At 45.1% G+C, this 144,179-nt stretch overlaps 2 protein-coding genes across 10 annotated transcripts in view; one reads left to right on the top strand and one right to left on the bottom strand.

Annotated features, from left to right (window-relative positions):
* EZH2 (enhancer of zeste 2 polycomb repressive complex 2 subunit) overlaps positions 1–44,647 on the top strand; it is a 57,306-nt gene extending 12,659 nt beyond the window's left edge. The window contains exons 2-21 of one of the 7 annotated variants that reach the window (XM_088834701.1): positions 11,478–11,601; positions 12,158–12,305; positions 20,372–20,550; positions 23,783–23,899; positions 27,287–27,407; positions 28,174–28,314; positions 29,286–29,388; positions 29,915–30,078; positions 35,180–35,271; positions 36,635–36,875; positions 37,518–37,687; positions 38,209–38,303; positions 38,909–38,949; positions 39,293–39,418; positions 40,121–40,299; positions 41,767–41,862; positions 42,440–42,521; positions 43,235–43,315; positions 43,443–43,527; positions 44,327–44,647. In XM_088834701.1, the coding sequence (XP_088690827.1) occupies positions 11,485–11,601; positions 12,158–12,305; positions 20,372–20,550; positions 23,783–23,899; positions 27,287–27,407; positions 28,174–28,314; positions 29,286–29,388; positions 29,915–30,078; positions 35,180–35,271; positions 36,635–36,875; positions 37,518–37,687; positions 38,209–38,303; positions 38,909–38,949; positions 39,293–39,418; positions 40,121–40,299; positions 41,767–41,862; positions 42,440–42,521; positions 43,235–43,315; positions 43,443–43,527; positions 44,327–44,387 (2,439 nt within the window). In that variant the 5' untranslated portion in view covers positions 11,478–11,484 and the 3' untranslated portion in view covers positions 44,388–44,647. Of the gene's footprint in view, positions 1–11,477; positions 11,602–12,157; positions 12,306–20,371; positions 20,551–23,782; positions 23,900–27,286; positions 27,408–28,173; positions 28,315–29,285; positions 29,389–29,914; positions 30,094–35,179; positions 35,272–36,634; positions 36,876–37,517; positions 37,688–38,208; positions 38,304–38,908; positions 38,950–39,292; positions 39,419–40,120; positions 40,300–41,766; positions 41,863–42,439; positions 42,522–43,234; positions 43,316–43,442; positions 43,528–44,326 lie in introns of all 7 variants that reach the window. The other 6 variants (XM_055421449.2, XM_055421448.2, XM_055421444.2 and 3 more) reach the window with 6 other exon arrangements.
* Positions 44,648–50,098: 5,451 nt separating this feature from the next.
* Positions 50,099–136,347, bottom strand: CUL1 (cullin 1). 3 transcript variants are annotated; one of them, XM_055421440.2, is made up of 22 exons: positions 136,211–136,347; positions 102,720–103,020; positions 82,327–82,501; positions 80,467–80,634; positions 77,686–77,736; positions 77,384–77,474; positions 76,473–76,636; positions 72,942–73,104; positions 71,924–72,054; positions 62,791–62,898; positions 62,604–62,710; positions 61,330–61,378; positions 60,838–60,969; positions 59,486–59,603; positions 58,133–58,209; positions 57,555–57,686; positions 55,820–55,912; positions 52,459–52,506; positions 52,297–52,379; positions 51,675–51,780; positions 51,053–51,166; positions 50,099–50,584 (listed from the first exon to the last, which is right to left on the bottom strand). In XM_055421440.2, the coding sequence occupies exons 2-22, from the start codon at positions 102,857–102,859 to the stop codon at positions 50,504–50,506; spliced, it is 2,331 nt and encodes a 776-aa protein (XP_055277415.1). In that variant the 5' UTR covers positions 102,860–103,020; positions 136,211–136,347; the 3' UTR covers positions 50,099–50,503. The 3 variants fall into 3 exon arrangements, with proteins under 3 accessions (XP_055277415.1, XP_055277414.1, XP_055277416.1); XM_055421439.2 differs by lacking the exon at positions 136,211–136,347 and adding an exon at positions 135,935–136,083; XM_055421441.2 differs by lacking the exon at positions 136,211–136,347 and adding an exon at positions 110,761–110,780.
* Positions 136,348–144,179: the final 7,832 nt, after the last annotated feature.

Genomic DNA, 144,179 nt, shown 5'->3' with positions numbered 1-144,179 from the left:
CTATCATTCACCTAAGATTGCTATATTACTGTAGTTTTCCTGTGCCTTTTTAGCTGGGCTCAAACCAGGGCTACAAATATGACCTGAATTTTTAGTATTATCACTAGTCATGGCACATTTGTTTCCTAAAAACCTGCTACAAATGCTGTTCACAGCACTTTTTCACCTGTAGTTGTGTGTACTAGTGACTGTGTGTACTATGATCTGCTGAAGTTTAGGCACTAAGGAACTTGTTGTATCTTGCAAACTTGTGTCTCTTGCAAACTTGTGTCTCTTACAGTGTTTGGAACTTTCAGAATGTTTTATAAATTGATTTTGACTGGTGGATAGTACCTCTGTTCCTGGCTTTCCTGAGTCCTTCAAAATGAAGTTTCAGAAATTTCTTTTTCGTAAATTTTCACAAGTCTTTTGGGTGGACTGTTTGGAGGCAGCAGTAGTGAGCTTGTGTATTTTTGTTATTTTTTCCCTCCCTTTTAAATAAAAACAGGCATGCTAGAAAGTGAAAAGGGACAAGATATTTTTATCTTTCTCTTACGTGGGTAGGGCAAAGTGTGAGTGAGTATGTGGGGAGTTGGTCAGAAGCGAAGGGATGTTTGGGGGAAGCAAAGCGGGGGGTTAGAAGAGAGATGGTGACGAGGGATGATACCTTCCTGTGAGGGTGAAGGAGGGACAGATGGATGAAAGCAAGCATTTTAAGATAAATTTTGTTAACATTAATCCCTTAATTGGGCACAGATGTATGGCAGCCTTTCTTTTGAATTCTGTAGTTGACAGTTACAGTGAAGTACCCCTCATTAAATATTTTTAACAATTTAAAATTTTTTCTTTACTTATTTTGGGCAGTGCTGGGTCTTCGTTAGCTGTGGCGAGCAGGGGCTACCCTCGCTGCGGCGCGCAGGCTTCTTTCGTTTCGGAGCACAGGCTGCAGGGCGTGTGGGCTCAGCGGTTGTGGCACATGGACTTGGTTGCCCCATGCGTGGCATGTGCGACCTTCCTGGACTAGGGGTCAAAACCGTGTCCCCTGTATTGACAGGCAGACTCTTGACCACTGAGTTACCAAGGAAGCTCTCACAGAGATTTTTTTGTTTGCTTTTTTTTTAATTGCAAAAATGGTGATTTCTAGGCTTTCATTCTTACAAACTTGTCTTTTAGGAAACGTAACTTGAATCTATGCCAGCTCCAGGCTCTCTGCTAGGCAAATGAAAAGCTGGGGTACTGTTGTGATTTCTGATTCATATGGTGTCCGGATATACTTGTTCTCCAAGTGTGCTGTGGGCCGCAGGGAGTGGGACTTCCCTGGTGGTCCGGGGGCTGAGACTCTGCCCTCCCAATGCACGGGGTCAGGGAACCAGATCCCACATGCAGCAAGGAAGACCTTGATCCAGCCAAATAGATACTTTTAAAAAACAATTTTGGTAATAACTTAAGATGTTCCGTATTGACATCTGCTCCAGTGGCGGAAAAGCAGTGGTAGACAAGGACTGTGGGCACTGGACCACTTGGAGTTAACAAAAACTGTTATTTTGAGAATGTCCTCAATGAAGTGAAAACAGTTACTAATTTTATATACTCTTGATCCTGAGTGCACACATCTTAATACTCCGTGCTACAGGATAGGAATGTGCATACAGGGCTTCGACGGTGCCCGAGTCCAGCGGTCTCTGGGAGCCGTACTTTTGTGATGGAGTTCCAGGCTGCACCAGCTGCTTTTTTCACGCGGAACCATTTTCACTTGAAAGAGGGGTTGACAGACAGTGATTATTCCAGCTTGCTTATGGGGCACACGTTTTACAACAAAGTGAGCCTGTCACTTGATGGAGAACAACTGACCGTTATTTGTTGCCAGTGGCAACGTTTGAGTTTTCGAGCAAAATTTAGAATTTTTAGAAAACTTGGTATCTGTCATGGTGAGGTTGACAGCTTTTCCAATAAATACTTAAAAAGTTTTCTGATGATATCAGTGGATTTAACAAATAATGATTTTTTTAAAATACGTGAACTTATGGAAAATCTGCATAACTCAGTGGACCAGTGTTTTTCGAATTGAGGAAATGATATAAAGTCACGCATGGGTTAAAGATGCAGTCAAAGGAGACAGACCAATGAATTTTAATGTAGCAGAGTAGGAACGTTTATTGATACACTTTTAGATTCCTCATTGCAACTAATCTTTTAAGCAACAAGCGCCGCTTACTGATGGCTAGAGGTTGTCTTGAGGAAAAGCAGCTATGAGGGTGAATCACAAGCTGCTCTAGCCCTTTTCTCTCAAAACAGGTCTGGAGTAATGTCCGAGCATGAGATTGCCCACGAGCTCAGAAGCCATGCAGACGCCCTTCCCTGCTGTAGCTCAGTATTTGTTTGGGAAGGGATTTTCTTCAACCAAAACAGCATGTTGGAGCAGATTGAATGCAGAAGCAGATATGGGAATCCAGCTGTCTTCTATTAAGACAGATATTTAAAGAATTGGCAAAAATGTAAAACAGTACCCGTCATTAATTTTTAAAAAAGGAAAATAGTTTTTTAAAAATAAAATGTTATATATATATATATATATTTTTTTATACCCTAAGTTGTGCACATAAAAATTAGTGAAAGGGGGGTATAGAGTCATGCCAGAATCACACGGGGTCAGAAATCTTGACCCTTATCAGGATCAGGGCTTATTTTGGCATGTCTCATGATATACAAAAGTTTTAGGTGGTTTACATCATCTTCTGGCCAGGAGGCCTGCTAACAGTTTATGGCCCTCTCTCCTAACAAAGGTTAGCTAGCTAGAAAAAGGCTTATATTCTTTCAAGGTGATTTTCCTAAAGTCAGGCGCTATTCTCCAAAGACACGTGACAAGGTTACATTCCTATAAGGCAAGGGTGTAGTGAGCTACAAGAAAATAATTTATTAACTTAAGATCTGATGTGGTTAAATCAAAGGCTACTACTTATTTTCTCTATATGTGATTAATATATTTCCAAGGATACAATAGAAAATATGGAAACTCTGCAGCAAGCATTGATTCAACAATGAAATATTTTTTAGTACTATTCTAATGATTTTAACTTCTTCAACAGATTCCTGTATTTTATTTTATTTTTATTTTATTTTATTTTTTTTTTTAAAGAATTTTATTAAAAAAGCACAAATGCAAAGAAATGAACAGAGGAAAATTTATGCGTCGAACCTGGACTGGTCACTTATGATAATATACATGCTACAATTCCATTCTCTCCAATCATTCCACCTTCACCCTCTCCCACATTACATGTTATTACAGTACCAGTCGTTAATTTTTTAAAAAGGAAAATAGTTTTTTTAAAATGTTATATTAACATTTTATAATAACATTACATGTTATTATATTAACGTGACAGACTTGCTATTTTTTTTAATAAATGTTTAAAACTTTCTCAGTTTTAAATTTCTAATATGAAAAATATCAGTAGCTACACCCTGTATAAACTCAGGGGCCCTGAGACCCTTTCCGCTTACGAGTGGTGTGGTGGTTTCTGTGAGTGTTCTGCCCGTTCTCTGTGCCGGTTGGCTGCTGCGTGAGTAATCAGTGCCTCGCGTTCAGAGGGCTTCTTAATCTCTTTCGCTCAGTTTTTTCTCCACATGAGTGCATCAGGTTTTTAAATGTTAGAATGTCTCTTGCTGTCTTTTTTCTCCATTCATGCTACTACCAACCCAGTCAGAAGTCCTTATCACTTTATTCCTAAATTACTTCAGTAACCCGGTTTCTAATATATTTTTCAAACTTGAATATTGAATGCAACTGTTGGGTTGACTTTAGTTTTATTTATATGCTCCCTAAAAATGTACAAATATAAACATCTTATGGTATAACCAAGGCAAATTGACAGATTAAATACAGTCCAATCAGCAACACATATTTAATGATGCTGTTTTGTTAACATGAATAGCCAATCTATTTCTTTAATTTGGTTTAATAATACTAACAAAGAGAGCATGTATGTGTTATAAAGTGCTGTTAACTTTTGTCTTTGTTTGTTGAGGATAATTGACCTAGTGGTTAACCTGAGCTATGACACCTAGCAGTCCTTGAATGCCAGGTTTAATGCCAGTTGGAAATTCTGTAAAGCTGTGTTGATCACTGGAGCACTGTGGAGTTATTGAAACCTACTTTGGATAGATACTGAATCAGTTATCTTTGGAGTCTTTACTAGAAAATACTATTGCATATTTTACGAGTGGGTTGGTGGGAACAGAATACAAGTTGGTGAGCTCACTGTGTCCTGGGGGCTTGCACCCCGCACAGGGTGCTGAGAGCCTCCGCAGGGTCCCTTTGTTTGCTCGCCCTGGCAGACCTGGCTCACCTTACTTTCCTGTTTGGTGGTGGTGGTTTTTTCCACAGCCCTCAACACCATCTTACCTGCTAAACATTTTTGTTTGTTTTTGATTTCTTTTCATCCCAAAAGACTAAGTTCTGTAAGGTCATAGATTTTTGTCTGTTATTTATTTCTGAGCCTTCCGTTCCTACAAGGGTACCTAGAATGTGCTAGATGTTCAGCAAATGTTGAATGACTCGGTAAGTGTGTATTAGCGCTTTTCTATTAAGACCCCAAACTCAGATGCTGTCTTCTGTGATCGGTGTTACTGCTGTCTCCCAGCTGGGTCAGAGACATGCTTCTCTGTTCATCCTGAACACGACTAGTTGTACACAACACCTGAATTGTATAGAACTGTTTGATTTCTTTGATCAGTATGTGTATAATCAGTGGAACAATTACCTTCCTTGGTTCAGAGTCTGTATTTTTATTAATATAGCCTATAGCCTGTATTATCTTTTTAAGTAGACACCATCTTATAAGCTCATATGGAGATTCCCCCCCTCCCTTATATTACTCAAGTGATGTCTGAGTTTTTAAATAGTAGAATTAGATGTGAGAATTTCCCCCTCAAATTCTGTGTATATTTTTTGTTTTTTCCTATTTAACATTTTATATAGCATTTTACTTTCTAATATATTTCTGTTCAGTTTATCATTTAAAAAAGTAGGTGCCTACTTTTAAAATGAAAGCCTTTAGGTTGTTGTATAACTTAATTTTCTTCTTTAAAAAAGAAACTTTATTTTGGAATAATTCTAGATGTCTGTAATCATGGTATATTTGTCAAAAATTAAGAAACCATTATTACACTACTGTTAACTAACCTGGAGACTCTTATTTGGGTATCCCCAGGTTTTCTGCTTAGTTTTTGCTCTGCTGCAGGACACCAGGTTGCACTCGGCTGTCTCCTTAGTCTCTTCCCATCAGTTTCTCCGTCTTTCCCTGTTATCATAACCTTATTTATTGGTCCTGTGTTTGGTGGAAATATCCTTCAGTTGGGTTAATACATTTTTTAAGCAGCAACTGAAGTGACAGGCTGTGGGGTTTGGGGGAATATACGAGTTGTATGTGGCAGGTGTCATAGGGTGCAGGCAGAGGGTGAGCTGATAACTCTGGCTGGGGTGTCGCTGGGTTCTGCGCTGGGCCCCTGCCCACCATGATTTTGGAATTCTGTGTAAGGAAGACTTGCCCCTCTGCCCCCATTTACTCATTTACGCTTTCACTTCCTTCTCTGGGACTCATGGCTGCTTGTTAGTTTGGTTGTGATACTGGTGTGATTTCGTTTGCTGCTAAAACCCCTGCAGCTCTGGCCCCTGGGAGCCCTTTCAGTCTGGTTCTTGCCTTTCCCCCTCAGCATTCCCTTCCTTTCTGCTGCAGGCTTTCCTCCTGGTTTCTTGGTCCCAGCCCTCGAATGGCTGTCTCCTCGGAGCCCGGCTTCCTTGTGCCGGTTAATGGGATTCAGGGGAAGACGCGGGGTCCTGCACCTGGGCTCTGCAGCCTGGGAAAGGCCCCGCCCGCCGGCTCACCCGGGGATGCTCTGCGTCTCTCGGAGTTCCCGCGGTTGTCCCTGGTTCTGGTCCATCACCGCCTCTTCCTTATTTGGCCCTGGCTCCCCATGGGAAAGCTGAGCTAGAGGACAGTGCTTCTGCCCAGTTCTTTTCATCCTCAGCCTTCTTCTGTCCAGTTGAAACACAGATTTCCACAGTTTCCTAGGTGGTCTCCTTTAGCCCACCTGTTTCCATGGGCTTATCTCCTGAGGTTTCAATTCACTTGGATTCGCTGTGTGGTCTGCATTCCTTCCTGAGGTCCCTGGAATCCTGTTCTGTTCTTATTTACTTGCCTACAGCCTCCCATGTGAGAAAGTGACTTTTCACATCCATCTGTCATCTTGCCTTTTTCTCTGGGTGTCTTATCCTCTTCTCCCTCACCTGCGGGTGATGGTGGCAGGACCTCCCTGGTGCTGTGCCTGCTCTGACGGGCACTGGGCAGTGCCTGACCTGAGCGGGCTTCTCAGGACAGCTCTGTGACCTGGACGCTCCTCACGGCGTGAGGACAGGGAGGCACCAAGAGATGTGGGAACCTGGCCAGGTTCTCACACAGCTGGTTCTGGGAGAACTGGGTCCAGTCCAAGGAGACCTGCTTTGCAGGCCATGTGCGTGCTTCTGTTTAAGTTGTGGGTGGGACGTGGAGAGTGTGCTGCCCACGTCTGTGTCCCACGCCCATAACCAGCGCTGTTACTCACCAGGGCACCCTTCTGCCTAGCTGGGGCGGGGCGTGACATGTAGTGGTGTCTGCTCGTTTTCATGAACCCCCGAATCGGGGCGCGGGCAGCAGCCCCATGCGCCTGCCTCCCTGGACGCCTTGCTCCCAGGCTTCTTCTCGTGGGGATGTTTTCTGTGAAGCTCCTCAAGTGTAAGACCTACTTCCCTTTGGTAAATTTTTATGTCTTACCAAGAGTTAACATCCATCCATAAGTCTCTCTAAGTTCTCCTAATCCTAACCTCCAAAATCTTATTTACCATTAATTTACTTTTGAGTTTATTGAAACAGTGGTTTTTAACTTCAAAAGATAATTGGTAAGTGAGACTTCGAGCTGCCCTCAAAAGTGTTTTAAATATAAAAGCACTATTGAAGATTGGTGATTTTTCAAACTTGGCAGTTTTCTTCAGGGAAGGACGTTGAGAGGATTGCAGTCGTAGTGCTTAAATGTTGTCGAGTTTGGATTTCACCTTCCTCAGTCGGGTCTTCAGTTAGGAGCCAAAGTTAAGGCAGTTAGTCGAGAAGGGTAAGTAGCACATGTAACTGACACTGTTCGTTAGACGAGTAGAAGCACAGCTCCACAAGGTGAGTAGATGGCCAGTGGCTTGACGCGGCAGACCCTTCAGGGATGAAGAGCCTGTCAAAGCGGGCGTCAAGGGCACTGAAAATGCCTGAAGTGAAGTGAAGTGAAAGTCACTCAGTCGTGTCAGACTCTTTGTGACCCCAAGAACAACACAGTCCGAGGAATTCTCCAGGCCAGGATACTGGAGTGGGCAGCCTTTCCCTTCTCCAGGGGATCTTCCCAACCCAGGAATCGAACCCAGGTCTCCGGCATTGTGGCAGCTTCTTTACCAGCTGAGCCACAACTGAAAATGCCTAGGGAACCTTCTTTCTTTTTTTTTTTTTTAATTCCTCAGTCACCCTTAGCTGAGTCAGGCGGGACAGGAGTGTCACCTTAGGTAACAAAGGCCCCTCACAAGTGGCCGAGGGCTGGACCTGACAGACAAGAGTGAGATTCCTGGGCTGTGTGGCCCAGGCACCGCAGGTGGGGGTGTGTCTTGGTGTCCAGACCCGAGGGCAGGGGTGGAGTAGGTCTGCTCCTGGGGCCCCTGCTATGGACCCTGAGGACATAGGGCCGGAACCTGTCTTCTCTCCATTCATCTCAGTCCTAAGAATATACCTCAGATCCCTTCTGTGTCTCCTGTGGCAGAAAGCCTAATCCAGAACAGTTGTGGTTTGGTTGATTCATAAAACAGACTGTGAACTATGTATAATCTTACTTTATTTAATCTATATATTTGTAGTCCTGACAGACTGTACGACATTGTATTAAGGTGTGGATGGTCCCCTACCCTGGTTTGTCTTTTGAATTAAAGCACGTAACTGTTGTTTCGGTTTCATTGTATACCGGTAGACTTGAGCTATTTCTGGTTTGAATAAGAGAAGCTATTTTTTTTTTCTGGGATAAAAATCATATTCGTGTCATTTCATCTAAGAGACTAAACAGCTCTTTTGAGTGAGAAATTAAAAACTAGATTTCTCACACATCCCCATCCATTTAGTAGCAAGTCATTTTAATGAAAGTTCCTTTCTGCCAATCCACGAGTACTCTGAGCGCTCTGTTATTTCTCACTGGGCCGAGATGTGGTGGAAAGGAGTCAGAAGAACTCATTTGTCTGCTTTCAGGGCGGGAAGGGGCTGGGGGAGCTCGAATTTGAAGGCTTGAAGGCTTCTGCCTAGAGGTGGGTGGGCCTGCCGGGATTGGGTGTCTGCAGCCAGCTTGGGGGGTGCTGGTATCCATTTTGTTTGGATGAGGTCTCTCTCAGGCAGGAGCGGCTTCCTTAAGGGAATCCGGGAGGCTCTGGGTTTTACGCTCAGGGTCTCTTCATTTGCTGTAGGGCAGGTGGACCACAGGGCCCTGACCGCCCCTGAGACTAGGCTCCTCCCAGGTTTCTCAGGATGGGGTGTCTCCCCCTCCCTTTTGTGCTCAGCACGGCAGCCCCCCTTGCTTTCATACCCAGTGGCACAGCGGCTCAATCAGCACATATTAGTAGACCTGTGTTTTGGTTTTATTGTTTGTTTGTTTTAAAATCTGTTTGTTAGGCACCCAGCCAGGCCCTGGGGTTTTACAAAGGAGAAAAAACTGTTGTTGAGATTGAGGAACCTCCAGTGGGGGTGAGGTAGGATGAAGAACATGAAAATGTGATTTTAATGTGTTGTCAGTGCTGAGGGAGGGAGCTTGTTTTATGTAAAACATCCTTCTAATGGTACCTTAAGTTTTGTTAATTTTTTTCATGGATCTGCCTGTTTATCCCTTTACTTTCGAGGAACAGCCTGTATGCTTTTGTTATCCTAATTCAGAGGTCATGAACCTTATATTTGGATAATTTCCCCTAAATGAATCATGATTTTCTTTTCCTGTCTATTGTGCATATTTCCCAGATCATTCTATGGCTTCAAAACCTTCATTTTCATTATTTGGGAGATAGTTGTGAAATTTATAAATGTGGAAGTGTATCCACACGTGCCCTCTTACAAGAGGTTGGTTCCAAATCAGCTTTGAAGTGTCCTGTTGTTGATTGTGAGACTTGGTAGTTTAGTTACAGCTTTGGTTCTGTCCTGACAGACTTTTCTAGAGGTGTTCTTACTAATGGTAGAACCATCTGGAAGATATCCCAGGGTTGAAAACATGACGTGCTAACTAATGATACCTTTTCACCACGACAGAAACGGTGCCCCTTAAAAGCCACAGTGGTGGCCGTGTTGGGCATCTGTGAGGACAAGAACCGCGCTCCCAGAGCAGCTTCATCAGGCTTGCACCACCACTGCCACGGGACTAAGAGTTTGTGGAGGCGGCAGTGGTGATAATCCCTTTTTACCTGATAATTTCCCCCTTTTGGGTAGGCCTCTGAAGTGCTAAATATCTGAAAATAATTTGCGTAGAATCACCTGAGCCATCTGTTATCTAACCACAGATATGAAAGCAAAAACATTGCCACAGAGTCACTTTTTAAATAGAGCTCCAGCTTCTCCCAGACTTGGGCGTCCTTTGGCCCGGCCTCACCTTCTTCCTAACTTCTTCCTGGGGTTCTTCATTTCTGCCAAGCTGGGGGTCGGCTGTGGTGGTTAGTCTCCTCAGCTCCCAGGACTGTTGCACCCAGCACCCCAGGCAAGGGCGCACTTTGAACCTTTTCCAGGACTCATCCTATCTCTGTGATCTCATTCAGCTTTCTTTATCTGCAGTTCTGAAATCTCTTCATTCTTCTCATTCCCTCAGTTCTTATAGCTGGGCTCATCACCTGTTTGGGGTGCACTTTGTCTGCAGAGTCTGCAGGTGGCCCCTCCGCCCCACAGCCCTGCCGCCCCTTGGCTCCTGCTCTCTGTGCCTTTTGAAATCACCTCAGCTGTTAAGGTTGAGCTGTCACTTTTCTGCCCTCCTTTTGCACCTCCTTACTTGGCTCCCCCAACCTCAACCCCAGTACTTTTGCGTGTTTATCTCATATTGTAAAGTCTGTTCTTTCAGGCCTTCTTAGGTAAGCTATAAGCTCCACACGCACGGCAGGTTCTGTGTTCCATTCATCTTTGTATGTTCATCGCCCAGTTCTTACTAGTCATTTATCACTTGCTGTCTTTGCTCTTCTTTCAGCTTGAATCATCCACCGTTGGCTTTGTCTGTCGTGGCTTGGTGGTGGAATATTCCTACAGAAATTTCCCCTAACCTCTGGGCTCCTTTCTTTCTCTGATTCCTCTCCTTAGGCATTTTTCTCTGCCTGAGGGCTGTATGTAAACAGGTGCCTGAAACCCTGCTCAGTTACTCAGGCCAGAAAGCCATCTTCCGCAGCTGGAAATCCTTTCCTTGATCTCCTCACCGGTGTGCTTGTACAGGCTGCGTCTCACACCTGGCCACATTTCCACCATCCAGTCTCACCTGGCCTCACCTTTGCCTTTTGCTCTCCTGCAGCCCCTTCTGTCACTGCTGCCACCAGCTTGCCCCTCCAGAGTGGACATCTTCCCTCCCCTTGACTTAAAACCCTCCATGACTTTCCACTGTGCTTAGAGAAAGTAAAGCCCAGATCCCCAGCGCAGCCCCTTTGCACCATCCGGCAGAGGACTGTCCTTCTAATCTTTTGAAGATGCAAGTACAAATTTAGCACTTGAGAAAATGTTCTACGAGAGGACACTTGTTAGACTCTGTAGTGTGAATTGGACACCTGGTGGACTGCAGGCTGAGCCCGTTTCACATAAATGGCTTCCAGGGCCTCTGGGTCCCTGCGTTCTCTGGGAGGCCCTGTGGGAGGAAAGGTGGCCACAGGTAAAAACACAGACTTGCATCACTGTGTTGAAGGTGAGAAGCATGGTTGAAAGCGCATGTAGGGGATACTTAAATTTGTACTTGTTTCATATATTCTGTATATTTTCTACCTTTAGCGCTGTATGTAGATTTTACTTCTGTTTTGGATTTCTCTTTTCCAGTCATTTATTTGTGCCTATATCAGCTAATTTAATGATGAAAAACTTAGAACATGTGTCTACATTTTTATTTCACTCCACAAGTGTGAATCTCATAGCTTCTTACTGTATATAATTAACTCCTGTAATGGGTCATGTTTTGGTAGAATGACTGCAGTTTAGGAGTGGAGTATCTTTGTAAATAAAAATGTCTTTGAAAAGTTATGTTAAATAAAAATTTATACCTGGAATTAAATGTTTTTAAGGGCTTCACAATACAGAACAAATGAGCACCCTCCTTGCAAATACCAAGAGCGGAATTGTGTGTCATTTCTTTGGTTGGTGGTTAGTTTGCTGGGGGTTAAAACACAAGTGATCATATTCAGGCTGGTCAGATCAGCGATTTTAATATGAAACCATTGCTTTTAGAATAATCATGGGCCAGACTGGGAAGAAATCTGAGAAGGGACCAGTGTGTTGGCGGAAGCGTGTAAAGTCAGAGTACATGCGCCTGCGGCAGCTCAAGAGATTCAGGCGCGCTGATGAAGTCAAGGTACCCTCTGCCTCCTGGGAGCACGCGGTACAGCCCCTCAAGATAAGTTTTAATTTGAAGGGGAAAATGGCCTTACTTACTGTAAGAGAAATGGAAACTTGAAAGTTGAGGTCCTTGGTCTGTCTTAACTAACATGAGAGTTGTGCCATGCGCAGAGCTACATGATCAGGTTTAGTCCCATTCTGCCCACTTGGCGGCAGCATCGTTTCAGTGTAGCTTTGTGCACTGCGTGAGAAGACCCAGACCCAAGCATAAAGGGGCGTTTCGTGCACTGTGTTCCTGAAGTCTTTGTAACTAGAGAAGATATGCTCACAGTTAACAAAGGACAGAAATGATTTCTTATTCCCCTTCTACTCTCTGTAAAATAATAGATGCTGTGTTTTTGTATTATTTGAGTGTGGGAAGCCACATTTTAGTGTAAAATCATATGCTTTTGAAGGAATGTCCCTGGTGCTTTTGAGGAATCATGCAATTTTAACCTTCATTAAAGATGTTACAAATTTTCTAACAATGAACAATTTCTTTTCTCCTTTCCTTCACTTTTTTTTTTTTAAAGAGTATGTTTAGTTCCAATCGTCAGAAAATTTTGGAAAGAACAGAAATCTTAAACCAAGAGTGGAAACAGCGAAGAATCCAGCCTGTGCATATCCTGACTTCTGTGAGCTCATTGCGCGGGACCAGGGAGGTTGGTGAACTCACGCGCTGTTCAAATTATCAGTGCATTTTGGTTTTTGCTGTTGCAATGTTGGTTGGTTATTGAGAGAGAACCATCAAACTTGGATGTCCCTTGTTTTATTGCTGTTTCTCTTTAATGTGCAACTGCTAATGGCTTCTAGCTATTCCTATAACAGAGCTCTGGGGTTTAGAATTCTACTTTGAGTGTTACTAGGTAGATTCCTAGACTTTTATAAGACTATTCATTAAAAAAGAACTTAAAATACTCTTAAATGTCCTCATCAGATCAAAAGTTAGAGCACGGCTTTCTGACACACATTTTTTTTCCTCCTCCTTCATATGAATTAGCCATGCTGGAACAAATGTTTCTTTTTCATTCATACTCATGGAGTTAACAAGCATTTTATTACACATTTTGTTTAAATTCTAGGCCTCACTGGGAATTTTAAAACTTGGGGTTGAGAGTTCAGAATTTCCTTTGTTAATAGCATATTTTTGGATGAACAAAGTAGATCTTAATCACTCCAAAAAACTACTGTTTTCCAAGGAAGGAAATAGATCTATGGTAGGTTTCTAATGAAGTAACACATTAAAATGTAGCAGTAGCAAGATGAAGAGAAAATGGCAGAAACTTACACAGTATGAACCAGTCAGTAGAATTTTGGTTAAGGTGTTTCAACTTAAGTACCAGTTTTATCCAGGAAGACATGACATATCATACGAAATGCTACATGAATGGGCATGGCAGCAGAAAGAGGGAAGAAAGGGAGTTGAAATTTAAATTACACCACGGAGTAGATGATTGTTGACCTGCATGTCTAAACATGGGATGCATCTAAACAATGGAATGAATTTGTTCTAAAGTGATGTTTTCAATGAGCAGACATTTTTTATATGGTATTATAATAATTAAACACTAATTTGCTGTCATATAAGGCCTGTTGAGGTCGTGTGATGGGCTGACTTCAAGGACCGGTCAGTGCTACAGATACGGTCCTGGAAGTGGTTTTAGTGATGTTGTTCATGGTCTTGATGGTGAAAAACGGCTTGGGATGATTCTTAGTTATGCATTTTGTCAGGTGACAACTCTTTAACTCTGATTTGCAGTTGTATAAAATGTATTATATGAAAAAAAGTATTAACACCTTCCAGTCACATGGAACAGGTCAGGACCTACACATTGAGGTAAATGACATTAATATGTACTTATTAATGTACATATGTGAATAAAATGTACTAATTAGTATTTCATCACTAAAGTTGAAAGGCATTCCTTTCTGTGCTGGTTAGAACATTCTCAAAAGGGATCAGGATGCAGCCTCTCTCTGGTTCTTTTGCAAGTTTTGTCTGGTGATGTTCTGGAAGTTTTGAAGTGAAGGAAAGAGAAACCTGGGTTTTTTCCTCCAGAGAGAGAAAAATCTTAGAAATTTGGAGAAATAAAGTAGGAAACACATGGAACACTTGTTTTTGCCACCCATTACAAATCTCCAAATGCTGCCGAAAGCCCAGCCTGCCTTTATAATAAAAGCCGCAGCAGTGGTGATTTCTGGCAGGGCTCTAGGTCTGTTGTGATTTGGTCATTGTGGTGGCTATGTTACCCCTTTTCCATTCCCGGCTGAGGAAATGTAACTTAGAGGGCTTAAAGTCAGTTTCCTTGCTCTAATGATCTGATGTGGGCCTGAAAGAGTACACTTTGCTCAGATACATTAATAAATTATTGAAGTTGGTTATTTATGTACAACTGGAATTGCTCATGATACAATTTTGGTGTTAAATTTAAGAGTACAGTTTATTCAAATGAATATTTACTAATTGAATTTTGCTTTTAATTTTGTCAGTAGAGATAAAAGTCATTGAATGTAAAGATACCTAACTTTTTATTGAGCTTATGGGACAATGGTAAGAAGAAATTAGTATTTTGATAAAAACAAGTGGTTTTTAAACTTAAGAGTACTCTATGCATGTTGAGAAGAAGCATTTTCACAAAATAGGAAGGAAAAGGAGGAAAGAAACCCCTAGCCTCAGGGTTCAGGGTTTGTTGCCTGGAGCTCTGACATGGTCAAGCTTGCTTGTTTTTGAGCCTCTCTTGACAGCTGATTCTGATTCAAATGATTTATCTTGTATTCCTCCTAGCCTCCCACCCCCTTTAAAACCATCATCACTGACTTTTGGAAGCTGAAGATTTATATAGTTTGTGATAAGCTTTTTGGTTATCATAGTAAATGATGGAATTTTAGGGCTGGAAAGGACTTTAATGATCTCTGTCTGGTCTCCTTACTTTTCAGATAAGACTATATCTCTGTTTAGGTTTTCTTCAGTTTGAGCATTTCTAAAATAGATCAGTTTCTTTTTTATGCTTTGAAAGTTGGAGTCAACTAGGTCAGAAGCAGGGAGAATAGATAAGTTAGCCTATTTTGCAAAGAGTTTCTTTGTAGTAGGCTTATAGGTTTGACAGAATTCGGGACTGCACTGTTGACCCAGACACCTGAAAAGTCTTGTTTCTTTGAACATTTGTTAAGTGCTGTTGTGACACTGCTTTAATTAAGTCCTTATCTTTATAAACTCATCCTTTATAAAAGGGCTGTCTTCATTTTAAATCCTTGGAGCATGATGATGATTCACTGACAGATTTCAGTCATTCACTCAAATACTTTATTCCCTTCTGTACTTGTAGAAGGTAGGTGATACGCTCAGTTTTAAAATGACCGATTTTATCTAGGTTATTTTAGTAAAGAAAATCTGACAAGTTTACTTTCTGATCTGATGAAGTGACTTGGGTTCAAGGAGCCCTGCAGTTGACTTGCAACTACATCTTTAGTCTGCTCTTTCCTTCATGTGTGCTTTTAGGAGACACGCGGGTACTTAGTTTTTGGTGTTTAAGTTTAAAAACCTAAACTGTTGCCCATAGGATTTTAGTACAGAGTATGTCTTTTTTCTTTTAGAAAATACTTCTGACTTCTTGAAGATAGTGACTATAATATATATACTTTACATTTATTTCCTTTGCTCTTCAATTTATCTTTTTTTAAGGAGCGCTCAGCTTAAAAATGTTATTAAATGATACTTACAGGTCAAGGGATATACACCATATTGCTGTCACATGTGACCGTTTATCACAAACCTATTTCTTGGTAACATCATCACTTTGTCTTATCAGTAAAGAACTTTACCTCTGAAAGCCTGTATGCTAGTGGCCATGCTCTGTAATGTGTTTTTCCAGTTTTCATGAAGAAGCTGGTTGAGTTACTCTTGCAGTTCTTACTAATACATTTCTTTTTGTACATTTTCCGTTTCTTTGCTAAAAAGCGCAAGGTGCTTTTCATTGATTCTTCATCAAGATTTTTTTTTTACTTGTACATATTGTGAATGAAAGGGAGACTTTCTCAAATGATGTCTGTCTTCTGGGCAACTGGTGTGATTGGTGTAGTAGTTTAAAAATATCCTGGCAATATGCATTTTTAGATTTCCAGGAGAATGTAGTGTTCTTATAAGAATTCTGTGTCTTGTTTACTAATGAAAGGAGTGAGAAATGTGGGGCTTCTTCAGAATGTTTAACATACAGGCAGCATTGGAAGGACCCCCAGGTTCTCACATTCATGGAACTAAAATTCTTCTGGACTTTTCTTTACATTCAGGTTTGCTCTTCCTAGTGATACCTTAGAATTTTAAGTTCATCACCTATCATTTGATACTCGCAAATGAATTTATTTTGTAGGGGGAGGCTTCTGTTGTAATGCAGGACATGTGAGTTCTTTCATGAGGTTGCAGTTGGGCTTATTTTTTATTGAAGGGGAAGAAAAAACTTGTTTACCCGTAAACACTTGACTGCATCATTTATTGACGTCATGTACTTTTCGTCAGTTAACTGTAACTAGAAATTACTACATACAAAGGAAAATAGCATGCTGGTGCACCCAGTGTGTACTGGCATCCTCTCTACTCCCGACTCCAGCACAGTAACATGCTTTCTTACCTTCGCAAATCTCATGATTAGAGGGCCAGTGTGTCCTGCTCAGCATTTGAGCTAGTGTGGCAGGGAGCTGGGCCCTTTTTCTCATGTCTCAGAGAGAGGTGAGGGGTGCTCCCAAGTGAGGGTCTTGACTCTCAGCTTGAGCATATCCATCCTCCTTGGTTCCTCAAGGAACTGGTTTCTCAGCTGCTTTCTGCTGCTCTGTCTCTTTTAACACTTTGTTGGTTGAATCTTGTAGTAACTCTGCCAGTCCTTCCTGCCCATGTAACTTTTTCAAATCATGGCAGCCTTCACTTTAATTCTGGCTTTCTTTCAGTGGAAATAGATGGAATGTTACTTCAGTAACCATAGGGAGGTGTTACTTTTATTTTGAAAGGAAGCTAATATAAGCATTTTATGCTTTTCCAAGAAGACCATTTGAAAAAAAAGAAAGATCACTTATGTTGTTTGAGTTTCTGTTTTATTATTGTTTATTAAAGATATATCATATACTTAACGTTTGAGTTCATATTTTAAACTTAAGATGATATATCTTAACTTTAAAAAGTGAACTTTTTAAAAATATCAAATGTTTATTTTGTAATCTCAAATAAACTAGCAGAAGTTGTGTTTAATTTGCTGTTTTTCTCTAAGAACACTGTATACAGTTTGTGTTTTAAAAATTGTTAAATTGACTATTACAGAGATCAAAGTCTCTTCTCAAAATGCAAAACCAAATGTTGACAGCTGTCTTAAAAACAAACAGAATGAACCAAAGCCCAAAGAAATGATTGTCTAGTCTACAGTGTTAAAAAATTGTTTATTGCTCTGAAGAAATAACACTTTTTAGGCCTAGAACTTCTGTCACAGTTTAGCTTGATATTATGGATTGACTTAAATCCACTACTTAGGATTCTGTTTTATTTTCCCTTACTAGATTTCGTAAAAGTATATAATTTGAGTACCTTTTTGGGAGGGATGGGTAGGTTTCATGAGCTACCTTGGCAACTAATGAGGTACTTTCATACCAGCTAATGTGAATATCTGTGTGTGTGTTAGTTGCTCAGTTGTGTCTGACTCTTTGCGACCCCATGAACTGTAGCCTACCAGATTTCTGTCTGTGGGATTCTCCAGGCAGGAATACTGGAATGGGTTGTCATTCCTTTCTCCAGGGTGTCTTGCTGACCCAGGGATCAAAGCTGGGTCTCTTGCATTGCAAGCAGATTCTGTACCATCTGAGCCACAGGGAAGCCCCCTGTGAATATCTGTGGGTTAATGAAATTTTGTAAAACTCTTTTTCTTAATTAGAAGGTCATTAAAAAATATTAACTGTAAAAATTCAAGTAACACAGAAATATATGAAACAGGAGACAAAGGACCCTGTAGTTCAACCCTTGTGATTTTGATTCTTTCAGGTTTCTTTTTCTGTAACATGATAGTAATAATGATGATGTATTAAAACCAAAAATTATTCCCAGATAAAACATGTCTGCCACTTGGGTCCATCACTTTGCAGCTCTTCACCAACGCAGTGCATGGCCCTGTGGCTTTGCCACCGTTGATCGCCCTGTTCAGAACTGAGGAACACTTAGGTTTTTATTGTTTCCTTTCGCAGTTAGCATTTCTGTGAGTATTCTTCATACACATCTTTTGAGTAAGTTTGTAGGAAAAGTTTCTAGAAACAGTTTTGCTAGGTCAAGAGGATATATGTATATAACATTTTAATAGATGTTAACAAATTGACCCCCAAAAGATTTTGTTTACCCTCTTCACCAACTGATAATAGTAGTGTCTATTTCTCTGTTCTCCCAACATAAAATGTTAATCTTTGTCAGTGTGATAGGTAAAACACTATTGCAATTTGCTTGCCTTCCTTTTTTCAGCGAAACTAAGTATCTGTTGTTTTTATTTCTTTTTATGAGTTGGCTGTTACGGGCTCCGATTTTTTAAAATTGGGTTGAACTTTTTCTTACGATTTTTAAGGACTTTTTGTATATTACAAATACTAGGTTTTAATCATCTGTTCTGCAGATTTTTTTCCTCCCCATTTTGATGTTATTTCTGATATATTTAGGTTGCACAGAAGTTTTAAATGTATATGTAGTTAACATGACTGAGCGACTTCACTTTCCCTTTTCACTTTCACACATTGGAGAAGGAAATGGCAACCCACTCCAGTGTTCTTGCCTGGAGAATCCCAGGGACGGGGGAGCCTGATGGGCTGCCGTCTATGGGGTCACACAGAGTCGGACACGACTGAAGTGACTTAGCAGCAGTAGCAGCAGCAGTAGTTAAATTAGAGTTTCTTCTTTTAATTTTTGTGTTTCTTTAAGGCTGACAAAGCCTTTCTCCACTTCAGGATTATAAATGACCCATCTTTCCTTCTAGTTCTGTTTTCATTTTTATGTTTTAGCATCGTTCACCCTGTTAGGAATTTCCTGCCACATAAAGCGTGAGTGGGGAGGTTGCAGTTTGACTTTTTCTGTTCAGCTTTGTTGTCGTTGCGCATCATTCAGTAAATGATGAATCTGAACAACTGGGGAGAGGCGTGCCTGTTTTACAGAGATCGCAGAATTGCCTGGTCCCGTGGCCATGGGGCAGGCTCAGCACCTGAGCACAGAGCTCGCGCTTCTCCTGAGACCGAGGTCCTGGGGCTGTCCTGTCTCCCCTTCAGCCCCTGCTGCCCCCTGGCCTTCAGCCCCACGTCCACTCGTGGGAGCCAGGCTTCACAGCGGCTGTGCTGTCCCAGCTGATGGAAACCACGGCTTTATTCTTTGTTCTGCTTCTTAGTTTTTCTTTTCTTTCTTTTTTTTTTCAATGATAAAAGTGATCTTATTTACCTCTTATGTACCCGTACTGAATTAGGTACTTGAGTTTGCTTCTCACAGACAAGCAGGACTCTGGTTACCTCCTTACACGCTGTGTTGGGTGTTTTTGTGGTCCTACCAACTTTTGTCCTGTGACTATTAATTCTGCTTCTGATCTGTAGGATTTTAGCAGAACTGCAGATTAAGAGGGGACGATTTACCCTTACAGCACCCTTCAGATTCAGACCAGAACTGGGATTTTAACAGTTACTATACTGACTAGATTTATAATCTGTGATCTCACTCAGGAGCTCCGATGCAGGGAGGAGCTTTAAGGTCCCAATATCCTGACATTGCCTTTCATGTGTTACCTGTTCTCTGTGAAATGCTATATATGCCCCTGTGTCCCGCCCAGAGGATGCTTGTAGGATGACATCTTTCTGTTCTGAAGTGAGCTCAGAGCAGGAGCCTGGGCGGAGCTTCTCATCTAGTCCGGGCGGCTCTACAGCACACATATTCAGCACCAGAACAGGAAATAATGTGCAGTCTGGTCTGCACCACTCTTGTATTCCTTAGCTCCCACGACCTTGATTAGCTGCTTTTATAAACTGTAAAGGTGTCTGTGTCCAGGTCTCATCAGGATGTTTGATTTCTGACCACCCTCCCCTCCTCTGGCCACCCTTCTAATCCTTCTAACCCCTGTTAGGAGCTCACTTCTACTGTGAGCTTTTCTTGACCCAAACTTGATACTTAACCTCATTCCAGTTTTCTCTGCAGTACTTCCTTCACATGAAAGCAGTCTGAAATTAAGTTATGTACACTATCATTTTCACCGGAGGGCTAGCTAATTTGAAACGTGGTGTATCATCTTGTCTCTGCTGAAATTGTGAGGAATATGAGTAGTTTCAGAAATCACCCTCAGCTTTTCCCTGGAGTTGGGTGGCAGCCGATACTTTCTTTGCTACACTTTAGATATGAGACAGTCCTTATTGTTTTTACTCAGAAAAGCTAAAGGATATTAGACAATATCAACAGTTCATTGTGTCTCTGGCTTGAATTGAGTGGACCAACCAGGATCCAAGAATATTTTTAACTTGGCTAACTGAGTGTATTTTTTTCCCCTTACTATATGGAAGCTGGACTTAACCCTCCTAATGTAAAGACTGTTGAGAGTCCGGATGGCTGTGGCCATGCCCTTTGGGATGTCCCACTGTAAGAGGGGGAGTCATACCTGCCTCCTAGGGTAGTGGTGAATTTTAAAGAAATTAACTTTGGTAAAGTCTCTAGCACAGTGCTCGGCACGTAGTAGGGTGTGTTAATTTCTTTCCCTTCCCTGCAGGCCACTCACCTGCTCTTCCCTCTACGATTTTCCATAACACAGTTTTTACTTGGAACCAGCCTTCTGCCAAGAGTCTCAGTTTGGTTGTGTACTCCTACAACTACTATTTTTGGCTTGACTTCCCTCTCCAGCTCCCAGTGGTCCAGCCACACAGTCGCCTATTGTACCAGCTGGTTGATGTAAGTCTATCCATCCTCAGAGGAACCTGGTCACTTACCAGTAAGCTGTGTTTCTCTGAAAATGTAGCATCCTTGATAACTCATGTAGTCGTTTTCTTTCTTTACCATCATTGATGGATTACCTGCAACAGCTTCCTTGTGTGATCCTCAAGTTGAACCTAGAATTAGAGAATTTCATCGGTTGATGGTTAGGTCTCCTAGTGAGATCCTGAGCCCAAGGCTTTGATCAGGTAAAAGGCTGTGGAGACCCAGGAGGTCAAAGTCCTATTCAGTCCTCTGAGTGATATGAGACTTGATAACATAAACTGTCAAGGATGATACATTTTCAAAGAAAAAAAGTTACTGGTAAGTAACTGGGATTTTTGAGTAATTTTCCTGTAAGTCAATGAATAAGAATTCCCAAACTTGTTTTACCAGCAAATGCTTTTGCATTTGAATATTATTTCATAAACGAAAGGGATATGGTTTTTAGTTAATAGTTAAAGAATGGGATAGAGTTTCTAGAGATAATGCATAGATAACGAGGTGGGTATAGACCTTCAATTTGTTACTTAGGTGTTCTCGTAGCTTTAAAAGAAATGGAAGTCGGAAGTCTCCGTCGGGGAAAAGTCAGTAAATGCAGTCGGTTCATTCCGGGAACATTTTTTGAGTGCCTACTCGTTTTTGAGACACTGTGCTGAGTATTGTTGCGAGACAGACGTTAGCACCACACTCTGCCGCAGCCACTTTTTCCCTCAGAGAGCTTATTTCCAGCCCCTTGGTCACGCTTAGGACTGAGAATTGAGGTCTAGGTGATAGGGGTGTGGCAGGTGTGGGGTGGGAGACAGACCCAGTGCTGCAGCCTTTGCCATCTTATTTTCTGTGCTTCTCTAAGTTCTTTCTGCTCACGGAGACGTGACCTTGTTCAGTGGACTCAGCATCTTCACAACACTGGAGCAGACCGGCGGGGCGGAGCTCGCGCCCCTCCTGTCTGGTGGTTGAGTAGGACACGCAGCTCTCTCTCCTCCTCTGAGTGTGACCTTGGGTTTGTCAGAGTTGGAGAGGCAGCCGCTCCCCCTTGCCCCCCAGGCTTTAAAGGGGACCAGTCTTCAGAATTAAAGTCACTGAATTATTTTGCCTCCACCACGTGTGAAACAAAGCTCAAAAACTCCAATTTGTTGGAGTTTGGAATGAAATTGTTTTGAACTTAAAACCGCTGGACAGTGTATATCACTTTATTCTGTCGTTACAGCCACTCCTTGCCCCACTGTTAGCTGGTTAAGTAACTTAGGGAGGAGGAGTGAAGATGTGGTAGGAAGAGGGGTGGGGGAGAAGATGCTCTGCGTGCAGCACCTGGTGCGCGAGCATCCCGGGAAGGGCTGGGGCGTACGGACGAGGCTCCCGGGAGTAGCAGTCAGACTGAGGCTTCCATCCTGGCTTGGCAGTTGACTGTCTTTCTGACCAGGCAAGTTTTTTAACTTCTTTGAACCTCAGTCTCCTCCTCCTCGTGCAGTTGCGATGCTAAAGGCTCAGATGAGGAGTGGTTACGACAACGCACAGGAAGCACTTAGCACAGTGCCTGCAACATAGTACGTGCTCAATAAATGTTAACTGCTCTTATTATTGGACGGATGCATGAGGAATTGTATCAGAGGCCAAGGGAGGAAACGGGGAAAGATGGCGGGTTCTGGAGCTTAGTTAGCTGTTCACACTGTCTTACTCGAGCCATGAGCTCTCTAGTGTTACCTTTGATCTTTGCCCTTTTGGAAAGCAAATTAATGGCTTAACCACTGTCACAGTTTTTTCTAACTGCTCTATCTTTAAACCTTCCCTTCCACTGAGGAAGGAACTGTTTTTGTGCCAGGTGACTGTGACTGTTGGAAGATTGTCCCCCTGGCCTGAAGACATGCTGAGGGCCAGGTGGGCCTGGAGGCCAAAGACTTCCACTCTGATTTCACCAAATCTAGCCCTGCTGTTTTTAAATCTTCTTAGATACAAATGAAACGTTTAATAATTATGTGTGTCGTATAGATATGACTTTTTTGGTTTCATTTTACTACTTCAATTCTACTTCTTTTTGCTCTGTTTTCATGGATTATTTGTCAAGGGCATTTTTGAGATGGCTCCGGAGACCTGACCATTCATTGGGTATCGGAGCTCCTTAAGAGAAGCTGGATTCCTAGACAGGGTGAAGTGCTATGGTCTTTGGACACAGATCTTTACCGTATTTCATCAAGTCAAAGATGCAAACTTCTAAACATTTTAACATCTGAAACTGGCATGTATCTTGGAGTCACTATGATAAAGTATTGTGTTATAGTTTAATTGGCAACATTACTTTCTTAATGATGCAGAAGGTAATGGTGTGCTTTAAAGTACATGTCATCATAAATTGGATGAAATACGGTATAATATTTCAGGGGAATATATGTACTTAACTGATATTAGAGATGTGGTATCCTGACAGTGTGTGTACTGGGCAAGAAGAGGGACTCCAAAGTCAGACTTTCTGGGCTTAAATTCTAGCCCTGACTCGTGTATGACGTCAGGCCATTTACGTATCCTTTCTCTCAGTTTTCTCACCTGTAAAATGGGCACTCAGAATAGTCCCCATCTTACAGCGCTGTGATGAGGACTGACTATGAGGCATGTGAATGTTTAAAATAGTGCCTAGCACATAGAAAGTGCTGAATGACATTAGCTAGTATTATTAATAATTTAGGGGTTACACTTCTACAGAATTGATTTGAATCCAGTTTGTTGTGATTGAAACTCACATCTACTACCTTTAATATTTGTGTATCGTCTGATAATATCAGCAGACACTTGGCTTTTTAAAAAGGGAAGGTAAAGATAAAGGTGAACCTAACAAGTTTCTAAATTCTTATTTAGTAAGACTTATGTTATTGTTTCATGTGGTTGAGATGTAAACAAAATTAAGCAGTGAGGTAGGAAATTTATGGTGAGAGCAAAGAGCAGTTAATCTGAGGCCAACATAAATATAATATTTGATTCTTAGTGGTACTGGTAAATATGGGAGGTGTTGGAAGGTTTTGAAAATTTGCAAAATCTAAAGCTTTTTTGGTCACTAAGTAAAAGAGGAGAGAATGCTTTTTGGTTTTTACCAATTTACTGTCTCAGGTAAAGAAATTTACTTTTCAAAATGATGTAAGTAAGCAGCATCTCTTTATAATATGATGACTGAGGCTTCAGCTTGTCCTTTTATGAGTCAATTTTATTTTTTCTGTTCTAGTGTTCGGTGACCAGTGACTTGGATTTTCCAACGCAAGTCATCCCATTAAAGACTCTGAATGCGGTTGCTTCAGTACCCATAATGTACTCTTGGTCTCCTCTACAGCAGAATTTCATGGTATGTAAAAAATGTGTCTTCTTATTTGGTAATTACTTCTTTTAACCAAAGCATAATTTTCTTGTCAAGGTAAGTCAAATTTTGTTGTTGTTCAGTCACTAAATTGTGTCTGACTCTTTGCAACCCCATGGACTGCAGCACTCCAGGCTTCCCTGTCCGTCACCAACTTCCGGAGCTTGCTCAAACTCACGTCCTTTGAGTTGGTGATGCCATCCAACCATCTCATCCTCTGTCATCCCCTTCTCCTCCTGCCTTCAATCTTGCCCAGCATTAGGGTCTTTTCCAATGAGTCAGTTCTTTGCATCAGGTGACCGAAGTATTAGAGTTTCAGCTTCAGCATCAGTCCTTCCCATGAATATTAGGACTGATTTCCTTCCGGATTGACTGGTTTGATCTCCTTGCAGTCCAAGGGACTCTCAAGAGTCTTCTCCAACACCATAGTTCAAAAGCATCAATTCTTCAGTGCTCAACTTTCTTTATAGTCCAGCTCTCACATACATTCGTGACCACTGGAAAAACCATAGCTTTGATTAGATGGCAGTTTGTCTTTGTTGGCAAATCATGTCTCTGCTTTTTAATATGCTGTCTAGGTTTGAAGCCTAGCTTGAAGGATTCTGAACATGTTTTTGCTGGCATGTGAAATGAGTGCAGTTGCACAGCAGTGTGAACATTCTTTGGCATTGCCTTTCTTTGGGATTGGAATGAAAACCAACCTTTTCCAGTCCTGTGGCCACTGCTGAGATTTCCAAATTTGCTGGCATTTTGAGTGTAGCACTTTAACAGCATCATCTTTTAGGATTTTAAATAGGTCTGGTGGAATTCTATCACCTTCACTAGTTTTGTTCATAGAAATGCTTCAAATAGTATAAGTAAAAATAGCTACTGAAATGGGAGCACTTGGAGTAATTTTTTAAACCAATTAATATATATATTTTTAAGCCTTTTCAGTGTTGATGTTGCTCTTAGTCCTTTAAAAAAATTTTTTTTTTTTGCTTTTATTTACTCCTTTTAAGTTAAAATATTCTCCAAAGGGAAAGTATTAAGCAAAAACCATACCTGGGATTTAAAATATATTTAAAAGATGAAACTTATAGTCCTTGCTCTTAAAGATGTTAGTATCCTGTAATCTCAGTTTGACTTTGAGATTTTGTTAAGTGAGAATTTATTTAAAACAATTTTAGGTAGCATGTTATTAAATGATAATGTACACTATGAAATAGTCTCAGTATAAGGCTAGTTATTTTTCCGCAGATAACACTGGCACAGTAGCTTTTGTTATGAAGTGCTAGAATTTAATTCTTTATGAAAGTAGGATGAAGGGAAGGACGGAACAAAAGAGAAGTTACAGTATGCATTCTTGCCTTGTGTTGTTAAATTAAAAACACATAGTTTTATTACTTGATATATTAAATAATAGGGCTATTGAAATCTTGATGGAAGTCCTTGGTGAGCCTACTTTAGAGAATTGCCTGCTAGATTTTTCAATAAATAGGTGTTTCTAACATCCTCAGTAACTTTTCTCAGTGGAGGCTTAAAGGTAAACTTGAGATTCTCTTTTGCCATTGCATAGATTTGTGTATTTAAGGCTTTATTCAAAAACATTTGGTTTGAGAATCATGTTGTAGGAACTTCTGAGAGGGCTCATATTTTCACAGACTGAAATTCTGAAAGAATATAGTGTCTTAAACTTGGCAGTAGATCTTTTTAACCCTCTGAAAACACTGAAGTGCAGTCAGTTTATACTGTCGTGCTAGTTTCAGGTGTACAGCACAGTGGTTCCTTTCTGGATTCTGTTTCCTTACGGATTATTACAGGATATTGAGTATAGGTCCCTGTTGTTTTATGGATAGCAGTGTGGATCTATCAACCCTCCCACCATAATTCATCTCCTCCTCCAAAGTTGTCAGTATTATTTATGAATCAGCCATGGCTTTTGCTAGTGATGAAAGCCAGATTAGGCAGACTCTTCTTTTTTATGACCCGGGTATGTCCTGCAGTGCAAAGGTTATATGGATATAATTGGGAAGACAAAAAATAGCCAGCTGTCATTTAATTTTGGCTTGTGTCCAAAATAATGAACTTTCCCAGTTTTAAATGGGGTTTAGTGCAGGTGAGGTATGCTGGCAGCTCGACTCAGTCGTGGGGTATGAGGTTGACTCTGAGTAGTCATCTTATACTCCATGTGCACTTTTCCTCCCAGTTTGCCTTTGCTTTGTTTGTCTAAGGTACCATTATCATTATGAACCCTGCACCTGTCCTAACTTTGTTATGTAGGAATTATTTGAAAAATTCCCTGTTTTCCCGTCTGCTCCTACCTGACAGCTCCTGTGTGTCCTGGCCTTTCCCCAGCCTATTCCTCTGTGTCAGTCATGGGCCAGCCTGAGGCATCTCACACTTAGATAGTTGCCATTTCCTCTCTTCAATCTTAGCCAGTCTGTTCTGTTATCAGAATTTCTTTCTAGAATTCTGTTTTTAATCAATACCTTGTTCAAAGGCCTCTTCAGACTGAGACCTATCCTTGTTTTAAATTAGTCTCCTTATTTAGATATGGACTTCAGAAATGTTGTGTCTTTATCTATAATTACTCTTTAACATTTTTTATTGAAAGTTCTCTTCCCCCAAGAACATCGGCTTCCTGTCCCTTGTTTTCTTCAAGTCCTGTGTCCTCTCTGAACTTTGCTTTGACTGGCGCTCTCCTGCTCAGCCGCACCCTCTTTCTTTCCTGGTGTCTTCCAAACCTTGATGTAAACTTGTCTGTGACCTTTATTAGCACTGTCAGGTTTGATATGTCTTGTTCATAGTCTTCAAACATTTTGTTATTGTAGAATGTTCCTATTTTATGAATGAGAGTAAATCCTTTTGGCATAACCTGTAATGAACCATCCATATTTTACATGCCTAGAATTTATTATGTTGATTGTCGATAAGTTGATCAAGTGAAGTTTGGAAATCCTCACTTAATTAATTTTTTTCCTTTTGGGGCATTGTTATTTCTGGTTGGCTTTGATAAGCTGTATTTTGTCGACCCTGAGATGCTTTTAAACGTCTGAAGCAGGAACACGTCTTCAAATGGTTGATGGGCCACACCGTAACTTGTGATGTGTTCCTGTCTTACAGGGACATGAAGTGATGGTAAACTGTAGTGATTGATTCCGTAATACAGTATTTTTTCTTAAGTTTTTTTCCTGTAAACAGTTTCCTCAGATATTGATGAGAAGCATCATTTATTTCTTTATAGCTTTTAGAGTTTGCTATTATTTTAGATCTGGAGAACTGGGTATGGACATCTGCTTATGAAAAAATACTGTGTTATATTACATTTACTTTTAAAAAAATGTTGATACTTAGGATGTGTCTACTTTTAAAATATATTTATTTCACTTTTAGGTGGAAGATGAAACTGTTTTGCATAACATTCCATACATGGGGGATGAAGTTTTAGACCAGGATGGGACTTTCATTGAAGAACTAATAAAAAATTATGATGGAAAAGTACACGGGGATAGAGGTGAGCCATGTGTTTATTCTCTTGGAAAAGGGGCCAGAGAATTGATATTTTGATTTGTTTTTTCAAACGTCAGTATGAAAAAGATTTTTTAAAAATTAAAACTGCTGGATTGGCCTGGGCTAAAATTTTCAGCATTTTCCCTATCTATTTCTAAATTGAAGGATTGTATTTGCCACTTGGAAATTATGCATAGTTGGTTATTAAAAAACTGTGTCAATCACATGTGTCAAATAGAATTGTTTGAATGTATATAGATTTTAAGATTCTTTAGCAATGAAATGGGTTAGGATTAGGGCCCTGCTTATGTAACATGGGCTCCAAAAGGCCTTGTGATCAAAATGACTTTCTCTACTAGGCCACCATAGGACCTGAAGTCCTGTCATTAGAATCACAGCTTCATGCGTTAACAGGAGACGCGTTAAAGTGCCTGGCAGGAGGGTGGCGTGCAATAGCCTCTCGTCCCCTCACAAGTGGACAGCGCAGTCTAGTGGATATGTTGTTTAGAAGGAGGTGAAGGCCGTATTTAGTTTCTGGAGAATTAGGCTGTGGTCGCAGGCACTGGAAACTTGTGAAAATGACAGGTGTTGAGGGTAAATTCTACTTCCAGCTTTGCCTTAGGGCAGTCCTGGAAATGACCTTTCTTCCAAATTTTATAATAATTATGGTGTTACACTGCTGATTGATAGCTTCCAGTTGTTTCTTACAAATTAGAAAAAAGCATGGTATACTTTTGTGTATTTCTGATATTTGATTTGATGAATTTCAGAATGTGGGTTTATAAATGATGAAATTTTTGTGGAGCTGGTGAATGCTCTTGGTCAGTACAATGATGATGATGATGATGATGATGGAGATGATCCTGATGAAAGAGAAGAAAAACAGAAAGATCTAGAGGAGAGTCGAGAAGGTACATCTATCTTGTTAGGTTTGTGTGTAGCCATAACAGCGTTTTTCAAAAAAAAAATAAGAGTACAGGTAAACTTTTCTTCTTTTTCCTTCTGTTAAATATCACATCAGAGGTAGTATAATCAAAATTAGAATACTCTTTGTAACATTTCACCCTGCACTTGTGAGTCTTCTCTTTCCCTTGACTTGCAAAGGAATGTACAGTGTTTGGGTTTCCCTGGACAGTTGCCATCATTGTTGTCATATGCAGCATTGGTCCTTGACTGTGTGCAGGCCGTGTGCTTGTTAATTTATATCACTTTATATGTGCATAGACATTAAATCCTCCGAATATTGCATATGGAATAAGGTGGATTTTATCCTCAGGTCCACTTCATAGTTGAGATGGGTTTAATGAGGTGAAGTAACTTAAGATCACAGGATTGGGAAGAAAGAGAACCCAGAAAATTCTGTGTTGGAAACCAGCTTTGGCTGACCCCAGGGGACATGCTCTAACTTGTACACTAATTACGGATTACCAGAGAAATTAGAGGGTCCCAACTTAGAGCTGGGGTTGGAAGAGACTTGACAAAACTCACTATGAAGTCAGCATAGAATTTTGGGGAAAATTGCAGTTTCAGAGAAGCGTACTGTTCTTATAATCGGTGCCTTAGCGATCATGTGGGCCTTGTTTCACAGATGACACACGCAGGTGGGTCAGTGATGGGATAAGGTCACAGGGGCAGTAAGTGGCTGAGCTGGGACCAGAACCTGGGTTTTTCTGCCTCCCGGTGCACTTGAAACTTGGCATATTTGATTTTGAGTTTTATCTGACCTACCAGCATTCCAGATACTTGTAAAATAGGTTAGAAGTGAGAGAGACATAGAGTTGATAATTTTTTGAGAAATCAGCATTGTTAAGTGTAGGCAAAGTGAAACATTGGTGAGCTTGTTCACTTTCATTCTTTTTTCCTTTCACATTTTCCTGTTTAGATAAAGAAAGCCGTCCACCTCGGAAATTTCCTTCTGATAAAATTTTTGAAGCTATTTCCTCAATGTTTCCAGATAAGGGCACAGCAGAAGAGCTAAAGGAAAAGTAAGATTTGTTCTTTGAGATGGTCTTGCTGTGTGTGGTATGTCACTCACCATTCTGGTTTATTAGAAATGGAGCTAATATAGCTGATGAACTCCCTGCTTTGTGTGTTCAGTGTCTGCAAGGTACTTGAACTAATGCGTATGTGTATCTGTGGTACCCTGGGCTGCATTTATCATAGATGGAAGAAGTTTGCGTGAGTGCACACACAGACAATTTATAGCACAGTGTGTGTAAGAGAAATTTCTCTGGACACCCATAGAAATTTTACTGTCATGGCTGTTTTGTTTTAATGAATATAATCACATTCATGACAGAGCTGAATGACATCTGTGAATGTTTCTTGATATACTATGTGTAATGTTTAATTGGCTCTTTATCTAAATAAAGATTGCTGTAGGCTAGACCCTTTTCTGTGTTTTAGGTGAGATAAAATATCAAAAATAATACATAGAAAGCTTGTGGAAACTTATGTTCAAGAATGTGGTTCTGGATTCACCCTCATGGCCTTTCTCTTGGTTGATGTCAGGTACAAAGAACTCACGGAGCAGCAGCTCCCGGGTGCACTTCCTCCTGAGTGCACCCCCAACATAGATGGACCGAACGCCAAGTCTGTCCAGAGGGAGCAGAGCTTGCATTCGTTTCATACTCTTTTCTGTAGGCGATGTTTTAAATACGACTGCTTCCTGCATCGTAAGTGCAGTTATTGTACGTTCTCATCTTCTGTCTTCGTTGTGGAATTATGTGTTAAATCAGCTTGGAAAGTGCTGTCATTTATTACCACTAGGATCTGTCATTTAATCTTACAGTTATGACTGAAGAATATGTTAGAATCAAAGTATTGGTATTTTTTAATTTCTTGCTTGAGGTTGCTCTGAAGTCTTTTTGCACATGTTAAGTTGGGACTACTGCCTACCCTAACTTGAAATACAGGCCAGTAATTTTTCCATAAATGCTAACCTTATGGCGGTTTTGTAATAAAACTCATTGTGAACTAGCTGATAGCCCAGAGCAATGTTCTCCATGCTGATGAACAGGTTTTGTCAAATAAGAAATTGGCTAAAGGGAATTCCCTGGTGGTTCAGTAGTTAGGACTCCGAGCCTTCACTACCAAGGGTACTAAGATACCACAGGCTTCTAAAAAGGGTGTTTTGTATCTATTCTTGTCTGTTGAGTGTTGAGTCTGGTGTTTGGAGTGGGGGAGAGGACCCTCTAAATAAGTTGATTTTTAAAAACACCTGCATTTGAATACAGGTAAAACATAAAATGTTCTTAATGAAATTTATACATATGATACTACTTTATTTTTCTGTTCCTGCTGGAGAATGAGGTTTCTTAGTAAGTTTTCCATGTTTAAGTACAATTTAAAGAGTACTAGTTCTTGCCTGGAGAATCCCAGGGACGGGGGAGCCTGGTGGGCTTCCGTCTATGGGGTCACACAGAGTCGGACACGACTGAAGTGACTTAGCAGCAGCAGCGACTTTGGAGGCATGCGTTGTGAAAATACATTTCACATCTCCTGGTTCCGAGTAAGAAGGGTTTCCTTGATACAGGTTGGCTCTCTCTGTATTAGCCGTCTGTGCCGCTGGCCGTCTGTGGCGCAAACCTCTGTCCATGTGCTGCGTGGGCTCATGTTGCTTTGCCCTTCTGGAGCTCCTGGGTCTGCCTTTTGTAGCTTTTCCCCTCTGCCCGGTGGTCCCTCTTGGTGTTAATTAGCCTGCCCAAGCAACTGTATCTCGCCTCACTTTGAGATTCTGCTCTATCTACTGATATTTTCTATAGCACGTAATTTGTTATGTGACGTGTATCTTGGTCTGGAAATAGTCATGTGTGTTAACTATGAGTGGTTTGGTTATCTTAAGTTAGAAAACCTTGAAGTAGACTTTCAGAATTATTGTATCTTCCACGTCCTTGCTGTTGTTATCCACGCTCCTGATGTAGTTTACGTGGATGATTTGATAGTTTTAATAGTTGCAGAAGCCAGCCATTTGTTACCCCAGCCATTGTAGGGTTATGAGATACCTTACTTGGGCTTGGCAGCGTTGTTTTCACACAGCCCTTGAAGTAGTTGAAGTGAAGTGAAAGTTGCTCAGTTGTGTCCAACTCTTTGCGACCCCATAGACTATACAGTCCATGGAATTCTCCAGGCGAGAATACTGGAGTGGGTAGCCTTTCCCTTCTCCAGGGGATCTTCCCAACCCAGGGATCAAACCCGTCTCCTGTATTGTAGGCGGATTCTTTACCAGCTGAGCCACAAGGGAAGTTGTCTTGAATTGCATTTGATTCCCCTTTACTTACACATGATCATTTTATAAAATATTGTCCAGTTCTTGCTTAAGAATACCGTAAATTGCATTCAGATATCACTATAGCAAGAAAATTGGTAGGAGCCTTTCTTGGAATCAGTGGAACATCCCCTCTAACTTGTTGACAGCTATAACATTTGATAACCCTTTTTGTTGTACAAATGAGCCAAGGTAGGAGGATACTCCTTGTAAACATTATCACAGGAGTTATTTCTGTGCTCTTCCCGTCTGAGTGATTTGGACGAAACCTGAGCCTGCTCAACGTGCCGTCATTCAGGCTGGTGAGAGGACGAGACGGGGCCTGCGCACGCTGGGGCCGGCCTCCCTGGCCCGCCGGGCGTGCTGTGTGCGCTGCGCCTCCTGCTCCCCTTGCTTCTCCCAGTGCAGCCCAACAGTTGTATAGGCCTTTGCTGCTGTGCAGTGACTCTGGCAAAAGGTCACACACTGTATGTTTTTCTTGGGTGAAAGAGGTCATTAAATAAATGGCTAACCCTACCTGTTAAATATAGCATTTTGTGCTTTTTGTTCTTTGTATGACGGAAATAACACAGTCTTGAGGATTCAATTTATTACTTACTATGTGCAAAATACTTCAAATAATAGCACCTGGCTTGTGTTTTTAGCCATTGTTGTATTTTTAAATCGTCCTTCACATGCCTGTATTTCAGAATGGCGCTCAAATCCGTCCAGCAAAGTCTCCCCACCTCCCGCCCCTGTCCTCACTCCCTAGTCTTCTGTGTCTTTCCTTACTTTCTTCCGGCAAATGTTGTACACACACCTTCTTTTTCCAGCCACCCTGTTCACATGGTGCTGTCGTACTCAGGCTTTCCCCCTCTGGACTCAGGTTTGCAGAGTTATTCCTGTCTGGACAGCTGCACCGTCCTCTCCCGTGTCAGTCCCTGTCCCCAAAGGGCAGTACTTACGGCAGCGGCGCACGGTGACTCGTCCTGCGTGGTGGGCCCGTGCGTTCTCCCCCACGAGTTCAGGTTAACCTGGTCCACTGTGCACAGACCCTGCCCAACAACCTGCCGTATGGGGATCTGCTAATTTAAAGCTCCATCAGCAGAGCGACAGTGCCGATTTCCCCAGAGCCCAGCCACTAGAGTTCAACAACAGACTTTGATCTTATTGACTGAAATAGTAAAATGGTTTCTAGCACAATGTAATTTGCATTTCTTTGTATGATTAAGAGATTTGTGTTTTATTTTCTCTGAACTATTTTTATCCTTTTGGCTTTGGTGGTCTTTTTGATATCTTGAAGTTCTTTATATAGTCAGGGAATTCGTTTTTTTGTGATGAGTTGCAGTGTGTTTTTTTCCAATTTGTTTGGTAAAAATCCCGTAGCAAACTTAAAACCTTTCAGTTCAGTCGCTCAGTCATGTCCGAGTCTTCGCGACCCCATGAATCACAGCATGCCAGGCCTCCCTGTCCATCACCAACTCCCGGAGTTCACTCAAACTTATGTCCACAGAGTCGGTGATGCCATCCAGCCATCTCATTCTCTGTCGTCCCCTTCTCCTGCCCCCAATCTTTCCCAGCATCAGAGTCTTTTCCAGTGAGTCAACTCGTCGCATGAGGTGGCCAAAGTATTGCGGTTTCAGCTTTAGCATCAGTCCTTCCAGTGAACACCCAGGATTGATCTCCTTTAGAATGGACTGGTTGGATCTCCTTGCAGAAGTAGTTAAATCTATCATTAGGCTTTCCCTACTCCAAGATTTTAAAGGGTGTCTCACCTTTTTCCCTAGTACGTTGTAGACTTTTTTTTTAAAGCATCTCTCCCATTGCTGCATTTGGAGTTTGCTCTGTTAGGATTCTGGCTCCCGCTTACCCTCCCATCTCCAGGGCTGCTGTTTCCCCACCGTTGTCCGCAGGTCCCTCTGGGGCTGCCCTGAGCTGCAGTCGGTCCTGGTCACCACAGGGGCTGGGCTCTGCTTCTGATTTCAGGGTCCTGTTCCTTGAGGCTGTCTGTCTGGGGGATATTATTCAGAGATCTGGCCATTCTTGTCTTTCTGTGTAAATTTTAGAATCAGGTTGTCTAAATTAAAGTCTAGGTGTGTTTATTGGAATCTTGTTAAATTTATGTTACCGAAGGTAAAACTCACATTTTAAAGTAAGGGTTCTGTCTCTCTGGTAACCCTCCTTTTGTTCTTTAATTTCCTTTCATATTTTCTTCCTGTAGCTCAAGTGAAATGATCGTTGCTGTTGTTTTCTGTTTTTTAGTCGCTAAGTCGTGTCCGGCTCTTTTGCGACTCCATCTACTGTCACTTAGTCCTGACTTAGTGACACCTTCTCCCTCAAAACCAGAGTGTGTGTACATGTGGATGTACAGACACACGAATATCTTCTTCCGTGAACTGTGGCAAAATATCCGTCTTTAAGCCGAGCACGCGCTGGAGGAGACATCCAGGCTCGAAGCCCGCATGCACCTTTGGCTCATGATGGCCTTGTGTCTGGATTGATGTGACTCCTTCCCTTTACGTGACCGTCACCGTCCATGTGCTCAGCCTTTGTGTTGACCTGTTAGGGGCCCTCACCCATGCCAGTCCAGGCTGAAATCAGTCATATGGTATCAGACTCTTGTTCTGGGAAAAAGCAACTCACGTACTTGACACAGGACCTGAGCCTTGAATTTCTGCTTTAAAAGCATAACTTCGCTAGTTTTTCCTTTCTCTTCCTTTCCTCGTCAGTCTGTCATCATTTCTTGTTTAAGGTGTATGCATAGAAGTATGGCTTTTTACACATATATTTTGGCATGATTCACTTCGTGAATCTGTCACTTGTTTTTGTCCACGTTACTTTGCATCGTGTGTGATTCTGGGTAGGGCATTTCTGGTATTCGCCTTTATGCTCTGGAAGCCAGCGTCCCAGGCTGTCAGGTCCAGCTGCTGTGCTTTCACACTTGGTTAGGGGACTAGAGTGACGGAGTGTGAGTCTCTGGTATGTTATTTGGGCGTCTCAAGTTTCAAACACTATCTTGCCAAAGCCGTTTTATCTGACTACTATTTTTCCCTGCAGAAAGTGCTGACTGCAGGCTCCCCCTGGGTTCTTGAATTGTGTGTGATTTGTAGAAACCGACTTGTAGAATTCTGAGCCTGTCCTCACTGTCTCTGAACCCAGGTTTTTAACAAGCGGTGTCCCAGTCTATTCCATTTGACAAGCTAGGGGCTGACCTTTCTTTAGAAATCGATTAAGTTGTAGATGTCAGGATTCTTCTGGTGAAAAGAAGAAGCTGATTTCTGTGTAGAGGACACATCAGTTGTTTCTATGGAGACATTAAAGACTCAAGTAAATGTTTATAATTAGAGCTCAGGTGTTCTGGGGGAGAGCTGAGGAAAACACATGACAGTGAGCCTGAAGGAAGTTCCAGAATGTGAACCATGTGTTAGCAGAAGTGTCACGATGTGTGATTGACTTTCTCCTTTGGAACTGGAGGAATGAAAAAGTAACTATTTCACTTTATGTTTGGATGTTTTCTGTTTGTTTTTCAGCTTTCCATGCAACACCCAACACTTACAAGCGGAAGAACACAGAGACGGCCCTCGACAACAAGCCTTGTGGCCCCCACTGTTACCAACACTTGGTAAGCATGTGTGGGGGTTCTGGAGGGAGTGGAGAAGTCTGAATTTTGAATTTCTGTGAGGTCTGTGAAGTCAGCGGTAAGCTGTCGTCCCGTCCTGTCATCGGCCATACAATAGGCAGAGGTTTCTCAGCCATGTTTCTTGGTAGCTCGTGCCTCCTGCACATCCTAGTCCCTTGTTATCTTGCATTATTCTTTACCAGTTGTTAGTCTCTTCAGCAGTGTATGCAGGTCTTTAGATCCAAGACTCTCATACCTTCCGCCAACCTTAGAGCATGGGAAGCAGAGAACCCACCCAAACCCCAGAAGCACAGTAGTTCCCGAGCCTTGCTCAGAGCCGTCACCCTTCTGTGAACTGCAGACGTGCTGTAGTTCAGCGCATTATATGTAGGTCCCAGAGATGAGGGGTGTGTGTGTGTGGTGGGTTTTTTTGGTAATGATGGAGAGAAGGTAAGGGTTTAGGAAAATATGAGGTAGAAAAGTTGTTTTTTTATGGGTACTATCTTATTTTTACCATTTCCCCTCTTTGAACCAAGCCACTCCTACCTAGGAACTAAGTGGGTATATATTGCCTGTTGGATTTTGGACAGAAGATTCATTGAATGGCACCTACAGAAGGTATCCTATTTTTAAGCAATTTGGTTTTTGTAGAATGAAGTATAAAACTGTTGGCTGCTCTCAAACTTCTCCCTTCTACTGCCACTAAAAATGGAATTCTTGAGCACTGTTGTATAATGTTCTTTACAAGGCAGCATTTTATCTGGCTCGTCTAAAGTGTCTCTGTGGTCTCTGTAACCCATGCTCTTAGCGTTGTTGTACACTTTCCAAGACGGGGTTATTGCACCTGGCAGCACAGACTGTGACCCTCACCACCTGTCCCTCAAGGTCCTTTCATGTCTTCCTGGGGCTGTACATCCCTCACAGGAAAAAGGGGCAGAAAAGGGACGAATGGAGCATGTGTACATCTTGTGTTCTTCTTGTGTACTTCAGGTGCTACCATGGAGAAGCGAGTGTTAGCTTAAGAAGCCCTGAGACAGGAAGGCTGACTTTAGATGCACACTAGTGTACGACTCCTCTTAAAGTTCACTTTTAAACAGACTGTGTTTCCTAAAGTATATTCTGTATTTTAACTCCTAATCAGTTAATACAGAACTGTCTTGCCTGAGTTTGTAGAAGCCATATTTATCTTTCTCAAATCTTCAAACTATGGAAAGCAAATAGGAAAATGATTGTCTTTAGATGTGACTGCCTGTGAAAAGCAGATATTGATAAGTTTGACTAACATGCTTAGCCAATCCTTTTCTTCCTCCTCAGCCAGAACCAGCTGTAGAACTTGACTTTGATGTCTCTGCTCTTGCTGTTGTAGGAGGGAGCGAAGGAGTTCGCTGCGGCCCTCACCGCCGAGCGGATCAAGACCCCCCCAAAGCGCCCGGGGGGCCGCCGGAGAGGCCGGCTTCCCAACAACAGCAGCAGGCCCAGCACCCCCACCATCAGCGTGCTGGAGTCGAAGGACACAGACAGCGACCGGGAGGCGGGGGCCGAGACGGGCGGGGAGGGCAACGACAAGGACGAGGAGGAGAAGAAGGACGAGACCTCGAGCTCCTCGGGTGAGGCTGCGCGCGGGGCTCCGGGCTGCTTCGGTCCGCGCTGCACCCGGGGCCGGGTGCTCTCCTGAGCCGTTAGTTTCCAGCGCCGTGAGACACCCAGGAGCAGAGCTGGGGGCTCCCTCCTGCTGTCTTTGCCCTGCACCCAGCGCTCGCCTGTGGTGCTGTGCGTCCGGGTTATTTGAAGGTTGATGATCCCATGTATTTTCACACTCTGGGTCATTTTCCCTTTGCCAGTTTTCTCAGGCAGCACATAAAGAAAGCTGATCATTCAGGTGGCCGTTCTTGATGGTCTGCGGCTGGGTGGCGCTGGTTAGGAGAAAGCAGCCCAGCCCCTGACTAGTGCATTCCAGGTTGTCCTTTCAGCCCTTTGCATCCGACCGTGAACAGCAGCCGCGGAACCCCGTTTGCTCTCATTTTAGAAGACTGTGTTCAGGGGAGCCCGCTCTCATGTTTCCATGGGGAAAAGCTTCCTGATAGTTTCTAGCCTTAGTGTGTTCTCACGTATGACTCACTTCCTGTTTTCTGAAGCACACCCAAGCTCTGCATCCTAATACTGTTCTCTAACTGCCATTCCATGCCTCCCTCCCTCCCTTTCTCCACTTGCCATTTCTTGAGCAATGCCTATTAACTTTGGTTTTGTAGAAGCGAATTCTCGGTGTCAAACACCAATAAAGATGAAGCCCAACACGGAGCCCCCCGAGAATGTGGAGTGGAGCGGCGCCGAGGCCTCTATGTTCAGGGTCCTCATCGGCACCTACTACGACAACTTCTGTGCCATCGCCAGGCTCATCGGGACCAAAACATGTCGACAGGTGAGCGTGGCTGAGAATGGCAACAGCAGAGATCTTCAGACGGACGAGTATGTGGTCACTGTCCAAACCTAGGAACATTCCTGGTTGTTAAGTTCCAGTTCATCTGAAAAGAATTTTTTTTTTTTATCCCACTGAGGGAACTGAAAGAGATGCTGCAGGTAGGTGGCAGTGGGTTTCAAAAACCCAGAAGAATTTAGATGTAGCCTTGTGACTCTTGGGGCTTCCCTGGTGGCTCAGCTGGTAAAGAAGCCGCCTGCAATGTGGGAGCCCTGAGTTGGGAAGATCCCCTGGAGAAGGGAAGGGCTACCCACTCCAGTATTCTGGCCTGGAGAATCCCATGGGCTGTATGGTCCGTGGGTTCGCAAACAGGTGGACACGACTGAGTGAGTTTGACTCGTGACTTGAACAGAGAGGAACCGCAGCCGCGCCACGGGACAGACCAGTAGGGTGTATGTGAGTGAGCAGGAGACCGCTTGCTCACACAGACGGTCCTCACGGCCTGTGGCTGTGCCTCCTGCCAGGTGTATGAGTTTCGAGTCAAAGAGTCCAGTGTCATCGCGCCAGCCCCCGCCGAGGACGTGGACACTCCTCCCCGGAAGAAGAAGAGGAAACACCGGTGAGTGCGCCTTGCTGCCATTTTTCTGAGACCCAGCGGCTGTCTGTAGGTTTGGTGTGTTGAGTCATAGTCAAGGTTACATTTTCATTTTGGAGAACTATTTAGTAGCCTCTGCAGTAAAGGCACGAGCATTCGTGGTGTGTCTTGGGAGCCTGTGAGCTCCAGAGCCGGTTTCTACGCCAGAGCCTGGGTTTGCTGGGCGTGTGGCATTCACTCAAGATACTCTTCGCGGCCACCCCGCGGTCAGCCCGGTGGAGCGAGTGATGGTGCAGGCTGACCCTGTGCAGAGACGGAAAGTACCCGGACGCACTGTTGTAACCCTTCCAGGGTTTTTAGAGAGAAGCTGGGCGTTGGGTAAGGGAACACTTGGATTATACCTTAGAAATTGTGTGCATGTTCATATTACATGTACGGACACGGACAGCAACCGTGTTTGTTTGGATTATTTCTGTCCAGATAGCTCAGTTGAAATGATTAAAGATTCCAGAAATTAGAGTGTGCTGTGTCAGTACCCTCCACAGAGAACGCACCTCGGCATGTGGCAGGCTGGCTGCTCCACGTGCCCCCAGGTCACGAGGGTGTTGTCGTTTGTTTGTGTCTTGCAGGTTGTGGGCCGCACACTGCAGAAAGATCCAGCTGAAGAAGGGTTAGCCTCTTTCCATTCAGCTGCCTTGCTAACTCGCTGTCTCCTCCTCACGTGTCTTAGAATAGTAACTGGATTAGAGTTTGGGATGTTCAGATAGACCTGACTTTGTGCATTAAACCAGTTTAGACGGAGGCCATCTGTTGGCCAGAGGAGAACTGTGGGAGCCTGACTGAGGTGTGACGGTGCCCGGGGGCTCCCTGGCTCTTGGCGGGTGGGGGGGCGTGTAGACGGGAGGACACGGCGAGGACAGCCCCGAGCTCAGGTCACGGGGGGAACGTGTGCCTGTTGGGCGTGTGGTCACCTCACAGCTTTCGGGACTGATGCGGTGCTCTTGTCTGTGCAGACGGCTCCTCCAACCACGTTTACAACTATCAACCCTGTGACCACCCGCGGCAGCCTTGCGACAGCTCGTGCCCTTGTGTGATAGCACAAAATTTTTGTGAAAAGTTTTGTCAGTGTAGTTCAGAGTGTAAGTACTTGTTGTCTTGATGTCATTGCGTGAGAATTAAATTGACTGTTGGTCAGGAATTTAAAACTAACTTCAGTCAACACGAGGGCATCATGGCAACCCCTGTGTTGTTTCCTTTGGGAAACTCACTCACGCCACAAGCCTGCGTGGAGCCCAGCCAGCCCGCCTGGCTGAGGCAGGTAGGCGGGCAGGTGAGGCCAGCATGGATTAAAAGAGCTGTGTATCATCTTTGATCATTTAACTTTTAAATCATAGTAAAGTTGGCACAGAATGGAAGGCAAATCTAGAAATGGCTCCCCAATACTTTCTGGACACTAGAGGTTATCATGAGTTAGGTGGGTTCGGTCTTCAGAGTGAAGGAACGTAGTGGCATCCGGGTGAGGACGGTAATTGCGCACTGAAGCCCGGACACCAGGGAGGTCCCTAGAGCCCTGACTGAGAACGCGGGGAAGCCTGGGTGTCACGTGGCCGGCGCCCGCCTCGCCGCGTGTGTGAGCGCTGCGCTGTAAGTGCGCAGGGCGCCTCTCAGCCAGTGGCGAAGCAGGAAGGCGGCAGTAGGCGTCCGTGTGGATGGCTGTGACGTTCCCCTCGCTTCCCTTGCCCGCGTGACGACGGTGGGAGAGTAAGGGGCCGCGCGGGCCCAGCGCGCAGCCGCAGTGGCGCGTCGGGCAGCTCCCGCCTGACTGAGGCGTCTCTCTGAAGGTCAGAACCGCTTTCCCGGCTGCCGCTGCAAAGCTCAGTGCAACACCAAGCAGTGCCCGTGCTACCTGGCCGTCCGCGAGTGCGACCCTGACCTCTGCCTCACCTGCGGCGCGGCCGACCACTGGGACAGCAAGAACGTGTCCTGCAAGAACTGCAGCATCCAGCGGGGCTCCAAGAAGGTAGGCGCGGGCGCTGCAGGGCGGACTCACTGTCCCAGCCGGGGGGCTTGTTCCCGAGCATAAGAAACGAACAGTGCGCCCTGGGTCAGTCAGCCTGGCGCTTTAGGGGAGGCGACGGCAGTGAAAGACCTGTCACTGGAGATGGCCTGTGATGGTGGGAAAGGCTGAGCGCCAGAGAAGGGGGCGACCGAGGATGAGAGGGTTGGATGGCATCCCCGACTCGACGGACAGGGAGGCCTGGCGTGCTGCAGTGGGGTTGCAAAGACACGACTGAGGGACTGAACCGACAGTGCAGGCCCTGGTCTGAGCCTTCTGTGCGCTTTAGTTGTGCTGACTGCGTGAGTTAGGAATAATCATTAAGCCCAGAGTTCTGAGGCTCAGAAAGAAAGGAGCCAGGCTCCGAGCAGGCATTCCAGCCCCAGACCCGGTGCTGTGTGCGGCGTAGTCAGCTATTAGGGTCCTGACCTGGCGTGCAGTGAACTTGAGATGGCGCCTCCGCCAGGAATCAAGTACGGCACTGGCTTTGCTTCTGGCTGTGGTGTTCGCAGGCGTTCAGATGGTTTACTGTAGGTCCTCACGTCACAGGGAGGCCAGTGTTTCCCGTGGACCCCCTTCAACCCTGAACACTTCTCATTTCTCCCCCAGTCCCAAACCTCCTCTCTCGCACAACAAAACCCTCCTTCGTCATCTTTCTGGACATCTTTTACCTCAAACAGAAAACTGTGTAGATTTTTTTTTTACCAGTTAGGTTTCATGTGCTTAACAGTATCTTCCTGCTCAAGGAGGTACGTGGTTAATTGCCCTGACGGGAGCGTAGGCCGGGTCCAGCACAGCTCAGGAACTTGGGGATCAGGGAGGCTCCTTTAAAGACATAGGAAACATGGAAGGAAAGCATGATAGTCAGCCTGATGAAAGGCAGGGCTTCAGGCTCTGTTCCCACACACAGTCTATCTGTAGAATTGGCGGCAGTGATCACCTCGGCGTCAGCCGAGCAGAGTGCTGGCCCCGGGGTTCTGTGCTGTCGTGAGGAAGGGCTGTGGAACAGCGCTCTGGAAGGAGGGACAGCGCTTCGGGAGGAAGAAAAAGGCTGGTGACCCACCAGGAGGGGCGGCGACTGGCCCGGGGGGAGTGGAGGGAGGGGAAGTGGAGGGAGGGCAGGCGGCCTGTGGAGCTGCCAGTGGCGTCAGGGAGTCAAGGCTGAAGGACGGCTGGGGACACACGTGGACCAGCTCAGGACCCCAGCTCAGGGCCCCCAGCTCAGGAGACTCCGTTTTCCTGTGAGGCAGACACTTAGGCTCTGTACTGGGTTTACAAAAAAACTGTGGCTTCTGCAGTTCGTCGGCCCCTCTGGTCACACGGGGGATGCTGACCCCCACGCCTCTGTGTGGCTGAGTCACCCCAGTTCATCCTGTGGTCTGATCTGTCCAGCCGTGTTCTCCTTTGATTACGATTGTGTTTATTCTCTAGCATTTACTGCTGGCACCGTCTGATGTCGCAGGCTGGGGGATCTTCATCAAAGACCCTGTACAGAAAAATGAATTCATCTCGGAATACTGTGGAGAGGTAAGGCCGGGTCCCCCAGTCAGTTGCAGACAGTGGGATGGCCACTGTACTTATGTTGTATCACCTGTAGTGTGGTTTGGACTGATTTTCATTGGGCAGGTCCACTGGGTTTGATTAGAAATGAATATAAAATGCCTTTTCAGCTTAGACTTGTGGGTTTGGTTTGCTTGGAAGCTACTCCGCTTTAGTCCTTGTCACATTCAGCTTTTTATCACCTGGGAACGAGGGGGAGAACAAGAACTTCACGACGACGAGTCTCTGCTATTTAATCCGTAGCCTAACTGATAAACTGAAGCATCCTTTCTAGGTTGTTAAGTTAGGACAAACCCTGGGGCTGGCTGCATTTTGTACCAAGTAAAAAAGACTCAGGTTACTCACGTTCTCCAGGCAGTTACTTTAAAGCCGTGGAAGTATTTCTAAGTCAGAGTCCGTTAAACACCACTGTTCTCTGACAAAGAGAAATTGGCCAGTGACTCTCTGTTGAGTGTCGTCAAGGTCCCGAACTTTCCAGACGAGCTGGGTGTGTTCTGCCAGGTTCACCTGATCGTGAGTCACCTCACCCTGTGTCTCTTTTCAGATTATCTCTCAAGATGAAGCAGACAGAAGAGGGAAAGTGTATGACAAGTACATGTGCAGCTTTCTGTTCAACTTGAACAATGGTACGCTGGGGGGTCAGCACCCCTATGGTTCCCAGGTCGCCCCTCATGTCCCTCCAGGGGCTGAAGCAGCAGAGATGACACAAGGGGCCCCCGGTGTCAGCTGTTTGAAGGGGGCTAAGCTTAGGAACAGGCTGTTTGCTGGAGGGCATCCCTGGGGGCTTAGATGGTAAAGAATCCACCTGGAGTGTGGGAGACCTGGGTTCGATCCCTGGGTTGGGAAGATCCCCTGGTGAAGGAAATGGTACCCACTCCAGTGCTCTTGCCTGGAGAATTCCCTGGACAGAGGAGCCTGTGAAGCACCTCCTCAGCTTCCCTGGGGGTCCCGAGGACGGACGGGGACACGTGCATGCAGACCCTGATCCTGGGGGAAGCTGTCGGGTCAGTCAGGTCCCCGCTTCACGCCTGTGCTCCTCATGGGGTCTCACCACTGAAACCAGTGGGAACAAGTGGTCTGCATGTTCCATAACCAGTGACATGAAAAAAACTAATATGAAGATACTTATTTATGATGTTGGGAAGAATTTCATTGTAACCTAGGGCAGTATTTTCTTCCAGAGGTCATTTCTTACCAGGTGAGCCAGGTTGAATGATTTACTGTTGATGGCAAACCCTAAAGAACAGTAATCACTTATATTTTTACAGAATCTCAATAACGTTGTTTATTGATTTAAAACAAATTGTTTACTAGGTTATGCTTATTTTTTTCTCTTTAGATTTTGTGGTGGATGCAACCCGCAAGGGTAACAAGATTCGTTTTGCAAATCACTCAGTAAATCCCAACTGCTATGCAAAAGGTAGGTGGTCCGAGGTGGGTGGAGTCCCCACAGGGCATCATGAGTGGTTCTGGACTCCTTACCCGACTGTCAGCTCCCCTCCTGGGTCGTCCTCACTGATGCCTTGACCGCACGCCTCTCTTTGCAGTGATGATGGTCAACGGCGATCACAGGATAGGGATTTTTGCTAAGCGAGCCATCCAGACTGGTGAAGAGCTGTTTTTTGATTACAGGTTGGTTTCTAGTCTCCGAGGGCTTTTCTGCCAGGATGCTGATCTCTGGCCAGAGGCTGGCTTCCGGCTCTGGTCTGGGCTTCCGTCCGTGGGCGGTGCTGGGAGCTAGGGTGTACTGCTGGGTAATGGCGTTTCCAGTATAAAGTCATGCTTTTTAGAAGTTCTAAAAACACAGAAAGCTCCATTTTTACCTTCGGGGTCCATGCCTGCCATCAGTGTGCTGAGCACAGGCTCCCGCAGGGTGGTTATGCCACTGGGCATCCGGCTGGCAGTTTATACTGTCAAGTTCTGGGGAAAATTGACAAGTTATAGACTATTTAAATATAGTCAGAGGAATGTTTAGTTGAACAAATCCTGTGGCTGACTATACATCCCGTCGAGAAGCTCGGTATTCTGTGTAGAATTGTCTTGGAGCTGTTTCCAACCCAGATCGTCCCAGGAGGAGCACCTTCTTTTTGGGGGACCCGTAGGGCTCACCCGGTGGCAAGAGCCGCAGGCATCTAGCTCTTCTTACCTCTGTGCTGCCCTGGCTTCAAGGGGCCTGTGGCCGGCTCTGGCCCGCTCACTAAGGTTCTCTGCGCTCCCTGTGTTTGGCCTCAACCCTAGCCCCGCTGCGGGCCTGCCTTTCTGGGCAGTTGGTTTCAGGGGCAGGGGGCTGGCTGGGGAAGGGGCGTTACTATGTTCTGTCCAGCTCGGCGCCTTTGCGCAGGCAGCAGTAACGGGCTTGTGTGCGCCTTGCCGAGAGGGCTGGGTCTCCCCTGCGCTGCAGGGCGCTCACCTGCTCCTCCCGCGGTTCCAGGTACAGCCAGGCCGACGCCCTGAAGTACGTGGGCATCGAAAGGGAAATGGAGATCCCTTGACGCGCTACCTCCCCCCTCCTCTCGGAACAGCGGCCTTAGCTTCAGGAACCTCGAGTACTGTGGGCGATTTAGAAAAAGAAAATGCAGTTTGAAATTCTGAATTTGCAAAGTACTGTAAGAATAATTTATAGTAATGAGTTAAAAAAAAATCAACTTTTTATTGCCTTCTCACCAGCTGCAAAGTGTTTTGTACCAGTGACTTTTTGCAATAACGCAGTGTGGTGCATTGTCCAACTTTGAATAAAGAATACTTGAACTTCTCCTGGTCGTTGTCATCTGTTGCACCGCCTCCCCAGCTGGTTTTAGAAAAGGACTGACTGATGGGAAAACCATTTCACCCCTTTGGTTTGTCAGAAGCCATCCTGGGAATCTGGGTGTAGCACATATTGCCTGGATTAGGCAAATTAATAAATACTATTGTAAACATGGTTTTTAGAAATGACTATGAAAGCTTTTATCACTGCTATACCTTTAAGAGTCTTTTTGAAATTTTAGGGAGAGTGAGCCTATAATTTCCAGATACCTTAAATAGCAAAATTTGAACCACGTCTTTCCAAGTGCCATTCTTCATAAATCTATTTAGAATCAAACTTAAAAATCATCACCAGCAAATCATTTTTGTAGCCTATATGGCAACTGAACTTTCTTCTATTTAATTTTTCAGCACTGTGCTTTATTATAAGACATAGGTTACAAAAAATAATAAGCTATTTGTATTGTAAGCTGAAAAGAATGAGAATCACAGAGTAGATTTGCAGCAATCTCTTCTGAGGATAGCCAGAAAAATAGAGATTTCAACTGTGCCTTTAGATTCGCAGTCAGGTTGATGGAAACAGATAGCCCCAGGTCATTCACCTTAAAACCTAAATAAAGAAAACAAGCAATCGGCCAACCAGAGGTATAGAATTGGTACAGAATTTGAAGACTCGAGACAGTTTTCGATAACAGGTTAACCTGGGGTATCCTCTAATACATTAATGAAATCTCTTTTATGTACAGTTGGGAAGGTCCCCTGGAGGAGGAAATGGCAACCCACTCCAGTATTTTTGCCTAGAGAATCCCATGGACAGAGGAGCCTGGCCAGCTACAGTCCATGGGATCACAGAAAGTTGGACACGACTGAACGACTAATACTATTGCAAACATGTTACCATAAACCATACATACTGGCTCAGGAGAAAGGACACAGTAAGTGTTCACTGCTCGCATCCGAGACCAGAGTGGACGGGGCGTGTCCCTGGGGCTGAGAGGCCTGCAGGTGCCCGTCCTCTGAACCTCGTTCTCTAAAGCAACAGCAGAGTCCTGCGAAACAATCTAGCTCTAAATCTCACTAGATACAGCCCTTCAGAAACACGATGGGGACAACGACTACTTCTTAATCTTGAAGGAGTAAGAAACACCCTTAACGTCCCGGGAAGCGGGGAGTTGCTCCTCAGGCCGGATGGTGGTAGGAGGGCCCAGGGTGGCAGCATTCAGTGAGTTTTCACGGATTTGTAACAGAATGGGAAGCTCAGATAAAACACCTTCCTTTCCAGTTACACAAACATGGACAAGGCTGGTTTCTGCTGCCTCGATGCACAAGCCCCGTGACCCGAGTCCTGGGATACAGTTCATTCACCCTTGGCTTTGGCAGTGAAAAACCGCACACGTGTGTCTCCTGTGTTCCCTCGTCTTCCCTGCCACCTGCTGAGACCCCTGGTCTCCGTGCTCCACCCAGGAGGCATCGCTGATCAATTTGGGGAGTTGCCCTGAGCTGGCCTGATCGCCACATGCCACCCTTGGCACGCGGCCCCCGTGAAGCCCGCTTGTTCCCCGTCGTGTGACCAGAAGCCCAAAGGCGGCAGAAGACAGCAGCTGCCCCAATGGAGGGCAGGGCTTGGGAGTGCCGCCCGGTGTGTGCACTTGACACAGCAGGCTTTCATTCCTCGACTAGCAGCGTACCTCCAGGAACCGGTCCGCTGACCTCACGGACGTGGAGATCCTGACCAGAAATCCTGGCCTGCAGCCACGGCCACGTCCCGCGCGATCGAGAGCATCCTTAGCTCATCAGCTTGACATGTTGCTTTACCTGGAATGCGGGGGGAGAAGGAGCTTGACACAAGGTATTCAGTTCACACAGAACACCAACTTTAAATATGTGCTTTTTTCTCCTCCCCTCGCTCTCCCACCGAGGTAGGAACTGACACTGTGTGAGCCTGGTGGGTTTCCGCAACACGGAGAACCGAGAAGAGTTACGTGGAATGAGGGACCACATCAGGATATGGATGCGGTCACGGTTGCCATGGTTTAGGAAGGTCACACCTTGTCCACTGAGGAGAAAGCCCAACAACAGGCTGTCCAGCTGGTCAGTGTCTGTGGTCCCTAAGTCTTTCCCCAATGGTCACAAAGACCCACATATCTGACCACAGTCCTGATGTCCGAGTACAGGCAGCACCTTGGATTCCGACTAACTGCCGCAGGCTAACTTGAAGGTGCCGTCACATTGTTCTGCGTGACAGAATCTTCAACATTTTGAACTTTATTAAAAAAAAGGTAATCCTCTACCTAGAAACTGCTTCCTGTTTCTCAGCATTTTCTGGATCCCTCACCCTCCACACCTGAGTGTGGCCAGTCATTGACTCCAACTCTGGATTCCCACCTCTGCTCCCGGTGTTCAGCTGCCCCACCACTGCCAAAAATCAGTTCACAAATTGTGTCATTTAGATTTGTAGGTTGCAGGTAGGATCTTCTGGACCCAGGGATTGAACCCAGGTCTCCTGCACTGCAGGCAGATTCTTAACCATCTGAGCCACCAGGGAAGCCCACTTTAGATTTGTAGGTAGGTCATCAAGAAAAGTTTCAAGCTACATTTTGAAAGAACCTAAGTATTCCGTTAGAGGGTTTCCCTGGTGGCTCAGCTGGTAAAGAATCCGCTTTCAATGCAGGAGACCCTGGTTTGATTCCTGGGTCAGAAATGTCCCCCTGAGGGAGGGCATGGCAACCCACTCCAGTATTCTTGCCTGGAGAATCTGCGTGAACAGAGGAGCCTGGTGGGTTACAGTCCATGGGACTGCAGAGTCAGACACGAGTAAGTGCGTGTGTGTGACACACACACACACACAGCTGCAAGTTGCATGGGCTTTGGGCTCTTAGCAGAATAAGCTCAAATCAACACTTGCTTGTTCCTCTGACCTCTGCTACAAATGATCCAGGGAGGGGTGTAGTGTGTAGTACCTGGCATGAGAAGGGTCCAACACATCCAAGCCACACAGCTTTCTGTATGTGAACCAAAGCTCCATAAAGAAGTTTTAGAAAACTGTCCTCAACTATCTTGACCGAGTCATTGTTCTGCCTCTAGAGAGATGACATTCATGTGTATAGAATCAGTGAGTAAAACTATTTTAAATTCGGGTGCCTCTCGGCCCTGTATCTCCTGTTGGGGTGTCCCTGGATGCCTCCTACAAAGGCGCTGACCGCTGACCGGTGATGGCTGGCAGTTTGCCTCTAGGCAGGTCTGAGGTTTGACCCATGAGAACCCAGCCCAGGAGAGAGGGGGTCCTGGCCCTGGACTCTGCCTTGCCTGCCCCCTCCTAGGAGAGAGGAGATGGTTCCGTCAGGGGGCAGCACCACAGCAACTGCCCGGAACACAGCTTTCCTTCAGTGGACCGATCCCTGTGGGTTATGCCAAGGCCGCCATCTACCACCCCTCCCCCAGGGCACGAACTTCCCGGAGGGCCTGGGCACTCGGCGGCCTTCAGAGGCTGGGCATTGGCCCCCAGGCAGATTCAGAAAGCTGCTAATGAAGTTCTGAAAGATGCAGCTCACTGGATGCTGGAGAACTCGACCCTCGCGGCTTGTATTTGGAGGCCCGGCCATTCTTGTTAGGCTAGGAAGTGGTTTGTCTGGAACTGCCTTTTATTCCACATCCATTAAACAGGACTTTCACCGAGTGGGAGGGGTCGGGGTGGGGGTACGAACAGGGAACCTCCCATCAGCCACCTCCAGTCCGCCGTTGCTCACCGATGTCCTCGGTCTTACCAAGGACACGCTTCATCCTGGAGGAACTCGAGAGACATCAGGAAAGTCTCCTGAAGTGGACGGCGGGACAGACAGAGAGGAGCATCAGCAGATAACGCTACCGGCTGTGGAGCAGATGGCTGGCGGAAAACCATAATCTGAAAACGTACCTGGACTCCAGTGTTCACTGAAGCACTCCTTACAGTAGCGAGGGCGTGAAGGCCACCTAAATGTCTATCAATAAACGAACCGCTAAAGAAGCTGTGGTACCTAGACACAATGGAATATTATTCAGCCACATAAGAAGAATGAAATAATGCCATCTGCAGCAACACGGACGGACTTAGAGATTGTCACACCAAGTGAAGCCAGAAAAAGACACCATAGAGTGTCACTCACGTGGGGATCTTTAAAAAGGTGCAAACGCATGAGTTACAGATGGTGAAAAGAAGCGCGGCGAAGCTGGGGTAAGGCGGGGGAGGGGAGCTTGGGACTGACATGCACACTGGCGTACAGAACAGGTAACGAACGAGGACCTCCTGCACAGCACAGGCACCTCTACTCAACATGCCCTAACGACCTGTATGGAGAAGAATCTAGAAGAGTGGAGACAGGTGTAACTGAATCACTTTGCTGTATACCTGAAGCTAACACGTAAATCAACTGCACTCCAGTAAAAATTTAAAAAAGCAGTTTACCTTCCTACTCTTGTGCTGGGACTCGGACGCAAGTGCGGCAAGTGACTGGGGCGGTTTACAGTGCGTCTGTCCCAGGGTCAGGCGGACTGTTGCCAGGAAAAGCAGAGCTGCGGTCTCAGCTCCCAGCCGGGGACTCGCAGGCAGTTTCTAGTGGTCCTTGGAGCCCCAGGGCACTACAGGCCCTGGGGGGCGGCACAGCTTTTTGACTGGTTCATACACTGGGGCTCTTTTTAAGGCTGTTAGAAAAAAGACGATATACTAAAACAAACATGGAAACCCTTACACAAGTGATTAAGTCTATTACTCTTCCTTTTAATAGCCTATTTAACCATTAAATTTTTAAAAAACTAACCTGTCAGGCCCCAGATTGGTCCAAAAAACTGGAAGGACACAGTAGCTTGGGTGTCTTCCTTGGGCCCTGCTTTCACAGCAGGCCTCAGGGCAGGCAGAGATGGCACAGGTGTTGACAAGCCTGTCCGTGTCTCCGGTCAGGATAGCCACATGTTGTTTTTATGGACCACGAAGCCCAAAAGACTAAACCGGCCCGGGGCTTGTGCTCCCATCTCCTGTTCCGTCTTCAAGCTGAGAAGCGACCGCACAGGGGCTGCAAGCCAACCACCAGGGACCACAGACGGGGAGTCACAATGGGCCGGAGGCAAAAGGGAGGTGCTGGTGGAGGTTGTGGCCCTTGAGCCCGACTAGGGACGAATGCCCGTGACCAGCGGCCACCCTTCCAGGGAGGCAACCGGCTGACCCTGGCCAGCGCCAGGAGGGTCCACAGAGAAGCTGCGGGGAGGCTCCTGGGCGTTGGTCACTGGAGGCTGTCAGGGGAATGAAGGCAAATGCTCCAGGAGAAGGCGACCAAGGGCTGGGCTGGCCAAAGCTTAACTGTGCTCCCTGTTGGGAGGGTGGCCCTCAGAGCCTCAGGAAGACACCAGGGAAGGCCCGTTTGCACAATCATTATATCTTTTATTTACAGATAGAAATTAGTAAAACTTAAAACAAAAACCCAATGCGACTTGTACAGAAATCCTTTAATTTTCTTTATTTTCACACATTAAAAAATGAAACACACTATACAAATGGTTTTCTCATAGCAGATTACACGTGGGTCCCTTCAGACCCGCTCTCCAGGACTGCCGGCCTCCGAGGGGCCCCGGCCGGCAGCTGGGGCTTGCGTGGCCAATGGTTGATTCGGATGCAGACACATGCAGCCCTCGGCGCGGGAGCTTCCCCCTCCGGTCTTAAATTAGGTTAAATGGCGTCGGTGTCCGTATGTACAGACGTGAAGTGTGGCGGTCCTGAGCAGCGCCGGGGCCGGCGCCCGCGCTGGGGGCCTGGGCCTGGAGCCAGGCGGGCGTCCGGGGGCGCGGCCGCGCACTCGGGGCTGCCGTCCCCGCGGCCGAGCGCTCAGACCCCGGGTTAGGCCAGGTAGCTGTAGGTGTCCTTCTCCCCGTCCACTCGCTCCAGATACTCCTTCTCGATCAGAATGTCAATGCATTTCTGGGCGTGGTGTTCCGGGAGAGAGAGGCCCGAAGAGAGAGAAAAACACATTTACTGTCGGAGGAGAGGCGGATTCTCCCACCCCTCCGGCCCGCGCCGGCGCCGCCTCACTTCCCGCAGAGCCCCCCTCGGGTCTCAGAAGGGGAAGGAGCCGCCCGGTTTCTGTGTGAAACGACCCGGGGGTCGGCGTCCAGGGGCTGCAGGCGCCCGGGGAGCAGCCCTGTCCGCGGGACGAGCCTCCCGCCGGGCTCCGCACACGCAGGAGGCTCCGGGCCGGCCGCCGTTCACTCTGAGCAGCTCAGCAAGCGGAATCCTGAGGATTCGGCACGTCTCAAAACGACCGTCAGAATTCGGCCTGTTTTCTTTTGTGGAAACCTGTTTTAGGTGACTAAGCCTCCATGACATCACCGCCTCTTTGGTCCCATGAGATGATAACCATCTGACTCCTGCTGCTGGGGGCTCCTGTACCTTAATCACGGGGACCCGCGGCTTGAACCTTGAGGACAGCTGGGTCAGGACTTCTCCAAGCAACTGCTGGTGTTTGAGGACCTTCCTCATTTTCATAATTCTCACAATGGCCGCCTGTGTGACAAAGGGAAGAAAAACAGGCCTTGTTTTCCGAGTTCACCAGAACTCATCTGCAATCAAGAGCAGTAACGAGGCTGCAGGGCGCGCTCTGTGCGGAAGCCCGGGTTCCGAACAGGCAACAAACACACTGCGGGTCCAAGGACGAAGGGGGCCGAGTCTATCTGCCTGTTTCCGCGCCAGCACAACAAACGTTAAGGTACTGTGGTCTCGTGAGCAGCAATTTTAGTAATTTAACCCAGCTAGGACACACATTTAAAATGAGGAAAACGTCAGTCCTCGAAGCCACAGGCAGCACCTGAGTGCTCCGCCAGCCAAGCCTCGCGCCGCCCCTTCTACGGACTCACTGCTCTCACCTGTTTCATCGGCATTTCATCTACTCCGCCCAGAACCATCCACCATCCAGGCCGCCTCTCCCAAACCCCAGGCAACACACAGCCCGAGGGAAGCGCCCCCCAGCTGCGGGTGGCCCGCCTGCCGCCGAGGGGCCGGCCCCTGGGGTCACCTGGATCAGTAGTTTGCGATCTTCCTCGATGTTTTTGTGTGTGGTTTCCTGTTCCTGCTTCTGTTCCGTTTTCATGGGCACATTGATGTTAACCCTTAATTTTTTACTGTCAAGAAAATCGAGGAGACCAATCACTATTGATTTCAAAGACGTGCAGTAAAGCTGCTTTCTGTTTTCGGTCTTAAAGAGGGGCTCTGCCCCCCAGACAGATGGTGGAAAGCGCGACCGACAACCTCCTGCCTCCCCAGGCCATTTCCACATCATCTCTGTGAAAGGGCCCCTAGTTCCCGAAGGGACGGGCTCCTACTCTGCCAGCAACAGGACGGCTGTGTCCCAGGAAATTCAGCTCCTTAACCTGCTCTCCCCAAACTGTCAAGTGAAACAACATCAAGACACGGGGGCATAGAGGGCCAGGCTCTCTAGGTGAGCCCTTTACCAAATGAAGAAAACCCCAAAAACTGAGTCAAATGGAGAAGGACCCGGGATGGCCAAAGGAGGTCAAAGGCTCCTACAGAGGCCGGCACTGGGCTCACAGCCCCGTGTGCGGTGATACCCGTGTCACACTTGGGGTCAGGGTGTGAGTCTGTGGCCTAGGACCATCTACTTAGCAGATTTTCCTTACTTTTTATAACCAAGATATAATTTTATTAAGGTATCTGGCTTCAATTCCACCTCATCAACATTGGCATTTTCATCTTCCAAGACCTGTAAGAAAACAAGTGTTAGTATATCATCTCATGAAACAGCTTTCTTCCAGTTTAGTGTTCAAAGGACACAGACGTACCAATAACTTGGACTTCAATAAAATCTGTAGGACTTGTGCCAAAATGTCCTGCAATTAAAGAGAAAAATGCATTTTTTTTCTTTGCAGTAACAACCAGAGCCAATCCCACAGAGTCCATTTTTGGGGAAAAATTAGTGACCCAAGTAGAAGAACATGTCCAGAGGGAAAAGAAGGCAGCACCCCTTAGCGGCTTCTCCAGACCTACTCCGAAAAGTGGCAGCAACCCCTTTCTGCTCTTGATCACCCAGTATTAAAACTGAGAACTCTACTGATAAAGACTAGAACGTGTGTAAGATCAGCTTCCTTGACTGCATCTTGGACACTGAGCACTGAAAAGAATGGGCAGGAGCTTCAGCGGCCTGGACGCACCTTCTGTTCATGAACATGACAGGGGTGGCGCCCGAGGCTCTGCTGACTGGACTGTGGTGAACCTACGCCCCTGGGCCACCTCCACGCGCAGAGAGCGGGTGGTCCATCCTGTCTCAGCTCTCCTCTAGTGCCCCAGCTTCGGGACCCCATGCAGTGGGACAGCTGCCGGGACGCTCACGGGCCCCCCCTGCCCTTAAGGGAAGGCCATCTCGGCCCAGGTGAGCTGGAGAGGCCTCTGGTGTGCTGACTGGCCCAGAGCCTGGAGCCGGATGAGGACGTGGCCACGCCCGCAGAGGCTGTCTTCACGAGCCGGAGTGACTGAGCAGCCAACACCCCTCGTGCAGGAAAGGAGAGGGAAGTGGGGAACAGCTGGCTGAGGGACTGGCGTGGAGGCTGAACAGTGCAGTGAGGGGCCGCTCAGCTCTGAAAAGGGAGTTCCCGAGAGCAGAGCCCTCCCCGCGGCCTGGGGGCAACCTGAGCCCCCACTGTAACTGAACCTCCTCCTCCTGGTGAGGAGTGAGGAAAAGAAGAGACTCGCGTGTGCACAGAAGCAAATTCTTGTGTTATTACAACTTGAAAATGCGTTCTGGGCTAACTTGAAGCATGACGCAAAAATAAATGACTTTCCTAATTCACGTTCCATGAGGCCAATATTAGCCTGACACCGAAACCAGACAGAGCTATCACAGGAAAATGGCAGACCACGTTCCCCATAAATAAAGATGCAAAAATCCTCGAGAAAATTCCAGTGAACCAAACCCAGCAGCAGATAAACAAGTAATATATACCATGACCAAGCGGTACTTATCCCAAGAATACAAGGGTAGTTCAACATTTTTAAAAAATCAACATAACACACACCAACAGACAAAAGCACAGTCATCGCAATAGAGTAGCAAGAACATTTAAACAAAACCCAACACTCTTTCATGATGAAAACGCTAAAAACAAAACAGTACAGAAACAGAAGGGAATGTCCTCAGTCCAGTAAAGAACATCTAAGAAAAGCTTACGGTGACAAACTGCAAGCTTCCCCTCAAGGTCGGGAACAGACAAGGACGCCTGCTCTCACCACGCCTACTCGGCACTGTACAGGAAGCTCTATCCACAGTAATCAAGCAACAGAAATAAAGACACCCAAGGAGCAAAAGTAAGCAGCAAAACTATTTGCATTTATAGATGACATGACTGCATATTTAAAAAGTCCTAAAGAATCCACACAAAAAGTACCAGGATAAATGCATTCAGTAAGATTGAAGCATACAAGATCCAACAGGTAATTGTATTTCTGTATACCAGCAATGAATTTACAGTTTCATTAACAATAGCATCAAACTTAATAGAATACTTAGAGGAGTGAATTTAACCAAAGTATCAAACTTAATACTTATGAGTAAATTTAACCAAATAAGTGTAAAAAGGCTTGCATGATAAAAACTACGAAACACAGTTAAAAGAAATTACAGACAATCTGAATAACATCCATGTTCACAGATTAGAAGACATGATATTGTTAGGATGGCAATTCTCCCAAAGCAACCTACAGATTTCATATAGTCGCCATCTCAATTCCAACTGCCTATTTTGCAGAAACAGACAAGCTAATTCTGAAATTTATATGGAAATATGAGGGACCCAGAACAGCTGATACAAGCTTGATAAAGAACAAAGTTGGATGTCTCAATTCCAAAACTTACTACAAAAAGACAATGTGGTACTGGCATAAGAAAAGACATTTAGATCAATGTTGAAAAGTATTGAGAATCTAGAAATACATCCAGAACCAACTGATTTCCAACAAGGTTGCCAGTACCAACCAATAGGGGAAAAACATGTATAAAAATATCCGATCACTATGATGTACCCCTGAAACTAATGTATTAATTTACACTTCTATTATACTTCAATAATAAGTCAACTCTACTTCAAGAAAAAACAGGGAAGGTACAATCTTTGACCTTGGATTAGGCAATGATTCCTTAGACGTGACACCAAAAGCATAAGCAACAGAAGAAAAATAAAGTGGGCTTCATCAACATTAAAACCATGTGTGTGATAAAGAAAATGGAAACCCACAGAGCAGAGGGAACATCTGTAAACCAGTTATCTGAAAAGGGTCTACTACACACAGTATATGAAGAATTCTTACAACTCAACTAAACGACAAATAACCCAATTAACAGTGGGCACAAACATCATTAGGGATATGCAGATAACCACAATGAGTACCACTTCACATCCACTGAAATGGATGAGCACCACGCTGGCTCGGGTGAGCGAACGGAGCTCTCACACACACGCTGCTGCTGAGAACACGAGCTGGGAAAGCCGCTGGGGAACAGCGTGGCAGTTCCTCCAAAAGACAAATGTAAGTTATCGTGACTGAGATTCCGCAGCTAGGTTTACACCCGGGAGAACTGAAAGCACGTCCATCCAAAGACCTGTACACACGTGTTTACAGGAGTGTTACTCGCAACAGTCAAAAAGTAGGAACCACCCAAATGTCCATCAAGTGATAAATGGGTAGACACGATGTGCTCTGTCCGAATACTTGAATGTATTTTTTCCGTCACAAAAAGATGAAGGTAAAGAGTAGTTACTGCTAACAGTTACTGGTTTCTTTTTACGCTGATGGAAATGTTTTGGATTTGTATGACGACAGTGGTTGTACAACCCTGTGAAAAATCACTGAGTAGTATAAAAGGTGAATTCAATGTTACGTGAAATGTAACTCAATAAAAAACGATTAGCAGGAAGGATAACATTTGGTGAAAATTTAAGTTTAGTAAGGGAACGCTTAGCTGGAAAGAGGGCTGAGAACAAGCTAAATGAATGAGAGAAAGGCGAGCCACGTGGACATGTGCGCGTGGAGGTCTATGTTACACTGAGTTTAAACATTAAGTTTTTAACACATCACGTGTTGAGCCGTGGAAGAAGAGCACATTCAGGGTCATGGATCCCTCCCCTCCCTAGGACACAGAGGCTGGAATACCATTTTGATCTGGGTGCTGTCCGTCAGCTGCTGCACGGCATAGGCGTCCTCCGTGTTGTACTGCAGTAGGATGGCCATCTGGAATGTGGACGCCTTCAGGGCCCCATGCGAAGGAAAGAGAGGAGAGAGCTAAATGCGGGGCAACTCCCAAAAGAGCTTACTTAGGAAACCAGTGCTCTGAATAGACGCAAAAACCAAAGCCGATCCATTAAGCGGGAGTAACACACGTCTCACAATTCCACCACGATCGGCTTCTTCCTGAAAGAAGCCGTTCCCCACCTTTACAAACAATAGAGGAATCTGCACTTTTTCCACATGTTTTGTCTATATATAAATACAGTTGACCCTTGAATGATGCAAACTGAATACTTAAGATGGGGTGTCTTTTTACGCAAATGATCTCAATAAAGTTTACATGTCTACTGATCAAAAGCGGGGGGGGGGCACTGAAATTTTAGGTTATGAAGTCTGAACTTATACTTGGGAATAAAGAAAACAATTTCAATTGCATAGGGGACCCTTGACATGGGTTTGAACTGTGTGGGTCCATTTATTTATTTGTGGATTTCCGTCCCTCAACAGTAAATATAACAGTGCTACAGATCTGAGGTTTGTTGAATCTCAAGATGTAAGGGCACAGTTGGATGCGAGGTGCCTCTAAGTTTTGTGCAGATTTTCAACAGCCCAGGGGGTTGGTGCCCCAAACTCCTACGCTGCTCAAGCATTAACTATATAGAAATCCACATTCAAGCTAATAAAGACCTCTGGACCTGGTGTAACGGAGTATCAGACACTTCAGTTCATCAGAGTAGAATTACTGAAAGTTTAATGAGCAGGTTGAGTCTGCAAAATGCAGTCAGAAGTTTCTTAACACTTATAGATTTATAATTGCTTTTATAAGCTTATAAGCACACAAGTGAACCCTCTTCAAGATGGAATCTTTAAGGGACAAGATCTGAACTGAAACTTTGGCTCTTATCAGCCAGGAGCCAGAGGAGATCCCTTTCGTCAGGCTGATGCTTGGCTTCTCAGCGATCGAACGGAAACCAAGTGACAGTTACCATCACGTGGAGCTCAGCACCGCAGTGAGCCAGTGCTGAGGTTGCTGTTAACATGAAACTGGCCCGTCAAAGGAAAAGAGCTATTATCACAACTAAATACATGACACTCCAGCTTTTAAAGCTAATATTTGAACACTTAGTGTGTGTTAAGCAGAAGCTGTGTCAATGACACTCTGTGACCCCATGGACTGCAGCTGTCCATAGCTCCTCTGTCCATGGGATGTCCCAGGCAAGAACGGGAAACCTGGAGTGGGTTGCCATTTCCTCCTCCAACCTATCTTCCTGACTCAGGTACTGAACTTGCGTCTCTTACATTGGCAGGCAGATTCTTTACTGCTGAGCCACCAGGGAAGCCCTCAAACACTTATTAAAATACATTTACATTTAATTTTATTTAGTCTTACCACCACACACAAAGTCCAGGCACTAACACCCCCCCTACTTTTGTGGAGGAGAAAAGTGAGGTTCAGCATTACTGAGTAACATCTCCCTTAGCTACAGAGAACTCACCTCTCTGACTCATAAAATCCAAGCTGTTTAATCTCGGTATTATTTTGCAGAAGCTTAACTTTCGATTCTGTTGCGTGTTACTGTTGGATTTCTGTAATTCATCTTTATCTTCATTTATATTAAAAAAACAAACAAACCAACTCCAAAATAAAAAGTGATCTTACCTGCAAAGTGTATCTGTTTTTGAAGCAGTTTGTTACTAATTCTCCTTTTGACAGCTGATATAACCACGTCAATTTTCTGCCACTGTGACGGCTAGCGTAAAAGGCTGTGAATCGCTGGTAACTTCGTTCCAGCTGCGACGGAGTGGGGAGAGCACTCGTGAAACACGTACCTCAACACAGGCTATGGTCAACCTCTCTAAACATAAACACTGGCCCGAGTTTACAGGACACAATGCTGACGTAAAAGTGAACTACAAATACCAAGTGTCTCTTATCTTGCAGAAGTCCATTAATTCACACACGTTTGAAAGTACAATAAAAAAGAGTCTCTAGTTCAAGACAAGTAGGGATCACCATGACGTTCATCACAGAACTACGAGGTCCTACTTCCTGAGAGTAAACTGTCACTGCTGAGTGGGGCCGGAAGTGCCACCTCCCGACCCCACGCCGGCCAGTGCTGACGGCTGCCTGGGCAAGGCTTGGCCAGCAGGAAAGCCTTCTGTAGGCATGCTGGCATGAAGGTGCCCCTTTCCACCCCTGCCCAACGCCAAGGGGACAGAAGAGGAACCCATCCTTACCTCCGACGGCAAGGCAAACGTACAAGACTGCTGAAAGGGCCACGATCCGGAACTCAGTACTTGAATACTGAAATCCACTGGGGAAGGGGGAAAGTTCAGGAATACATTAGCCTTATAAACAGGAAAATGTCAACAGAGCAGGTAAACTTAAATTGCTTTTTATTAAAAGATAAACACACTAAATGAAAAATTCTGCTTTAATATAAAACTAAGGATGAAACACACTAAATTTCAATTAAATTTCTAAAGGGAAAGTGTTAGTCGCTCAGTTGTGTCTGACTTTGCAGTCCCATGGACTGTAGCCCACCAGGCTCCTCTGTCCACGGGGATACTCCAGACAAGAGTATTGGAGTGGGTTGCCATTCCCTTCTCCAGGGGATCTTCCTGCATTGCAGGCAGATTCTTTACTGTCTGAGCCACCTGGGAAGTAAAGGGAAAAAGAGCCACAAATTCTCTCCCCGCAAAGAGTGAGTCTATCATTCCTCATCTGTTTGGCTTCATCTGCTCTGGTTTTCAACCACCAGTAAGCTGAGTCCACTCAGGGCACACCTCAGGGTGGGTGGCCTGAGAGCCTCAAACTTAAAGACAGCGAGAAGCGCAAGCCAACTGACTTCATTATTTTTTGTGCAGCACTGATGGCTCTACTCTGCACAACACAGAGACTGCGTGTATCTAATACACATACGATCTACAAATTATACCATGATGTCACCACTGCACACGGCTGACAGTAAGTCTGCTGGCACGATGGTCAAGTTTTATAATGGAATGGTGCTTTCGATTTGGGGCAAGTACAGCCTCATTTTTCATTTAAAAACAAGAGAATCACCATATGATGATGTCAGCAAAACCTGCCACCCCTTGCTGCAGTCAGACCTCGCAGGAGCCCAGTGGGCCTCTGCGTGTCCAGATACCAGCCTGTCCTGACCCCCAGGGGCAATGAAGGAGCCAGGTTTTGACTGGTCAACTGTATGGCCATGGCAGTTTCCTATAATGGAAGAAACGGCTAGAATGGGATCAAACTAAAGTGAAAAACGTTAACTGAAACTTAAACTCTTAAGTGGAGCCCCTGAGCTGGCGACAGGCCAGGTGAGGTGGCCACGCCAGCTGGTGGAGGAGGTCAGGGCCCAGGACCTAAACACAAGCCCCCCACCGGCTCGGCCGCTCAGGGGAAGCACGGACTCCCTTCCCTGGTAGGAGAAGGGGGCGGGCGGGGTGTGTGGGGTGGACTTCCTGTGCGCCTGGCTCTGAATTTCTGATAAAGCTGTCGGCTCTCGCACTCGCTACAAAGAATGCCGCCTCCTCCAAGAGCCCTGCCTGGTCAAGGAAGCACGGGAACCCGGGGATACTCACAGTCCAGCGGCTCGGAGTTCGTCAGGTGCTTTTTGAACTGCTCGTTCAAATCTTTGCTTACACCAATGTCTTGAAACATCCGCTGAAGTTTAGAGGTATACTCAAAACCACAAGCTTGCTGAAATGAACCCAGACAACTGCCTTATTAACTTCTCCAGAGACAGAGATGTATACAGGGGAGTCTGATGGGGAGCATACACACAGTAGACGCTGAATGGCAGTACTAAAGCTGCAACAGGTAACAGGATCTCACAGTATAAATATGTACCAATTAAAATCCACAAGCTATCAAAAGCTACATAGCTATAAACAGAACTGTCAGCAACTGTTGTAGAGCGCAGTGACTACCACTCGGGCAGGAAGAGCAAGGATTGCTGACAGCGCGGGAGAACACCAGGATGACATGGCTTGTCTGTGCTCTCACCCGCTGCTGCGGATTGACCTGCCCCCCCACCCCCCCCATCCTATGCTCAAGTCCTAGGCTGGTGGTACCCAGAGGTGGGGGCCGCGCTAAGATAAGGAGGTTTAGGAAAGGTCCTGAGGGTGGACCTGTATGTGGGGATTAGTGCGGGAGAGTTGGCCGGGTGGGGACGTGGCTCGGCATCCTCAGGGAAGGGGTGGGGAGAGCCCGCACTGGACCGAGCGGCCTGGACCTCGCCTGGGCTTCCAGCCGCCTCCGGAGCTCTGAGAACACTTCTCTCCCGTTTGAGCCACTCAGCTGTGGTATTCTGTCACCGCAGCCCGCACGAGTAACACTCACGTTAACTAATTTCCGGTCACAGTGAAATATGCCATAGAACAGCGCCTGAGAGGCCAGGCGCAGCGGGAGCCAAACTAAGAAATGAATGCTCACCAGCCAGCCAACCCTGGCGCCTCCTGTCCTCCTGCAGACGTGGGGTTACTAACAGTCGACCAAGTCCCGAGAAATACAGAATGCGCCACTTGCTCAAGACAATGAAACACAGGAGTGGAAGCCACGCCCTGTGAAGCCATTCCTGGGGGTGTAGGGTGGGGGCCGCAGAGCTGGGGCCGTGCGCAGGAGCCAGGAGAGGACGCGCTGGACGGGCTCAGCAGCAGCAGAAGGGCGTGTGTGCATGTCTGTGTCTGGGAACCTGCGCGTGTGTGCTCATGGCACACGCATGAGTGTGGGGACAGCATAGGCAGCCCTACGACAGGGGCCTGGACGCGTGTCAATGACTGTGCCGGGCTCTTGGTGTGCAGGGGCAGAGCTCACACCGTGCCACCACAGCTGACGGCTAGGCCCAGCCAACACCCTGGAGGGACTGGGAGCCTTGGCCGCGCTTCTCCCCGGGAGCCCGAGGCTGCGCTCTCCGGGAGAAGCTGGCCTTTACCTTCAGCTTGGAGATCATGCTCGCCTCGGCGTCGTCACTCGCACTGTTCTGGTGCACGAGCCTCTTGGCCAGCATCTTCGCGTAGAACTTCTGAAACACGTCCTTGTCCTCAATGTATTTGAAGACCACCATCTGGAAGCCACCAGAGAGCACACACACCCCTTACTACCAGTTAAACACACAGGCCGAGAGGTAACATGTGGGTCGTGTTCTGTCCCACCCCGCATGCTGACGTTCAGAACCACAGAAACCACTGCCCCCATAATCTTTAATACTGTCATCAACTCCTCAAATCACATTACTTTGGTCTAGACTCATCACTAATGAGAAAGGTACAAATGCTAAAATTACTGACTCAGTATATGGGGTAAAATTGGATTTAGAGTAAAATAAGTGGTTCTACTACTCTCCAGATGCCTCATATACATAACCTTAAAGCCACCTGTCAGGGAAAAACTTCGGGAAAACCAACGTAACTAGCCAGCCCCTTACCACTTGGTTGAGTGTGTCTTCGAGTTCTGCTTCTTCTGGGTTCTTGGAACTGAAAAATTTTTAAAGGCACAGTGTTTTATTAATAAAACAAACCAGCAAATGTTTACTAAACAAGCACCTTTTTGCCAAACTACCATATCAGATGCGGTTCAAATGGTGAGTTCTTTTGTGGATCAGCATGTGGATGAGGGAAGGTTAGCTATTCTAACCTGTGGCAATTTGGCAATCTTATATTTTGTCTATTTCATAAACTATTCTTCCAAATAGTCATTTAGAATATCCACAACAAAAATTAAAAGTTTCCCAAACTTGATTCTGAATCAAGTTTTCCTTTAAGATAACCCATTTAAATGTAAGTAAATTAGCTTCACTTTTCTAATTGCTTTCTTCAATATGCTTGAACTTAACTTTGAAAAAATAAAAGGCCGTTCAATGGCCTAATAGTTAAAGGTAGTGAGAGGGTTTTTTAAACTACCTTCCCAGTGCTGCCTTCCATTTGTCATTATGTCTACCAAACAGATGGCTATCCTTTAAGCAACTGATTCGTTCACTCTGGTCTATGAGCAAACACGAATTCAGGACAAACAAAAATTTAAAGGTTTTACTCTTAAGAGTCCTCTATAAATGAGATCCCTATAAATTCATCCAAAATGACCCAACCACCAAAGAGGCTCTGAAGAGGTGCTCCTGCTTCAGAATGGTTGGCTCGAAAACTCCGTGCTTCTCCCCGAGAGGCCGGGGCCGTGGCCCCCTCCTCACAAGTTCCCCTGGTACCCACTCGTGTCCAGTCACTAGCGCACGCTCGTTAGAGCGGCACTTCGGAGCTCTCCGCCACTCTGTCTGCGTCAGCTGCCGTAACGAAAAGAACAGCCTATCAACAGACTCGAGGCGGTTTCTGAAAAGACAATGGCTGAAAAAGCAGCGGTGTGTCCTGCCAAACAAACTCAAGCTCTGCCAGAGTGTTTGCGTATTTAAAATACGAAAGCTTTTCATTTGATAGAGCTCCAAATTTTAGCCTTTTAGCTAGGAGGGTCACGCTCACACGGTCTACAACTACAGACGTTAGAAATATAAGAAAAACGTGAACTGGGTACGTAACCTGTCACGTGAAGTGACTTTCAGGAAGACAAAGGAGGTGTACTCGGTTTACGGGATTTTTCTCAAAAGGCACAAAAAAAGTACACTGTAACACACGTAATAGAAATTTTAACTTCTCATCTAGAGGCTGAGATTTTAAGCAGGTTTACTAAGAAAATGTACAAAGGCACTAGTACCTCTTCTTCAACAGGGAGTCACAGTATCGGGCCAGCAACTCAGGAGATTTACTAGACGACTGAGCCATTTTGGTAACCGCGTTGTTGTTTATGAAGCGACCGCAAGCCTGCAGATCACAGAAACACCGTCAGAGGCCAGTGTGCCGTCCGCCTGGTCCCAAATGGAGCCACAGGTCAGCACACCTACCTTGTCCAGTGCGGCCACGAAGCCAGCATCATTATTAAATGCCGACATCACCAGGGCGTTGTATTTTTTATGAACATCCAACACTGTCTGTACATACATTTTGGGGTCCTTGGGTAGAGGGAAAAACAGACATGAGTTGGTTCCTGGGGACTAGACTGTATACTCACATGCTACTGGAAAACATTCCAAAAGATCTGCAGCCTTCTTCAAAGATGCTAACAAATAAGGTCAAGAAATAGTTTACATCCCATCATCAAAACACACAGGACATTCTGCTGATTGATATAAGAAAAGAAAATGTATTCTCTGCACTCAAAATGAAATACTAATTCCGAGCTACACAAAAAAGTGATTTTTCAAATTATCTGAAAATTCAAAGGAACCACACAAAACAAACTTTCAAAGTGACAGTTTTGCTTTGCTTACTTTTGATGTTGAAAATTTCATATTCTGGACTTTGTCTTGGCTGGGGAAACCCTTCAATAAGTTATTTAGAACTTAGCTGAGCAGGCAATGCAAGAATAATGTAGGTTTGAGATCTCAGGACGTGTGGGCAAGGGCAGGGGTGGGTCACACGTGGCAGTGTGGGTCTGACTAGTACACCCGGGAAATCGGAAGATGGACAAGGACAGGTAAAGAGAGCTAGGGTGGGAAAGGCCAGGCCTGGAGACGTCAGAGCACTGGGCGACTGGCAGGGTGGCCACAGGGAGTCTCTGGACAGAAAAGAAAGGAGATGTGAGGACCAGCCTCAGGGGAGGTTCAGGGAGCGCTGCAGGAGGCAGGCAGGAAGGACGGGCTGGAGGAGACAGTCCACAGTCACACAAAGACCAGAGTGGCCGACCCCGAAGGCTGGCCACGTGTCAAGAGGGCTGACTGAGCTCGCAGGCCTGCCCCGTCACACTGTGGGGTCGGGGCTGTTGGCCTCCCTCTTAGAGATGAGGAAACAAAGTCACGGGCGGGCACCTGGCCAGCCTGATGTGGGCAGCCTGTTCCTGAGAGTCTCAGAGAGGAAAAGGCCCAGGGAGAGGTCGGGCAGATAGGCGGAGCCCAGGCGGTGCTGCTGGACATGGGCTCAGCACGAGCGCAGGGCTCCACGGCCAGCACGTCACTAATGGGAGGCATCAATGGTTTGCAAGCGCTCCCCAATTCCTGATGGGTATTTCTCCTCTGGTTCAGGAATGAGAAACCAGAACTCCCCCAATTCCATTATTCTGCGTTTCTGTGACACCTGACTTGATTTTGGGTCACCATTAAATCATTCTTCTGTGATAGGTTATACCAAGAGATTCAGAGGTTTTCTGTTAAAGATATAATAAACATGCCAGGGCTATTATTATTATGAATAGAAGTACTGTGACAAGATTTTCATTTCAGTGACATGTAAAGTGGCCTCTACCAGGCAGGCATTTGATAAAATGTTAAAAGGGAACCCAACACAAAAAACTGCCAAATAAAAATCACTTAAAATATTGAAAGCGGATGCCGCATATTGTTTATAAATTTTTCTATCTTAAAACGTAGAATACACACACACAGCATTAACTGTCCCATCGTACAATCCTGACTTAGTTTCAGGAGAATGATTCCAGGTGTGGAAGTTTCTTGCATTCGTATTAATGGTCTGATTCCCAAGACTGTATCCAAAAGTACCTGTCTGTCGGCACACGTCTTACTTTAGATAAACTCATTTAACAATGAAAATACTGTCCAATTTTAGATTGCTTTCTGACTTCATGTCAAATTATTTCTCAACACTCATACTGTTTTTCTCTTGGCATTGGTTCTTTTAAAGTATTTACAAAGAGCTCTCACCTCCAACAAGTACCCAAACACTGGAAAATGCCAGCAAACACTATCACACAGTAAGGTTATTAGCAGCATTACAAAGAATCACATGTCAAAACTGCCAATTTAAGGACTTAATTTGCTTCCAAACCTTGCTGTTTCTTGGGCCATCACTCACAGGATTGATATAAAGTGTATTATGAATATAAACAGATTAATATTTGCTTCGTTTGCAAGAATGGCTGCCTCTTAGGAGCACAGCAGGACACACACACATTTACAACCGGGCACTGCCCAGGAGGAAGGCTGACCCACTGGACTGCCCCTCTGCCTCAGCCTGGTTCCCAGAGATGGCCTGAAGCTCAGAGTTCCCGCCTCAGCACCCCCGCCCTGGCTCTGCACCCTCATTGATGGGCGCCCTCTGAACCAGCAGAGCCTCTATGTCGACCATTATGTTTGCGGGAGAACTACACGCTCTCCCGTTTTCTTCATTTCTTGACTGATTTTTCTAAGACCCAGGATTTGGAAAAAACATAAAAGTCCCAAGAAATGCCAGGTATGAATTCCCCGTGGAAAGACAGATCTTCTCTAAGGGAACAGAAACCTTCAGACTCCAATTCCAGATCCTTTCAGCTAACAGGAGAGGAGACGACCCAGCCAGGAGTCTGGCTGGTGAGAAGCAAGGGTGTGAATGGAACTCCCTAAGGGAAGACTGTGCTAAGGCACTGAGCCCTGGAGACTTGAATTAGCTTCTGAGATCCAGAGAGAAGCCACCTTGGAGCCTACCAAGGGCAGATGGAGACAGGGACACACGGCAGTAGCACAGAGGAGGGAGTTTAAGGAAGGAGCCATTGGCAGTGTGTCAAATGGAGGAGAAAATGTTCAAAAGGTGAGTGATTTAGCAACCAGGAGGTAAATGGTGATGTGCAGGAGCTGTTTCTGAGGGTCCTGGATATCAAGGTCACAAAAGCAAGAGAGGTGAGGGCAGAGGAAAGGCCGGCTGGATGAAATGCATGCATTTTTAAGAACATGAAGATGCGAATTTTGGATGCTGAAAAAAAAAATGAATGGAGTAGTTAGCAATCTGAGTGATTACTCTTACTGCGCAAGAGTTCTCTGCGTATAAGAAACACGACAGCACTCAGGGTGGCCCTGGGGCGGGAGGGCGGACCTCATCCAACTCCTACGTGATCGGCATCTTTCTGTCCGTGGCTGGCACATTCCTCTCCAGACCAGATGTCCCCACTCTGCTCACACAACCTGCCATGGACGCAGGGGGATTCCTGAACTCTGCGCATCAGAGTTGGCCTGACCGCCCCCCCGGTTCTGCCACTCTCTGCACGGCTATTTACATTTCTGTCAACGTTTTATTGTAGAAAAGATTCAGATATATTCAAAATCACAAAGAACTGTAAAACTCGTCCCCTGTATTCACTGTCCAGCTTCAACAGTCATCTAACACGAACCCTATCCATCACAGAGTCTAACTGCCTCATTCCTTCTCTGCGTCCCTATCACCAGCTGTGTCATTTCTATCTGAACCACTCTTAACAAACCTAACTGGTATGCTAACAGCTCTTCTTCCTTTTAATCCATTTTTCACATGGTAGCAATTTCATTATAAAAAAAAAAAGGAGAAAAGAAAAAAAATCACATTGTCAGTTTCAGGCTTATTATACGGCTTAACCTGGTCTCCTCTTGTCCTTGGAATTAGGGTGGATCGCTGACTGAGCCTTCGGGGTCTCCCTGGAATGGCCAGCCCAGGTCTGCACCCCGTCCCCTCTTCCTGTCCCAGCAGACCTCTTGGGGGGCTCTGAGTGGGATCCCAGCTGCCAATCTTGGACTCGTCACCAGTATCTTCTCAGAGAACCTCCCTGGACCCTGGACAGCAAGGCCTCCTCCATCACACGATGGTCAACATCCTTGTGGGGTGCTGTTCAGGCTGCCCCTCCTTGCCGGGCATGAGCTCAAATACTGAGAAGTTTATGGTCTCATCTGACTGGGCCGGGAACCAGGCGCGGCCACTTCAGGGCGGGCGGGCGCACAGCAAGGCTAAGCCAGAATTGAGATCGATGTGGAGGATAAAGTCAGATTTGGGTAAGAAGAGGCTCCCCTGATGGGTGTGCCTGTGGAAGAAAGGACTGAAGTTTCCCCCTACAGGTGGAGGAGAGAAGGGAGCTTTCTGGTTACACGAAGGACACAGTCAGTCTCCTCAGAGCCTGGTGATCACAGACTAAAAATGGACATTTATTTGTGCATCTGTTTTTTCTTCAGAGAAAAAGGTTGTTTTCTTCATCTCATGGCAAGACAGAGTGAACAAATTTAACTGCATGTTTTCTGGACCAATCTGCATTGTCACCAAGTTACCAGTTCTCTGTGATTAATTAAAATGATCAGTTGGACTTACTGTATAAAACTGCTTCCTTTTATCCTAAAACAGCTCCTTGGTCCCCTCTCTCTTTTCCCACATCAACTGCATCAAAACTAGTACATTTATTTTTTTCTTTCTTTCTGTTTAAGTTTTATTATGGAAAATTTTCAACATATTCAAAATGAGAAATAGTAAAATCAGACACCATGATCCATCGCCCAGCGTTCAGCAGTGCTGGTTGAGGACCTTCTCCCACACGCTCTGTACTCTGGGAAGACCTGACTGAGGCTGAGTGCTCCATCTCCCTGGACCAGACGAAGCCGCACCATGCTCCACATGCAAGGCTCCTGAGCAGGTGTGGCTCTGCACGGATCATTCTCTTCTCTCACCATCCACAGGAAGATTGAGTCAGAACTAAGTTTTTATATTTGGGAATTTTACTCCAGAGAGAACGGAGAAGGCAATGGCAAGCCACTCCAGTACTCTTGCCTAAAAAATCCCATGGATGGAGGAGCCTGGTAGGCTGCAGTCCGTGGGGTCGCTATGGGTCGGACACGACTGAGAGACTTCACTTTCACTTTTCACTTTCACACATTGGAGAAGGAAATGGCAACCCACTCCAGTGTTCTTGCCTGGAGAAGCCCAGGGACGGGGGAGCCTGGTGGGCTTCCGTCTATGGGGTCACACAGAGTCGGACATGACTGAAGTGACTTAGCAGTAGCACTCCAGAGAGAAAGGGAATCTTGAATATATCACTTAACCCTACATCTGCCAGAAGCACCCAGCACCATGTTACTGTTTATTCTGGGGTAAGTTCGTACACAATTCACTTCTTATAATTACACCTAAGCCAACTTCTCAACCCAAACCATAGAACTTTTTTCAGAAGTCTGATATACGGCCTCAGACTCACTCCTTAGTCTTATGCTGAAAAACATGCTTGTCAGAGCTCCCTGATTTTATGTCTGTCTTTAAAATTCTCCATTTTAAGTGCTCCTCTTACAAGCACCGCCACTCCCGATCCTGGAGCCAGCAGCCCTGGGCTGCTCCTGAAAATGCCTTTCCATCTCAGGAGAACATTTTCCCCCACCTAAACCTGCAAATAAACATTGACAACTTTGTGTCCCAGTCCAGGTCGGCAGCCCAACCTCCCACTGTTAGACCGCCAGCCCCGCTGGACATCAAAGTATCTATTTCAGGTCCAGTTAGACTGAAGTCACTCAGTCAAGATATGGTTTCAAAGAGGACTTTGTGCTTATCTGCTGCCATTTCTGCCCTGAAGACAGTAATGAAACATTCTCTATACCTGATTTATGAGGCCTTCTTTGTAGAGAACAATAGCACCCAGATTGCTGCAGAACAGAGTGCTAATTAAAAATTAAACATGAAACCAACTATCATCAAGTATTCATTAGCAAGTACTTACAAGTCTGTATTGACTCTTTTCCTGAACTTCATTCTGCTATAAAATTTTGGTGTCAGGGGAAATTACAAAGCCATCCAATGACCTGACGTAGTTTTCCTTTGTATTTACGTTGTATGTGGATGACTTTCCATATAGCTGGTGTTCACTTCAGATGGGCCATTAGGAAAGGTATTATCAGTTTTGAATGCCAATAAGAGTCCTTCCTCAGAGCTGAGGGCTTGTTCCTTATGATCAATGTGAATCAAGGAGCTGACCATACATCACAGCACTGCCAACTGTCTTTTCCAGCGAGCTTTCTGTACTGATGGAAAACACGAGCCAAATTTGTGACCCACTTCTATCAAGAGACCACACTTCACCACTTCACTGCATGCATTCTGAGTGCCATCCACTATTCTACACTCAGCTTTGCTTGGGTTACCCTTATTTTGCTGCTCTGTTTCATTTATCCTGCTGCCTTTTACGTACTGTGTAAGCCCCCTGAATCCTGCTGGAAACAGACAGGAGTATCACAAAGAGCCAAGTGTACTGAGACCCTGTTCTGTGTGAGGCCCGGCGCTGGGCTGAGGGCACGAGAGCAGATAAAGCCACCTCTGCAGGAGACATTTACACAGACATCTAAAACGTAAGGAGTGTGAACGCCATGTAAACAGTCCAACACGATGCTACTTCCAAGGAGTGGTTGAGAAAGGCTTTGGGGAAGGAATGGCATTTGAGGGTATTGGAAGATGAAGGTGTTTAATACGTGGGGTTTTTGAAGGAATACATCTAGGCAGAGAGAAGAACCAGACAGGTCTCAGCACAGCACGTGTATGGTGGTGTGAAGACCCATGGCCGGTCCAGACTCAGTAGGGAATGACTCCATCTCAGGAGACGAATGCTGCTGGGGGCGAAGGGGGCACCTCGCCCACAGTTGCCCTGCTGAGCTAAGGGCGCAGGAGGGAAGACATGAGGTTTCAAAACGGACCCGCCATCCAGTCACCGGAGCAGGCAGAGGAGGGCGCGGAGGTCTGAAAAGAAAAACTGAGACCCAAGGACAGCACAGAGGTGAGGCACCTCACACGGGGACCCCTGGCCTCAGAGCCGGGCCACAGATCCTTGCGGAATAAATGAAAACAATTTCAATTTTCTCTGCAGCATATGTTGACCCTTGGAGTTACAGCACCAGCCACCATCCTGCAGCTGGTTGCTGTGGTGGATAAAACCAAGAACCCGGCCGGCCACGCCGTGGGCTTCGATCTTTGTAAACGAACCTGAAGGTGTGGGCTCTGCTTCGAGGCTGCTCCCCTCAAGTCTCCTCCTGTATCTGACCATTCTCCTACAAACCGTCACTACACTGCCAGCGACGGAGCACACGTGTCAGGCTCCGGCCCGTCTACCTAACGTAATGTGGAATGTGCTGACTGACCTGGCCGCCCACTCTCTCCTGTCCGTCCAGAGGCCAGACATGGGGTGACTCGCCTGTGAAACAAACCTGTCTATTAAAACAATGATCTGATCTCCGCTCAGCTATAAAGCAGTCGAAACCCTGCAGATTCCTTGTTGCAGAAGGTGTTGAAGTCCTGTCAGCATGCTGACAGCGCGGGCGGCGTGGCTGGGCACGCCTGTCCTCGGTCACCAGCCTCTGAAGGCCGATGCTCTCCTCCTCTGTTGGAATCTCCTGTGACGGCGGGTGGGCTGGACCTCCTGAGCTGCCTCGGACTGAAGCCCTCGTCCCCTGACAGGAGCCCTGATCCCCAGCCTCATTCTCGAGTGTTCCCCGGCCTGGGGGTGTAGCAGGTACAAGACGCAGTGCTCTAAAAGCAGCACATTGTATTCAGGTTTTCAGCCACACTTCACAGGGGGAGGACCGCCAGTTCCTCTTTGGGTGACGCAAGGGGGAACCCACAAGGGGAATTCCCTGGGCACCAGTTACCCAGGAACACACGTGATTCTCAAATCCATTTAACTATGAAAAATATGCCTTCAGAAAATTCTTAAGGACATTATGACATCTGTAACACATAAATATTATTTGAGTCACATTACAAACTTAAAACCTGTAGAAGTTTCAGCCTACATCAGATTTATTAGCAGTAAAACATGTTTTCAAGCCAAATGGATGGCTACCCTGCCCTTCTGGCTAAACTGGGTTTTGAATTAACAACTGGGAAAACCTTATGTTATTGAAAAGATATCTTCATCAAGGTGCCCCCTTTTGAGTCTCATGTACGTGCACAAGTGCGTATGTACCTGTGTCTGTATGACAGACTCTTCAACAAGGAATATTCAGAGTTTGCACATAAGAAAAATCATCATATAATTTTTACATAATTAAAAAAACTTAAACAGGACTGGATACCTGAGAAAAACTGCAATCCTCATTGCTGAGCACTGCGTGCTTTGTAAGAAGCCCTTTACGAGCGTTAAGTATTCTTTATTCACAAAACCTCCAAAGGTGGTCACCATCATTAGTCTTTCTTCCTAACTGCCACAGACAGGACAGGCGAGTGAGCAATGCGGTCAGCGGTTATTGAACAACAGAGCTGGATCTGAGCCCAGATGGACCATCCCCGGGGTCTGTGGGCAGGGGCCCCATGGCCCTGTGAGTCTCGATGCTGGGACCTCACCCTGAAACCTGGAGACCTTCCACAGCACCCACCACCAAGCCTGTCCTCTGCCGTCTGCTAAGTATAAAGTGTACTATTTTATAAAACTCTAAGGTGTGTTTACATTCTTCCCTCTGATAATCCACAGATGTGGCAACAAGTGATGCAGTAAGGCCCATAATGAAAAGTGGAAAAGGGAGCCCCCAAAGATAACAGGAAAATAGACTTGAAATACTTTACACCAAACACAGTAAAATCAGGGACAAAAAGTTTTCGGATTCAGGCAGAAGAACCAACTGTGTTCTGGAAGCTTTTCTTCTCCATTAGCTGTCCCAAACGCTACTGAAATTAAAGCTCATAACAGGGACAAACCTGAAGACAACTTACCTGTCTCTCAGAAACATGCGACACTTCCCATGTAAAATCAACAACTGAATTATAGAAAACCCAGCAGAAATATTCTGGTACCTCCTGGAATGGGGGCGGCAGTGGGGATGGGGGTTGTATGAGAAATGCCAGACATCTCAGGGCCTTTCCAGGGCAAACAGCCCTGAGGTCTCCAAGTGGAGGGCAGTACTCAGACCAAAGTTCCTACATGGGGCAGCCTGTGGCCCACGGAGCCAGAGCCAGGTCTCTAGGAGGTTTCAGCCTGTTCTTTCTATGGAATCATCTTCTCTCTTCTAGTGCAAGGAACGTTAATTTTGAGAAACAATGAAAGGAAAAAAAAAAAAATCAAGAAACAATATCCTTAAAGCCTAAGAACTGCCAGAGGAGAATTAATGGAGATATTTACTAAACAAAGACGCCTGTGAAACTCCTGCTTTAAAGAGTCAATAAACAGTTCTCTCTGAGAGTCCAGTGAAAGTCTTACCCCTGGACCTGTAGGTGGAGACAGGACACCCGCCTACAGGCCACGCACGGGAATGGTTAGGTCTGACCGGTGTTCAGTTGAACAGTACTTACATTTAATGCAGCTTCTCCACACTTTTCAATTGCTGCAAGACCCTGATTATGAATGTGTGTCTCCAGGAGTTTTTTCAATTCTCCCAGGCCATCTTGGATTCTAGATACAAGATTATACATGCGACCCAAATCTGAAAGAAGAAGATGCCACCTTTATGCATCAAAACGAACTTTGCAAACCCATCCCACTAAATACGTATTTATAGAGATGAAAGGTAATGAAATAAAACCACCGTGTTTTTAGACCTAATAATCAATTGCACGTAATTGTACTCAAATACTTTATATTTAGCCAAAAGTAACAGTGAAGTCATGTGATTATGAAAGCGTTATTTCCCCCTCGCCAGGAGAAGCCGCTGATACAACAGAGAAAAACGAGGAGCAGGAGCTACAGGTGACGCTTCGAGATTGAGAAGCTGATTATGCCTAACACATAACAGGCACCCAAATATTATTCTCAAGAATGAATAAGCTTAAGGAGCATTTATGAATATCCATCCCAACTATACCGACAATTCAGCCACAAAAGGGCCCCCACATTCTTCACTTAATACAGGAATGGCACAGGGCTGATATCAGCACCAAAGAAGAGAAGTCCTGCGTCTGAACACCAGCCTTCTACTGAGCTCCTCGCAGGTCCCAGGAAAACAAGGGAGGGGTACGGGAAATACTTTTGCAAAACAGCAGCCTTCTCATCTCTAGGAATTTTCAGCATAAAATTCACACACTCACATGCACAGAACAGTGGTAGCATCACTGAATTCTAAAGTGTAAGGAGCAAGTCAAGACTCCAAATCAAACTGAAAAGATGTTCTTCCTCCAAAGTCACACCCAAACACACTACAGAGGTCTGAGATCAACACACAAGGTACACACACACACACACACACACACACACACACAGCCCTCTTAAAGAATGGCTGGTGTTGGCAGCACTCACTCTGAGTCTAGACTTCACACAACTTCACGATCACAGATCGTAATAAACATCCATGCGCTCCGAATCTCAGTGGCTCACCCTCATTTTTGTCGGCATCCAGTAGGTTCTGGAACTCTGTGTGGAAGATTTCCAGGTGTTTCTCGATGAGCACCTGCTCACACTTCCTGGCGAGCTCATCCTGTGTGCTCTCGTGAAGGTACACCTGGACCCTGCGCTGCTCCTCCAGCAGACGAGCCTCCGCCTGCGGGAGTGAACTCAGGTCAACGGCTTGGACTTGTGTCTTTTTAAAACAAAAATAATGACAAATTCAACTCACAATCCTGCCCTACCCTAATATGAGGAAGAAAACGAGATGGGAAGGGGTCCTTTGATTTGGGGGGGGCAGGGGAGAGGGAATGTTAACCACAATTAACTGGTCCCTGGTGTCTGCCACTTCCTCTGTAACCTATATTTTTGTTTGACTTCAACGAGGGTATCATGATTAACCATCCAAATGTCTTTACATCAACCTTCTTCCCACAGATGCGTGCTGTTTCACACATGTTGGGGGTAATACCCTTATTGATACTCCGCAATTTAAGACTTATGGACTGCTTATTTCTGGAGCTTCTCATTCAGTATTGCCAGAGAGAGGCTGACTGTGGGTGACTGAAACTGTGATCAAGGGGGGACTGCTGTCCACAGGCCAAGATCCTTTTATTGTGCTTTGAAACTGGGGTTTGTTTTTTAAACAGGAACTGGAGGTCTGTGGTGGCTCTGAGCTATGCAAGGCTATCAGCACCATTTTCCCAACAGCATGGGCTCACTTTGTGTGTCTGTGCCACATTTCGGTTATTCCCAAAATATTTAAACTTTTTTCATTATCATTATTTGTTAAGCTGACCTTTGGTCAGTGATCTTTGATGTTGCTATCATAATTGTTTTGGCATCATTGAGCAATAAAGTATTTTCAAATTTAAGGTATGTACATTGGTATTTTTTTCAGACATAATGCTATTCTCCACATTTCACAGACTACAGTAAAGCGTCATGACTGGGGAAACCAAAAAACACAAAGTTCTGGGTATGAAGTCATTAGGTTTTAGAAGGGACAGTGATTTATAGTCTTTGTTGATTTGACGGTAAATAAGCTCGTGATCACCATTGTACTTGGCAGATAATTATATCAGAGTACAAATTCAAAAGGACTAAATAAAATTAAGCAAACAAAGACTGTCTCTATTAATTCTATTAGGATCAGTATACAGGAAAAACAAAATTAAAAAATGGATCAAAAAGCAGTAAGCAAATTCATAACATGCATTTTGTTTTTAAGACTTAGAAAAATGACATTAGAAGCCTAGAAAGGTCAAATATCCTTTCGAGGCTCACCATAGACTCAGTCACACGGGACAGTAAGATGCACCGAAACCCATGTGGCTGAGGCCTGTTCACTTGTCAATGCCAGCAGAAGAAGAGAAGCCAGAGATTCTCAGCTATTTCCTCTGAAGGATAACTCAAGAAAAAGGAACACAGACCCTGGAGAATCTGTACATCTAGCCCAAATGGGGTGCTAAAAGGAGAGTAGTTCTTGAAAGTTGATGTTTTACCTCAATACTGTTCATGAGTTTTGTATGTTACTTCCTAATAGAGTGTTTGGATATAAACATAATTTCTCAAATTATTGCATAAAATGTTCCACATTTTATCCTGTATATTATCAGGCATACACTGGAGGCTCTGACACATACTCATGGCCAAACATAAAATACTACCTAATAATGATGATGATGATAAAGTATCCCCATTTTACAGATGAGAAGGAAACTGAGGAACAGACTTTAACCCCCTAGTAAATGGTGGTTAAAGTAACCCCAAGTAAATGGTGGAGTGGGGATTTTCAATTAGACACATAGCCCAGTTTGAGATGCAAGTCTACAGCTAGTGGTAACAGTAGCATTGTTCAGACAGTAAAATTCCAATTTTAAGCCCACAGAATCTCTACATGATGGGTTTTTCAAATGGAATGGCTGTCATGTTTGCTAAGACCCAACCAGATTTGGGCCAAACCTTTAACCCAAGAAATCCCATCTAAGATAGCCGGGATGCAGACAGCACACTCTCCCTTTAAGGCAGGGCTCCGACTGGGTTGAAGCCATAGGTCTATAAAGCGGATTTCCATGCACCAAAGCACTACCACCTTCCTTGGTGTGGACAGCAGGTTAACTGCAATTCACTAAGTCCATGAAATGAAAAGGGCTGAACCACACATGTGGACATGTACCCCGATAAAAGGCCACACTTTTAAAAAACATATACAGTTTTAAAAGACTCACCATATATAGTACAGTTCAATAAAAGATGTGCTTATGAAAACTACACTGTAAAAATCAGTGCTTAGATTTAAAACTAGTCAGGCAGCTGTTCCAACTCTCAATAAGCTGGTTAACTTCCAGACTGGCACACAAAAGCTAATTTAACTTGTAAATACACAAAGAACTATATCACCTTCCCAAGTGTAATAGTTCTGAGGGGTTCCACTTCTGTTAGGTTTTGAAGGATCAAATACTTGTCTGTCAAGGACTTTTAACTTCAGACTTGTAAGGCCCACTTATAAATACTATCTCTTATGGGAAAATGTACTAGGAACGTCATGGACAAATTGAGGAGGACTTTATGTGGTTAGACAGGGGAGCTGTTGCTCGCCTTGACTTTTGGTCTCAGCACATGGAGAAAGTGACTCTGCAGTGACTCTTCTCCAAGTGAACAGAGAATAAAGGGAAAAGCGCGTGTCAGACACACAGCCCCAGACCCCCTGGGAGTCTCCTTGCCCGTCTCGGTCAGGGGTTGGCAAACTATTGCCTAGGGGCAAAATTCTGCTGGAAGGAAACTTGTATTGGAACACGGTTTAGATGTTGCCATGGCTGCTTTTGTGCCACAATGCAGAGCTGAACAGTTGCAGACGAGACCACATATGCACAAGGTCTACAGTATTTACCATCTGGCCGTTCATGGAAAGTCTGCTGACCCCTGACTGAAGTCACTCCTCTGAGCTTAAATCTGGGACACCGGTATTTCCGAGAAGGGAAGTTAGAATAATTCCCGTAGAACTGCACTGTGACATGATTTAATGTAGAAGATTTATGATGCAGAGACCAATCCCCAATGTTCTCATCTAAGATTTTGATCCTGTTCTTTCGGAAGGACTTCTCTAATACACACTGGAAGGTTGTGTTAAATAGATTTTTAGGAGAGATCTCAGAAGCAAAAAAGTAAAAAGCTTAAAGTTTGCAGATAAAAATTTGTTTCTTAAATACTATTTTTTCATTGATGTAAGACCATGCCTGCCATTAGATACACACGTACATTCTAGGAGAGAGTGTTCAAACACGTATGTCATTCAGCTGTAAGTTACACCCTCCACACAGGAAGAACACGAGCCATGATCAAATTTACACAAGCTCCTTAGTGAACGGGGAGAAACCACTTGCACCTGCTACAAACACTACTGGTTAACAGTGCCCAAGAAATGACTTTGAAGGAAGCTGCATATACAAGAATAAAAAGAGTAATTTGTTTGAGCAGCGGTAACTTTTAACTTAAGCCTACTTTAAGTATTTTTAAGCTTACCTTTTTCATATATTCAGTAACCGGGTTCTGCTGCAAGAATTCGGTACTCTCTCTGGTATAAAATCTTTCTGTGTCAGCCAGAAACTGAGACTCAAAGGACTCTTTGTACACTGTCAGCGTAGGGCCCTTTGCAAAGGCGTCGTCTTCATTCAGTCCCAGCTCCACTGGAAGCAAACACAACTATGTTTCAACTGCCTCATTTTTGGTTATATTTGAAGGAACATATATTTTACTTTAGGTGGAGCTTTCAGTTTAAGTTATGCTTAAAAGGTAAGCATAAAATAGCAGAGAAAAAGGCAAATCTGTTATTTTCTGGTAGTTAAGTACATTTTGCATAAAAGAAAACAAATCCAAGACACACAAAAGCAAGTGATTCTGACCGACAGCCAGGCATGCTTCAAAGTTCTCATCAAGTTCATTAAAAGAACATCTTAATATTTCTAAAGCTTAAAAATAATAAGAATGCTTAATTTTAAACTTTCAAGAAATAGAACATTACTTAAGTTTTAAAACACTGTGTTACTTTATTGGCTTCTCAATGGCAGTTGTTCAAGATGACAGCAGATTTCTGGTTATCATTCAGCTCCACTAATGACACTCTAAGCATATATAAGTGCTTAGTCGTCAGTCTATACAGGTATATAGATTCAGTAAATCAATGTGAAACCAGAAAAGAAAATAATTCAAATGTCAAATGTCTAGTCCATCAAAATTTCCTTAAGGCACAAAGATAAACAATCTTGATAATGGGTAAAATCAAACATAATCCCACTGACATGAACAGAATTATGAGCACACTGATAAATGCTAACAATATTCTTGATAATACTATTGGAAAACAAACCTGGTGCGTCACTGTTATCACTGCCACTAACATCAAACTTTCGCTAAATTAAAGGGAAACTGCTTACCATAAGACTGTACAACTCCACTTATCAGTCTTGTATTGATAGTTTCACCATTTCTTTCTTTTTCAATAAGTTTTAAAACAGCATTTGTTACCTTTAGAACAGATAAAGGAAAGAGACATGTAGATTACAGACTATGGTATGCATCAGTATAAGTTACTATGTAGCTCTTAAAACATTTAAATCTGTCAAAGGCAAGATGAGAGGCACTCTGAGGATATTACAAAGGGGTGAGGAAGACAATGGCTAAGGTGTGACACCTGAGGGGTTTTAAAAGGAAAACACGGACGCACACAAGTAGGTACCTGTTTATTCAGTGGCCTGAAAAGACAGTCTCTCCAAGTCACCAACGCAAGCTGGATAAAAAGAAAAAGCAACAGTATTAAATGGCTGTACTTTTACTATGCTTTTTCAAAGATGTAGGAGACAGCCTGAATCCCAGATTATATGTATTAATATTTTTAATTATAAACTTGGTAAAAGTCATGATGAAATCAGAGAGCCATTCTCTTGAGTTAAAAAACTTCTTGTGTGCTCAACTGTATCTGACTCTTTGCGACCCCATGGACTGTACCCTGCCAGGCTCCTCTGTCTAAGAATCTTCCAGGTAAGAACACTGAAATGGGTTGCCACTTCCTACTCCAGAGGATCTTCCCGACCCGGGGGTCAAACCTGAGTCTCTTGTGTCTCCTGCATTGGCAGGTGGATTCTTTACCGCTGCACCACCTGGGAAACCTTTATTATACATAAAGTATTCAAATTTTACTTATGTGTGTGCATACGATGCATTTTTTAAAAAAGCTTTTGGAACTTCTCATAGAGGGTATGTCAGATGATTACTATAAAATGCTCGCCCCACTCAAAAGGGAAATATTAATTCATATAGGGCTTTTAAACTGTTCAGAGAGGTATTATTCAGTTAAATTCAAACTTAAGGGAATTTAATACTCAAAAACTGCTGAGAAACTTATATAAATGCTATCAGTCTTATTTTTTCCCAAATTTAACCACAGATAAAACTAGGTTTATACATACAGTTCTGAAAAGATTCTATGTAAATTTCATTTACAAAATGAAAAATTTCTACCAAAAAAAGGGCAGCATGAAAGCAGTATTTAAGAGAAAATAGCTTTAATAAGATATGAACAATGTATACCCAAGTCTTCTATTAGAATAAAAAGGTGATTTCAGAATTAGGAACTATTCTGTCAAAGAAGATGCTGGGAAGGGAAGAGTCTTAGTTTTTCAGGAGAAATGGGCCTGGGGGGCAGGGTTTGGGAGGTAACTCTCCAGGTGCGCACCCTCTACTCCGGCTCTCCAGGCCTCCTCGGTGCAGGAGGGAGGCAGGGGACATGCCTGCGCAGCCATGTCTTCTAGTGAAGACACTACCCCTTCAAAAATAACTTTTTCCAAACATTTTCCTAACTTGAGACAGCATAAAACAGATGTGATTTAACTCTGGACAACTGGTCGCTTTGAAGGAAGAAAGGCAAGATTAAGAGAGCAGGACCAAAGGTAAGCCAGAGGAAGTTCAGAGGGACAGAATCAGGGGGAAAGTCTTGCTGCATCCCTTCAATATGTGGATAATGAAGTTAATTTATGTCCTCTGGTTGACTTGAAAGGAAACTGACAACCTTCTGTAACTGAAGAGAAAGAAAAAATTATTAGGAAAAAAGGAAAAGTTTATAATTCATGACAAAGCATCCCATCTCTTGGAGATTCTGGAAAATGCAACGAGGGATCACCGTGTAAGAACCGTTGCACGTGTCATCTGGTTATTTGAACTGTGAATTCAACAGCCTCCTGGAAGAGCATGCAGAGGAAATGCTATTTCCAGACAGGGGTGTTGACTGGCCTTTGCTAAGAACTGTGGCTGCAGAGTGAGCTTCCAAACCAACTGCAGCACTTAAGGGTGTAGAAACTATGAATTTTGAAAGTTTAAAAAAAAAGCAGTCAAATTTTGAAAACAGTATACAGAAAGTTTAAAGACCATAATGATTTGTAGGAGCCCGTGACATTACTACAGGGCACACATATGGTGCTTTTGGTCAGGGGGAAATCGAAATCATGCTGATTCCCACAAACAATTTTCAGTCTCAAGAAGTTATTTTTAATGGAAAAGGTAAATTACATGAAGCTCAAATCAACACTAAACCTAGAAAGCTTTGTTAAAGCTACGTAACAAAATACTATCAAGAAGCAGTTAACAGTTCGGTATAGAAACAGAACTATACAAATGATAAAATTTGTTATGCATCTATGGTACATTATGTTTTTCTTTTAATTAAACTTGTAAAGCTACAAAGCACTGCTATTACTGCAGCATTCGTGGGTATGGAGATAATCTCATTATGCGACAGAACTGACATTTTAACACCATTCAAAAAAGGTACTGTCTGTGTATCCGAGCCCATTATGAACAGAAAGGCTGTTCTAGGGGGCTGAGTCCTCCCTTATTTGGTTCTCAAACTAGAACGGGCATCAGAACCACGTGGAGAGCCTGCTAACACGCTGGCCAGCCCCACCTCCACAGCAAGTCTCATTTGAGGCCCAGACATTTGCCTTTGTCTAAGTTCCCAGGTCACAATGATGCTGAGGGTTTGGGGACCACACTTTGAAAACCAATGGGCCATGGGAAAAGCTTCCTTGACTGAAGAAACACACTAATGGAGGTGTTTTAACAATTCAGACTTCGCCTCTTCAGAATTCATCTTCCTGGAGTCTTTTAAAAACCCATCCATTTTGAACTCGATGTCATTACTCCCTAAAGTGAGTGGGCAGAATGGAATTTCACATCACAGTCTGCTCCTGGAAGCACCTTCCCTGACCCCAAAAGGCCACGAGGGCTGACTACGGAGGCCTGAGTCCCGGGGAGGGTCAGTAAACGCAAGTGTGCAGGCAGTATTTCAGACCTTCCAAATACTCATCCTTCTCCTGTCTTGCCACAAAAGGGCCACTTTTTGATAAATTAAAATAAAGAAAATTAGCGCACTAGTCTGAAAGCTGCTAGCTGCTCAGATCCCTTGCTGGAAAGGAAACATCTCCAAGAACAACACACGTCTGAAAGGTGTGTGGTCAAATCTTACAGAATAGATTTCATAGATTCCCTTCCGTCCTTCGTCACATTCGCGGCGAACCCAATGTCTATTGAGGTAGGCACAGATCCCATTCAGCACTTTGCTTGAAAACCGGTAGTCTTCCCACTGCTGAGTGTAGAACTTCAGGACACTCTCATCCATCAAATCTTCTCCGTCCTAGAAAAAAGGCAACTACAGCTTTAAGATGACTAATTTGTCACGAGAATTAAAGATAAGAGTTCACTGAAACAAATCTATTGCATTAAGATACATTGATGCTTGTGGTTTTAGATAGACAGGTTCTTTAAAGTATTCTGTATACAAAACATACTCATTTACTACAAATTCTCATAAGAATGTAGCTCATGAGGATTAGACTACAGAGAATTTTAACAAAAATTCTTTCATCTCAAACTGGAACTTTTTTCATAGTATTAAATATGCATATACGTTTGTAAAAGACTGAACTTTTAGAATATGAGGGTAATTCTTCTATATTAACAAATAGGGATAGGTTAAGGAAATCTCTTATTTTTTGATAATTTCTGTTAAAATAATTAAGACATCTGATTAACAATTTAGATCATGGGGCCAGTACTATTCCATTTTTTAATGTCTCCTTTCTTCATTAAATTTACTTAAAATTTATAAAAATTACTTTTACTGAAATTTCTACAACTTTAATCACAGATTTTTATTCAAAGGAAACTTGAAATTTTTTCTTAGGTATTAATGACATCTATAAATGACATCTTACCCTTTAAAAATGGGGCAGGGGCATTAAACTGCAATTATCATTAAAATGTGCTGCAGGAGAAGAGAAATCCAGGGAGCCTGGGGGCACTGGTGGTGGTCAGCCCCTCCATGAACTCGGGGCCTGGGGCGGCCCTGAACTTCTCAGCCTCAGGCCCTCCAACTGGCAGAATAAAAAGCTACAGAACAAAGCTCCAGAAACACACGGGTGCACAAAGGACCCAACAAGCTGCGTGGAAACCTGACCATATCTTGATACAACCAAATCTGTGTTCATTTAGATTTAAATAACAAGGGATGAACCCGAACACGTAAAGCTAAGCTCTTCTGGATGATACCAGATGACCTTTTTTAAAAATTCAAAAAAAAAATATATTGCTGACGGCAGGCCTATCAACACCTTTCACAACAAAACACACTGTTCATCACTTCGATACTAAAGAATAATGAATCCCAGTGTTCACTTTACAAAGTGTTGCGAGTCAGAGCCAGGAGGACACAGTGGCCTCATCAAGACTGCTTGGGAACGTGAAAAAGATACTGTCTTGGTCACGACTGTGCTCACCCAACTCTGCTCTGTTAAATGATGTTAAAGTTTCCAGTTACCGTGCAAAATATATTAAGAAAAACAAATCTGGAGCATGCTGGAGTTTTTGGTCATCATTTGTGTAAATCAAAAATCTCTATACACACGTGTGCGCAACACGTTGGAAAAATGTGATTCCCAGAGGCTGGATAACCTTAGTTATTCATACACTTAATACAGAATATTACCATGGGTTCAAAATACACATAGGTAACTTGAATTCATAATTATATGCTTTAAATTAATAGGTTCATCGCTTTCTAACCACCAAACACCAAATGGTTAGAAATTTAAGGAAAGTACTACCACAGGGAAAGGTATCAGAAACTTCTAATCTAACAAGTCAACAGAATATGGCTTAGGAAGCGCTCATCTTCATAATGAGCAAATGACCTAAGAGCAGCACCTCTCCAGGCCCGGACACATCAGTGCCAAGAACAATGAAAAATTCACTCACAATCATTATTTCACTACTGTTTATCTTTTCACATTCCATTATAAATGTTCAGTATAAATGTGAAACATCTTACCTTCAGAAGATTCGTCAAGTAATTCTTCAGGAATTCTTTAAGCCGTTTGTACAACTCCAAGCCCACAAACTGAGCTCCACCCGGCGTCTGCCCCTTTTTCGATTTAGAAGGAGCGACACCGGCCCCCCGAGCCTGGTTGGACTGGTGAACGCTCGTGCAGTAGTTATACACGTGGCTTGGAGAAGAGTCAAGGAAACCAACCTGCAGCACCAATGTCAACAGTCATCCATACGGACACAGCTTCTTACAAGACACTGCAGTGTCAGTGTTCCCAAATTATCAACAGAAACCTGTTAAAACCAGAGTACGGATCCCATTTATACACCAGTCAAGTGACGAGTCAGCCAGCTATGAGGACGGAAGTCTCTGGGGGAAGTCACCCAGAGAATTCTGGACCTTCCAGATCATCAAATGCCACTACCTTGTGGGAAACTGTCCCCAGAGGGGATAAGAAGGTAAGAAAAGTGGCAAATGGTACAGAGAGAAAGTTGCAAGTGAAAAAAAAAAAAAGCAATTATCTACTTCAGGAAAAACAAAAAGCTATGACCATAGTCTATTATGATGCTTAAGCTATGAATATTTCCAGAAGTATATGTTACAAACATAAAAGTATCCAAAACCTTTAAAATGATTTCTAAGTGGATTTAACCAAACTACATGGCAAATAGATGGGGAAACAATGGAAACAGTGACAGACTTCATTTTGGGGGGTTCCAAAATCACTGCAGATGGTGACTGCAGCCATGAAATTAAAAGACGCTTGCTCCTTGGAAGAAAGGCCATGACCAACCTAGACAACATATTAAAAAATAGAGACGTGACTTTGCCAACAAAGGTCCTTCTAGTCCAAGTTATTGTTTTTCCAGTAGTCATGTATGGATGCGAGAGCTGAGAGCCAAATAATTGATGCTTTTGAACTGTGGTGTTGGAGAAGACTCTTGAGTCCCTTGGACTGCAAGGAGATCAAACCACTCAATCCTAAAGGAAATCAACCCTGAATATTCATTGGAAGGACTAAAGCTGAAGCTGAAACTGCAGTACTTTGGTGTGAAAAATTAACTCACTGGAAAAGACCCTGATGTTGGGAAAGACTGAAGGCAGGAGGAGAAGGGGACGACAGAGGATGAGATGGTTGGATGGCATCACCAACTAGGACATAAGTTTGAGCAAGCTCCGGCAGTTGTTGATGGACAGGGAAGCCTGGTGTGCTACAGTCCACGGGGTTGCAAAGAGTCAGATATGACTGAGCGACTGAAATGAATGACACTCTGAAAATGAAAAATATTTAATAAAAAGCAGAAAACACAGCAGCTCAGGAGATGGAGTCCTCTATCACAGCTGAGAGTCAGGGATGCCTGAGGCTGACCACGCACTGTGGACGAGCTGCTTTGTGATGGCCTCTACTACTGTCTCAGGTCGGCTGCATGTACTCTGTATATGTTAGACGAGCTGCTTTGTGATGGCCTCTACTACTGTCTCAGGTCGGCTGCGTGTACTTTGTGTATGTCAGTCGCTAAGCTGTGCCTGACTCTGTGACCCCAGGCACTGTACCCTACCAGGCTCCTCTGCGCGTGGGACTACCTTGGATAAAATTAAGACACCAATACTCATTCAGACAGAAAATCCATGAAACCAAATATTCTGGTGTGTTTAAGAACTTACTATATGAAGATTATTTCAAGTCAGTGGATAAAGATTATTGAATAAATGGCATTATAGCAAGGGGTGATTTAAAAATTTCATATTCCAAAATATATTACAAATTAAGAATTAAAATATACAAACAGAAGCCATAAAACAAAACAAATACACACAAATATTTTCTTGATGGAGAAGGCCTTTCTAAGCAAAATCCTATAAACACTTCATCTGAAATTCTGAAACCATTTTAGTAATAACTATCTTAAACTTACTATTTTTAATAAATTAAGGTAAATTAAAACAAGGTGAAAAAAATTCATCTCTAAAAAAACATAAGAATTCCAACTGAAAATCCAAAGGCTAGAAAGAAGCATGTGTTAGTAGTTTAGGGGCCAAAAACCTAAGAAATGCCTCAATCTCAATGGTAATCAAAGAAAGTGAAGTGCAAGTGTTAGTTGCTAAGCCGTTTCCGACTCTTCGCGACCCCATGGACCAAAACCTGCCAGGCTCCTCTGTCCATGGGATTCTCCAGGCAAGAATACTAGAGTGGGCTGCACGCCCTCCTCCAGGGGAACTATGTCATAAAACACTAAGTCATTTGATTAAATATTTCAAATAGAGAATCACAGGTTATAACATACAACCAGCTGTCTCAAACTCACGACCCAGTGTGCACAAATCTGTGTGCCCACACTTGTGTCACTCATTCCATCCGAATCCGCATTGACTTTTTGTTTAAGTGGAACAGAGTGTAACTGACACACGCTTCTCCCCAATCCCACGCCTCCTCCCCCTCCATAAGGGCAAATGTCTATGAACGTTTAGCATTGCTATGAACGGTTCACACTTCACCATGTAACAACAGGGCTTCCCTGGTGGCTCAGACAGTAAAGAAACCACCTGCAATGTGGGAGACCTGGGTTCAATCCCTGGGTCGGGAAGATCCCCTGGAGATGGGAATGGCAATCCACTCCAGTATTCTTGCCTGGGGAATCCCACGGACAGAGGAGCCTGGTGGGTACAGTCTATGGGGTCACAAAGAGCTGGACAGGACTGAGCGAGTTTCATTTAACTAAACATGTAAGGGTACCTGCAATTATTTTACACGCTTTCAAATTTTACGTTACGAAAAATTATAACGAATCGTACACTTGGTTCTGCCATTTCTGACAACATAGTTTCAGCTAGTGGTGCAGTGGTAAAGACTCCACCTGCCAATGCAGGAGATGCAAGAGAGGCAGGCTGGATCCCTGGGGTCAGGCAACCCACTCCAGTATTCTTGTCTGGAGAATCCCATGGACAGAGGAGCCTGGTGGGCTAGAGTCCACGGGGATGCGAAGAGTGGGACATGACTGAGCACACACACGACCAGTATAGATTTAAAGTAACTCAATCCCTTCTGCTGTTGCTAGACTCTTGATGATGATCTTTCGGCAGTTTCCAATTTTTGCCATGATTTTACTGTATTTTCTTTTAAATCTGATTTTTCACATGGTCCCTAATCCACCTTGAGTAAAACTGTATCCAAAATGAGGAAGAAAAGTGAGCGTACATTTCCCTGCATAGATAACAGTTCAGAAACTACATTCTAAATGGTCTTTCATTTCTTGACCATACGTATTGCTATTTCTAGAAAACTGTCCATTTCAAAAGAGGTTAAGTATACTGCCCAGTTCAGTCTTCTTTTAAAAAAAATGCCTATTTAATGGTCCCCCTTTTAAAATATTCTCAATTCTGCCAGAGGCTTGTCCACTCTTTTTAAGGAACCAGTTTAAAATGTATTAATTTTCATCACTGTATTTATATTTCTATTCCTTTAAATTTACTTCTTCCTTTACATTTGCTTTCTATAAATCCTTGTTTGGCTGAGTAGCTTTGTCATTTTTCCTCTTCATTCTTTTCAATATAAGCAGTAGATTTTCCGCTCTTCACCCCTCTGGCTGTATCACCTAATACTGGTATTTTCCTTAATCAGTTTTATTATTTATTTTTTTTCCATTACTACTTATCTTGACAGAGTTTAGAATTTAGATTTCAACAGTATTTATTTTTTAACCTAAAAAAAAAAAAAAACACCCAAACTTAATTTCATGCTAAAATTAATCAGAGAATGTTACCTTTTGGGTGGTTTCTTTAAAATATGATGAGACTTATAGGTGAATACATGATGATTTTCTTTACATATGCTTGAGAAAATGTCCACCCTCTAACTTGGACACAACAGCTTGTTAGAGCAAGCTGGTCAGTTTTGTTTTTCAAACCGTCTATATTGTCAATGACTTGTCTGTTTATTAACTACTGAGAAAATTTTATTGAAATCCCTCTATTCAGTTATGGACTTGCCAATTAAGTCTCATAATTCTCTAAAATATCTGTCATATGTTTTGAGGTCCTGTTAATAAGCATACAAAATTGGAATTATATTTCTGGTGACTTGTTCTTTTTTATCATTAGGAAGTAGCTGCGTTTATTCTTAACAACAGGGTCTTAAAAATCTATCATATCTGATGTTAATATGGGTTTTCCTATATTTTGCTTAGAATTTCTCTCAAGTACCTGTAGTCCACCTCTTTATTTTCAACTTTTATGTATCTATGTTTTGGTTTATCTACTGTAAATCACCACAGTAAAATTTACCTTTAAAAAAGAAACTGTTTCAGTTTCACTTCAGTTCAGTCCAGTCACCCAGTCGTGTCTGACTCTTTGCGACCCCATGAACTGCAGCACGCCAGGCCTCCCTGTCCATCACCAACTCCCGGAGTTTACCCAAAGTCATGTCCATTGAGTCGGTGATGCTATCCAACCATCTCATCCTCTGTCGTCCCCTTCTCCTCCTGCCCTCAATCTTTCCCAGCATCAGAGTCTTTTCAAATGAGTCAGCTCTCTGCATCAGGTGGCCAAAGTACTGGAGTTTCAGCTTCAACATCAGTCCCTCCAATGAACACCCAGGACTTGGTTTGAGGCTTACACTGTTTTTATACTGATATATGGATTAATTTCTACCATCTTATCTAGCATTTTTTATTTTCATTATTTTTCTATGTGCTCCTCGTTTTCTCCCCTTTCCCCTTGTACTGGATCACCAGCTTCTTTATTCAACAGAAGTTCTTTTATTATGTTGGAGTTACACATCATATCCATGTGCTTTTGAGAGTACCTTAAAATCTGACATGCATAGTATTTTGCTTTCACAAATTCTGGTAAATTTTGGGGTTATTTCCTCTTCAAACATTTCTGAGCAAAGTTCAATTTTCTCCTGGAGGTTTCACAACTACATGTATGTTGACCATTTTAATTTCAGCTCCATATCTCTCAATTTATGTCCGTGACACCCATCACTTTATCTTTGCTCAAACTTTTCTAATTTTTCTTGATCTACCTATCACGTTGGGTTAAAAGTGATTCTCTTTCAACAATGAAAAAAATCTATCTGTAATAACTTTATTTTACATTTGCAGAAGGTCCCTACTTCTTTAAAATGATGTCTTATTTCCATAGTGTTTTGTCCCTTTATATTCTGGACTCTTTCATCACTAATTGTTTTCAATACACTTAGAAGTGCTCTCTAAAGGCCCTTCTGTTGGTAGTTCTTGGGGCTCTAGTTCTGCTGTTTGGTCTATATGTTGACTTGTTCACATGGACAAAGACTCTCACTTAAACTTTTTTTTAACTCCCTTTCACATTTTACCTAGCACCCAGTTCTAGGTGTTTGGTTCCAGGGAACTTTTTAGGTTACCTAGATCAGCCTGATCTCTATTTCTTGGCAATATATCAATCTCTAGCTATTAGATTAACAAAGGTCTTAAAAACACTCTTAAAAACAGTCAAGCAAGTGCAGGAACAGGGAGTATCTATTCACTGGGGTCAGAGCTCATACTGCCACATATTTTTCTGGACTAAAATGTGTAAATATTCAATAATCTTCAAGTGCATTCTTTTTGATACAGTAATTATCCTCACAAGCATTTACTGTACAGAAATTATCATGGAAGTATACAATTACTTTAGTTAGCAAACTATGACAGCAATGTTGAAGATGGTAAAAAAAAAAACCTTATAACAACCTATTTGTCAAATACAAAGAATTAGTTACATATATTGTTGGATCCTGAGGATATAATATGCAGCTGTTTTTAACCCTGTCACAGGATACAGAATGGTTATAAAAACGGTAATATATGTACCAAATTCACATATTTGGAGTCAAATCCAAGACTCCACTCATGATATGCATCATATTAAGTAACACTAGGAAAATACTGCCAATTATAATCTGACACAATGCATTCTTAGGTGGAATTTTTATATTCACTAACTGAAAGATCAGTGGTTTAGATGTAAAACGATGTATCACAACATTCTTATAAGCAAATAAAGGAAAGTTAGATAAACTGGCTGTCTCATTCTTATAGGCTGTACACAGCCTCACTCCTCCGGACCTGTGTGCCCTGAAGGCGATGCGTGTTTCCCACACAACGCCCTCCTCTGGACACCGAGAGTGACAGCCCCAGGAGAGCCGTCCAGAGCCCCACACCGGCTTTTCCTCCAAATCTGCTCTCATCCGTTTTGTAAGTTTGGAACCTGAGCTTACTTGATATTAAAAGGGTTTTTTCTTTTGGGGCAGATTCTTCCCATGGTCCTTAATGGTTTGCAGACTAAGAACAGGGCGGGAGTAGGGACTCAGGGGAGGGGGTGAAGCCTGCAGAGAAAGCAGGCAGTGACCGGCCCTGGAAGCAATGCACATGGCACATCCAGAGACCAAGACGGAAAGATGCTGAAAAGACAGTAAGTGGGAAGAGCAACTTACAACTTAGAAATGAGCGTTTCAGTGTATAGTTCCTTTGGACATATAGATAAAGTTTACGTATCTCTTCAGGCGTTAAGGAGCCATTCCTTTGGGAGAGCAGGGATAGGGTATTTAACAACTTCTAACCACAGAATTCTTTCTTCTTCACAATGTATTCCCTGTGAGAACATGCTGTCATCCCACCGTTATTTCCTTTTAGCCTCACCTCCTCAGAGGACCTTGAAACAAGGCAAGGAGCCCTGTGCCTCACAGAACAGACCAAAAGGAAAATTTTAACGGTGGGGAGGGGGAGGTGCGCTTAAACGCGCTTTTAAAATTTCTACCCTTTCATTCCCAAATTAGCATCACCCTCACCATTAACCAACAAGGCATGGAAAACATGAGGCAGCGCTAACTAGTACTCTTCAAAAAGGAGGCAAAATAAGGGTAATTTCAGATAAAATAAAATCAAGAGCGTTCATGTAGTATAGACTTAAATTCTAGGTACAGAGGAATTCATATTAGGTTGAATCCTGGATCTTTAGAAAAGAATGAAGAGCATCAGAAATAATAAATAGCTGTGCAAATATAAAAGACTATTTTTCTTAATTCTTTAAAATATGAAGAATGATTTAAAACAAACATTTATTATATTGTCTTGGGGGTCTTTAAGACTTAAGGACACCAACCCTACAGATCAGGGCCCTACCTTATGACCTCATTTAATCTTAATTATTTCCCTAAAGGTCCCATCTAAATACTGCAAAACTGGGCTTCAACATGTGAATTTTGGGGCATAAGCTTCAGTCCACGTATCATACATGATTACATTACACAAAATGTTCAGAACTGACAAATCCATAGACAGAAAGTAGATCAGCAGGGAGGTAGGGGACTAAGGAAGTAACAGCTCAAAGGTACAGGTTTTCTTTCTGAGATGAGAATGCTCTAAAATGTGATGATTGAGTATACCTGTGACTCTACTGAAAACAACTGAAATGAACATTTTAAATGGATGAATTGTATGGCATGTGAATTATATCTCAATAAGACTGGTATTAAAAAAATTCAACACAATACCAATTGTAATCCAGCAATTTTTAGGATAGAAACTGACAAACTGACAACAAAACTTATTATAGGGAAATGCAAAGGAATTAGAATAGTAAAAAAATCCTGGGGTAGGAGAACAAAGTTGGAAGACTTATACTATCTGACTTCAAGAATTTTCATAATGCTACAGTAAGAAATTATAAAAAATGAAAACAGCAACCAATAATCCCACATGAATATAGACGCAACCATACTTCACAAAATATAAACAAATCAAAGTAGTAATACATTCTCCCTTTACACTGGACACATTTCAATGAAACAATTTTAGTAATAAAACCACATTTACATTGTCAATTTTAACAAAGGCACCAAACTGCCCCTCTGGGGGAAACAAATGACGCTGGAATAACTGCAGAGCCACGTGGCAGAAAGAGAAACCTCCAGCCCCACCTCACACCACACACAAAGACCTAAATGGAAAAGCCCAGACCACAAAGCTTCAAGAGGAAAACACAATATCTTTGTGATCCAGACAAAGGTTTCTCATAGGTCACAGAAGATAACTGTAAAGGAAAATAAACAAATTAGGTTTCCTCAAAATAAAATACCTGCTCACTCAAAAACACCATTAAGAAAAGGAATAGCAAGCCTCAGAGACAGGGAGGAAATATCAGCAAGACATGCCTGAGAAAACACTGGCACATCCTAAACAGAAAACTCCTACAACTCAATAATAAAAAGCATATTAACCCCCCCAAAAAAACCCCAAGACTCAGATCCTTTACAGAAGACATACAAATGGTAAACTAGCATATGAAAATGACTCAACTTCATTAATCATTGGGGAAATGAAAATAAAAACCATGAGATACCATGACACACACTTCCAGAATGGTTAAAATGAAACAGAATGATGTTCCAAGCAGGCGTCGGCAATACTGTGGGGCAACTAGAACTCACAAACATTGCTCACATGAATTCAAAATAATACAGCCACTTTGGGAAAACAGTTGGTCAGTTTCTTACACTGTCAAACACACCATTAACACACAATGCAGCAATTCCACTGCTCTGTGTCAGCCCAAGAGATATATAAGCATTCTGCTCCCCAAAACATCTCCACTTAGATATAGTTTTCCCCCTGCTAGAGCCAAAACAAAGGGAAACAGCCCAGGTATCTATCATTACAAAAATGAATCAAGAAGCTGTGGCATTCATACAATGGAAATTACTCAGCATAAGTGAGAAAACTACTGCCACTCAGAAAACATGGGTAAATCTCAAAACACCCTGAATGAAAGCAGCCTTACATGAAGGGGAACACACTCTCTACTGCCCTGTGGATGAACTCCTGGGAACCGCCAAGCTAATCTATGGTGGTTGCCGTGGGAGAGGCCAGGGTGCCCCGGGAAGCACCACGGAACCTTCCAAGGGATGAAGACGCCCTCGATCTGGATAGGTTTTTGGGTTACTTAGGCAAACGTGCTAGTCAAAGCTTCTCTACTGGAAACTATAAACAAATGTCAAATTCTAATGATGTACATGCTCAAGCGTTCAGTGAGAAGTGTATTGATGTCTATAGCTTACTCTGAAACGTACAAAATAAAATGGATGGATGGACATATGGATGCAGGGTAGACAGATATGTGTTTGAGCAAGTCCAGTAAAATGGGTCTTCAACTGTAAAATTCTTTTGACTTCTTTGTTTGAAATTTTTTTATGATAAAAGGTTGAAAACTCCAAGACAGAAAATAACATGTAAAAACCTTCAAAGCAAAACATAAAAAACCTAAACTTCTGATGTCGGTTGTTGTTGTTGAGTTGCTAAGTCGTATTCAACCCTTTTGTGACCCTAAGGACTGTAGCCCACCAGGCTCCTCCGTCCATGGGATTTCTCAGGCAAGAATACTGGAATGGGTTGTCATTTCCTCCTCCAAGGGATCTTCCTGACACAGGGATCAAACCTACGTCTCCTGCATTGGCAGGCAGATTCTTTACCAGAGAGCAACCAGGAAAGCCCAATTAGCTAAAGACAATTAGAAATGCTTTACTACCTAAAACCAGAAGCAAAGCTACAAAGCCAGTCATTCATCTACTACTGAGCAAATGTGTATGTACCACTTTGGTCCTTTTATTATTTTTATTTATTAAGACTTATTGTAACGGTGCTCTTAACTATGTTATGATAGATTGATGGCCTAAGACAGGCTGCTAGGCTCCAACTATTTCAATATTTGAGCTGCTAAATTATGTTCATTTTCCCTAACCGTGCCTCTTCATATATGTGTGTGTGCTCAGTCATGTCCCACTCTTTGCAACCCCATGGACTGTAGCCCGCCAGGCTCCTCTGTCCATGGGGATTCTCCAGGCAAGAATACTGGAGTGGATTGCCATGCCCTCCTCCAGGGATCTTCCCAACCCAGGGATCAATCCAGGTCTCCAGCATTGCAGACAGATTCCTTACCAGCTGAGCCACCAGAGAATTTTGGCAATAACTGCAACAGCTACCCCATCTTCCAGCTCTAGTCTGAATTAACTGCTCTCTGCCCCTTCCGGGCAGCGCTAATCCAGGAACTCTGTCCTGCTCTCACATTCAACCCATAGGCTGCTGGGTCTCTGCTAATTCTATGTGCACAGAAACTTCATGGTTTTGTTTGTAGGATCCATCTTTTCTTCCTTTATTATCTTATCTTCAGCACTAGTGATTTAACATCTTCACTTCTGGGAAGTTACTTTATACTCTCTATTAGTACTATTTTAAATTCAAAAACTCTTCTCTCCCTGTTTTTCTTTAGAATTTCTAACAGTCAGATATTGGGCCTCCTGGCTTACTTCTGTTTGCAAAGCTACTTGCCCTCGTATCTTTCCTTTTTAATGTCCTTCAGGGTCTTCTACTACTATTCTTTTTAAAACCTGAGTTGCCGTTGCAAATGTGAGCTCTTTTCTCAAAGTGTCCTGTTCCTAACTTACTGCCATGAGGAGATTCTCATCTCAGACTTTGCTACTAACATTCAAAAATGTTACTTTTAAAAACATTTTCTTTGTTCCCCTGTATTGTCAGTTTCTTCCTGTTCTCTTTCATTCTATGTCTACTCTGTTCTTTCACACAACTATTAATCCTTAGGACTCATAATGATACGGCACTAAAACACCAACTGGGAACACCACTGGCTTAAGGGAGGCTGGTGGGCTACAGTTCTGCACAGCTCACCTTTTGTGTCGACAAATGCATTATTTTTCAGGCTGTTCAATTTTTCCAGAGAACTGTTCTGTCCCTAGCATCACCAGCAGTGTTCTGATACGGAATGATGGACCAGTCACTCTAAATGCTAACTTTCTATCACAGCCACGGTTGTTAGTTCCTATTATCCCAACTTCTGCTAGGACTCTTGTTTGCAAATTTCTGCGATGTTCCCATTCAGTGTGTCCTAAACAGAAGCAGCGAAGTCTTCTGCCTGGGATACAGGCTCTCAGCTGTCAGGGGTTCTACACTCGAGGAGAGGGACGTGACAGGCTCTTAGGTCTGCAGACTCTGAATCTATCCCTCACCTCCCAGCACTGCCCAGTCTCACCCCTCCACCTTCTGCCAAACCGGAGCCTTCACGTTCTGAGCTTCTCCAGTCCCACAGGGCCAGCGGTGCTGCCACCGGCACCCTCCTCGGGGCTCTCCCTCTAAAGTGAGGCTTCCCACATCCCGGTGATCAGTGTGGCGACTCAGTCTGCTTTGCATTAAAGAAAAAGAACAAACAAACCAACGGTTAAATTTCTCACCTAAGCTCTCTTCCATTCTTTGCCTTCACTGATTTAAAATGATTTTATGATGATCACTTTAGTGAGGCCACCATGGGAAAGTCAAAACAAATGTCGTCTTCAGCCAGAAGCCCAGAAATCTGCTCCTTTTGTTTCCTGTTTCCATCACCACTACCCTAGTTCAGAACTTACACAACATTGCGCTTGGATTGCCAAGACCAAGCTGGTCTTCCCGTGCCTTTGATCTCTTTCCGGTTTTAACTCCATTTGACTTCCAGATTCATCCTCTTCAAGTCACGGATTCTCAAGTCATATGTCCATCTCTGTGGACCTACAGCGCTTTCAAAAACTAACAGGAACAAACACATTTACCTGTCTGCACGGCTCACCATGATCTGGAGTCGTCCTGTGTCAACGCTGTCTGACAGTGGCCAGTCTGGCAGCCTCGTGTCCTCTCGGGGTGCCACTTCCCACTTTCACATCCATCTTTCTCCCTCAAGCAAAACTCTGCAAGGCTTTCTTCCTTTTCTCATTTTTTCCTCCTTATGTACACTCCTCTTTTGAGGTTCACTTAGCTTCCACTAGTTATTGAAGACTTCCAACTTCGGTAGTGTCAAAATCTTTCTCCCTCCTCTGAGCATCTCCTCTGCAATAATAGCTGTCTGTATTGCCCATCATCAAAGACTTCCAAATGAATGAAATGATACTATTAAATACTGCATCACATACACACACACCCTTCCACTGCTTTAAAGCATTTGAGATAGCTTGTAATAGCTGAAAGAAAGTGAAAGTCATGCAGTCGAATTCTCCAAACCAGAATGCAATGGGTAGACTTTCCCTTTTCGAAGGGATCTTCCCAAGCCAGGGATTGAACCCAGGTCTCCTGCATTGCAGGCAGATTCCCATCTGAGCCACCTGGGACGCCCTATAATACTTTAAACACCACAGAAAAATGAAAAATACAAGCCAGAAGAGTATCCACAGAACATAAAAATAAAATAGAACACAAAATTAACAATAACTAAGTCAGAATCCTAAAATTAAACAGATGACCTAACTATGAACAATCCGAAATAAACATATTTTGCATCCAGACTGCTATGTGCCAAGATGAATTTTGGTTTCAGAGTATTTATCTTCAGCATATCTAATAGCATTTATGTAACAAAACCAATGGTTAAGGCAACCCCACAGCTAACTACTGTGCAAATACTATCAAAGGAATCAAGGAGAATGCGTTTTTCTATGGTCTCCAACAAAGACGCTTGTTTCTAGAGCAGACAGGAACAATTCCAGGCGGTGAGACGCCAGCAGAGAACAGTATTGCATCAAGAGCGGTCCTCACACTCGGGAGGATTCAGAGCAAGTTCCCTGCAGGACTGATGACCAGGGAGTCATCCCAGGTACATGGTTACTAAAACCTGGGAAAGGGTGTTAAAGGACATTCCTAAGCTGCACACAAACTCTCGTTTTCTGTATATGTGTGTGCGGATAACGTGCAGACAGACATGACCGAGACAGCAGTGGACAGACTGATGGGGGGACGGGGGTGGGGGTGGGGGTATGTGGCTGAGAAGATGTGTGCCTTTCACTATGCGCCCTGTTAAATGTCTAGGTTAAATGTGTATCTAAAAATCAAAAATTACATAGCAGAAAGCCCCCACAGGGATCTACTCTCAAGCCCATACAGTTTTTCCTGTAAGATTTAGGCCAAAAAATGGGTAGTTGTGCCTGACTGTGGAAAGCTTCAGCCCAAAGCCCGGCTGGTCCTCATCTAAGAAACTGGCCTTGGGACCCATAAGGAGGAAACGGGGGCAATCAAACAGAAGCTTCGTTCAGGAGTCAGTGGGTTGGCTGTTTTACACTAGGGCAGCGACAGCCTGACAAGCCCATGCTGCTAATTTTTAAAACGTTGACTGTGTTCAAAAGGTTCCCTGGAAGGGTTCTTTGGCACTGCCATCAGACTGGGACAGTGAGTGGAACCCGAGGCAGACACCTGGGGTCTCTGGCCACACTTGGCCATCAAGAGCAGAGCCTGGGCCTGCCTCTGAAACAGGCCTACAACTCTTCTGCATCCCACAACTGCTCCATCATTCACCAAAACACACTCTTCACGTGACTGGTAGGGACAAGTCACCGTGAAAGGGGTCAGGTTCCAGGCAAAGCTTCCGGCAGACATTGCCTGGGTGCCTGCCCCACCTTGGGCATCCAGGCACTCTGTGTGACCAAATGCCGTCGCTGGCTGTGACACCCAGGGCACCTGTTAACACTTGATGATTAGGCAGCGCCCCCCACTGTCTGTTACCACAGAGCACCAGCCTTACAACATAAAGTCAGCACATCTGGGGAATCAATCTGTGACTTTCAGTTACTACCAAACTCAAGCCATTTTCCTTCTGAACAGAACCACTTTCTGCGACCCCTTCTTATCCAAGTGGACTTACAGTGGAAATTTGAGCAGCTGCCTGTATCAACATCATTTGGAAGGGCTCTGCACTACAAGTTGTGTCCACAAACGTTCCAGCTGCACACACTGGCAGGAGAGGCTGGGCCCGCCTCCCACCCTGCACTGTCGTCTGCAAAGTTATTAAAGAATCAAGTTCTCTCTGGGCTGTGGCAGGTACGGCTCTGAAAGGCAATATCCCAGATGAAGCAAATAAATTCACATTTATTTCAAAGGCAAAAACTGCACGCAACAGCCTGTGATTAACCACAAAATTTGTTTTAACAAAGCTCAAAGTGCTCTGTGTATACACACCATGAATCAAATTTAGAAGAAGAAAGCTCAACATACCATGTTTATACTAATAAAACCCCCAAAATTGCCTCCAGAGACAACTACGCGATATGATTACTGAGTTGGCCAAAAGGTTCACTCGGGTTTTTCTGTAACATCTTTACGGCCAACCCAATATAATTTCTATGGGTTTCCTCTGGAAGATAGATTCGGTTTCTCAATCCCCAAAACTATTTTAACAGTACCGTGTCAGTAACGAAAGACAGAAGGAATTTTGCAAGCCAGTGTAATAACTAGGACTTCTAAGTTGCACAAGGGAAACCAGCAAAAACTAATCAACTGTATTTTAAAATATATGTTCTATACTGAAAGTCTAGAAAGCACAGATGAGGTTTTAAAAAACCATCCATAAGCCCAATACCTATGGACAGACACTTTCTATGTAAAGCTTTTCAAAAGTACAGATGATGTCCTGGGGGTTCACATCACACAAATCACTTCATATCCTGCATTCCCTGTCATTAGGAGCATTGTTACATGTCAATGAATAATATTCTTTGGTGAATTTTTAATGGCTGTTTATGGCCATTTATATCAAATCCCTAATGTTGAAGAATGAGGCTGTTTCCATTGTTTCCAATTATAAAATTTTCTGAACCCCTGGCACATACAATTTGAACACAACTGGAGAAGGAAATGGCAACCCACTCCACTATTCTTGCCTGGGAAACGCCAGGGACAAAGGAGCCTGGTGTGCTCCAGTCCGTGGGGTCGCTAAGTTGGACAGGACTTTAGTGACTCAGCACATTTCCTTAGGACAGTTAAAAGTTATAAAACAAAAATCAGTGGGCCAAAGTACCTTTTTATGTCTTTATATTTCTAAACTTCCCCAGAAAGACCACAGCAAACTGACACCACCTGACTATGGCAACTCCAGCCTCCTTCACTTGGGCCAGCACTGGCTACGATCATTTCCCTAAAACGGCTATCAACCTGAGGTTTAAAATATCTCAAATTCTTCATTTCTTTAACAATTAAGAGGTTGAAAATTTTCCTACAGGCTTACTGACCTTTTGTATTTCTTCGGTCTGTGAACCAGTTATATCCTTCAGAGCCTTATTCTAAAAATATGGATAAATGTGTATATATGTGTATTTATGTGTGTGTGTGTATATATATATGAAGAGCTGCGTACATTTGGGAAAAAATACTTCTATACATTTAGGTTTATTTGATGAAAGCCATGCTTGTTAGGTGAGCAAAACTGGATTAGTGTCATGACTCCAGAATAAAAAGTACAAGATGAGAGATGTCCAAATACCTTCACTGGCTGCGTGGTTACCTCAAGATGGACCGGGACCATCAAAAGGCACTGTGAAAATAATTTGACATTCTTTCTGTCTGATCTGCTTTTCGACGAGCCTGAGTTTCTATACAGGACAGAGAATCCTGAGGCAGGCGGGCCCAGGAGGGTGGCTGCGGCCTGGAACACGGGCCCTGCGGCCACAGCCGCTGTGGAGGAGCCGGCAGCGGGGAAGCTGGCGACCTAGAAGAGTCATGGCAGCAGCGGGCGCTGAGCAGGGGCGGGACCGCATGCCCTGGGGGGCTCTCAGCCCTGCCAGGAGCCTGGGAGCCGCTCTAGGGGGGAGAGTGCCCCCACCCCAGTGATGCGAACTGAGTTGCAGACTGTGGCTGCTGCTGCTGCTATTAAGTCGCTTTAGTCGTATCCACCTCTGTCCGACCCCATAGATGGCAGCCTACCAGGCTCCTCTGTCCATGGGATTCTCCAGGCAAGAATACTGGAGTGGGTTGCCATTTCCTTCTCCACACAGACTGTGGGGACAGAGCTTAACTGCAAATTCTGAATATGCTTGCATTCCAACTTGTGGGCAAGTAAGCGGCCCAGGTTAGGAAATAGGAATGTCGTCCTTAATGTAACTGCCAGGGAAAAAAGGAACTTTGAAATCAGAATAAACTAACTCAGCTCACAGCACCACAGGGAGGAAAACAGACCCTATCAAGTGTCTGAGAACTTGTGCAGGCAGAGAGGAAAAAGAGAAAGACATCAACATAGAAGTTTAAACTGACTCCAAGGGAGGCTAAAATTATGATTTGAGGTGAATAACGACTTCAGAAAAAAAAAAGAATGACTTCAAAGTGAGAAGCAGGAAGACCGGGGGCCTAGCAAAAGCAACAAACTTAACCAGATGGCCTGCCGGCTAGCCCAGCCGTGACCGGCCGCTCTCAGGTACACCATGGGGGTCCCCTCATCACACAACAGCCCCTGCCCAAAATCAGGACCCGTGCCTGCTCTCTGAGCCGGGCAGGGAAGCACAGTGATGTCAAGAAGCTCAAATAGGAGACTTCCCTGGTGGCTTAGTGGTAAAGAATCCACCTGCCATAACAGGGGTCATGGGTTCGATCCCTGGTCCGGGAAGGTTCTGCAAGCTTCAGAGCAAGGACTACTGAAGCCCGAGCTCCCCAGCAACACTGCAACTAGAGAGCAGCCCCTGCTCGGCACAACCAGAGAAAAGGCCTGCGCAGCAATGAAGACCCAGCACAGCCATACATTAATAAATTATTTAAAAAAAAAAGAAAGAAACCGAATAGGAAACTTCACTATCCATTTCAAGTTCAAAAGAAAAAAGAAAATCTACTATTATTTACCCACCAGCATAGAATGTACTCTGACATTGTACTCCAAAAAGAAAAAACAAAAAAAAGTTGCTGTACATACCCAAGACAGAAAATCAGACCTGCTAACGGGCATCCAGTGGGGAGCCAGGGCTACAGGATGAACTTTAAGGAGAAAAGGAAAGCCTTTGTGAATGGCTGGGAACAAAGTTATTAATAACTGAACTAGATCTTTCTGACTCAGGTACTCTGGAACCTCTTTTTTTTTTCCTTTCCTCAAGTTGCCTTCTCTTTCTTCTGCTACTCTGAGTTGAGAAATCAAGAAAAACATTTATGCTGTAAAATAACCCACCTTCTTGTTATAGCACCAGGAAATGCCAGTGGTTGCTAAACGCTCTAGGAACACTAGCTGCACTTCCAGAAGTTGGTTACTTTTCTCTAGAAAATGTGTCATGTGTTTCTCGAAGATGAACAAAGGGTAAAGATCTTGCTGTGAGCTGCTATCTGCAGTGATGACGGGAAAGGACCCCTCCTCCTCCTCCTCCTCCTGGCCAGCCCTCCTCCACCGGGCCCCAGTCTGACTGCAGAAGGGAGGCGCAGTCTGCTCCTTCTCCCCAGGAACCGAAGTACCTCCCAGCCTGAAACACAACCACACAAGCCAGGGTTAGAACATCCGTCACTGGAAACCAGCCTGGGAGATTATTTTAAAGGGCGATGCAGCTGAGTGTTTACATGGAGACTGAATGTACACCCGAAAGAGAAAGCTTTTACAAACACTGCTCCGTAAAGTGAGGCTGCGAGAGAACCGTGGTACGGAGACACACAGTTTCCAAAAGCCGTGTGTAAGTGACTGGAATGCAAGTGAAGATGCGTTCTGGAAAAATGTGCCAGATGACTTGAGCTCCTCTATACTGGAAAATAACACTGATGTTAAAAAATGTGGGTGAAGGAGGGAGGAGAATTTTATGATTTTCAGTAATTCAATTAGTAAACACAAGTAGGCATTCTGTTTCATCTGTATCCTAAAAGCTAATCTTTAAGGGTTGATCAGACTCTTTTGGAACTTCCTAAGGAAAATAGAGAAAATATTTTGAGAACTATGGCTCATTCACATAACAGAATCTGAAGGCCACAGAATAGATGAAGGCAGTTTCCAGCGTCAGGCTACTAAGAGTTTCAGATGAGCGTCATCACTGCTCAGTGGTTGCTGTAACAACTAGGCAAGTTACCCAAGCTTTGGGAGACCGGCTTTCCGACAGCACCACAGAAGGGTCACTGATGTAAGCCTCCAACCAGATGTAGATGGTTCCCAGCACATCTACCATTTGACTCATCTGCCATTTGAGTCTGATACCCAGGACTCAAATGGCAGCTCTGATTTCACAAATAATACCTAAGGAACTAATGTCAAGTTCAGAATCTCCAATCTCTTTTTTGCAGGGGGAGGGGAAAAGGAGAAAAGAACTGTTTTACTGCTTTGCCAGTAAAGGGGGGCACAGTGGGCTCACGCCCTGAAAAACTTCATGTCCCAACCCAGGAGGGTTTGGTGAGGAGTTTTACAGCAACAGTTCAAGGGTGGCAGATTCTCCACTCTTAATAAATGTACTAAATAAATGAAACTGTTACCTTCTCAGACAAAACTAGAAGAATCTTACTCCTCCTGAGGAGAAAAAAAATTAAAATGGAAAGTATCAAAATGACAAACTATATTCATATAATAAAAGAATTTAGTAATTGCAGCAAGCAGAGAAAGAGTTCTAAGACCAAAACATTATTCTGAACAAGGACCAATCTGGGTTGGTCAAAAATGAAAACTACTAAGTCCCTGGAGACAAACTAGCAACTAAATTTCCATCGTTTCTCCTCTGGTGCTCCCCTGTTGTTCGCACGCAGAAATCCAGCCAAGGGCCTTGCTTCATCACTGGAATCACCGTTCTGAGCTCTAGGACTTAAACAAAAGAACCAACCAAAAAAAACACCCCACCTCAAAAACCTCCACCACAAAACCTGTCACACCTAGCAAGACACAACCTTCTTGAGGGGATCAACATCCTCTTCATTTGTAAAGATTACAACCTCCTTAAAAGTATTCGACACGTCACATGACCCAATGATTCCACTCCTACATATACATACGTGCTTTTTGACACGTCTTCACAAAACACAAAAGCTCACACACAACATTTATAACAATATGGTTCATAATAGCCAGATATCCATCACTGACGGATGAATGAGCAAAATATGGAATATGCATCAAATTCAGCTGTAAAAAGGAATGATGTGCTGACATGTGCTGCAACAAGAATGAGGCCTGGAAACATTATGCTAAGTCAAAGGAGCCAGCCACAAAAGGCCACACACTGTGTGATTCCATTTATGTGAAATGTCCAGAATAGGCAAATTCATAGAAACAGAAAGTAGGTTAGCAGCTGCCAGGAACTGGGGGGAGGGCAGAATGGGAAGTGACTAGCAAGGGTGCAGAGTTGGTTGCTCTGGGGGGCGATGAAAAGCCTCTGAATTTAGACGGTGGTTGCGGCTGCTCAATGTGCGAGCACACCTGAAAGTGCCGCACTGTACACTTAAAAAGGGTGAATTTTACGGGTGTGTGAATTATAACTCAATAAAGTGGCTGTGTTTTTGAAGTATTCTATAGTGTGAGTATATATGCATTTATGAACATTGGTCTATACCCACAATCAGTTTCCATTTTAGAGATAGACATATAGTTTCATACCTATTCAAATTAATGTTGAACTTTAAGACTGTAAAATATTAGCATAGTTGAGGGCCTCCTGGACTATCACATAACCAAGTCTGACAATCACTGATACACATTAAAGCTTTAAACTTAAATCTGCACTGAACTAACAACTTTAAACTCCTAAAATGAGCAAATCAGTAGCAATCCGCCCTTTGGTAAGCTAGCTTCAACTGCTATTTCTGATATTTGAATGGACTCATGAAATTCTACAAGTTAAGTAGTACGCCTTGCTATACACACACACAGCCATCTCTTGGCACCTGTGAGGGTCAGGTTCCAGACCACCCCATGTTCCCATGCCAGAAGCTGTGGGCGCTCAAGTCCCTCATATAAAATGACCAGTCCAGTTGGAGTTCCGCATCCGTGAATCAGGAGGGCCAACTGCATAGAGCAGACAACACAACCTTCCAAGCACACGCCAGTCCCTTGCACTGACCAGGGACCATTACAGAGTGAAATACCTGAACACCGTATTTGTAAAACAAGACCACAACAATGTAACTTTTGCTCCACATGGTGACCCTTCCGTGGAAGTCGCAAGCCTGTCCCACGAAGGACCAGACTGTAAACATTTTTGGCTTTGTGGACCAGGCCACTTCTGATGCGAGCTCTTCCACCCGGCCCCACCGCATGAGGGCAGTGCTGGACAATGCAGAAACCAAAGTCCCCAGGGGTAAGCAGTGCCCCGCCACAGAGCTTCCTGCCCTGGTTGAAGTGATTACCTACTGTGCGCAATTAGAACACGGGTACCACGACTCATGATTTCAAATGGAAACAGCCACGAGCGGCTCCTGGGCTGAACAGCACTGCTTTAGACCACCATGTAGTCACTTTTACCTCTGCTCATAAACGCAGAAAGAGTAAATGAGTTAACTTTGAAGGCTAAAAACGAACCTTACTGATTCTATCATAGGATGAACTGCAGAGAGAACACGTGATGTAAAATTTCTAACGAGTCACGGGTAGGACCAGTAAAGGATCCAAATCCCAAGCAAACGACCGCGGCTCACACTGGAGGATACGTGTAGAGTTCCATGTATCTGGACTTGGCCATGCTCTGTCGGGTGTACACTTGCTGGATGCCAGCTCTGAGGTCGTCCCAGATCTGGTCGAGGCCAATCTGCTTCAGTCCGTGGGGGTTCTGACTCCGGTTGGATGACATGGTGAGTAATATTCTGAAGTCGTCCAGTGCAGCAATCCTTAGTCAAGGTTCAGCTAATTCTCCATCAGATGAAAATATACAGTTATCATTCCAAATTTATTCCAGCGGCTCAGAAAGGATGTCCTTTGAATGGAGAGAATGAAATCTCATCGCAGGCAAACCTGAAGAAGAAATAAAGGGAACTGATTAGTCCTCTCCCAACATTCTGCCTCCCGGGGCTGGGGTAGTGTGAGAGGCCACTGGCCACATGCTGAGAGCAACACGGGGTCTGCAGGCCCCGGCAGACACCTCTACGTGCCGATTAGGAGATTATTCTCTTTCTGTGTGACAACATACTCATAGTGCGTGGCCTGTGTAATATGCGTACGTGGATGCTTAGTTCAAAATCATTATGTTGATTAGAGTGCGCCGAGAAGAGCTGGTAAAACTTATACACAAGCACAACTGACATGCCGTTTTGCAGGTCTGCAAAAGGCATCAAAACTTAAACTACATTACGTGACCTACATGACAGTTAGACAAACTCAAAGGAAAACAGGCAAAGGTGGCAAGAATACACAGAAGAATAGACTCCTCTGGTGGTCCAGCAGCTAAGGCTCTGGGCTCTGAACACAGGGCCTGGGCTCAATCCCTGGCCAGGGAACTGGATCCCAGAACCCAGAACAGTCAAACAACAACAAAAAAATACACAGAAGAACTGCACAAAAAGAGGTCTTAATGACCCAGATAGCCATGATGGTGTGATCACTCACCTAGAGCCAGACATCTGGGAGTGGGAAGTCAAGTGGGCCTTAGGAAGTATTACTACAAATAAAGCTAGTGGAGGTGATGGAATTTCAACTGAGCTATTTCAAATCCTAAAGATGATGCTGTTAAAAGTGCTGCAGTCAATATGCCAGCAAATTTGGAAAACTCAGCAGTGGTCACAGGACTGGAAAAGGTCAGTTTTCACTCCAATCCCAAAGAAGGGCAATGCCAAAGATTTGCACTCATTTCACATGCTAGCAAGGTAATACATAAAATCCTTCAAAGTTAGGCTTCAACAGTATGTGAACCAAGAACTTCCAGATGTACAAGTTGGATTTCAAAAAGGCAGAGGAATCAGAGATCAATTTGCCAACATTCACTGGACCATAGAAAAAGCAAGGGAATTCCAGAAAAACATCTACTTCTACTTCACTGACTATGCTAAAGCCTTAGACTGTGTGGATCACAACAAACTGTGGAAAATTCTTCAAGAGATGGGGATACCAGACCACCTTACCTACCTCCTGAGAAACCTGTATGCAGGTTAAGAAGCAACAGTTAGAACCGGACACGGAACAACAAACTGGTTCAAAATTGGGAAGGAAAGGAGCACATCAAGGCTGTCTACTGTCACCCTGCTTATTTAACTTATATTCAAAGTACATAATGTGAAATGCTGGACTGGATGAAGCTCAAGCTGGAATCAAGATTGCTGGGAAAAATATCAATAACCTCAAGATATGCAGAGGATACCACCCTAATGGCAGAAAGCAAAGAGGAACTAAAGAGCTTCTTGATGAAGGTGAAAAAGCTGGCTTAAAATTCAACTTTCAGAAAACTAAGATCATGGCATCTGGTCCCAACACTTCATGGCAAATAGATGGGGAAACAATGGAAACAGTGACACACTTTACTTTCTTGGGCTCCAAAATCACTGCGGACGGTGACTGCAGCCATTAAATTAAAAGACACTTCTTGGAAGGAAAGCTATGACCAACCTAGACAGTATATTAAAATGCAGAGACGTTACTTTGCCAACAAAGGTCCCTGTAGTCAAAGCTGTGTTTTTTCCAGTAGTCATGTATGGATGTGAGAGTTGAACCATAAAGAAAGTTGAATGCCAAAGAATTGATGCTTTTGAACTGTGGTGCTGGAGAAGACTCTTGAGAGTCCCCTAGACTGCAAGGAGATCCAACCAGTCCATCCTAAAGAAAATCAACCCTGAATGATCATTGGAAGGACTGATGCTAAAGCTCCAATACTTTGGCTACCTGATAGGAAGAGCTGACTTGTTGGAAAAAGATCCAGATACTGGGAAAGATTTCAGGGTAGAGGAGAAAGGGGTGACAGAGCATGAGATGGTTGCATGGCATCACCGACTTAACGGACGTGAGTTTGAGCAAACTTGGAGGTAGTGAAGGACAGGGAAGCCTGGTGTGCTGCAGTCCATGGGGTTGCAAAGAGTTGGACAGGACTCAACAGAAGTAACACGGCACTTATCATCCCGCCTCAGTTCCAGCCCAGGGGCAAGGTTGAGGCACACCGAATAAAATGGTCAGTGGTTCTATTTCTCCCCACTCGACCTCACGGTGCCCACTGAACATCAGCACCCAGATGTGCTCTTTCTTGCTCCTAGTGTACATCTGATTCTGGTTACGCGCCTCACTGTCAGAGTCACTGGTATTTCAAGATCAAACACAATGTCTCACGTTAAAATATCAAGTCTACTTTATTACACATAGTTTCTGTCTAGTTCTACGCTTGGGAATCTGGTGCCACAGCCAAATCTCAGCTCATGTGGTGAAAATTCAGCAAACTGTCTTATTTCTGCTTTAAGGTGCTTTACTGTTTTCCCTTTCAAATGAGTCATTCCCGTTTTCTAAATTTACACAGTTCACAAAAATTCACATGCCATTACCGACTTAATTGAGAAGTTGAAAGAGGCTAACCTCATCTTATATTTTTAATAACCCCTAGAGTCTCCCATTTATAATATTTAACATTTATCGCTTATCCTACAACAGCGATAGCTAAAACTACATCTAAAAGGAAACATTAAAAGTAAGAACATCAGAGAAACGTCTTAAAAATCAGGCCATGTGCTAACACAGCAGCTGACCTGCAGGTCTCAGGCTGGGCTCTCTGGAGCAAATGCCCGGAAAAAGTTTGGATGGTAAATGCTTCTCTGGGATGACATCTGTGAGGGGCAGGGGAGGACGCAGGCCTGGGCAGAGAGGGGGTGGACCGTGAGGTGGCCCCCACTTGGGAGGCGTCCAGCGCTGCCTGGACTGGCACACAGGGCAGCACAGTCTGTGCTTCTGCTCCTGGGGGTGCAGTCCCCACAAGTGCGCCGGGTGGGGAGGTAAGGGAGGACCTTACAGCTGGAGGCCCTCTGGGAGTCCAGCCCCTCCCTGAAGGGGCACGTGGGTGGAGCCCGAATGGATAGGAGATGCTCTGGTGATGGAGTTCCCACCTTGGGGTGAGAGTGGGGGCCTGTGTTTGGATTTCATCTGCTTATGTATCCCTCCTGAATATTCACTGGAAGGACTGATGCTGAGGCTGAAACTCCAATACTTTGGCCACCTGATTCAAAGAACTGATTCATTGGAAAAGACCCTGATGCTGGGAAAGATTGACGGCATGAGGAGAAGGGGACAACAGAAGATGAGATGGTTGGATGGCATCACCGACTCTATGGACATGAGTTTGAACAAGCTCCAGGAGTTGATGATGGACAGGGAAGCCTGGCGTGCTGCAGTCCATGGGGTCACAAAGAGTCGGACACGACTCAGCAATGGAGCTGAACTGACTGGATGCATCCCTCAATATCTGATAGTGAACTGTTTGGAATAATAAATACAATAACACAGGTGCCCATAAAACACTGGCTTATCTGTCAGTGTGGAATTTTCAGGAATAACACCACTTTACTAACCACCTGCCCTCCATCCCATAACCAGGCCATCAATAACCTCAGGTGGACCTCACAAAAAGTCAGAGGCTGAAGTGGTTTTGGGGTAAGGGATAAAAATACTTTCCTAATAACTCACGTCCCACGGCCATAAAACTTGGGATGTCCGAAAAGCCAGGGGGTACTGAACACAAAAGGAAACCAAATATAGACGGAAAGTCGGGCAACAGCACTGTGTGACAGTGACCCCTCGGCGTCACAGGGCTTCCAGTTGCGCTCACGAATCTCCAGGAGGAACACTCCGGTTTTCAGCAGAGAAGCTGCAGACTGCCTGCTTTCACTGGATGCGCAGGAAACCAAGGCACAAAATGCAACCAACCCAGGGCGGGAACCTGTGGGCAGAGCCTGCTGTCCTGTCCCACCCCAGCCCCGGGCTCAGAAGCCTGGACCAGGCACAGCACTGCTCACTTCACCCTCCTCTCCCCCAACTAAGTAAGATAAGGTAGCGGAACCCAGGAGGTTGGATATTCAAGGACTTGCCCCATGAAAGAGACTTGTTCCAAAGGGATACGAAAGCCATCTGAATCAGTATTAAAACAAGTGTTCCAACACTTCAAACTGTGAACTAAATCAGTCTATTTCTCAAGATTACCGGTGTGTAAGATTCTTTTGTTGAGGACAAGCATGAACTAACCAAACGACCTCCAAGAATCCTAAAAACTATATTCTCTTTGGTATTAGTAACTCAGAGTTTCATTAGTAAGGAAAGGGCTTTCTTAAAAGAATACGTATGACAGATGTCTGTAGACATTAAAAGGAACACAACTAAACAGATCATCCAGCCAATCTGCGGAAATGCTAGCTTTACTGAAGCTAAATATTTTGCTTGCTTCAAGAGTTCAGAGGCCTTAATAAGTGAACGAATCTTATGAATTCCTGTCAGAAAAACAGTATAAAACATCTCCCACTCAAACTGACTTGGCTAGAGCATATTTTTCCCTGAACACATCTCAGGGTTGGATTTTCAAGAAAACACTAATGTTTCAAGAAACAACACAACATTAAAAAAAAAGGTAAATCTGTGCTGATCCCTACAGAGACCAAGCTTTCTTGGGATCAACCACACATCATTCTACAACTTTTCTCATTTAATAATGAGATAAACCTCACGTAATAAAATATGCCTCACTGGTTTGGAAGCATAAAATATTCCACTGTTCATCACACTAGCGTCCAACTCAAGAGCTTCCAGCTGTACTGCTGTTAACAGGCAGAACAGAATCCTATGGATTCTTCTCTGGTGATGTGAGTGCGCATGATTAAAATATCACGTGTACCTACATGATAAAGGGACCATGGAACCGTCTATGAGCACAGAACACAACAGAGTGGAAAGATTGGCTTTTGGACCTGAGGAGGTTGAGGTGCTTGTGACCTGTCCTTGGAGGCTGGACTGTGGAGGCTCATTTCTGACCGGCACTAGAGAGTGGGAACCACCATCAATCATAGAGACAGGCCCAACCTGAAGCCTGAGGAACATTTAGAGACAGATTAGATGGTGGGGAACCCACAGAGTTTGTACCCGCCAAGTTACAACCAAAAACAAGACCTATGCTGGAGGCCAGAAAAGGCCACGGTTGTCTGGGCCTCACGCAGTTGCTGCTATTTACTTCTTGTATGATCTTGGGTAAATCACTTAACATCTATGAGGGTCCTGGTTCAAAGTGGCAACACTGCTACTGCTGCTGCTAAGTCGCTTCAGTCGTGTCCGACTCTGTGCGACCCCATAGACGTTAGCCCACCAGGCTCCCCTATCCCTGGGATTTTCCAGGCAAGAACACAGGAGTGGGTTGCCATTTCCTTCTCCAAGTGGCAACACAGTGGGTGATAAATGTGAGCTATTATTTTCATCAAAATGACAGTATCTGAAATGTAGCTTCTGACCTTAGTTCTATGTAAGACACTGGGGACCTGAGCAAGGCAGGTGTTACCATGGTTTTAAGAGGAGGAATCAAACTGGAGTGGGTTAAAAGGGACAGCAACAGATGTGAGATTAATCTTCAAAATACACAAACAGCTCATGCAGCTCAATATGAAAAAAACAACCCAATGAAAAAATGAGTAGAAGACCTAAATAGACATTAGATCTTTCTCTAAAGAATACACACAGATGGTCAACAAACGTATGAAAAGATGCTCAATATATCACTAATTACTAATTACTAGGGAAATGCAAAACAAAACTACACACCTGACACCGGTTAGAACGGCCATCATCAAAAAATCTACCAACAGTAAGTGCTGAAGCAAACGTGGAGAGAAGGGAACCCTGTTACACTGCTGGTGGGAATGCAAACTGGTGCAGCCACTATGGAAAACAGTACCAAAGGTTCCTTCAAAAACTAAAAACAGAACTACCATATGACCCAGCAATCCCATTCCTGGGGGCATACCTGGAGACAACCAACATTCAAAAATATATGTGAACCCCAACGTCCACTGAAGAACTATTTACAATATCCATGGAAGCAACCTAAATGTCCGTCAACAGAGGAGTGGATAAAGATGTGGTACATATACACAATGGAATATTCAGTTCAGTCGCTCAGTCGTGTCCGACTCTGTGTGACCCCATGAATCACAGCACGCCAGGCCTCCCTGTCCATCACCAACTCCCGGAGTTCACTCAAACTCATGTCCATCCAGTCGGTGATGCCGTTCAGCCATCTCATTCTCTGTCGTCCCCATCTCCTCCTGCCCCCAATTCTTCCCAGCATCAGAGTCTTTTCCAGTGAGTACTCAGTCATAAAAAGGAGTGAAACAGTGCCATTTGCAGACAGATGGATAAAGCTAGAGACTGCCATACAGAGTGAAGTCAGAAAAACAAATATTATTTAATATTGCTTATATGTGGAATACAGGGGAAAATAGTACAGATAAACTTATTTGCAAAGCAGAGTCACAGATGTAGAGAATACTCAGAGTGACGAGATGGGACTGGGGCATGGGGACTGACAGACAGACACGACTATGCAGAAAACAGACGGCTAACGAGGGCCTGCTGAAAGGCACAGGGAGCGCTCAGCGCTCTGTGGTGACTGAGTGGGAAGGAAACCCCAGGAGAGGGGGTCTGTGTGTAAACGTGTAACTGTGGGCATTGTGCCACACAGCAGAGGCACAACGCTGCAGAGCAACCACCCTGCGATCAAGACTCAGAAAGAAACGCAGACTCTCTCTAGGCAGTCCAGCCCTGCAGGCGTCAAGAGGCTGCCGGGACGCAGGGCAGGGAAAGCCCGCGTGTCCTTGCTGGGAGGGCGGGGGTCCGGGACTGGCGGCACCGGAGGCCCGGCCTCGCAGAGGCTGCATCACCGGGAACCATCACTCGGCAGGGCGCTGGGCGCGGAGAGGGAGGCGCCGCCGGGGGGCAGCCGGGCGGGCAGCACCGGGGCCGGGGGAGCCCGGAGCCCGTCCGGGCGGGAGGCACCCGGAGCGGCGCGCCTTCCTGGGAGCCCGGGCGGGGACGTAGAGGCCCCGCAACGGCCACAGCGCGGCTTCCGGAGCCGCGGCCTCTGAGGAGGAGGAGGGGGCCCTAGAACAGGATTCCAGAAGGTTCCAGGAAGAACTGAGGCGGAGCGGGGAGGGCGCGCGGGGGCTGGGAGTGGGCACCGGGGACGGGGCGGGGCGCCAGCCACGGAGGGTTCGGGGTTCGGCCCTGCTTTTGGGGTGGAGGGGGCCGGGGTTCGCCCTGCTTTCGGGGTGGAGGGGACCGGGGTTCGCCCTGCTTTCAGGGTGGAGGGGACCGGGGTTCGGCCCTGCTTTCGGGGTGGAGGGGCCGGGGTTCGGCCCTGCTTTCGGGGTGGAGGGGACCGGGGTTCGGCCCTGCTTTCGGGGTGGAGGGGACCGGGGTTCGGCCCTGCTTTCGGGGTGGAGGGGGCCGGGGTTCGCCCTGCTTTCGGGGTGGAGGGGGCCGGGGTTCGGCCCTGCTTTTGGGGTGGAGGGGGCCGGGGTTCGGCCCTGCTTTTGGGGTGGAGGGGGCCGGGGTTCGGCCCTGCTTTTGGGGTGGAGGGGGCCGGGGTTCGCCCTGCTTTTGGGGTGGAGGGGGCCGGGGTTCGGCCCTGCTTTCGGGGTGGAGGGGACCGGGGTTCGGCCCTGCTTTCGGGGTGGAGGGGCCGGGGTTCGGCCCTGCTTTCAGGGTGGAGGGGACCGGGGTTCGGCCCTGCTTTCGGGGGTGTTTCCACTTTACCCGGCCGGGGCCCCTGAACTGGAGAGGGCCACGCGTCTCCTCACCACGTCTCACCAGCTGGGCTGCCTGACTTCTTCGAACACCTTACTCCCCCGCCCGACCAGCCCTAAGTAGGAAACAGACAAGAACATAAATTCAGACCTTAATGAACCTACATTTCTACTCCAGGGGAGGAGCCCACAGATTCTAAAGTAATAAAAGAATTGTGTCCCCTGCTCAGTTTCACCTCAAATATTAAAAAAAAAAAAAAAATCCAGATAGCACTTTTGTCCATTAAGGTGGTCCTATAGTTGCCTCTGTTCCTGTAAATTAAGACCAAACACATTTAGCAGATGCTTTTGCACAAGCCAATGTAGAACCGTGTTCAATAAACAAAGCAAAAATAATTCAGATCAGGGCTGTAACAGAAACACGGGACACAGGGTTTTTCAGAAGGACCACAACAACTGTGTGACGGCTGGGTGACTACTTTTGAAAAATGTAAGAAAAAAAAATCAAAACAAAAGCATGGATTTAAGTTGTTACAGTATCTCTTAAAAAGTCATTATTAGAGTTAATGAAAATACAGTTAAAATTCACTGTTAAAGAAAAAACAAGGCTAAATTTGGCTTTTCTAGTTTAAGAACATTTTAAATCTGATTAAAGTTTGAAATGATCCTGAGCATTACTCAGTAATGACTTATTTTCTAACCATTGGTTAAAAGTATGCAGAGTTCCTGGCTTCTACCTGCAGTATGGCATGTAAGAATCAAACAGATGGCAGAACAATGATTCACACCGAGAACGTTTGCCTGTGCACACCAGGAAATACGTGAAAGTTCACCAAAAAGAGAAGTCACAAATAAGCTGTCGGACAAGCACACAGCGCACCACACACAACCCTGTCAACTCTGGCCACTTCTTCCAACGTGATGAATTCCAGAAAGAGTCCAGAGGCGGGAAGTGACAGGGGAATACATACTAAATGATTTACCATTTTATATATGAGTAAAAACACACAGAACACAGGAGAGAAGGTCCAGGCTTCGCTGACAGCCTGGAACGTTGGCTCAGAGCTGTGTAAGGCACTGGCCTCAAGGTTTACTGGCTCCTGTTTAAAAACAAACAAAACCCCCCAAGCCTCACCAGATTAATACTCTTGTGGGTGAAATGACAGGATGGTTGGGATTTACCTTAAAAATACTGCAGAAAAAAACAACAACAAAACAACAACTAAGTCCTTCACATCAGGTGGTGAAAGTATTGGAGACTTCATCATCAGTCCTTTCAATGAACACCCAGGACTGATTTCCTTTAGGATAGACTGGTTGGATCTCCTTGCAGTCCAAGGGACTGTCAAGAGTCTTCTCCTACACCACAGTTCAAACGCATCAATTCTTTGGCGCTCAGCTTTCTTTATGGTCCAAATGTCACATCCATATATGACTACTGGAAAAAAGTTTTAACTATATAGACCTTTGTTTGAAAAGTAATATCTCTGCTTTTTAATACGCTGCCTAGGTTTGACCAACCTAGCTCTTCTTTGAAGGAGCAAGCGTCTTAATTCCATAGCTGCAGTCACCATCCACAGTGACTTTGGAGCCCAAGAAAATGAAGTCTGTCAGTGTCCTTTCTGTCCACATCGATCTGCTGTGAATGGATGGGACCAGATGCCATGATCTTAGTTTTTCGAATGTAGACTTTTAAGATAGCTTTTTCACTCTCTCCTCTTTCACCTCCATCAAGAGGCTTTTTAGTTCCTCTTCACTTTCTGCCATAAGGGTGGGGTTATCTGCATATGTGAGGTTTTGATATTTCTTTCGGCAATCTTGATTCCAGCTTTTTACACAACATACGTGGTAGACATACAGAAGCAAAAGGATGGGGCCTGGCAGGGAGATGGTCAAGTTCAGGACACAGATGTGGGAGGAGATGGGACCAAAACACAGTACCTTCTCACTTGCACCCCTGGAAATACTGTGCCATTTGATCATGATCTGGCTGGTGCATACCAAGAAATCTCAGTGCCACTTAGAACTGAGACTGGTAAACTCACCACCTGAGAAATTCTTAAATTCCATTAATGATTTAAATGAACACAACATCTGAACAGTGGTGTTAGAGAAGATTCTTGAGAGTCCCTTGGACTGCAAGGAGATGCAACCAGTCCATCCTAAAGGAAATCAATCCTGAATGTTTATTGGAAGGACTGATGCTGAAGCTGAAACTTCAATACTCTGGCCACCTGATGGGAAGAAGTGACTCATTGGAAAAGACCCTGATGCTGGGAAAGATTGAAGGTGGGAGAAGGGGACACGATAGAGGATGAGATGGATGGCATTACTGACATGATGGACATGAGTTTGAATAGGTTCTGGGAGTTGGTGATGGATAGGGAAGCCTGGCGTGCTGCAGTCCATGGGGTCACAAAGAATCGGACACGGCTGAGCAACTGAACTGAACATCTGAAATCCGGGTTTGACGTGCATAGCTGGGATCAGGTAATGCAGAGCCTGCAGGCTGTAAACTTTGCATAGTTCTGGGCAGGATTTTACTAGACTTCTACACTCTCAATCTGATAATTCAGGAGTCAGATGAGCCATCAGCAGCATGCGGGGTGGCGCTCCCTTTCCTCCTGGACCCTCCATGCACTGGCTATGCCAATCTGCTCCTGACCCCACTCTCCCTCCTTCTCTCCTTTCCTGGACCTTCCAGAGGCCACAAGCTCACGTGAATGAAACGGAACACCTCCCTCTCCACCTTTCTTTACCTTGGTGAACAGAAGGCTTGGTTGTCCAACTTAAAATCCTGGAGGTGGTGAAAGCACCCCCTCCTAGCTGCAGACCCATCTCCATTCACATATACCATACCTCCCTCCCCAATCGCTCCACCCTCACCTTAAAGTAAGGGGCACTGCTGAGCCTCTTGACTGGCCCACGTTCCAACTAAGCCTCCCTATGTATCCCCCATCTTGGTAAAAGGTCAGCTTTGGTTTCTCCTGTCCTCACCCCTGATGTAAAGTCAGTTCCATCAACTCCCTCCTCCTCTCTTGAATCACCCACCTCTCATGACATCCCCAACAACTCCGGCAGTCATTATCATCTCTCACCTGGGTCACTGACGTCAGTCTTTTCCCTGGTCTCACCTGCTCCAATCCACCCTCCACCGTGGTGCCCAGACTGATTTCTAAAACACAAGCAGCCTCTCATTCTATTAAATGAGTAATTCCATGACCACCGTCTACATTCTACCGCACCCACGACCAGACAGGGTCCATGAGGTAGAACTGCTTGCTGTACGTCAGTTTACTCGCCATGGAAAGAAAGGACCCAGTATTCTCTGTAGGCCTCACTGCTAGACCCTGTGCCACTAGGAGTTATCATACTTTTTCCTCACCAAATCCTTACAATAGCCATATTCTCTGCATAGCGCTATTTCCTACAAATGAGGACACTCAGGCATGCATGTGTGTGTGTGTGCGTGCGCTCAATCGTGTCCGACTCTTTGCAACCCCATGGACTGCAGCCCACAAGGCTCCTCTGTCCATGGGATTTTCCAGGCAAGAATACTGGAGCAGGCTGCCATTTCCCCTCCAAGGGATCCTCTTGACTCAGGGATCAAACCTGTGTCTCCTGCATCGCAGGTGGATTCTTTTACCACTGAGCCACCAGGGAAGCCCCACTCAGGCTTGGAGATGTTCAATAATTTGCCCAAAACCACTCTGGTAACAAGTGGCAAGGATTCATACCCAAATATTTGGATTCCAAAGCCGTGTTCTTTCCATCACTCACCCCCCATGCTGTTTTCTTAGGAAGGCGGAAATTTCCTATCCCACTTCCTTAAGAAGTGTGCTGCTAGGATGTACTCTCTAATTTGAGATTACAACATGGCTTCACAGGAACCATGCAAAAACGCAGGTGAAAACTTCAAGATGTCAGTGTGTAATGAGAGGCCCAAAGGACTGCAAACCAACAAAGATCTGGCCAATTCATGAACGGGAAATTTATTCATACTTACACCCCTATTTATTTATATATTTATTAGTATTTGAATATGAATTATTTAAATGTCTCACTTTTTAAATCAAAGTCTTCTTAAAGCTACCAGAACAAGGGTTAATATGTTGTGAATGTAGACCAACAATTTGTACGTTCAATACTTAGGGTTCTATCTGTACATCACCAGGAAGGCCATTTACTACCTGACCTCCATTACTGAAATTTGTATACTTACTTATAAAATGTAAATGTATATTATTCCATTTCTATATAGAACTAAGGGCTTAATTACAATTAAGCTCAAACAATTACAGTTGACAACAGCATTAAAAAAATTCCGATTAATATCCTAATAGATGTCTTTCTAGGAACATTAGCTGAGTTTTGTCTAGACTTAGTCATTCAAAACCATTAAATCCACGGCTAGAAAGAGAATCTAAATACACAGACAGATGGGAAATGGGTTCTGCTTTTTCTCAATCACTTCAGAGTCAAGTTCCCAAGGCCTGAATCATAAGTGCTCAAACTGTCTTGTTTATGTCTTTACTCAAAGCTAGTAATTAAACATTTGGGCCATTTAAAGACTATGTTCAGTTAACATAAATTTACCATGGCGAGAAGTCACTTCAGTCATGTCTGACTCTTTGTGACCCTATGGAGTGTAGCCCACGAGGCTCCTCTGTCCATGGGATTCTCCAGGCAAGAATACTGGAGTGTGTTGTTATGCCCTCCTCCAGGGGATCTTCCCAACTCAGGGAGAGAACCCCCATCTCCTGTGACTCCTGCACTGCAGGTGGATTCTATACCTACCACATGACCCATCAATCATGGGTCTAACCCCGCTAAAAAAGAAGACAGACATCCATCCAAAGGCCTGTACACGAGTGTTCACAGCACATTGCGTATAAAAGCCAAACAGTGGAGCAACCCAAATGCCCACCAACAGGCGAACAGATAAGCAAGATATCCTATAGTCATACAAAAGAATACACTTAGGCAATAAAAGATGCAGTACTGATACACGCCACAGCACACATGAACCTCAAACACATTAGCCTAAGTCAGTCAGTCAGTTCAGTCGCTCAGTCATGTCTGACTCTCTGCGACCCCATGGACTGCAGCACGCCAGGCTTCCCTGTCCATCATCAACTCCCAGAGTTTACTCAAACTCATGTCCATTGAGTCGGTGATGCCATCCAACCATCTCATCTTCTGTCATCCCAGAAGAAAAGAACACATGTTACATGATCCCATTTATTACATGAAATGTACGGAACAGGTAAACAAGATAGGCAGGAAGTGGACTCCTGCTTGTTGGAGGTGGAGAGTTGGGGGAGCCACTGGGGGAGGGGAGAGTGACAGGAGACAGGCCTCACCCCAAAGGCATCCTTTGGGGCAAAGGAAATGTTCTAAAACTGGATTGTGGTGATGGCTGTGCAACCCCAATTTTATTAAAAATTGCTGAATTATACACTTAAAACAAGTGAATGTTATGGTATGTGAAATATGCCTCAATAAAACTGTTAAGGAAAAAAAGGACAGTTTTAAAGCATGCTAGCTACAAATCATTCTGGATCAAATTCAGGTCATTCACAGCAAGGAATGGGATGTTTACAAAATGACAGGTTCTGGATATGCAGGAGCCTTAGCATGAAAAGCAGTATTACCGGGTGTTCCACTGGAAAGACAGCTTTAAGAACTGCCATCTGTTACCAACAGAGGGGCTCAAGTTCTCCTGCAACATAAAATATTTAAAAGACAGCTGAAGTACCAGAAGAGTTGTCACTGGGCAGAGACGTCTTACTGCCCCAGTGAAGATACAGGTAAAACCATAATATAAGCCCGGAGGGTCTGGAAGAAGTCACTCCAGACTACAATGCCCAAGAAGGCTCTACGAAGTCTGCCCTTTGAACGCTTCTCAGGTGGGATGTGAGGGATTTTGCCTGGGAAGAGCAGGAGGCAGAAAAGCAAAGGGCAGGAGGCTGGGTTTTGGGGGGCTCGGGCTTGAGCTTCGGAGAGAGGAGGGGGCGTTTGTAGTAAGAGGACGTGAAGCCTTTATTCTGAGTGGGCAACAGAGTCCTGCAAGGTTCCGGACCAGGGACGTGATGTTAGAAACATTTGGCTGATAGTTCCGCGGACCTGGGATGAAAGGAGACCTGAGCGTGGTGAAATTAACTTAAAGACACGTGGAGCGGAAGGGGCAGCTCCAGCGAGGAACACCGAGGCGAAGAGTCTCTCAGACTTGGACTTTGAGATCTCCAAAAATGCACCTCTGTATTCTGGAATCCAACAGACACTACATGACAAAAGTCAAAACAACTGAACTGTTGCTGGTGGACGTGTTCACTCTGCAGGCCGGTGCATTGACCCGTCCACCCAACCATCTCACTTCTAGCAACCTATCCCCCAAGATAAAGTGGCCCCAAACGACAAGAAGTTGTAAACTCAAGTTTAGTCACTGCAGAAGACTGGAAGTCAACCTAAAGCCCGCCCACAGAGGCTAGGAGCACTGAATGATGGCTCGTCCACACACAGAGCATCCTTGTAACTGAGCCTAGCTCTCTCCCCTAGTTAGGAGTGTAGGCAGCGGACCACAGGGGTTCTGGGACCACCTCTGACTTTGCCACCAGGAAATCACAGATATTCTTCTTACTCCAGGACAGTTACTGCCCGTATCATTTCTGCTCATCAATCAATCGGTGATGCCATCCAACCATCTCATCCTCTGTTGTCCCCTTCTCCTCCTGCCCCCAATCCCTCCCAGCATCAGTCTTTTCCAGTGAGTCAGTTCTTCGCATCAGGTGGCCAAAGTATTGGAGTTTCAGCTTCAGCATCAGTCCTTCCAATGAATACCCAGGACTGATCTCCTTTAGAATGGACTGGTTGGATCTCCTTGCAGTCCAAGAGACTCGCAAGAGTCTTCTCCAACACCACAGTTCAAAAGCATCAATTCTTTGGCGCTCAGCTTTCTTTACAAGGAGAAAAATCCTCCCGAGACTCCAAAACCAAGGGGCACGACTAGTCAGACTCTCTTAGAAGGGGAACACTTGGTTCCTTCAATGCTGGTGCTAATTCTGCGAACTCAATTGAAGTTAAAGATCCAAATGCCAACTTCTCAAGAGTTGTTAAATACGGCATTGTAAGCTAAAAGGCCTACTTTCTATGGCTGGTACCTAGTAGGAACTCCCCAATTGATGGTGATCTTCCTTCCTTCTTAAAAAACAACCATAGTAGGAGGTGATCATTAAAAACCCATCTAGCTCATCTGATCTTAGTCAGAAAAATGATTAAAACCCATTAAACACAAGGAGACTCTGATGCTGGGAAAGGTTGGGGGTGGGAGGAGAAGGGGACGACAGAGAATGAGATGGCTGGATGGCATCACCGACTCTGTGGACATGAGTTTGAGTGAACCCCGGGAGCTGGTGATGGACAGGGAGGCCTGGCGTGCTGTGATTCATGGGGTTGCGGAGAGTTGGACACGACTGAGCGACTGAACTGAACACTTTCGGTATGTTGAACATTTTTCGTGTAATATTTGCAAAACCTTCCTTAAAAATGAAAGCGGAGCAAAACTATGAAGTTCCTAGATGATCACGTGGGAGAAACCCTAGATGAGCTTGGGTAAAGGTGTGGCCTTTTAGACACAACACCAAAGGCAGGGTCCAGAAAAGAAATCCTTGACCAGTTGCACTTCACTGAAATGAAAAACTTCTGTTCTGAGAAGGACAGTCAAGAGAACGAGAAGACAAGCCACAGGCTAGGAGAGAATACTGGCAATAGACACGTCTGCTAAACAACTGTTAATCAAAATACACAAAAAATTCTTAGGACTCAGTAAGAAAATCATTTGATTAAAAAATGGGCCAAAGGCTTCACCAGAGGAGAAATACAGATGGTAAATAAGCATATGAGAAACTGCCACATAATATCATCATCAGGAAAACACAAATTAAAATAATGAGACACCCCTCCACACCTACTGCATGCTGCGTCACCTCAGTCGTGTCTGACTCTTTGTGACCCCATGGATTGCAGCCCGCTGGGCTCCTCTGTCCATGGGATTCTCTAGGCAAGAATACTGGAGTGGGTGCCATTCCCCTCTCCAGGGGATCTTCCTGACCCAGGGATCCAACCCAAGTCCCTTAGGTCTCCTGAATTGGCAGGCGCGTTCTTTTTCACCAGTGCCACGTGACATGCCCACACACCTATCAGAACGGCCAAAATTCAGAACAGTGACAAAAACCAAATGCTGGTGAGAGAGAAGAGCAGCAGGAACTCTCCTTCCCTGCTGGTGGGAAAGCCACTGTAGGAGGCACTCTGGGCTCCGACAGCACTAAACACATTATTGCTGACCATCCATTTCAGCAGTTAATTGTGCTGCTTTGCATTTACCTAAAGGAGTTGAACACTAACGTCCACACGGAAACCCTCACACAGATGTTTACAGTGCCTTTTTCCATAGTTGTCAACACCTGGAAGCAAGCACAATGTTCCTCACGGGGTGAGTGGATAAATAAACTGTGGTCCCTCCAGACTACGGAGTATTCAGTTCAGTTCAGTCGCTCAGTCGTGTCCGACTCTCCGCGACCCCATGAATCACAGCACGCCATATTTAGCACTAAAAAGACATGAGCCATCAAGCCATGAGAAGACATGGAGGACCCTTAAAGGCACATTACTAAGTGAGAGAAGCCATTCTGAGAAGGCTACATAGACTATACACATAGTGTGACTCCAACTGTATGCCATTCTGGAAAAGGCAAAACTGAGGAGACAGTAAGAAGTTGTCCAGGTGGCTCAGTGGTAAAGAATCTGCCCAAACGCAGAAGAGGTGGGTTCGATCCCTGGGTCAGGAAGATCCCCTGGAAAAGGAAATGGTAATCCAGTATTTATGCCTGGGAAATGCCATGGACAGAGGAGCCTGGTGGGCTGCAGTCCATGGCTTCACAAAAAATCAGACATGACCGAGGGACTAAATCACACATCACAAGCGGTCGTCAGTGGTTGCCAGGAACTTAGCGGAGGGTGGAGGCAGGGAGATAAATATGCAGAGAACAGAGGATTCTTGGGGCAATGGAACTATCCTGTATGCTACTATAATGATGAATACGTGTTATTACACACTTGTCCAAACTCATGAAACACACAACACCAAGAGTGAATCCTAATGTAAACTACGGACTTTGGGGGATTATGTGTTAATGTCGGTTTGCTTGTAACAAATATACCACTCTGGTGGGGGATGCTGATAATGGGGGAGTCTGTCTATGTGGGGGCAGGGGGGATACAGGAAATCTCTACACCTTCCTCTTCGTTTTGCTGGGAACCTACAAGTGCTTTAAAAAAACAAGTCTTAAAAAAAAACAAACAAAAAAAGAAAGTAGAGGCTTACTTTTGATCTTTAGGTTTTGCTCATAAAATAACTTGCATTTTATAACCTAGAAAACCTGAGTAAACAAAAAGCTAATGCTGAATATTTAATACTATATTTGCTCATTTTTCTTAATTGAAAATCAGGCTATTTTGCTAATTATTGCTATTTGAATAATGGATTTATGTTAATAAGTGGATTTTACATTTATACCTGTTACTGTAAAAATGGAAAGTGTATCAATAACTGAAGTTCTCTGTAAACAAAATATCTCACCCAGAACCTTCAGATTTAATCAAAGTAATACTGATCCATGGGCTCTGCTCTGTGGCTCAAAGGCAGGAGTCTAATTTACAGCTGAATCCTCAGCACCAAACACAGTGCCCTGGCACACTGGAGGTGCTCCAGAAACACTGGGTAAATGGTGACTCCAAATATTTGGGGGACTCATCTAAATCACTGATGACACTTTAAAAAGCCTCCAAACCCACCCAGCCCTTCAGCATACAGAACTACAGAGAGGCATGGGAGAACATGTTAATTACATGCCATTTCATTTTCTACCAGCACAGTAGCAGCACTGAGAAAATCGGGGGTGAGGGGAGGCACACCATTTACATTATGTGTAAAATCTAAGAGAAATTACTCAAACAGGCAATTAAAACTACAAAACCGATGGCATGGGAAGTGAAGAACCGAGCCCAGGACCCACCATCCTGGGGTAGGATGTGAGCAAACGTATTTAAAGCTTCATGGGTTTGTTCTTTGAGATTTCCTACTTTCTAAAAACTAGCAGAAGCTTTGAAATTACCAGGCCCTCAAACTTACACTAAATGAGGGAATACAGCTACTATGTCCTTGAGATCACTGCCCTTTTAATTCTACAAATAAATACGGTAATCCAACTCAGTCCCCAGAAGACACACGCAATTTTATAACTGTGAGAAATTTTGGATGTCATTAAGTGTTGTCCTATGAACATCATAGGAATTAAGACACAATTTTTACTTTTGGTACTTGAATAATCAATAGGTCTTTTTAAACTGTAAAAATCCACACAAAAGCACTCAAAGCGTTAAGTATTGTTCAAGTTAAAACCGATTCTTAATTCAGTGAGTATATATACTCTTCCTACTCTGATGCTGATGTGACCCCAGTGGACTGACACAAGCACGACTGCTATCACTGCTTGAGGGAACTTGGAGATGACCGTGACCACTTGATACTCCACAGGTACGACGCAGACTGCGGCCCGGCGTGCTGCAGTCCACGGGCCACAGAGTCGGACGCGACCGAGTAAGCTGACCATACAGACTGACTTGTTTGTCACATAAACTAGTTTTAACTGTTAAGGACCGAGTTTCAGCTCAATGCTTTCACAGGCATACTCATTCAGTGATCTAGCTTGCCGCTTGCATGTATTTCATTTTCAAGCATTTTCATTCACTTTAAAACAAGGGGAAGAAAAGTATTACATATGATCATCATTATCTATACCATGCACGTTTTTCCAAACTGACGACTGCAATCCATTAATGTGTAGGCCGTGAAACCAGCTTAGTCAATGGTAACTGGAACTTTTCAAAAAAGTGAAAAAGAGCTCATAGGACACAAGCATTACTCAGAGCATCTTTAATCCAGTTCTGTCTGTGTATGTACAGAGCTAACCTGCGAAATGTATCTTACTACAGAAACAATTCAGAAAGCAGAGGGGGACAAGACTCTGAGAGAGTCAACACGAAAGTGCTCGTGGATGTCTGAGCAGACATTTCTGGCTCTGTAACTCACAATGCACACGAGCACGGGCAGATCCCTTCACTTAGAAGCCTACGATGACTCGCAGCGATTACACTACCTATCGCACAGGCCATTGGGAGGCACAGACAAGTCACGCTAACAAACTGTTAAGGGCACCAGACACAGTAAGCATCTGCTACTTTCCACACTTCAGCTTCAATGCTGGAAAAGACCCTGATGCTGGGAAAGATTGGGGGCAGGAGGAGAAGGGGGTGACAGAGGATGAGACGGCTGGATGGCATCATCGACTCAATAGACTTGAGTTTCAGCAAACTCTGGGAGATAGTTAAGGACAGGGAAGGCTGCTGGTGTTCTGCAGTCTGTGGGGTAGCAAAGAACTGGACATGACTTAGCGACTGAACAACAAAGGTTACCAGTTGTCTCAGAAATCCCTAGCACTGTATTTAAATACAACAACAAAAATCTCAGGGGAAATATCAAACTCAGAATGCCTATTTTTTAAGTCAAAATGAAGTAATGTTGCCTGAAAACTGCACAATACTCTTGGACAGCAGAACACCAGGGGTACCTCCCCAAATTCCCACCAAAGCAGACCCACCGTCAGAAGACAGGGAGCCTCATGTTCTGACGGACCCGGGGATCCAGCCAGAGGCAGCTGCTCATTCTTTGAAATCTCCTTCATTCTGGTTCAGCTGGTTCTTTGATTCTACCACCAAATGCACTTAAAAAAAAAAGCTTTAAAAATACCAGCTGGCAAAGTGTTTCCGACCCGAGCTGGTGGGTGAGCTGCTGCTGGGAGGGATCCACTGAAGTCTGCACCCCGGCCACTCCTGCTGTCCTGGTGCCACAGAATCGTCAGGACCTGAATCAACACAGGCAGAAGCACACAGTCGCCTTCACTCCTGAGACGACCAGGATGCTAGCGGCACGGGGGACAGCTGCAGGCCACCAAGAGTGACGTCTAGATACCTTCGGCCAGGGAGGCACCGTGGCACTTCACGACCAGACGACACAGGTCTCTCCTTGCTAAAGGATGCTACCATGCAGACAGTCACTTTCATCTTCGTGAAACATTTCAACGCACAGGTCTCACAATCCTGTTCTGCTAATGGCCAGATTTCCCCACGTGGCGCACGGTTCACCCTGTACTTGGCCAGCGCCAGGCCCTGCAACATGATCTGCTGAGTCAGCAGATTTTGAAAGTTACCACATTACTAAGTGAACAAGATCATTCGGCTAATCCGGGTGTTTCAAACCTTTTCATTCCTGTTCTTTTCCCTACTTCAAATACATTAACCTTAAGTTCAAAACTCATGACCAGCAGCTCCCTCTAGCTAAGTGAATTTTCAAGACATTTCCCACTTCACTACAAACTGGTTCAAAAAGAATACACAGTCCCTCCTCTACACTCAAACTGATTTGGAGCTTTCACATTTGATTTGTTCTGAATACAGTTTGGGCTTCCCTGGTGGCTCAGAGGTTAAAGCGTCTGCCTCCAATGCGGGAGACCCGGGTTCGATCCCTGGATCGGGAAGATCCCCTAGAGAAGGAAATGGTAACCCACTCCAGTATTCTTGCCTGGAGAATCCCATGGACGGAGAAGCCTGGTAGGCTACAGTCCACGGGGTCGCAAAGAGTCGGACACGACTGAGCGACTTAACGTAATGGAATACAGTTTACCCATTCCTTTACCATCCTGAGGTCCAAGAGATCTGCTGGCGCTGTCTTTCAGATGCCTGGACAGCGCTCTGGCCACGCAGGGTGGTGAAGAACCTGAGGCACCCACCGCTCTGAGGGGTCTGCACCCCACCCCACCCCATGCACACGTGCAGTCTAAGCCTCCCAGTCCTGTTGAACTGTGTGACCCCATGGACTATAGCCCACCAGGCTCCTCTGTCCATGGGATTCTGCGGGCAAGAATACTGGAGTGGGTTGCCATGCCCTCCTCCAGGGGATCTTCCCAACCTAGGGATCCAACATGGGTCTCCGGCACTGCAGAAAGATTCTTTACTGTTTGAGCCTGACTTGATGATAACACGTCCTGCTGAAAATGTCCTTTCCAGCTATCTATGACAACATCAAGTAGTCAGAGATTTATAAATACCCGGCAAAGGATAAGAGAAGATACATAACACACTAAAGTGCTGTGTTTAAACCTGGGCTTTGCACCTATCAAGGACAAACAGATTAAATTCAGTCTCTCAATTATCTGAGTAAGTCTTCTGAGTTCCTAAACACATGCCATTTGATAATCCTCAATAAAGGCTTTTTCCTTTTTTTGGTGGCAAGAGGGGAATTTTAAAAAAATCCTGCTCCCCAATCCGACTCAAAACAATCCGGCCATGTCTATAACAAAGGTAAAAATTTGGTAAAACCTGTAACAGCTTCATCTAAGAAAATGATTCTGAAACTGACTGAAGCTTCTGGCATTTTTTACTTGTGTTTGTTTTTAGTTGAACTGATCCTAGTCATATGTTTAACTTGCAAAAACTTGTGAATTTCCTTCATAATCTGCTCTACCTTGTTCTTATGGTCACTGTAGAAGTGCTGCGTTTTTTTTAAGGTTACTGTTTTAGGGACAGAAGAGACAAAAGCAGCTCCTTTCATTTCTACAGTAAGAATAAAGAACACCCTACATATTGAGATTGGTATTGATCTCTACTACCTGTGATGGGGGCGGTACTATTCTCTTTACAGTCAAGCTCAAGTTTAGCAGGGGAAGCCTCAAGAGAAATGCCTATCAAAATTCTTGATTTCCCATAATTTATTGCAGTGTTGGAGAAGACTCTTGAGAGTCTCCTGGACTGCAAGGAGATCCACCCAGTCAATCCTAAAGGAAATCAGTCCTGAATATTCATTGGAAGGACTGATGCTGAAGCTGAAACTCCAATACTTTGGCCACCTGATGCGAAGAACTGACCCATTGGAAAAGACCCTGATGCTGGGAAAGATTGAAGGCAGGAGGAGATGGGGACGACAGAGGGTGAGATGGTTGGATGGCATCACTAACTTAATGGACATGAGTCTGAGTAAACTCCAGGAGCTGGTGATAGACAGGGAAGCCTGGTGTGCTGCATGCAGTTCAAGAGGTCACAAAGAGTTGGAAACGACTGAGCGATTGTATATTTTCTCAAGCAGTTTTCAAGCTTATGCTTCAAATAGCTTATTTTTAAAACCATGAAATCATGTTCCCTGTTGAAAATAAAGTATCTTTTTAAAAGAACATCAAAATCACAAAGCGCAGGTTTCCTCCAGTTTATCCAGTACTCACATATATAAGAAAGGGAACTTCAGAGAACATGAGCTTCACAAAATGATACTAAAACTTTGCAAATACATCATCTTACTGCAAAGTACAAATGCCATGAACTATGGAGAAAGAAGCACAGTTTAGGACTGCTTTTTTCAGATCACACACCCTTAGTCTCTACTAGACTGTTAATAAAACACACAAATTTTCCTCTGCATTTGGGGGGGATGACCCTCTTTTTATTTTTATTTTTTTCTGCTTTTTAAAATTTTTATTTTACAATATTATATTGGTTGGTTTTGCCATACATTGACATGAATCCGCCCCGGGTGTACATGAGTTCCCCGTCCTGAACCCCCCTCCCACCTCCCTCCTCCCTTCATCCTACGACCCTCTTTTTAATGTAGAACTACAGTTAGAATCACTGCTGCCAAGGAGTCATCTGAATGTGCTTTAAACTATTTTAAACTATGAAGGGAATCCATTGTCCTAGTTTGACATACACTCACTCACCTATAAATCTACCATAAAAAGCAACGTGGATGTTTCACCTTACACCATATCCATACTTTCAGATGGTTTGTTGATTATAACCCATGAATTCTTTAATCACAGACATTTTCCACGAGTCAGCCTATTAAAAGGACATTTCTCATTTGTAATTTACTATAGATTAAATCTCAAAATTAACAGAACTTCCCCAAATTGGCTTGCCCGACTGAAATCGCATTGTTTCACGGGTAGAAGGCGTGAAGAACCAGGACGAGACGAAGAGCCAGCCCCCACACCAGCCATTTTCGAGCGAGAAGAGCTGCAGATCAGCACCAGGCACACGCCTGACTTTGGGAATTTTCTGAGCTTCAGGGCGTGAGATGGACGAGTGGAGAAGGGCTGGCGAGGATGGACTGCAGAGCCTAGTCCAGCCGGCCACGGTGACGCCAACCTCTGCTGGGGACAGACCCTGTAGCTGGGGAGTCATGACAAATCCTGAACACGGGCAAGGGGAGCTGGGGACAGACCCAAACAAGGCAGAGCTGAGGACAGAGCATGTTGAAGGAAGAACTAATAAGACTAGGCAGTCACTTAATATAGAACATTCTCAGAGACAATGCTGTAAACTGAGAAGCTGAAATTGGCCTGGGGAGGCTGTGAGGGCAGGGAGGGCCACAGGGCCGCCCTGCAGGCTAGGGGGGGTGCAGTGGGCTCAGCCAGGAGGCAACCAGCTACCCTCGAAAAAGGCCAGAACTGCTCTGGCCAGAACATACCTGAAAAGCCCCACAGCAAAGCGAACCAGATCAGAGAACCCAGCCAAAGAGCCATCTCCTCAAAAACAATCTAACAAGCGAAGATCAAGATGATTCAAGAAAAAATGATGCGACCCTGGTCGAGAAGCTTGGAGAACACTGCATGTTACAGCCCTTCCTAAAGGGGCCAAAAGCGCTCTGAAACACACACCTGGTTCAGCTTCCCATTCTCACCCTGGAAACCTCCAAGCGAGAAACAGAGAAACACAAAGGAACCCATTTAAATAGCAGGGAAGCTGACCTAGGAGAAGCCAAGTCTGTGTTTCAATGGACTGGAGAGCTCTGAAAACTCCAGCAGTTTATAAACTTTAAAAAGTTCTGAAACATCTTTGTAGTTAATGTTACAAACCAGCATTTTCCAGGTTTAAAAAGAACTTTCAACATATATCACCTCCAAGAAAATGTGAACAACACGAGCTGAGATTCTGCTGTTGTTCCTCAGTAGTGAAGATGGATTAATGCCGGTCCATGCGCTTAAAAAAAATTTTTTTTAGACACTTCCTATAATAGCATTTCGGGTTTATATTTAGACAAGGAATAAAGTGAAGCAGAAACCGTTTCTAGACAAGTACACGTTTAACTCTGGACCTGGGAGGATCCTGCTCTCCATGTTCCCCACCCCACTCCTGAGAACTCCATAGTGTTTTAAGATGCTCAGAATTCTGCCTGAGAGTGAGGAGGCAAACAGCGTTTACTCCACACCTGGCCTCCCCTCCACGGCAAGGCATGTCATTTCTCACATCTGATTCTAAAATCAGTATGTCTCTACAAAGAAAAATGTATTCTTTACCATGGTAGTAGGGTTTTCTTCCCTCAGATGCTATTATTAAATCAAGGGTACAAAGGTCCGTATAGTCAAGGCTATGGTCTTCCCAGTGGTATTGTGAGAGCTGGACCGTGAAGAAGGCAGAACACCAAAGAATTGAGCCTCTGAAATGTGGTGCTGGAAAAGACTCCTGAAAGTCCCTTGGACAGCAAGGAGATCCAATCAGTCAATCTTAAGGGAGATGAACCCTGAATATTCACTGGAAGGACTGATGCTGAAGCTGAAGCGCCAATATTTTGGTCATCTGATGCAAACAGCTGACTCACTGGAAAAGTCCCTGATGCTGGGAAAGATTGAGGGCAGAAGGAGAAGAGGGCTTCAGAGGATGAGATGGCTGGACAACATCACCGATGCAATGAACATGAACTTTGGCAAACTCTGCGAGGTGGTGAGGGACAGGGAAGCCTGGCGTGCTGCAATCCATGGGGTCGCAAAGAGTTGGACACAACTGGGCGACTGAATACCACCACCACCACCTTATATATGTACACAGACCCTGTAAGATATGTATTTCCTATAAAATAGATGTCTCTCTATAAGACCAGCAATGTTCATTAAAAGCCCCTCGGTATTCAACCTAGCATTTCCTAAATGCATTAACTCACAGATCTTCCCTTCTATAGGCTTCCCAGGTGGCACTAGTGGTAAAGAACCTGCCTGCCAATGTAGGAGACACAGGTTCGATCCCTGGGTTGGGAAGACCCCCGGAGGAGGGCATGGCAACCCACTCCAGTATTCTTGCCTGGAGAATCCCATGGACAGAGGAGCCTGGTGGGTTGGACACGACTGAAATGCACAAACACTTCACTTCCATTCCAATATCTTACATGTCATAGAACATAGATGGGCAAACACTGCTCTAAAATAAACGACTGAAAATGCAGGGAGTGGTAAAGCTGACTTGCTTTACTATAAAAATAGGGCCTGAACAATGCTTCAGCGTATCAAGTGATACATGCATGATAGGCTTCACCATAAATGTCCGGTTAAACCGCAGACGTTCACAAACACAACACAACCCCCTGCCCGGGACAGAGGCACTGACATACAGGACACTTGCAAAGGGACCACTGAGGGGTGACTCCTGTGAAACTGCACACCAGGCCATGCCACCTCCAGACTTTTGGGTCTCCTGTGGGGAGGCAGTCCTCACCCTCTGGTTTCGGGAGCCTCTCTATCTGATGTAAGTAAAGTGAGTGGCTCAGTCCTGTCTGACTCTTTGCGACCGCATGGACTGTAGCCCGCCAGGCTCCTCTGCCCATGGGATTCTCCAGGCAAGAATACTGGAGTGGGTATCTGTTCCTTTATCCCGACGATTTTCATGACCCAGGGATCAAAACTGGGTCTCCTGCATCGCAGACAAGATTCTTTACCCTCTGAACCATGACCGACTAGCAAACCATTCCTGCATTGAGTGGCCAAGGCTACCTTTACCTTGGGAGGTGAAAGACTTCTGTCTATAATGAGGTGTCTACCAGCAAGAAGCAGAAAGCTGGGGGGTGGGGGTGTTAGGGAGCAGGGAGCAGTTTCAAAGCTGCCAGAGGGTTTCAGCCCCGGTCTCTGGCACAATCTGCTTGCTGAGGAATGGTGGTTACTACCGCATTGCAAGATGATGCGGTAAGACAGGAGTGGAGCACTCAGAAGAAACCAAACTCTGGCTTTTTTCTTCCCCACCCTCCCCCAAACTGAAGCCCACCAGTTCCCAAAATGTGGGAAAGCGCCTCCAGCCCTCATGTCTGGGACACCACTTGGGGCTGAACTGCGTTCCCTGGTTTCTCAGCCTCACCCCCACTTCAAACCTTTCCCTCCAGTCCAACCAGAGCAGGCCTCCCTGCCTCCTGCAGGAGGGCCTCCGGCCTCTCCCCCATGCCCTGACTTTCAGATGCTTCCTGGGCACGCTTAATTAACTATGTTAGCTACTCGGGGACTCGCTTCTGTGCGCCTGTCCTCTCAGACAGCCAACAGTATTCCTAGCTTGTGTCATTCAGAATACATTTCTTAATCACTAATAACGCTTTAATATTCCAAGCCATGGCATGAAGTGTGTCAAGAGAATCTGTTTTTTTCTAATTTGGAGCAAATGCACATTCTTAGGCATGATGACAGTAGCTTTCAACACCCATCTACTGCGGCTAGGAGCTGTGAAGTCCACAAAAAAGGATAGGAAGGTCACAGCATCGCAAACAAAAGGAAATTTCCACACTGAGGACAATCCATTAGTACACAATCCAGTTACAACTCCACAAAATTCCAAAACATAAATGGATTTCACGAGATTAAAAGTTTCACGGACAGCATGGAGTATGAGGGGATCCAGAGAAGCTGAAGGATGAAGATGGGAGGATGGGAAGATGAGCCCTGCAGGGAGAACCAACAGTCAGATATCTCACCCTTAACCTTTCGCGTCAACACACCTGCAAAGGGACCTGCTGCAAGTGAAGCAGAAACCCAAGTGATCCAGCACTGAGCTGAGTGAGCAGAAACATCTTGCTCAGAGCAGGCTCACTGCTTCTATTGTCTCTGGTCTTCATGAGCTAGTCCACTGCATTACAAATACATGTGCACTGTAGAAAACTAGAGAAAAAAACACAAGCCAAGAGAATACACTAAAAATAACTCATAATTCCACTACTCAGAGATAATCACTATAAACATTTTGGCTTATTAAAAAAAGTACATACACACTAAAAAAAGAAAATTTTAGCCATTCCATATATTGTTCTATAGCATGTTTTGGTCTCACTGAATACAGAATTACAGAAATGCAAAGATTTATCTAAACATGCTGAGAGCATAACCCTTAACAGCAAAACATGAAAACAAATGTTCAATAGGAAGGCATTAAATAGTGTACCCATGGCAGAATATTAACCCATCATTTTTTTTTTCTTAGACTGAATCCCTAAAAGTAGATTAGCTATTTATATTCACACACACATATTTACATGGTTCTTAGAGAAAAATTATTCTTTTTCAGGCGATGACTGAATGGACTCATTTCTTCATATCCTCACCAGAAGTGGCTTATTTTTCAATCTATGCCAAAATTTAAAACAAACAGTATCTCACTGATTTGCTTTCCCATGAGTACTACTAGTAAAGCTGAATTTTTGTTTCTTGACCCTTCTTTAAAAAAATTACCAGTTTGCTCATTTCCCCCCATAGTAGCGAGGGAGGTGGGAGGAGTTTTTTTATCTTAGTTCTATAAGCCCTCTTTTTTTAATAAAGAAAGCAAATTTACCTGAAAGATACACTACTTCTTTCCATTTGTCATTTGCTTTTTAATTTTGTCTGTGGCGTTTTAACATACAGAAGTTTTAATTATTCTCAAGTAATCAATGGAGACTTTTCCTTCACAGTTCCTGCTTTTGGGGTTACATGCTGAGAGGACTGCTCCATCCTGAGATCAACTGCATTATCTTTTGGTCCTTAAAAATCTGGGTTGGGGGGGACACTTTAAAAGCACACATCTCCATCCTAAAATCACAACCATTTTTTTTTAACTTTAAATATTTTCAGCAGTACACACACACATTCTAAGCACACATTTCATACAATTTGTTTTTCAAAGTATTCTCTGCCATAGGCCTTTTTAAAAAAATCACAGCTTACTAGATTTGAACAGTCTTCAATGGTTTTATAAGGCCAGTGAGTCATATCTCACCCCCCTTCACGACAGTCCCAAAGTCCAGAGCTGTTCACCTCTGTCCCGCAAGTGTCCAATCACGCTCCTTTAACGTCCCCCAGTTATCCTAAGAAGAATAAGCTCATTCTTGGTAGGCAACCCAGTTCTGCATAATGAATTCTGTCTTAATTATCAGCAGGAAGATATCAGTCTTGAGAGTATTTCTACCTTGCCTCCTTCTCTCCCACCTTCATATAAACCAGAGCACCTGGGTGACAGCTGGGGCACTGGAGTCGCCGTCTCATGTACTCAGGCCTGGCCACCGAAGGAAGAACTGATGCTTTTGACCTGTGGTGCTGGAGAAGACTCTTGTGAGAGTCCCTTGGACTGCAAGGAGATCCAAGCAGTTCATCCTAAAGGAAATCAGTCCTGAATATTCATTGGAAGGACTGATGCTGAAATTGAAACTCCAGTACTTTGGCCACCTGAAGCGAAGAACTGACTCATCTGAAAAGACCCTGATGCTGGGAAAGATTAGAAGGCAGGAGGAGAAGGGGATGACAGAGGATGAGAGGGTTGGATGGCATCAGCGACTCAACAGACATGAGTCTGAGTAAACTCTGGGAGTTGATGATGGACAGGGAGGCCTGGTGTGCTGCAGTCCATGGGGTTGCAAAGAGTCAGACACGACAGAGCAACTGAACTGAACTGGCCACCGAGTAGCCCTGACCTTAACCACCCAAAGCCTCGGCTTCTCCCCTAAGAGACTGTCAGGGGATTAAGCAACAGCAGGTCTAACCTGAGGGGCTCAGTCAAGATGTGAAAGTGTTCATCGTTCAGTCATTTCTAACTCTGCAACCCCGTGAACTGTAGCCTGCCAGGCTCCTCCATCCATGGGATTCTCCAGGCAAGAAGACTGGAGTGGGCTGCTGTTTCCTTCTCCAGGGGATCTTCCCCACCCAGGGATCGAACCCGGGTCTCCTGCATGGCAGGCGGATTCTTTCCTGCCTGAGCCACCAGGGAAGCCCCCAGATGTGAAGCAGGGAGGATGTTCAGGAACAAAGTGTGAGTTACTGGAGCTAGGGCCACAGGCCTATCACAAGATCCCACGCCTACAAGAGGTCTGTCCAGTGGAAGAAAGAAACCACACGTCCAGGCCAAGGTGAGATGTTCCGACAGTGACTGCGCAGGGCCTCAGGGACCCCAGGAAAGGCTCCCCGCCAGATGGCACGTCAGGATCTGAGTGGAGCCTTTCCAGAGGCGCAGGAGCCCGCTAGGTGATGGGAAGGGGACACGGTACTGGAGGCTGAAGGAGGGCCAGAGGGCAGCAGGGCCACTTCTGGAAAGGGGGCCGCCACGACGGGGGTGGGGGGGAGGGGCACCCAGCAAAGACTCCCCTCACCTGATCCAAGGGTCCCGAGCGGAGATGACCGATGACAACCAAGCCCGGGCGTCACCACCCTGCTTCCGAACAGGGAGGGTGTGCTTTATGGGGCGGTCCAAATGTGGTGAACGTTAAAAGCTATGGCATTCCCACGGAATCCACACACTCTGAACGCCTGAAGAAAACCGAAGTCAACTGAAAATCATCTCAATTTGTAAACGAGGAACTAAGAGGTTTTCCACCTCTAGATCCAACGACATCCTATATCTTCTCTCTCAAGCAACACATTCTATACTCAAGCAGAAAGAAATAAAGCACACATATGTTTTTTCTAGAAGCTATATTCTTGTGCACAAAAAATTTTAAAGCCACCAAACATCACAATAATCCTGTTTATAGTGTACATTATTAAACGGACAGATTACAAAGCTTAAAATCCTTAGTAATAAACTTAAGGTTTTATTTAAGTTTACTCCTCATTTCACATTCGTTTCTCAGTTTTAAGAGGCAAACGAAAGAAAACAATTTGCTGAGAAACTACCCAATAGCACCCCACCAACACAAACACACACACACACAAACAAGATAAACTTCAAATTGGTCTTTAAAAACATTACATTATTTTCTCCAGGTACTACTAAAAGCCCAAAAATCATTCTGAGTCTGGACACTATTTTGGACTCAACTGCTGAGGCCCATGGCCTTGGAACCTATGGAGGGCTGAAAGAGCAAAAAATAAAACACAAACACACTCCTTCAATTTTTGACACCCTGATTTTCAACTTGAAGAAGGGTAACTACTCTTCAATCTAAAGCCCATTCGTTTGAATTTTCCTTGCAGAAAGAAAGGCATACCATGCCTGCTGAGCAAACTGGGAGTGAACTTCTGATCAAAAGGCACTCAGGGACCCAAGAAAAGTCTCTCCTGTGAGAAAGGTCACTGGGCCTCCAGGACCCAGAGTCTTAGCTCTCTTAACAGGGAAGAGTCTCAACCAACCAAAGGATTTCACCTCAAAGCTAAGGCGGCAACATTTAACCTGAGGCAAAGACCTCAATCTTGTTTAAAAAAAACACACACACACACAAAAATTTTAAACATCTGTACTTAAAACTAGTTTTGAAGAAAAAGAAGGAAATTAAAGTTTCACAAGTTGCTTTCTTGGCACTTTCCTGAACTTTTAGAGCCGAAGAAAACCTGAGCATTTTTCTGTCCAGTTCTGTGTTAGTTCCCAGGGATGCGGTAGGAACAATTTATTAAAAAAGCTCGCACTCTTACCCAATGTAAGTGCGGTGACTGCTTCTGTAGCCAAAATCCGAGGTGGTCAGACACTGGGTGTAAATCACAATTATTCCAGATTTCTTCATTCAAAAAGCAAATGAAGTACCCATGACCAAGTTCTATGCTCCTCTGGGGATGCAGAAAATAAAGAATATGTCCTGCCTTCAAGGAATTCAGTCTGTAAAGTAGGGAAGTAAGGTTGCATTGACAACCCAGACTAAGCTAAATACCTCTAGAGGATAATAATCAGTAAGAGACAAAGAAGTCAACATATCCGTAATATATGTATATTAGAGCTATGAGTCGACAGAGCTGTAACATCTAAGGAAACTGCAGGATATTACCAGGTATCCCAGGCTGTTAGTTACCCATGTGGTGGGTGCACAGTAGGAAGGGGGGGCCTGCCTCCAAGGACATGAGAATCAGTGGCCCTAAGAGTTGCTGCTGTTGTCACTCAGCCATGTCTGACTCTTTGCAATCCCATGGACTGCAGCACGCCAGGCTTCCCTGTCCTTCACTATCTCCCAGAGTTTGCTCAAATTCACGTCCACTGAGTTGGTGATGAGAGGATAGTATGAACTGGTGAAAAACCCTAATACTACAGCTAAAGGTTTTTTTTTCCCTTTTGTTAAAGTAAGTTTTTAAAAGATGATTCCAATGACAAAAAAAGTTAAATATTTTTAGAGAGTATTTCAGCCAACCCTCTAGAGCTTAATGAGCACTCTCTCTAGAAACCTCCAAAAATGGGCATAATAGAGTTAAAGCAAGCCAGTCTCCTGCATGCTGTATGCATGCCTCCGAATTTGAAATGCGTTGCAACTATTTCGACTTAACAGGGAAAGCAACAGAACTTTTCAGTAAATTTTCCCCCAATACCCAAAGTCACTTTTAGATCAAGAGAACGTTAGGTCCAAATTTTTTAGATTTTTTTTTTTTTGCTTCTTGAACAATGCTCCCTATTTTTTCTACACAATCCATAAACGCTGCAGGATTTCAGAAAACCAGGTAAGAAGGGGTGGCCACAAAAAGAAGTGTTAAACTTACAACTGGCCACGCTTTTGCAGACTGCTAAAGCTATGCTGAGGTCTAGAAGCTGGGGGCTTCAAGGAAAAGTGAATTTCATTCCCTTCTGTCACTCCGATGAGTGCATTTCCAAAACTGCGTGACCCCTGAGTCCACTAACTTGGACTGTTGTAATGCCACTGCGCGAAGAGCAATTACAGAGAGCAAATAAATACTTAACTGCAATTCCTCATTTGCACCCTCACCACCAACTCCAGCTGCGAACTGTGAGCAACGACAGTGATCCAATCCGAAAAGAGGATCCTATTTTTGGCAGAGAGCTCGCTAAAGGGAGAAAACCCTCAACTTTGGAGGATTAGGCTCAAGGAACGTTCACCATGCGTTTCTCCCCGGAACCGCCAGCACCCGGCCTAGAGCACACGCGGGGCCGGGAGGGGCGCGCGGGGCGACCCCTGCACGCGGCCGGCCGGCGCCCGGGTTACCTGCGGGGTCAGCGCGCGCTCCCGCCGGGTGCAGGGCCGGGGGCGCGCCGAGGCGGCGGCGCAGGCCCGGCCCGACTCGCGGGCGCTCGGCGGGCGCCGCGGCGGGGGGCGCGCTCCGTCCGGTTCGGCCGCCGCACTCGCATCCCTGCGCGCCGCCCCGGGCCCGCTCCTCGCGGAGAACCGGGCGCAGGGGCGACTGTTACCCAATAATCGCGCCCTGCACAGTCGCAACAATGCGGGCGGGGAAACCCGGGAGCCGCGGGGCAGGGAACCGGAAAGCGGCTCCCCCGGCGCCGCGGCTCCCCCGGCGCGCGAGCCCACTACTTTACTTGAGAGCACGAGTCGGGGCCGAGCGGCGCTCGGGGGAGCGCTGGGTCCCCGGGGGGCCGCGGGTCGGGGCGCCCGGTGGCGGAGCGGGGTGGTGGGCGCCGCCTGAGGAGAGGGGAGGCGCGCGCGCCCGGCCGCCCCGGGGCCGCTCGCCAGCCCGGCTCCGCGGCCCGAGGCGGGTTGCGCTGGGAGAGGGGCGGCCGCCGCCAGGCCGCCGCCGCGGGCGCGATGAATCGGGCTTTTTTCCGGTGCGTAGTCCGGGCCTGTGCCGCCCCGAGCCCGCGTCCGGGGCCGCGGCCCGGCCAGGCCCGAGCCGGCCGGGGTGACTCAGGGCCGGGCCCCGCGCGCGCTCGCGCTCGCTCCCCGCCCGCCCGCGGCGCCCTCTGCCCACGAGTGCCCCGGCCCCCGCCGCCATTCCGCCCGGTCGCGGCTCGGCGCCTCAGGCCTCTCGCCCGGCCCCTGAGCTCAGCCGCCGCGGCCCCACTCACTGCGACACCGCGGCTCCGGGCCGGGCCTGCGCCGCCGCCGCCGCCGCCCCTCAGCCCCGGCGCCGCCGCCAACTCACCCGCATTTCCCGGCTGCCGAAAGGGCTCCGGCGACGTCTCCGCCTGGTCGCTGGGCCCGGCCCCGGTTAAATCCCCGTCCCGCCAAGGTCTCGCCGCGTCCCTCAGCCGCCAGGGCTGCCCCGCCTGGAGCTGCGTGCGACACGGCTCCCGCCTCCGCCTCCTCCTCCCGGCCCGCCCGCCGGCCCTCCTCCCGCCGCCGCCGCCGCCGCCGCCTGCACCGCGCAACCTCCGCCCTCTCGCCTTCCCTTCGCCGCTCCCCGCCCTCCCGGCCTCACCGGCTCCGGCTCCCGCGGTGGAGGAGCTGGCGGGGGAGGGCCGGAACGCTCCGCCATCGGCGTCCGGGGCGGGGGAGCCGGGAAACCGTCGCCGCCATCTCCCCACCGGCCCCGCGGGGCGGGAGGGGCCCGGAGAGCTCCCGCCCGCCGCGCCCCGGCCCCGGGCTCTCCCCGCCCCGCGCCGCCGCGGCCCGCTCGCGGGGCTGCTCGCTACCTGAAAGTCCCCGCGGGCCCCTGGCTGTGGACGCCGCGCCCTCCCCGGACGGCTGCACCGGATCCGCCTGCAGGTTATACAGCCTCCTTGGTCTTGGGGGCCGCCTCTGAGGACCCGGCTTCCCGCCACTTCGGGCCGAACGAGCAGCGCGTGGGGGGTGGTCCCCTTCCTAGGTCGGGGCCCTAGGCTGAGGAGAAGCCGGCCCGAAACACCCTGGAGCAGAGGGTCTCACACGCCCGCCCTCCCCCGCTCCTGCGCGCACACACACCCTGAACCGACACGGATCACAACTGCACCCGCTGGATCTACCTCCCCGGCCGGGAGGATGACCGAAAGCCATACCCCGACCGGCTGATAGAAGTCAGAGATGGGCGAGTGGCCCTGAAAGGCAGGCGCAGCAGACTCCAGAGAAACGTGCAGTCCATTCTCTCAACCCCAGGACACCTGCGGCCTCGTGGATCGGCGCCTCTCTGCCTCTCTCTCTCTCTCAAATCGGTTCGGAGATCAAAGCAAATTAGCTTACCTCTTCAAACTTTAACCCAGTCTTTTTTGAACAGACGTCGACAAAGACTTACTTTAGCATTAATCTCTGTAAAGATAAATGAAGAATGGAATTGAAGATCTTACACGTATGGATGGGATGAGGTATGACTATTGAATAGGACTTTTTTTCACCAGTGCTGCGGAGTCGTTCGTCTCATTCATCTGAAATTAATTCACAAGTGGGTGAAATACAAATTTGGGCAGCGCAAATGGTCACCTGGCTTCCTATGGGAACACAGGTGAGCAAGCTTGGACTTGGAGGGGCTTCTGCTCTAATACCATGGTCCATGAACGATTCAGCATGGAAGAATTTCAGGTTATCTGGGCCAAAGACTTGATGAGCGTAACTTCCTGTTTTGCTCCAAAACTAAAACATTAAGTATCACCTTGGGGTGGAAATGCTAGGCCCAGAGCCTAGGGCTACTCCCACAGCCCTCACTGTTTCCTGGGGAATATGGGTGTCTCTTAGAAGAAATATCTAAGACATATTTGTATATGTGGTTCCTCCTATTGAAATGTGGCCTTTTGTCAACAGCTCTTTATCTTTGCAAGTATGGCATTTGTCTGTACCTGTCACCAGAGTATGTGATCTCAGTCTGTTTAAGGACAGAGTATGTGATCTCAGCCTATTTAAGGATTTTTAAATTCGTGCTTTATATCCTCAATGGACACGAATTGGAGCAGACTCCGGGAGATGGTGAAGGACAGAGAAGCCTGGCGTGCTGCAGTCCATGGGGTTGCAAAGAGCTGGACAGGATTGAGCGATGAACAGCAGCAAATATCCTATATTTCTAAATAGTCAAAAGAAGCTTAGATGTATTTAACTTTCTTATGGGCACATGGGAGGATTGAAGGTAAAAATGGAAGGCTTGTACATATATATGTACACACATATGGGAGACTGCACATATGCGGTTTCTCTGAGACCCTCACTTCTGCGTGCTTTCCTCAGAGGACAGGTTAGCTCTTCTCCCGTTACCCTAAGCTGTCCTCTCCCACCTCATCATTCAGGATGGTCGTCCTGTCTGTGACTGCCCACAGCTAACACACGAGCCGAGTGGGTCAACTTTCCCTCTGCTGTTTGTTTCTTCCAATGTTTGCTTTTCCTTAATGGAAGGATTTAGTTCATCTGTTCCTCTCCACTTCTCATTGCCTCAGTTCCTGGTTCTTAATTTCTTCCAGCCTTTACTCTCCACTCATCTACACTATTATTCTTAGCTCTAAAGCTACACCATTGACTTTTGTGTCCACTTCATAACCAGGTTGCATCTGTACCACTCTGCACAGGTAACCTTGCCTCCTCCCTAACCATTTATTCTCTTTCCACTCCAAAACTACTACGTTTTCTCCCTGATCTCAGCAAAACTGATGTTGTCCCCCTGTCAGATGACCCAGCATTTGGAGGGGTAATTAACTTACAGATGTTAGAATCAAAATTCAAAATAGTCTGACTAGAATATTAGGTCAAAACCTAGGGTAAAATATAACTTTGCAAACCTAAAACAATATGATGAAGTTCAAAAAGCCCACATTTTAAATTGAAGCATACCTCGGTTTATATTCAAACTCAAACCACCATCTTTTGTCTTGGTTAAGCCAACTTATATGGGGATTAAAATACTTACCTCATTAGGTTGTTGTGAAGAGTAATTCTTGCATCCTCCCATCATACTTCCTGAAACAGTGTTAGTCCCTTTCTTTCATTGTCTTCTGTACAGTTGAGATTGACTGACCACCCTATTTGGTTGTTGATAACGCTGACATTTCTAAGTCATCAGTTCAGTTCCGTTTAGTTGCTCAGTTGTGTCCGACTCTGCAACCCCATGGTTTCAAAGTAATACAGGCCTGAAAACAGTATCAGTTCAGTTCAGTCGCTCAGTCGTGTCCGACTCTTTGTGACCCCATGAATCACAGCACACTAGGCCTCCCTGTCCATCACCAACTCCCGGAGTTCACTCAAACTCATGTCCATCAGGTCGGTGATGCCATCCAGCCATCTCATTCTCTGTTGTCCCCTTTTCCTCCTGCCCCCAATCCCTCCCAGCATCAGAGCCTTTTCCAGTGAGTCAACTCTTCGCATGAGGTGGCCAAAGTATTGGAGTTTCAGCTTTAGCATCAGTCCTTCCAATGAACACCCAGGACTGATCTCCTTTAGAATGGACTGGTTGGATCTCCTTGCAGTCCAAGGGACTCTCAAGAGTCTTCTCCAACACCACAGTTCAAAAGCATCAATTCTTCGGTGCTCAGCTTTCTTTGTAGTCCAACTCTCACGTCCATACATGACCACGGGAAAAACCATAGCCTTGACTAGACGGACCTTTGTTGGCAAAGTAATGTCTCTGCTTTTTAATATGCTATCTAGGTTGACTGAAAACAGTATACTGACCTGTGAACCTTGCATCCCAGAGCTAGTCACCATCCTAAAGAAATATTTTGTCTATTTTGGCTCAGTCTGGGGACATGCATTATCATCATCACAGTCACTTTCCAAAGAAAAACTTAAGACTCCAGTAGTAGGCAGTTTGCCCTGAATCACAGCTTAATTGGTGGCATAACCTAACACAGTGACTCCCAAGTGCGAGTCGATCCATTCCTTTACTGCGATGTTTCCCCACCCCTGTATCGTTCCTTTAAACCTTCTGAATGGTTTTCCTGGTTCTCATCTCTGCTCTGTCCTTCCAGCCTGCACAGTGACTGAACCCCACTGGTTCATTCCAAACTGATGCCTTCATCATTGAATCTTTATCCTTTCAAACTTTTCAGTGGCTCCCCACTGTTTATAGGGTTCAGTCCAAACTCTGACCTCGTGCCTAAAGTTGACCATAATCTTGTCCTAACTTACTTTTCCAATTATTTTCCAGCCATTTCCCAAAAGGAACTCTCAACTTCATCCCATCCTATTAAACCTACTGTTGCCCCACAAATACCTGCCTTGAATCATCATTTGTGAATGCTTCCTTCCCTTTGTTCCTGAAACAAACAGAAATGGTCCCTCCTCCTTTCCTTCGTCTGCAAATCACCCTCCCTTTTTCATGTCAAGCTCACATCCGCTTCTGGAAGCCTACTTTGTGGAAGCCTACTTTGCACTTTCTGCACAGGGTTTTGTGATCTCTGATTGCCAACCTCTTACGTGTGCCGTTAAAGGAAGTAGTCCTTGGTCAGGGGTTATTTCCACCAGGCCCCTCAGTATTGTGCCTGAACAACAGGGGACAGTGTTCCAAAATAGCTGTTTTTACTAGTCAAATCTGAAAGGGTACCATGTCACCTGATGAGCCGTATGAGCTATTGTTTCTAAGACGTGAGTAAGGAACTAGCCATCCAGAGCAAATTAAATTCATTTAATGAGAGAGTTCCCAAACCTGTCTTCGCCTCAGAATCACCTGGGGATTTGAACACTGATTCCAGGGCCCATCCCAGACCTGAGTCAAAACTGGGCGGGAAGGGGGAAGGGATGAAATTTGAAACTATCAGAGTTTATATCATGGCTTTACTACTTATTATCTAAGTATCTCTGAACAAGTTGCTGAACCTCTTTGTGCCTTCCCCTATGAACTGGGGATGAAAATAGTATCTCATATGAGTTGTTATGAACATAACAACTTAAACATGAACTTTCCTGCTGGTGGCTCAGTGGTAAAGAATCCTCTTGCAATGCAGGAGATAAGGTTCGCTCCCTGGGTCAGGAAGATCCCCTGGAGAAGGAAGTGGCAACCCACTCCAATGTTCTTGCCTGGGAAATCCCATGGACAGAGGAGCCGGGTGGGTACAGTTCATGGGGTTGCAAGAGTCAGACACGATTTAGGACTAAGGCACCACCACCAGTGATGCTGCAGCTGATATAATTATCCAGGGCCAATCTGGTGACCTGAGTTTGGGAACCACTGATTTAATGGACTACTCCTTCCTGTGTTAAAGTTTCAAATGTTATGATCTTAAAACTTCTGGTGTTAGCATTGTTGACATATTACATAAGTCTTACTTGTTTTGAAATCATGTATTTCAAGGAAGAGGAGCTAAGTAAGCAGATTTTTCAATTAAATTTGCTTATTTAATCCAAATCATGAAATATACTTTATGCATGCTTTAAAAGACAAACAAACAACTAGTTTCTCTAAATAGAGTAATCCAACCAGCTTAACATTCAAAGGAAGCAATCAGGAAAGATACGAAATAATACATGATTTCTTCTATTTTTTCTTCTATTTATGATAATGAATTGTAAGTTCTTTTTGAAGAAGTAGGTTTTTAATCTTCGGCTTCAATTCATTACAAAAAATTCATAGCTCATGTTAGTCCACCAAATTCCAAACAATATTTTAATGATATTAAATGTAACTAGCCATAAAAATAGGAAGCAAAAAAAAATTTACTTAACCAAAGTCACAAATCTGAATGGGGAATACAGAATGGGTAGCCCCACCTTCTCAACTCTTGACTGATAAATGGCCTATACAAACAAATACACAAAGGCCTTATTCTTATTGTCTGGAATTCCACCAAATATTCCCAGTATCCTCTCTTAAAGACTCGCATAGCTCTGGGATGGGAGCAGGGCTTAAAAGTGATTCACACATCAACACTAACTAGTTCAATCAGATGGCCTTCTTTCTAACCCGTGTAGGGTAACAGCTAAAGAAGGAAGGTTTGGGACATATTAAGTTTTGGGGAAAGACAGTGCTTCAGGGTAGACTGAAGGCCTTGGGGTCAGAGGTTCTGGTGAGAAGAGCCATAAGCAAAAGAAGGGACCAAGGAAAGGAGGCGGAAGGACATATAACGTCTAATCTGTTCAAGTCCAGATTTTGCACGTGAGAAGACCTAAGCCTCTTGCTTTGAGGACCCATAAGACAGAAAGACAGTAATGAACCATATAGGCTTTTGAGTTCTGGGGACCTGAACACCATAGTCACATTCGATCAGGTTGGGCCATATGGAGTTGCAACTCATTTTCTAATGATTCAAACTTGTGTCTATGAGAAAATTATTGGGTTCCAGAAAATTGCCCTAAAATCTCTTCTTCCAGGAAACTTTGTCTGACCTTACACATGCCAACCAAGCCCCACACCCACATGGGGATCAGGTGCCCGCTTTTTGTGATTCTTTTACACCATGTATTAATACTTACTTACTGAAGAGTTTGTCTGTATTGCATTATAATTTTCCTTTCTCTATTTCCCACTCTCTCATAGGTTATAAGCTTCTTGAATACAGAGAAGGTGTTTTTTTATTACTATGTGTACAGTATTTATCATAGGACTGGTACATAGTCTATTGAAAAAATAGTTAGAACCCAACTCATGGATTAGTGGGGGTTGTTTACACTATGAAAACCCAGTGATGCCACTTTCCTGCTCAAAAGTCTTTAATAATTCCCTATATCCTACAAAAAGAACGACAAACACATCGTTCCTAGTATGAAAACACCCTCCACACCTCAGCTTCCAGGGACTTATTCCTCCTCGTCGCCCTGGTTTCTCACACATTCCAAGCCAGATCCAAACTGGACTCCTGAACGGTCTGTGTTTCCTCTTCTAACCACACTTTCCGTATCGGTTATTCTTCCCCAGTCACTGCTCACTTCAAGGCAGCACAGTGGTAAAGACTCCGCCTGCCAGGCAGGAGACACAGAGACGCAGGTTTGATCCTTGGTTCGGGAAGATCCCCTGGAGGAGGAAATAAATGGTAACCCACTGCAGTATTCTTGCCTGGAAACTCCCATGGACAGAGGAGCCCGGCGGGCTACAGTCCATGGGGTCACAAAGAGTTGGACACGACTAAGCACAGACAAGAGAATCACTGCTCGCCCCAGTACAGTTCATTCTTCTGGGTCTCCCTTAAATGGAATTTCCTCAGTGAAACCTTTCTTTTCCTCTGCCTGATGTAAATTTCAACTCCATTACCCCTCCTCCCCCGCCCCTGCACACACACTCACCGGGTGAGCTTCTAGAAGACATTCTTACACAAGTTTGTGATACAGGACTGTATTCTCAAGGTTCCTCAGAGAAACAGAAGCAATAGGAGCTATGCCAAAGATACAGATATATAGAAGCAGAACCACCAGGAGATATATATATATATAAAAATATATATATATATATAATTCAATGCCTCAGGTATATTTATTATGCCCTCTTTTTCACCTCCAGGTCCATTGGTTCATTAAATCCTATCCAATTAAGACCTGTATTAGCTTTCATTTGAGCTGCTGCAATGGCCTTCTGCTGGTCTCCCTACCTCCTTTCTCTCTTCTAATTCATCCTCCATGTAGCCATGGAGTTGTGTTCCCCACCACCACCCCAGAATACAATAGTGACTTCCTTAAGAAGCAGAAGAGCATGGGCTCCGGAGTTAGATGATCTGAGTTGACCCCACCACTTAACGGCTGTTGGATCCTGCAAAAGGTATTTCACCGGTCTCTGCCTCAACCTCTTCACCTGTAGAATGGGAACAGTACACACTGTACAGGATGGTTTTTAAAGGTGGGCTGCAGCATTTCATGGTGTTGGATGCCTGACACACAGAAAGCATTTGGCATATTATTGTCATTATCCAACAAAAAACTCTCAGCGGTTTCACATCCCTAAGGAAGACATTCAACGATAATGTTCACATCGTGACCTCTGCCTCCCTTCCCAGTATCCCTTCCAGACTCATCTCTTCCTGGACCTTGGGTTGCAGCCACAATGACAACCCAAGGGGGAGCCCCCCAGGAAGTGTGGGGACTCCTGGTAGAGATCTCTGTTGAGAATGCCCTCCTTCCATTTTCTTTCTCCCTGAATCATTCTCTGGACCCCTAATCCCATGTCATCTTCTCTGTGAAGTTTCCTCTGCCTCTTACTCTTACTGTATCCTGATATTTTTGCATAAATGCTGGCCAGAAGTCCTCTGAGAAATTCCCTTTCACCTCCAACTCTCTTTTTCGATTGCCAAAAATAGGGTTTCCAATTTAGAGCCACTATTCTTGTATGTAATGTAATACATGTAAAGTATATCTTGGATTATTCCAAGTTTTTATTGGCATAAATTGGAGAGGACATTCTCATTGTGAATGATGAAGCGTGTTTTCCAGGTCATACCACATTTGTGCCAAGAAAAACTTTATAGCCCTTCAACACTATTTGTTTATGATACATTTTTAAAGAAGAGCAGTAGTATTTTGAGAATGTGTACAGAGAGCTGATGAAATTCCAATGACCTTAGAGCTAGGTTTTCTTG

This window comes from Moschus berezovskii, chromosome 3 (genome assembly GCF_049115385.1).
Source record: "Moschus berezovskii isolate FMDL1 chromosome 3, NW_MosBer_1.0, whole genome shotgun sequence".
Taxonomy (NCBI): Eukaryota; Metazoa; Chordata; class Mammalia; order Artiodactyla; family Moschidae; genus Moschus; species Moschus berezovskii.
This window is presented reverse-complemented; position numbering and strand designations above follow the sequence as displayed.

What these genes read in the sequence shown, in the direction of transcription:
- CUL1 (XM_055421440.2), bottom strand. Translation starts at nt 102,859, where the DNA reads ATGTCATCCAACCGGAGTCAGAACCCCCACGGACTGAAGCAGATTGGC. An exon ending in TCAGGCCACTGAATAAACAG is followed by an intron (nt 77,475 to 77,685) that starts GTACCTACTTGT and finishes TCTGTTCTAAAG; the next exon opens with GTAACAAATGCTGTTTTAAA. An exon ending in TTACTGAATATATGAAAAAG is followed by an intron (nt 73,105 to 76,472) that starts GTAAGCTTAAAA and finishes TCACTCCCGCAG; the next exon opens with GCGGAGGCTCGTCTGCTGGA.